A 142,303-nucleotide genomic window follows, 5' to 3' on the forward strand; every position below is an offset into this window, starting at 1 on the left:
ATTGTTCATGTTTCTTTTCAACTGGAACCACCAAATAATTTATGACAATTATTGCCATTGACTCAAGATTAAAAAAAAGAGCATGTTTTAGAATGGCCATCTGTTTTATGTTGGACTTTATACATTACTAGGAATAATATGGTTCTTATGAAACTTCAACTAAATATTATATATATGTGGCTATTTTAAAGCAATATGTTAGCTACGGTTTTAGTCCTAGTTACAAAGGACTGACATGGAAAAAAAACTCATTTAGAGTATGCGCCAAAGTTTGGAGACAGCTGTCCTGAAAATCTTTACCAACTTTAGGTGAAGATTTATCATGTACTTTATAATAAGTGGTTTGTAGATTATTTTTTAAGAAAAATGCCAGTATATTAATTATCTAAAAAGTTAAAATAATGTATCATGGTGATATTTATATACAGTATCATTTACATAAAAAAGCAAAAATCTTTATTGGTGCGTTTAGGAGTACGTAACAATACGCAATGTGGATAGAGCTTTCGAAAACAATTAAATGATACCACATCAAATAAACAGATAAGCCTTGATAAAAGAAAACAACAACAACAATAATAATATAATAATTAACACATATGATGTGTGCTTATTCAAGCTAGAACACTAGCTTAATTAGGTGGCATCTTTGTAATTATTAGTAGCAGCAGCAGCAGCAGCAGAATAAGAATTATTTGGAAGAAATTACATAATTCGCAAACAGGAACTACGTACCCTTTAATCTTCTCGTATTTTATATATGCATATAGATGTCAATCTTTCACATGCGACCGTTTGAGGGCCGTCGCCGTCCTCCTCCATCGACATCAGCATCCTAGCTTTGCATGGATATCTCTCTCTATCTTTCTTTGATCCTGTGTCAACTAATATATCTGAATCATGTCATATATCATCGAAAAATTATTAAGCTTCTCTTCATGCATGAAAATTTTCTATATCTTTTGTTTGATTAAGCTAGTAAAATCTTTTTCATAGTTAAACTTATTTCGGTCTCATCAATTTTATAGAAAATAATAATAACATCTACAGTACTACTAAATTAGTTTAATTAAACGTACCATTGAGTATATCAAAACAATATGTTTGTTTTGTGTTGAAATATTTTTATAATTTTTTCTATAAACTCGATTAACTAAAAGAAATTGATGTTACATGCATTCATGATCGTATTAGTAGTATATTTATGCGTGTGAGAACTCAGAAGGCTCACTTTTGCTTCCTCTTTTGGAGGAATCGCTGCAGCGACGCCTTCCTGGCGATCGGCATCACGCCGCCGGCGGAGACCCCCGAGGCAGCCGGCATCTGCGGCGGCGGCAGCAGCATGGGCGGCTCGTCCGGCGGGGGAGTCACAACGGTGACATTATTGTTTTTGTTCCCACCGCCGCCGCCGGCGGCCGCAGCCAGCAGATGCTGCGTGCGCTGCACCAGCTTCTCGGCCGCCTCCGCCGTGTAGTGCTCGAACACCAGCACCTGGCCGCCGTAGACGATGGTCAATGGCGCCGTCGGCGCCGTCGCCGGCACCGACGGCGTCACATGCACTTCCGGCCTGCATGTACACGACCAAGTAAATTAAGAGAGATGATCGTACATTAGGCGATACCGGAAATTAAGAGGCCTTTAATTTGCAATATATGTTCACCGTCGTCGTTCTTGGGCCGCCGCCGGCGCCGGAGCCGGCGACACGACGACGCCGTCTGCGGATCGCGTGGGGAAGAGCTGCATGGTCCGGGCGTCGACGACCATCTTCTCCTTGGCCTCCGCCGCCGCCGCCGCCGGCCAGATCACGGCGCCTCCGGCGGCGGCCTGCTGCTCCGGCGCCGTCGTCATGCACGGTGGCTGCGGCGGCTGGCCGCGCCTGGCGGCGGCGGGGAGCATGGCGCCACCGCCAGCTGCGCCGACGGCGTCCATCTCTCGCGTCCGGCCTTTCTCCTCCTTGAACGTACTATACCTAGCTAGCTTACCATCTCTTGTGTTGGCGAAGCTGCGTGGGTTCCGGGGATGGGACGACTGTTCGTACGGTACGGTGTGGGGGTGGTTTTTCTTTTCTTTTGTTTTCTTTGGCGCGGCTCTCTCGCGGTCCGGATTAAACCTTGCCGTGCATGTATGCGCGCGCACAGGGGGCACGTGAGAGTGCTATCCTATCCGAACCTCCATCGATAAAATAACGGTTGGGAGATAAAACGCGATCCAACGGATACTCTATTCCAACCTCTAAATTTAGTACATCCTTCACGTTCCCCAGCAGATAAGCTCATATGCTATCCTATCCGGACCTCCATCGATAAAATAACGGTTGGGAGAAGAAAAACATGATCCAGCGGATACTCCATTCTAGCCTCTAAATTTAGTACATCCTTCATCTGGGAGAGAGACGCTAAATTTGGTGTTCCTCTCTCCTCACATCATGTCGTCATCCCTCAACCGCCGGTCTCCGCTGTTGAGTTGTGATCCAAATTCATTTGCACTTAATATCGTCATCCCTTTTAGGGTTCCACCATATATATACATCTTGTAAGCCCCCGTGCGGCGATGTAACCTCACCTCAGATATAGTGAAGATATTTTGCTGGCTGGCGCCCGTGGTTTTTTCTCTCCTGTTTTGGGAGGGTTTTCCACGTTAAATCTCGTGTCTTCTGTGATTGATCTATTGTTCTTTATCGTTTGTTCGCTTATCGTTTCCTAACAAGTGGTATCAGAGCTTGTTCCCACATTAGGGTTTTGCGATGGCGTCGATAAAGTATGATCTACCGCTGCTAGACTACAAGACGAGATTCTCGCTGTGGCAAGTCAAGATGCGGGCTATTCTGGCGCAAACTTCGGATCTTGATGAGGCGCTGGAAAGCTTCGGGAAGAAGAAATCGACTGAATGGACCGCTGAGGAGAAGCGGAAAGATCGTAAGGCTCTGTTGCTGATCCAACTTCATCTATCTAATGATATTTTACAAGAAGTGTTGCAGGAAAAGACTGCTGCAGAACTTTGGCTCAAACTGGAATCGATCTGCATGTCTAAAGATCTAACCAGTAAGATGCATATCAAGATGAAGTTGTTCTCGCACAAGTTGCAGGAGAGTGGTTCTGTGTTGAACCACATATCGGTCTTCAAGGAGATCGTTGTAGACCTAGTGTCGATAGAGGTACAGTTTGATGATGAAGATTTAGGTCTTTTACTGTTATGCTCACTGCCTAGTTCATATGCAAATTTTCGTGACACCATACTTTTAAGCCGTGATGAACTAACCCTAGCGGAAGTTTATGAGGCGCTCCAAAACAGGGAAAAGATGAAAGGTATGGTTCAGTCTGATGCGTCGTCCTCTAAGGGCGAAGCATTGCAGGTCAGAGGCAGATCTGAGCAGAGAACCTACAACGACAGCAGTGATCGTGACAAGAGCCAGAGTAGAGGCCGTTCCAAGTCCAGAGGTAAAAAGTTTTGTAAGTATTGTAAAAAGAAAAATCACTTCATTGAAGAATGTTGGAAGCTGCAGAATAAGGAGAAAAGGAAATCTGATGGTAAGGCCTCTGTTGTTACTAGTGCTGAAAACTCTGATTCAGGAGATTGTCTTGTCGTTTTTGCTGGTTGTGTTGCTAGTCATGATGAATGGATTCTTGATACTGCATGTTCGTTTCATATCTGCATTAACAGAGATTGGTTTAGTTCTTACAAGTCTGTGCAGAATGGAGATGTTGTGCGCATGGGAGATGATAACCCACGTGAGATTGTGGGCATTGGCTCCGTACAGATCAAGACACATGATGGCATGACACGCACGCTGAAAGATGTGAGACACATACCAGGGATGGCGAGAAATCTCATCTCTCTCAGCACACTTGATGCAGAAGGATACAAATACTCCAGTTCAGGTGGAGTTGTAAAAGTATCGAAAGGTTCTCTCGTTTATATGATTGGTGATATGAATTCTGCAAACTTATATGTCCTTAGAGGAAGTACATTACATGGTTCTGTTACCGCTGCTGCTGTTTCTAAAGATGAACCTATTAAGACTAACCTGTGGCATATGCGTCTTGGACATATGAGTGAACTTGGTATGGCAGAATTGATGAAGAGGAACCTGCTGGATGGCTGCACTCAGGGTAAGATGAAGTTCTGTGAGCACTGTGTTTTTGGTAAGCACAAGAGGGTAAAATTCAATACCTCAGTTCATCGCACCAAAGGTATACTTGATTATGTACATACTGATTTGTGGGGGCCTTCTCGTAAGGCCTATCTTGGTGGTGCTCGTTATATGCTTACCATTATTGATGATTACTCTAGAAAAGTGTGGCCTTATTTCCTGAAACATAAAGATGATACATTTGCTGCTTTTAAAGAGTGGAAAGTCAGGATAGAAAGGCAAACTGAAAAGGAGGTAAAAGTACTTCGCACTGACAATGGTGGTGAATTCTGTTCGGATGCTTTTGATGATTATTGCAGGAAGGAAGGCATCGTTAGGCATCACACCATCCCGTACACTCCACAGCAGAATGGTGTGGCTGAGCGCATGAACAGAACCATCATCTCCAAGGCTCGTTGTATGCTATCCAACGCTCGCATGAACAAGCGTTTTTGGGCAGAGGCTGCTAACACCGCCTGCTACTTGATCAACAGGTCGCCTTCTATCCCACTTAATAAGAAAACTCCCATTGAGGTATGGTCTGGTATGCCTGCTGATTATTCACAATTGAGAGTTTTTGGATGCACTGCTTATGCTCATGTTGATAATGGAAAATTAGAGCCTAGAGCTATTAAGTGTCTGTTTCTTGGTTATGGTTCAGGAGTAAAAAGATATAAGTTATGGAATCCTGAAACTAATAAGACCTTCATGAGAAGGAGTGTTGTTTTCAATAAATCTGTTATGTTTAATGACAGCTTGCCCACAGATGTCATACCAGGTGGTTCTGATGAGGAGCAGCAATATGTTAGCGTGTAGGTGGAGCACGTGGATGATCAGGAAACTAAAATTGTTGGTAATGATGTTAATGATATTGTTTAGTACTCACCTCCTATTTTGCAGCCACAAGATGAACCTATTGCACATCGCAGAACAAAGAGGAGTTGTGGAGCTCCAGTCCGCCTTATTGAGGAATGTGATATGGTTTATTATGCTTTTAGTTGTGCTGAACAGGTGGAGAATACTCTTGAGCCAGCCACATATACTGAAGCTGTTGTTTCTGGAGACCGTGAGAAGTGGATCTCAGCTATGCAGGAGGAGATGCAGTCTCTTGAGAAGAATGGCACATGGGAGCTTGTGCACTTGCCAAAACAGAAGAAGCCTGTTCGTTGTAAATGGATCTTCAAGAGAAAGGAGGGCTTATCTTCTAGTGAGCCTCCAAGGTTTAAGGCAAGGTTAGTAGCAAAAGGTTTTAGTCAAATTGCTGGTGTTGATTATAATAATGTGTTCTCTCCAGTTGTAAAGCATAGTTCAATTCGCACATTCTTCAGTATTGTTGCTATGCATGATCTTGAGCTTGAGCAGTTAGATGTGAAGACAGCATTTTTATATGGAGAGCTTGAGGAGGAGATATACATGGACCAGCCAGAAGGGTTCATAGTACCTGGTAAGGAGGATTATGTTTGCAAGTTGAAAAGATCTTTGTATGGTTTGAAACAGTCTCCTCGTCAATGGTATAAAAGGTTTGATTCATTTATGTTGTCACATGGCTTTAAGAGGTCTGAATTTGATAGCTGTGTGTATATTAAATTTGTTAGTGGATCACCTATATACTTGCTGTTATATGTTGATGATATGCTGATTGCTGCCAAGAGCAAGGAACAAATCACTACATTGAAGAAACAGTTGAGTAGTGAGTTTGATATGAAGGATCTTGGTGCTGCTAAGAAAATTCTAGGTATGAAAATCACTAGAGACAGAAATTCTGGTTTGTTATTTCTTAGTCAGCAAAGCTACATTAAGAAGGTTCTTCAGCGTTTTAACATGCATGATGCAAAGCCTGTTAGTACTCCTATTGCACCTCATTTTAAATTATCAGCTTTACAATGTGCTAGTACTGATGAGGATGTAGAATACATGTCTAGAGTTCCATATTCTAGTGCCGTTGGTTCTTTGATGTATTCCATGGTTTGTTCCCGTCCAGATTTATCTCATGCTATGAGTTTGATTAGTAGATACATGGCGAATCTTGGTAAAGAACACTGGAAAGCTGTTCAATGGATTTTCAGGTACCTCAGAGGCACAGCTGATGCTTGCTTGAAGTTTGGCAGGACTGATAAGGGGCTTGTTGGATAGTTGGATTCTGATTTTGCTGCAGATTTGGATAAGAGAAGGTCACTCACAGGTTATGTGTTTACCATTGGTAGTTGTGCTGTGAGTTGGAAGGCAACATTGCAGCCTGTTGTTGTCCAGTCTACCACTGAAGCAGAATACATGGCTATTGCTGAAGCATGTAAAGAATCAGTTTGGTTGAAAGGATTGTTTGCTGAGCTTTGTGGAGTTGATTCTTGCATTAACTTGTTCTGTGACAGTCAAAGTGCTATCTGCCTTACTAAAGATCATATGTTTCATGAGAGGTCAAAGCACATTGATATCAAGTACCATTATGTTCACGATGTAGTCGCGCAAGGTAAGCTAAAGGTATGCAAGATAAGTACTCATGATAATCCTGCTGATATGATGACAAAGCATGTTCCTGTTGCTAAGTTTGAGCTTTGCTCAAGCTTAGTTTGTATAGTGGTTTAGCCCAAGAGGCTATTTGGCGCCGAAAGTGTTTTTGTCTTTGTTGTGTTCAGGGTGAAGGATTGATTCATGCTACAAGAAGGAATTTGTCTCAAGGTGGAGTTTGTTGAGTTGTGATCCAAATTCATTTGCACTTAATAAAGGCCAGCTTCTGCCGTAGCGGAGCGAAAATGTGTTTTAAGAGGATTTATGTTGCATTGAAGCCTTGCATGGATGGTTTTTTGGCTGGCTGTAGACCATATTTAGGTGTAGATGCAACTAGATTAACTGGTAAATATACTGGTCTGTTAGCTTCTGCAACTGGTGTAGATGGTCACAACTAGCTGTACTATGTAGCATATGCTATATTTGACTCAGAGACAAATAACAACGGGCTCTGGTTTATGCGACAACTTAATAAAAACATAGGAACCCAGAAGGTCTAGTTATTTCAACAGATGCTTGCAAGGGGTTGAAGAAAGCATGTGATGCTGCTTTTGAAAAGGTTGAGCATAGGGAATGCATGAGACATCTCTATGCTAATTTCATGAAGAAATACTAAGGGCCAGTCTTCAATGACCATTTGTACCCAACTGCTAGATGCTACACTGAGGATAGGTTTCAAGGGCATTTGAAGCACATATGGGAGGCAAGACCTTATGCAATGGAGTACCTAGAGAAGCACCACACTAGGATCTGGTACATATGTGGCTTCTCAAAGGTTAGCAAGTGTGATTAGAGCAAGTTTAATAGTATAACCCATTGCTTACTATAACTGTTTCCACATCATCTTAGCTAGTTTTACAGTCCACATGTAAAATAAGCTACCAATAATGTATCGGTGCTACTTTTCACAATAGTAATATTTTATTATTTGTTTATTCAATTCTCTCACATTAGTAGCTGCATGTGACGCCATTACCTCCTCTCCCAGCCCAGTTAGCGGACCCCACCTTTTCTTGGGGCTTGTGTGCTGCCCGGCTACTAAATAGTCGCTGGCTTGCCCTCTCTCTCATGCTTTTTCTTTGCTGAGTCATCATCTGATCCTACGTGTAACTGCTATCGCCAGCAATCGGAGCTTTATTAAACATGCTCTTATGTGACCAACAATGCATTAGAGAGTTTCAACAACTAGATGAAGACCAAGGGCCTGAAAGGATTGTTGGTACATGAGATGGTTGATGGAATTAGAGAGATGATAATGGAGAAATTTGCACTTAGGAGAGATTGTGGCAAAAAGATGGAAGATGGTATCCTACCAAATATGATGAAGGAGTTAAACAATTCAACTGGTAATCTGAAGGTTATCAAGATGCCTAGAAATGATGATGTATTTGCTGAAGTTACACTGGTTGAGAGTGATAACAGCACTAAGAGACATATTGTGGACTTGGATAGCCAGCACTGCTCTTGTAGAGTATGGCAGGTCACAAGAAAGCCATGCAAGCATGCCTTGGCTTGGATTTGCACCAATAGGGGCAAGATTCAGGCTATGTAATCCTTCTGTCGATGTATATTTAAACCAAGTGATTGGGATAGATCGGACGCCATGCCGAGACAGTATAAATCACTTAGATCGAAGTATACTTTAACTCAAAGATTATAAATGCTTATAACATAGCCGATCAAATAGATCTAGCATGTATCGGCTAGTACTCCGATACCACTCTATATTAAGATATTAAAACAAGTAGAATATATAAAACAAGGAGCCTAATATACTTTTTTGCAATAGGATCTTAATATAAAGGGCAGACTTAGCATATCAATCAAGCACATAACATAAAAAGTAGCTAAATCAGGTAAGATCGGCTGAAACCCCGATACTATCTCTCTTGATAATCATAAAACAAGCCAGATATCATAATTATAGATATTGCTTAATAGATCGAACTCAACCGATGCAGTATTAAGCATAAAAACAAGTATAAGATCTAGGCAAGATGATGAAAACCTACAAGAGATGGTAGATACACGATACAATCCAGATTAATAACAAAATATAACTCTACCGATTGCTTCCTAACAATAAGAACCAGCCGATGACAAGTTTTATGGCGCAACTAACAAAGATTGCAAAGTTTATATGATAGCTCGATGGATTACATAATCATGATTAGAGTGTCATAAAGATGGAAGCACTAATCCCGACAACGCAAGCTGCCATGACAAGTTTACCTCTAGTTGAAGATCGAATCGATGCAGCTCAACCCGAAAGCAATAACTCGTCGAAATAGAACAAAAGTAAAAAAGGGTGGCGATGCGCCAAGATTGTATTGAACTATTGTTAATTGATTACATGGGTTCGGGTTCTATTTATACCCGAGATTACAAAATATGTCCTTGCCGGACACGACTTTTATCTCTAACAAACTCTAAGATACCATAAGTCTCTGCGGTAGACTTTTGCCCAAACATATCTCTAAGGAAATTACACAAAATATCCTAATTAATAGGTATAATTGCCTATCTGAGAGCTTTATCTCCATCGTGGCAATCCTTGTGAAGCACTTTGATCGACTCTAGAAACATCCTTGAAACCATCGTCATCGGAATCGGCTGCATCACCTCTATCGGCTGTCTTCTGTCCGATCCATCTCAGCCGATGCAGACTCCAGCCAATGCCTTCGCAATCGATGCATTCTCTGTTCTTTGAATCAATCTCTTTACCAAATCCGCCTATATCCCAATGTCGAACTTGTTCATATCTTACCAAATTTGGTCGTCAACAGGGATACGCAGCAATTACTGGATAATAATTACCTAAACACCATGTCTAAGCAATTAATATCTACTTTAGTGTTTATAACTCACGAAAGCAATCACTATACTTTATATAACGAAAAAGTACGAATTACCCCCCTGATTTATCGCGGTCGTCCGAATTACCCCCCTGAACCACAAAATCGGACATTCTTCACCCCCAACTATACAAACCGGACGAATAACCCTCCTCAACCCAATCCACGGTGGTTTTGGTATACGTAGCGTACACGTGGCATCCCAGTCAGCGTTTTTTAATAAAAAAAATGGTGGGACCCGCTTGTCATACTCTCCCACCTCTCTCTCTTCCCCACTTTCCTCTCAATCTCTCTCTCTTCCCCTCTTCCTCTCAATCTCTCTCTCTCTCTCTGCAGGCGTGCACGGGGGCGGGCGGCGGACGGCGGCGTCGCAGCGACGGCCGAGCGGAGGTGCGAGCTCGCCGGACCCATGCGGCAGCACCTGGGTCAGCGTGACCTGCAACGGCGAGGGGCGCGTCACTGCCATCAACGCCAGCCGCGGCGGTCTCACCGGCCACCTCGTCGGCGCCGACCTCAGCATGCTCGCGTCCCTCTCCGAACTCGACCTCAGCTTCAATGCCCTCCGCGATGACCTCCCCGTGCTGCCGTAGCTGCTCGGCGGCCTCCGCGCCCTCGACCTCCGCTCCAACTCCTTCTTCACCATCACCGACGGCTTCTTCGCCGCCTTCCCGTACGACGTGACGTCATGCCCCAGCCTGCGGAGCTTCTCCGTTGTGAACGTCCACTTCGCCGGTGGCTTCCCCAACTACTTGGGCAATGCCACGCTGTTCCAGGAGCTGGAGAGCCTCTCGCTGGCGAGGAACCTACTATGGGGGAGATCACGCCGGAGTTCGGGAAGAACAACAAGACCCCCGTGCGCTGCGCCCGCAGCCGCCGCCGTAGTCACCTCCGCTTGGACGTTGCCGCGACGCCGCCGTCCGCCGCCCGCCCCCGTGCTCCGCGCCCGCAGCCGCCGTTCGCTACCCGTCCCCGTGCGCTGCGCCTGCAGCCGCCACCGCAGTCGCCTCCGCTCGGCCATCGCCGCGACACCGCCGTCCGCTGCCCGCCCCGTGCGCCGCGCCGTGCCCCCGTGCACACCTACAGAGAGAGAGAGATATTGAGAGGAAGAGGGGAAGAGAGAGAGAGATTGAGAGGAAAGTGGGGGAGAGAGAGGTAGTAGAGTATGACAGGCGGGTCCCACCATTTTTTTAATTAAAAAACGCTGACTAGGATGCCACGTATACACCACGTAGACCAAAACCACCGCGGATTGGGTCGAGGGGGGTAATTCGTCCGTTTGTATAGTTGGGGGTGAAGAATGTCCGGTTTTGTAGTTTAGGGGGGGTAATTCGGACGACCGCGATAGTTCAGGGGGGTAATTCATACTTTTTCCTTTAGATAATTATAGTGAACAATAATCCCGTATGCTGATTAGGAACTAACCAAGAAATAATTCTCACGAGGTAAATCTAAATTACTCAGGAAGATAATTCTATTAATATCAAAGTAATAAACAGAATAAAAGAAATATGAGAGGATTACCGACAGCTCCGGAATTCCTCCGACTTCTTCTACTCTACTCTCTTCCTAATTCTACAAATAGTATAATAGAGCCTCTTGTAATTCAGCTCAAGCTTGGAAGTGTGTGAAGAAGTGAAGAAAGTGAAGTCTATTTACATGACAGGTATGACGGTTGGAATAATGCGAATTGTCTGAACTGCCCCTCAACCGTCATCAGGAGAGCATCCGGAGCGTCCACACCAAAACCTAGATCCAACAGCGATCACCAGGGTTCGGCTGAACCAGGGGTTCGACGGAACCTGGGCTGGGCTAGATGGCCTCCAAATCTGGTCTGGACCTCTTCCTCATCCTGCCTTATCCAATTCTTGTAATTTTGGGTTGTTTCTTTGATGTTTCAATGAAGTCTAAAGCCCACCTCTTGTATGGATACACACACACTCTCTCTCTCTCTCTCTTCACTTTAGTCTGGTTTTCCTCCCAACTTCTGGGTTTATCACCTGCATATAAACATACACCAACACTTGTGGAATATGTGAGATTTAATATCTATCACTATGTTGGATGTTTTATTATCTGGATACTATGTAGATGTTGGCGGTATAGATTTGGCATTTAACAACCGCCAACACTTAGTAACTTAGCCCTAAGAACTTGTAATGTGGTTGCTTGTTCTTTTACTGTGCAAGCATTAACTAGCTTGCTCCGTGTAATACTACTGAATGGCCCTAGGAGCTGAATGGTCTAATGGCACATTGGTTATGCAAGCATTCTGAATTGTAATGTGGTTGTTTAGATGTCCAAATATTACTCTTTTGCTCCATATATGTCTGATCTTGTGTGGTTGATGTGGTTGATATCTCCAGCAATAATTCTGACTTGTGATGTGGTTATTTAGCTAATCAAATATTACTCTTTTGCTCCATATGTCTGATCTTGTGTGGTTGATGTCTCCAACAATAATGCTGACTTGTGATGTGGTTGATGTCTCCCTGATGTAATGGCACTTTTGTTCTACAAGCATTCACAGCAGCATATGTGGTTGATGTCTGATGGTTGGATTTGGCTACTTATCTATTGCATTCTGCTCAGTTATAAACATATGTCCATTCTATTGCATTTTGCTCAGTTTTAAACAGATTGCTGCTGAATTCTAGACATATTTCAATTCAGCATTCCATTCTATTGAATTCTGCTAAATTATAGCAATTTTCAATTCATACACACAATTGCTGCTGAAAATTCAGATCGCACATTTCCATTCTATTGCATTTTGCTCAGTTTTAGCTACTTTCAATTCAGAAACATATTTCTCATATTTCCGCTAAGTTTTATCTACTTTTAATTCAAAAACATATTGCTGCACAATTTTAGCATAAAGACATTACAAAGTCAGATTCATTCATGCATGAGGCATAAACACAAGTCACAACTTCAGCAAATTTCATTGATTCATACACGCAAAGTCTTCCCTCCTTACATCAACACAAGTCACAATTCACAGCCAACACATTTCACCCAAGGTACTTCTTCCCTCCAGCCATGGACACACAGACAACACACATTAACAATAGCATGTACACAACCCATTGCCGCAGGACTTCTCTACTTCCAAATTTTTCTTCATCTCTGTATGTTCTCTCTTAGAGCAAGGCTAGTGTTAACAGTGAAATTTGGTAAGCCCGGAGTAGTCATCAGCTTAGAATCAGCATCGGCTTCGAAGTCCTGAGATTAGCCGATGAGAGCTGTCAAGTCGTCAGTTGTCGGATTCTTGCTATATTCGGTTAAGGAAATTGATCTACTAAAGGAAGCTTATCCAGAAGAGACCGGGTTCAAAGAGAATACGGCATGGCAAGTTATCTATTAATTAGGAATAGTTTGTTAGTTTCCTTTTATCTTTTAGAAAAGTCTGTTTAGTGTCCTATAAGGACTTTATCTTTTCCTTTTATCTTTAGGAAAGTTTCTTTCTTGTCCGACAAGGACTTGTATCAACCCATGGGTATAAATATGTACACCCGGGGTCTATGTAATCTATCTCTACAATCAATACAATTCGGCGCATCGCCATCCTTTTTACTTCTACTTTTGTTTTTACGTTCCGGCGGAACTTGGCACCCGACACGGGGCTGCATCGTCTTCGATCTCCGGCAAAGGGATAAGTCCAATGTTCCGCCGGTCCAGGCAATTGTGTCTACGTCGGCGTTGTTCAAGGCTGCATCAGGACATTCGACCTCTTGGATTACTCTGGTTTGGATAATATATTTGCCTGGCTATTTATCATATGTCTATGTTAATCTAGTCCTAGCATCTTAATTTAGCTCTATCGGCTGCTCTCGCTTTAGGTTTTCTGCCGGTATCGGCTAAATCGCCTTGCTAGATTAGATTAGCCTAGGCATCTACCACCCTGAAAATCAGTCAACGGCTTGATTGTCTAGATATTATATTTCTTTTCATACTTAGTGCTGCATCAGTTAAGTTTGATCTACTAAGTCATGCTTAGAACCATAATCTCTAGCCTGCTTCTTGATTGCCAATAAGGGTTTCATCGGGTTTCAGCCGGTGAGTTATCTGGACGTTGCATCGGCTCATAAGGATTGCATATACATATAAGTTGGATTTAGCCGATGACAACAAAAGTTTCACTGTTTAATCTAATCTTATGGATTCCATGACATCGGACCTCCAGCCGATGTGTGCTTTAACCTTCGGATCAATGCTTATTTATCATATCATTATTTGCCGATTGGTTTATACTGGATTATATTGTTATTTTATTATATCATCATCAGTCGATTGCCTTTATATCATTATCTACATTGGACATATAGCCGATTGCTTAAACCCTATCGCTATCGGCTGGTATCGGTATCGGCTATTATCGGCTATCGGCTGGAACTACTCCATCGGCTTGTCAGCCGATCGGCTGTTTTGTCTATTATTTGCATATCTTGTCAGTTGCAGGATCAAACTGACTGGCACGTCTGTATCTTATCAATCTTTGGACCTGCACAGGAGTTAAGCAGATCTCCCAGGCCGGTGTGTTTACGTTTTTTTGTCAACAGCTAGTAATACAGCCAACCTGTTGGCTATAAGGTTCTTTGTAGCCTTCTCTTAGCCTACCCATATAATATTTAGCTCTTTACAATTAATATAGGGCCCACTTGTCTCTCTCACAGAGTTTCTTGGTTCTTGTGTACAGAGCTTCTCCTCTCTCTCCTCTCTTCTCTCCTCTACCTCAGCATTTAGCCGGCTTATAGCCTACATTATATTATACTTGCTCTTAGACTGATTGAGCTCATCTCTACACATGAGCAATTTCACCTCCTCTTGATCTAGAACACCATAGAACTTGTTGTTCCGAGCCTTCTCATCTACCAATTGCCATCATAGCGCATCACACGTCTCGCGTAGGCTATCATACTCGCCGGCGTGGTAATATGCCACCATCTCCTCAACATACCGGTTGAGGAGGTCCTCCTAGATCCATAAGTAACATCTCCCAACCTTTAAGAAGCAAAAGAAATGGAGATTGGGGATAAAACAAACAAAAGCCAACTCAAATCAACTGAAAAAATACCACCAAAACACGATTAACCTCACCTTTGCTCCTCATTGTAGCCATCGACATCCCGGATTCCTCGTGGTCGTCGATGTGCCCGGAACGGCCGGTCGCCCGCAAGCACACTTGAGCTCGGGGAGGCAACTAGAGGCCCGGGAACACTCCTTGCTACATCGGCTCGACCGACTACCGCTGTTGTCCATCGTCGCCACTTTCCACTGCCACTACCCACCGCCTAGGGTTTCTGCCGATTCAGAATGGGGATTTGTGGTCCACGACCTCATGTAGCCATATCCCCAAGCGTATTTGCGTCCATATAAAAATACAGCCAACAAAAAAACGAGTCTCCTTCATACGACATGGCATGCGACCCATTTCACCTGTATTTGGATGGCATGGCTCTAAATAAACGAATTACAGTAGCATTTTTTTAAAATATGCACATTTACAACCCTTGAAAAAAAAAGAGAGGCTATTTTCCATCCCGCCCTTGCGCTAAAACCCTACTCTTCCTTCCTTTCCGAGTTCCGACGCTTTTCCCCACCCGACAAAGCCGCCAACTCCCCCCTCCGCTCTCCTCCGGCTCGCCGGCCTCGCCAGTCGGCAGCCGCCGCCTCTTCCCGCCCCTCTAATCTCCGGCGCTCGATGCCGGGGGACGCGGAGGACCTGCCGCCGGCGATAACGAAGCTGGGGCGGCACTTCAGGCTCACGGAAGCGCACATCTGGTAAGCCCCTCTCCCGCCGGAGCTCTCCTCCTCTCCAGCCCAGCTTGGTTGTTCGGATTTTGTAGGGTTTCGGCATCTCCTCTGTTTTCTACAACTTAATTTGATGATGATGATGTTGTTGTTGTTGTTGTTGTTGATTCGGTCGCTGCAGGGATGGCTGGTACGCCGCTGGCGCCGACGTGAGCCACAGGAGCTGGCACTCCGATGATATCGATTCCGGCGTAAGATTCCTATATTTCGTCTTGTGCTTCTTCGGATTCGGATGGTTTGCCTTGCGTTGAGCGTTGTCAAAATGAGGCTTATATGCTTCGTAAGCTTGTCCGGTGTTTGACTAACATTGCTGAGTAATTAGTTTGTTAGAACAAATATGGAGGTTTTTGTTAATCTTTGGTCATTTTGAGGTGTGGGTAAATTAGATGGATGGACTAGAACATACTTGAAATTCACCAGCGGAAAATCTCAGCTGCAGGAGGAACACGTCTACTGAATACTTCTTCAGTGAACTTCTAGTCAACACAATAAATTTGCTTTGCATTTGTAAATATTGGACCCTGTTTTACTTTTTTGGGAAAGTATTATTGGAGGTTTGCTCCAAAAGAGTGTTTTGTTATGTTAAGTTTGCCCAACAATATTTAGCATAGCAATAGCATATATCACACTTTGTAGGTTGTAGAGAAGGTGGATAAGCATGATAAAGGTTCACCTAATTTTAATAGGGGACGAATATGAACATTGCAAAAGGGTTCAGCTTGGTGAGTGAGACAATAAACATATGCTCTAGAAGTACTATACAATTATTTGCTTACTAATACGGTGCTGCATGCAACACTTTGAATTATGGTAGGACACATAACTCCTAGACTCTTATAGCACTGTTTCATGAGCAATATTGGTGAAATTTAGTTATGTCCTTGCTAATTATCTCCATCTTTAGTCTTTACTGCTAGTAATATTTGAGTTGCTGGTGGTTCTGGCTTCACCTTGAAGAGCTTGCATCAGTTAAACATTGTATGCATATATGTGTGACCTGGATGATTTTTTGTGAAACATGGAACTATCTATATCTTGTGCGTATGACTCATTGACTCATGACATTATTCCCTATGGCTTTTATATAGGATGTATGAAGTTTTCCAATTTAAGGATAATTATTTGTGCATGGTGGATAATCTCTTATGATTGCTTTAGTTTTTTGGGGGAGGGAAAATGGAATTTTAAGACGCACATCTACATGGGGAACTCAAAGTTTTGTTTGTTCTTGACAACTTTTTGAATCATTTACAGAAGATTAGTTGTGATCCACTTAGCTAATGCATTGATTTCTGATAGCAATAGTTCATTGTTGATCTAAACATTAATGGCTGGCCTTGCACTTGAATTTCTGGGAAGACCAGTCAGTGAACTGTGTCATGGCTAGAATAGAATACCATCAGGATACAATTGGTTAAATATTACATGTATTTGTCATATGAGCCTTTTATCTTTTTTTATTCCTGACAAATTTTCAAGTCTTTTATTTAAGTGGAACAATTCAAAATATTTAAAATTTTAAATGCTTTGAGATTTGTGTCATGTTGATTTTTAGCTTGTCATTTATAAGCAATTTGAGAACCTTCAATTGTGCAGGGCTGTTGTCAAACAGATAAAGTCCAAAACAAGCCAACCAAACAGACAGATGAAGGTAATATGTATTCCTTTGCAATCCATTAATTTATTTACACGCTTGTTGTTTTCTGTAATCTCCCTGCTTGTACTATCAGCTTGCATTATAACTCTTGCACTTCCCACACACAGCATAAAAAAAATAATAAAAGATCATTATTTCATAATATAGTGTTAATTTTGTAAGTTTGCAGCAATTTCTTATGATATTGTTTCTGTGTTTGTGATGCTTCTATGGTATCAATAGGCGATTTGTTTGTTGAAGATTTAGAATTGTCCAACCTGATGGGTTCTTTGGGGCTTCCTGTTTCATTCAGCACAAGTAAAGAGGTAAGTGCTCACTGCACTACTTCACTCTCGACTGCTCCCCAGATGATTAATCTGTAGCTCACCCTTCGTCATTATAGAAAAAGAATGCACCCAATAAGGTAAAGAAGAATGGAAGGAGAGTCTCCTACGAAGCAGCAAATACTCTAATCGACGATGATTCAAGGACATGCACGGGTACTAAAGAAACTGAAAGTATTGTTCAGTTGATGGCTTGTGTGGAGCAAACTAACCCATGCAGTTCATCTAGGATCACTGTGGGTTACAGTGAAGTCTGCCAAGGTGATATCGAGAAGATGGACAAAGACATTGTTTATGCTAATGAACAGGAAGAGTCTGGTGATCTCTGCTCTTCTAAAGTATTATCAAGTAGCAAAGCTGAAGATAACTATGAACATGAGACTTGTCAGTTTCATGCTAACATGAACAACCCAGTAAAAGCAGATTCTCCTGTTCGAGAAAATGAAACTGCAGAAGTTGTCTTGAAATTGAACAAGGAGATGCTGGGGCAAAACTCTGTTGATAATGAATCTAGATTCTCCTCTGCTGAGATTTGTATGGAAGGAGGATTATCAACAATAAAAGATCAACTATCTGGGGAAACTCCTTCAACATCCCATGATAATAAGGATGTTGATCATGAAACTTGTCTAAGTTCAGCAGAGCCATCTCCTGTGGATAATAATCCTGCCCAAAAGTCTGACAGCAGCTTTTACTTCGAATATGGTGATTGGAGAGTCCTGTGGGATCCATTCTACAGTCGGTATTACTTCTATAACATCTTGACACAGGAGTCTACATGGTATCCTCCTCACGGATTGGAGGATTTTGCATCACATTCTAACACATGTATACCTGAAGACCTGGACGAATTTGGCTCACAAAATAAAAGCACACCGGCACAAGAACATGGTAAGAGTCCTTAACGGTTTGATCCGTCATCTGATGTTGTGTGCCCTCAAAGTTTCAGTATATTTTTTTATGTTGATAATTGCAACAACCTGGATTGTTAACATGGCATTTTTCTGGCACTAACATTTCCAGAGATTTCCTGCCTGTAGTTGCAAGTTCTGCACTATTATGTTCCTGCTTGTAGTTGCAAAATAGTTCTGCATTTTTATACTTGCTCGATTAATTTTCTTGGATTTTCTCATAGGCATGAATGCATGATCTCCTATTCCCATCGATATTGTTCGTACTTCTATTTTCTTTAGTATCATACATTTTCCTTTTATCTCTGATCAGATCAGGCTGGTGGTGACAAGCATTTGGATGAGCAGGGGCAAGCTTGTTACAGTGAATTGAGCAATTTATCAGATATTCCTGATGGAGAGAGAATAAATCAATGGTATGTTGGATCATATCAAATAATACTTCCTTGACATAATCTATTTCTTGTTAATATCCGTTCTCTATGCAGTATGGTAACTTTCACCGATGAAGCACGCCACACTGATAATATTCATCATCAGAATGATAGTTCAATGAGTGAAATTTCAGAGATGAATCAGGAGATTGGTCGTACCAAAAAGAAAAAGAGAGTAAGGAGATCTAAGTCATGTAAGATATTCAGCTTCAGCCTTGTAGGAGTTGTCGTACCTGATACCTTTTAAGATGATTCTACCGAATGTCGTGCAAATGTTTATCATAGCTATGGCTGCTAATCTTCGGTTTATTTATCTCTGAATAACCATTTCTGTTATTCCACAGATCATTCATGTCAAGACTTGGCAGGGAACATCTCCAATGACATTGCCAAGTACTGGGCTCAGCGGTATTCACTTTTCTCCCTTTTTGATAGTGGTATAAAAATGGATGAAGAAGGATGGTTTTCAGTGACACCAGAGCTCATCGCAAAGCATCATGCATCTCGCGTTGGTGCCGGCATTGTGATTGACTGTTTCACAGGAGTTGGCGGAAATGCCATCCATTTTGCCAACAAGTGCGTTACTGTTATCACATTTTCATGCATTCTTTTTACATGTGAATAATTTGTTAACTTGAGACTCTTTACATGGAACTGCATTTCCGGGCTTACATTATGAGAATGTTAACAGTTTGGCCTGAATATTTTCTTAAATATTTATTCATGTTTGCATAGAGCACAGTGCACACTGGCACAAAGATATAACCATTTGGGGAATATTTTTTTTGTTGAATTTGGTGCCACTGCCTATTCACAATCATGTTTGGATAGGGAAATCCTCTGTTTCTTGATGCAGCTCCAACTACATGGTTTTACATTAGTAACACCATTTTTTCAGGTGCAGGCATGTTATCGCTATTGATATTGATCCCCAAAAGATTGATTGCGCGCAGCATAATGCAACTGTCTATGGAGTACATGATCATATAGACTTCGTTAGAGGTGATTTTATTCATGTGGCGCCTCGTCTGAAGGTACATCTTAATACTCTTATCTATTAAAAATCTTTTCATCTTTAATCTTACGTTTGTGGATTTGTTGTTTCCTTTAGTTACCCATTTTCATAGTTTCCTATGAAATTGCATTATTACTATGATTATGCTTGCATGTGCCCATCCATGTGCATGGGTGGCATTTCCTGGATGTGTTAAATATGTTAGGTACAAAATGAATTTCTGTTTTATCAATAACCAAATTAATTCCAAGTTTTGTGAGAATCCTTCTTTGTATAATCCCCATGAAACTGGCACTTGGCTAGGAGTACAATTGGATTGGTCATTGTCATACTCATACACCTCTCGTTCTGTATCCTATTCCATACCTCTGGTTTCTAGTCAAAAGCTGGTAGTGCCCGACAAGAATATAGATGCAGGTTGTATTTGTCGTGAATAAGGAAGTGGATACATGTAGTACTGCAATAAATATGTTCAGATGTGACACGAAATCAGAGATTGCATTTTAACTACCCAACCCTTTCCCATATTTTGGCTCTATGCACCACCATAAACTCTTACTGTAATATATATGACCTACAGGTTGCTACCTAGCAGAAAGTTTTTGCACCAAGCTCTTCACTAGTTCTAGAACGCATATAAACGTGGAATCCATATGCACATTTGATTATATGTCATCTGGGCATTTCACCAAATTCCTGATGTGGATCTAGAGATCTGGTAACCAACGATCCCTGGCCTTGATCTGGAACTGCTTGACAGTAACATCCTTTGTTCACATGCTAAACTCTGACAGGACGATGAGGAATATCTTCCTTTGTTCACATGCCTGTTGTTTTCTTGCATTAGTTGGTTTAATATGCTTACTGTGGGTGAACTGTTTTACACAGGGAGAAACTGTTTTTATGTCGCCTCCTTGGGGTGGACCAGACTATGCCAAAGTAGATGTATATGATATCAAAACCATGCTTAAGCCTTGTGATGGGTTAGTTCCTTCTTCCAGAGTAGTCTGTTTATCGTTCCATTCACAGATGTTGACAAGCTCTGGTTGGATTTTTTTCAGGTATTCTCTCTTTAAACTTGGTACATCAATCGCTTCGAGGGTGGTGATGTTTCTTCCTCGTAACATTGACCAAAATCAATTGGCAGACATGTGCCTGTCAGTTGATCCTCCTTGGGCAGTTGAGGTATATCCATTTCCTGTGATTTGTGTATAGCTGACTTGGCCACAAAAGAAGGGTTGATGCACTTGTGGAGCTTAATTGTTTATCCATGGTCTTTTCTTCTGATGCACTTACTTGTGGAACTTAATTGTTTATCCATGGTCTTTTCTTCTGATGCTAAGTGGTCTTTTCCTATTACTTTCTGGCAGGTAGAGAAGAATTTCCTCAATGGGAAGCTGAAAGCCATAACAGCATATTTTGAGCAGCAGGATGGTTCAGATGTGCAGGACGCTAGTGATACAAACCCCCAAAACCCAGAATACCATGCTTAGTGAAAAACGCCTGTGCTCAATCATCAAAGGTCAGCGTAATCACAAGGTGCCACTCAGGCCATCGTGTAAGGGCGCGTTCGGCTGTCGTGTGCAGCGGTACCCTGCAGCCTACACCCAGTTCACTTGGTGCAGCAACAAGCTGTAACATGGCTGTGAAACAGCGCTGTACAAGCAGCCGAAGAGGCCCCTCCCTAAGTAGTTGATTTTGGTTCTTACTTGCTAGCATGAAGTTTCTGTAATTATGTCCAGTGTATCTGTTTGTGTCATCAACCTCTCTGTTATTGCACCGTCCACTGTACGATATATAGCTCTTGCGGCATCCCAGCAAGCATCATGGTGCTGCTTCCCTAGCAAATCTATCTTCGAATGGCATGGGAAAAAGGCTGACGTGATATGTTCTATGCATCGCTCATACTGACTATGTGTTACCACATCGTGGTTTGCAAAACCATACGGTTATCACACGGTTATCATGTGTAGTAACCTTCTCAGTTTTTAAAACCACATAAATCCTCGTGGTAATCATACGGTTTTCACGGTAACCACGTGTTTACTGTGATAGCTTCCTTAGCATGGGGTGACGGTAATCCTAACCAAAATGGTATGGTGAACCCGTTCTAATAGTGTGAGCATGTATATAGCAGCTTTGCTATTTATCAGGTAACCGATAAACCCATTCTTAAATGGCAGTCGTCTCATGTCACCATTGGGGTTGGATGATGTCTAACGATCTGTGTCTTCGACCTTTGGACATTATTTCTCTCTCCACAAACACCCTTCTATAGCGGTGATATTTTCAATACATTTCTAGCAGAGGACATAGATAGACGTCATTAATATGTGGGTCCCATTTGTTTCGAATCCACATGTTAGCGGTACCTATTTGCATTGCATTATAGTAGAATAATCCCCATATGGGGTAGTGGGAGGTGTTAGGGTCCTGCTCAACATAACGTGCACCTTCATGTCTCGTCATCCTACACTAAATGTGCTTGCCTACTATAAGTCGTTTCATATTAATGAGTTGATTCGGAGTATCGTGTCCATACCAAGTATCATTACCTGTCCCTATGTTCATGAGACAAAAAGCACGCGCCCCGTCTAACGCGCATGAGGAATGTGCATGCCCGGGAGTAGCAAGCCGTGAAAGGGTATGTGGCCTAGTGGTTGCAGTGACCTAAGTAGCACTCCAAAGTCCTGAGTTCAAATCTTCATAGGAGCGAATTTCAGATTTGGTTATTTGAGAGCTAACCCTTCTCTAAAAAAATAAAAAAATATTAATAATAATAAAAAGGAGCAGCAAACCAACAATGTGACAAAAGGTGAAGTAGGGAGAATAGGATAGGCACATGTAGGTGGCACTGTTTGTGCGTGTACATAAGTATATAAGACCTCCTATAGAGAGGTCGGCCAATATATGCCAAAATACCACCGCAAAGCACAATACACACTCGCACTAAGTAATAAGTTGTACTTACTAATGCTATACTCAATAGTATACTATGTAGTAGGAGTATGGTTGTCAATCTTTGTATTCATCTATGAGATTGGAGTGATCATAGATCTTCAACCCCCATTGCCGAACATGGAGCATTCTGCTAACTACAAAACATCAATAGGAGGAGAAAAAGATGGACAAAACATCAATAGGAGGAGAAAAGGACGGTGTTTCTTAGAGGTATGTCTCAATAGGAGGAGAAAAAGATGGACAAAACATCAATAGGAGGAGAAAAGGATGGTGTTTCTTAGAGGTATGTCTCAGAAACCATTTGATTTTAAGGCTCAGAGAGTGGCCTAGGAAGTGGTGGATCGACGATAGCTAATGGCCAAGTGGCAGCAACATTGCCTTAGCTAGAGATATGTAAGCTGAGATGACGGTTGGGCCATGGCAAGGAAAGTAGAATTATTATGAGGTAATAAGGGGTGGTAGCGGATCTAGTGACGAGAAAACAGAGGTACCGTAAGGGGTTGTTGTTAAGCTTTATGAAGGAAAGAGATTGAATGGTTGATCTTTTTATAGTGCCAAATGTAGAATAAAAGGCTCAGTCATTGGATGTGCATCCATGGTTGAGATTCCTGAAATGTAAATCAAGTTATTACTTCCTACATCCAAAAGTTGAAGTTCTACTTTAACTTCTGTTTTTTTCCAAATAAAATGATCCTATTTGTAGTATTCATGCATTTAAGGCTTAATAAATGTCTTTTCATTTAGCAGCGCAGGATTAGTTACTCGTTATATGCATGAGGAGTCTCAGAGCAAGGATAATAATATAGCCAGCTGCCGGCTCTATACTAGTACCATGTCACCTATAGCCATCACTAATATAATAGGCTGGCTGTTAGGTTAGCTGTTTGTTTACCTCTATTGAAGATTTAGATATTTAATATTCGCATGTACACCTCATCTCCTCGCATCTGGTTGGAAGAAAGCAGCTTTTTCTCATGTGTTGCGCTTCAGCCGGGCGATAGATGGAACGCCCGCTCCATCCTTTTTCTTCCCTTCTCACTCCTCCACGTCAGATTTGGCTGACGCGTAGCGTGCTAGCGCCGGCTGATTAGGATCTATTAAACCTGCTCTCATGGGACTGGATGCATCCAAGAATTAATTACTCATTGCATACAGATTGAGTAAAATAAATTAAGAGTGAATTGTACAATTTCATTTTAAATCACCAGTTTGTCAATGTTTTCACTTTAAACCACTATTTCTTCCCTTTTATTGCATCTCGGACCCATCTTCTCCTCTAGGTCCTCTCTCCCAGCCTCCTGTACTTCTCCAAGATTCTTTTCCTCGATCTAGCTGTATCTCATCTCCTTATCCAAGAATCAATGGGGTCAACTCGTGCCGGTGGTCTCACCATGTTTTCATTGTTGAGCAAGTCAGACTACGCATCATGTCGAATGACTCCCCATGAGTTCGAACATGACACATGCTATGAATCACCACCACTTTTTATCGAACACATTGGGAGCATGAAAACTTCAAAGAAATAGAGTGAGATAGATATAGTTAAAGACATAATCCTGGGCTCGGGTGTGCTGCTTAGCTCGCTGAGTTAGATGAGGAAGAAGGGTGCAAGGTGAAACAAAATTGAAGAAAGAATGGTGTAAAGTGAAAATATTTATTAAAGGGTAGTCCAAATTGTAACTTAGGTAAACATATATGGTGAAATGTGTAATTTACTCAAAAAATAATTATTAGTAAAAAAAATATGTTATAGACTTTTGGATGAATGAAGTAACTAGTTGACAGTTAAATGCTTCTTACTAAAATATGTAGTGTCATGGTAAAATGATTTAGTTTTAAAATAAACATTGAAGTATTTTTTTAAGAAAAGTGCTACCTCCGTCCCACAAAACCTGACGTTTAAAGGGTCTACCAGTGTCCCACAAAACATGTCGTTTGAGCAATTTAATGGCTATCTGTTTTGAATTTTTGAATGTGCTAATGATTACTTTGCCACGTGTATCTTTTGTGGCCATAGCTTCAATGTGCAGAGATATATAAATATTCCTGTTGAATGCCCTACACTCAATGAAATGACATCTGGTTATTAATAAGTAAGGGCAACTTGGTAATTTTTTTCTTTAAGCTAATTTGCTTCTGAAACCTTAAATCATCATGCTTTGTGGGATGGAGGGAGTATTATCGGATGAAAGGTTTATTAATTAAGAAAAGGGAAATTTTCCTACAGGACATTTGTTATGTGTGGTTTTAGCCCTAGGACAATGCCCAAACTCACTTTTAGGGAAAAACACTCCATAAACATGGTAATTTGCTAGTGGACACCGCGCCGATTAAAATAATACTTTCCGGTTAGAGAGGAGAGAGAAATCACATGAAATATCAAAAATGCCCTTGGGCACACATATCAGCTCTATCTCCTATCTCTTCTCATCTCTCTCTATATTCTCTCTCAGAGGCGTGCTCACACGGGGAGGCATCGGTCGCGGCGGAGATGGCGAGGACGGCGGCCAGCGGAGTGAAGCGGGGCAGCAGCGGCGGTGGACGAGCGCACGGCCGGCGGAGCGGCATCATCGGCCGAGCAGAGTGGCAGCAGTGGCGAGCGAGCGCGCGGCAGGCGAGGACGGGACGGGCGTCGGCGACCTGCTTGGCGATCTCGGTGGCGGTATTGAGTGGGTTGGCGGTGGTGAGGACGGCGGGTGGCGCGGCGAGGGCGGATGCCACGGCGAGGGTGGATGCCGCCGCCGGTTGCTCCGCGCGGAGGGCAGTCGGCGGTCGACAGCGAGGTGGACACGGGTGTAGGGGCGGCCACGAAGGAGGGGGAGGACGAAGCCATGCCCGGACGCGGCAGCTGGCGAGGTGGGAGCCATGGGGTGCGTGCCGCTCTCGACAGCCGCCCGCTACCGCGGCTCTTGCCACGCGCTCACTCGCCGCCGCTGCCACTCCGCTCGGCCGCGCGCTCATCCACCACCACCGTCGCCCCGCTCCACTCCGCCGGTCGCCGTCCTCGCCATCTCCGCCGTGACCGGTGCCGCCCCGTGCGAGTGCGCCTCTTAGAGAGAATATAGAGAGAGATGCGAAGAGAGATAGGAGATAGAGCTGACATATGGGCCCAAGGGCATTTTTGATACTTCACGCGATTTTTTTCTCCGCGCGGTGTCCACTGGTAAATTACCACGTTTATGGAGTGTTTTCCCCAAAAGTAAGTTTAGTCAGTGTCCTAGGGTTAAAACCACACCTAACAAGTATCCTGTAGTAAAAAAAATCAGTATACGCCTAGTACTGTAATAATAATAATAAAAAAATTAGTATACGCCGGTGCAAATGAATCTGATCGGCAAGCCCCCCACGGAGAAAAAGGACATTTAGCCACTTTCAAAAAGCGGTTTCGCTCGAATGCCATCCCAAAAACGCGTTTCACTAAAATGCCTATATGAAGCATGCACTCACCGCCACTTTGCCATTTTGGCCATTTTGTGCATTTTCAATTTCATTTTCGCTGGAATGTAGCTTGATGGGATCAAATTGCTCTTGCTCGCCGGCTGAAAGAGGATCGATCCAGTTCATGGGAGGAAGACGACGAGTGCGGCGAGGTGGTCCGCGTGGCTGAAATAGAGGAGGTGGCGAGCGAACACATGGCGGCGGCGGCGACGATGGCGACGCGGGCATGGCAACGCCGCAGCGAAGGGAGACACACGGCCTCCACACCGCCGCCGACGACGCCTTGTCCGCCGACGAAGAAGCTGACGATGGTGACGGCCATGACGACGGCCGGGATGCCGAACCCCCACCCCCACCAGTGCACCGATGTCGATGGCCGGGATGCTTGACGAGGCGGAGGCGAGGTCGTCGAGGTGGAGGACTCGGCGGCGCTTGTAGACGAAGCGGAGGCGGCGGCGTCCTCGAGGTCGGGCGGGTGGAGGCTGCCCCTGCCTGCCGCCGCCAGACGGCACCGCGGAGGCGGAGGCGAGGTCGCCGAGGAGGCCTCGTGGCGGCGGAGGCTTGTGCTCTAGCTCGCTAGTAGCTGTTGCTGCCTCTCCACCGCGTCCCTCTCCGCCTCCTTCGCCGGCGAGGCTCGCCAGCAGCTGCTGTTGCCTCTCCATCGCATCCCCCTTCGCCTCCGTCACTGGCGAGGCCATGGGGCTGCCCCTTCGCCTCCGTCGCCGGCGAGGCCATGGGGCCGCTTCGAAATCGTAGCCGCCATCGTCGACCGCGGCGAAGCGACCTCAGGGATGTCGTCGTTGACTGCGGTGAGGTAGTCGGCGGAGGTGGCGAGGTCGAGGGAGGGGAAGATGTCGGAGGACTCGCCAGCCACCTCACCGTCTGGGCTCTCCCATATAGCGCTGCTCCAGACGCCATCCATGGAGGAGGACGAGGAGGAAGACAGTGAGCTGCTCGTGGTGGACATGGAGATGACCGGCGAGGACGAGCTCCTCTCCCTCAACGGCGGCGGCGTAGGACATGAAGGGCAATTTTGTCTTATCACCCGGTGGAGGAGTGAAAATGATTTCGAAAATACACAAAAGGGCCAAAATGGCAAAGTGGCGGTGAGCACACGCTTCATATTGTCATTTTAGCGAAACGTGTTTTCGAGATGATATTATAGCGAAACCGTATTTTGAACGTGACTAAATGTCCATTTTCTCGCACCCCACGTGAGAGCGATGACTTTGCGTCGAGTCGACTCGTCTCACTCGAACTCGACCCAAACCCGACACGCGAGCACGAGTTCGAGTCGAGCCCGAACGAACCGACCGGACCGGGGGTTTCGTTGGCAGATCTCGCCGGCCGCCGCCGCCGCCGCCGCCGCGAGCAGTTCGGCCGGCCAGCCAGCCACATCGGCGGAGTGAGTGTGTGTGTGTGGGGGGGAGATGCAGAGCGTGACGCGGCTGACGCTGCTGCTGTGCGCGGCCTGGGCGGCCGCGCTGCTCTACGGCGAGATGGGCGCCTACTGGGCCGCCCGCCTCTCCTGCTCCTGGCCCTCCTCCTCCTCATCGCCGCCCTCGTCCTTGTCTCCGGTCAGTACGCAACGCCGCCGTTAGCTTTTTGGTGTCCCGGTTCTGGGCGCCCATTTTGAGGGTTCTAGTTTGCTACTAGTAGTTTAGTTGTTGGTGTCGACCATTCTGTTCTGATTCGGAATGAGGCTAATTCGACCTCCCTTTTGTTATCTGTCATGTACTCATGTGTAAACTTGGCGCGTTAGCGGTGAATTACTTAGGCATTACTCTGCATGATTTTGGGGGCAGCTACAACTGCAAATCACGCACAATTGAGCACCCCATGATATACACTTTGCACTTGGTAACACCCTCTTATGTTTCAATAGCATTTGAAAGAGGCAGCAAATAATTCCTTAAACTTAAGTGATTGAAATAACAAGGGACGAGGTGGATATATCTTTCGCTAGGCAACCAAGCTTGCATGGTTCTTTTGTTGCACTATCTTGTCTTAACAATCATACATCTCATTTATCTCTTCCTTGGACAGAATAATCATGTGAAGATTGCTGTTGTTGCCGATCCACAGGTTAGTTTTTCCCTGCATTATTTCATGAGATTGTGCCATTCTTTAGAGAGCACACAGGAGAGCTGCACGACTTTTGAAAACACCCGTTATGTTACATTGGAACATACAAAAAATAGCTTAATACATATGTTACTCTCTCCTGAATCCTCTGCAGCTTATGGACAGCACCTCCCTTGGCCTTCCACCGAGCTCAATTGCGCTGCAAGCTGCTGAGTTCTACACGGATTTGAACATGAGAAGGTCCTTTCAGTCTGTTGTACTTCCATTCAAGCCAGACATGCTATTATTTCTTGGTGATCACTTTGATGGGGGCCCATATATGTCCAATGAAGAGTAAGGCACGGGACTGAATTCTATTTTCACCTTTTAGTAGATTCTATATCTCCTCCTAATTACATTGCGGTGTGTTGGTTAGAACTGATTTTCTATCTTGTTCATGTGTCTTGGAAGTGATAGGGCTATATAGCGTGACATAACTAGATATGTGATAACTCATAACTAAAATCAATTTTACAGCATATTATTTGTAAGGACACATTTGATAGATGCTGTTTCTTTTCTTTTTTTAAAAAAAGTAAGAGCCTCATCGTTTGGCCTAAAAAGCCAAACAATAAGCCAAAATTCGAATTTTCGAACTGGATTTTGAAATTAATTTAAAATATTTTTAACGTAATTTTTTAAAAGTTGGCTTTTACTCCCTCCATTCCATAATGATCAGCATATTTCATTGTGGCATCAAGACCAAGGAGAGACCCTCTACCCGTTTTCTATTTAATCCTTGTAATTAATCGGCTTGGAGAAACGAAACAACGTTACTGCCGCTGCATGATTGCACAGGCAAGGGATGTTCCGTGCTGCATGCAGCTCGAAAATCGCATGGCCTACTCGATCTCCGTGATAACTAGTTAATCCATCCAACATGCACATGCTACCAGCGTTAATACGCTGATCAAATTGGAATATCTCCACTTTCGTTATGCGCTGATCATTATGGAATGGAGGGAGTAAGTTGTTACGAACAAATCTATAAAAGTTTTACCTATAAATTAATTTTTATTTTCTAATAAGCCGTTTTGGCTTATTAGCCAATATAGGCAACCGATGGGTGCCTAATTAATTATGATATTTTGTTGTAAAATCACATATATGTCTTATATGATACAAGCTAGCACTTTACATGTTCCTACATAAAATCGTATATTTCATCCTTACGTTTTAAACAGACTGACAAATAAGACAATCAAGATGTGTTCTCACTGGGGATTCACGTATCAAATATTTTAAGACTACATATTGTATTATGGAGCAATTACCACTATGTTGTCAATTGTCATCGACCCAAGTCTTCCAGAAAACATTACGGCCAGTTCCGGTGTTTTTCTTTTTGAAATTAAAAAAAAAACTGTCTCTCCTATTTCACAATCCAATAAAAGTTTACAGCTGACATTTTTAAGTTAAACAAAGTTCATTGGTATAGAAAATATTTATGTAATAACCTTCTCAAATGTTAGGAAATATATAATAGTAATGAAAATAATTAGTGATATATCATGAAGTTTCTCAGTGTACCTAGAAGTGAAAGGGCCTATAGCCTAGCGGTTACAGTGCTCAAGTTGCACCTCTATGTCCTGGGTTTGACTCCCCAGTCCTCTTGGGAGCGAATTTTAGGCCTAGTTGAAAAAAGTCATGTGCTGACCCCTCATAAAAACACATGTTAAGAATCTACCTACGGAGGAAGGGCCCTAGTGTAGGGAGCAGAGGCCTCAAAGCACGGGTTAAGGACTGACCCGTAGGGGGTAAGTATGCGTGTGGGGGGCCAAGGTTCATGGCTTTTCTCAGCCAGTTTGGTTGAGGCTTCTTCTTCTTAATGAAAAGCTGTGGGGACGGTCATCCCCCCGCCAGTAGAGGTTTTCTTTTTTTACCTAAGAAATGAACCTGGACGTAGTAAAATGATCCATCTTCGCGACAGGGTCCCTTCTAATTTCTAGAGCTACTGATAGACTGGTTACACTGGTTCCAATAGTGACTGCATTTTCCTCCTTAGCTCTCCTCATTAGTCATTACAGCTTCTCACCCATGAACAAACAATACTTTCACTCCTTGTTGCACCTGTTCAATTTTTATGGTGTTCTCCCTTTTCCTTTGTTATTGCTATTGTTTAGAACACCTGGAATAATTAATGTTGGTATGTTGTTTCCCCTAGAGTTATTATTAATGACCTAGTTGATAGTTAATACTTGATCTATGTTTTTTCTTAGTTTGTGATCTCTCTTTATTAGTAACCTTTTTCAGTGATATTCCGTCACAAAATTATCAAACTGTTATGCACTTCAATGGATATTCTTTTGTAATTTGTGTTAAAACCTTTCAGGTGGCATGAATCGTTGTCTCGCTTTAAGCATATATTCAGCATGAATGAACATATAACAAATCCAAACATCCCAATCTACTACCTTTCAGGAAATCATGATATTGGCTACTCAGCATTTCACAAAATTCATCCTGAGGTGATTTCCCCCTTTCATTTTCATGGCTTTTATTTTTCATATTTCCAGACTATTTTGACATGTGAGTTTACAGACCATAACTGAATTACATTGACATCAACAAAATAACTTCACAATGGTTTCCACCTAAATTCAAGTTACACTGCACTCCCTCGGTCCCAAAATATGACAATTTCTAGCATTCAAGATTTGTCCAAAAATATAACAACTTCTCCACTAAAATTCTCTTCCTAACCAATTACAATCCTCCACCATTCAATTTCCCCACCTACCTCCACTTCTCAAGCAATCACAACTTACCCCCCATTTAATTGTATCTACTTTCTTAATACTCGTGTCCAACCCTAAAAATGCTTATATTTTGGGACAGGGATAGTAGTATTTAAGGATGCGAAAACAAAATGTTAACATACTACAACCTATAATATCCCTATAATCTTATTTATTCTTTCTTGTAGGTGATTTCTCGGTATGAAAAAGAATTTGGATCAAGAAATTACCAATTTTTGGCTGGGAAGGTGGATTTTGTTGTTGTTGATGCCCAAACTCTTGATGGTAGGTTACCATGCCTCCATATTTGACTATGTGCTATCTGCTATCGAGTTCCCCTTTTTCTTTTCAGAAGACTGCGACGGGCTACACTTTAGAGGAAGTTTCACCTTATAATGCATTCATATTCTAGGATCTAAATTAGTTTTCATGAATAATGATTTCAAGTTGACAAGAAACATCGCAAATGTTTCAATTCCTTAGTTGTTTTGGTGGCTTGGTGGTTATGGAAGCATAGGAAAGGATGTGTCTTTGAGGGAGCCTCACCTAATTTCAATGTCATCATGCAGGACATTAGGTATGATGCCATGTTTGTGGTGCACTAGAGATGAGACCATGTTTGAGGACATTAGAGGGCCAAAAGGCCTTAGTAGCATTTGGCTGTAGATGTTGTTTGTTTAGGTCGTTGGTTGCAGTCCTTTGATCCTTTCTATTTCTTTTGCAAGTCCTTATGTATTTGAGTCTTCTTAGACTCTTCTTGTTTGTCTTAATATAATGATGCGCAGCTCTCCTGTGCATTCAAGAAAAAAAAAGAATAATGATTTCATGTTGCTTGCAGTATTCCTTTGATGATGATTCTTTCTGTAGCTAAAGAATTGCTAATATATGCTGCAGGAGCTAAAGAAAGCAAAGAAAGATCCTCCTCTTGGGAGTTCATCAAAGCATTGTCACCTGGTATGGCATTGTGATTGTACAGAACTACTGATGACTATGCAATCTTATAATACTATCAGAGTCTTGACTAGGTCTTATCTTTTAAGGTAACAAAACAAACCCAAAGGTTCTACTAACACATATTCCACTCTACCGACCTGACAATTCTCCTTGCGGTCCACATCGTTCTTCACCTGTTATCAATCAGGTATGCTCTGTTGTTTGTTATTTGAAAAAGGAAGAATTCCTAGAAATTTTCCTATTCTCCTTTAGTTCATTTAACCGGCCTTGGTGAATTCCTGCAGACTGCTGTAATTCTTTGACCTAATCCCTCTTAAGGAACTCAATCAATCAAATACGCAATTTGCTGATTTATTTTATTCTGTTACAGAGGGTATCTAATGCAGCCATGGATCAAGGGATAACGTATGTCCTAACTCAAACTATTGTTCTTCTTTCCTTTTCTGGACCAACATTGCATGCAACGAACAATAACATACAACTGGTTAAATCAAATTCTTCGGTATAAGTATTGCTGTATTAGGTACATTTGTTGAAACCGGACCTGTTGCAGGCCAGGCCAGTCTCTTAGTTTATGTTTCTCTGGTCCAACCAGTGGTCTTTTGGTTGGGCTGCTGGTTCAGAAATAGGTTGAGTGGCTTAAGTTTTATACCAATCACAGATACAAGTTCGAATTGTGTACTTGCCCTAGTGCACGTCTGTTTTGGCTTAGGATTGTTGCCTTATGCCTTTTGGCTTTTATACTTTATAAAGCTTTTAAGCCACAACAAGTTCTAGTGTTGAATCATAATCCCCAAAAATGCATAAGCTGGCTTATTGGGCTCTAGTCCTCAAGTCGTGGGCTTGAATCCTCTAATGTAATCAATATTTTGTTCCATACTATATGTTTGTACCTGTAAACTAATTGAGATGTATCATTCCAAATGTTTCCATATCACCATATGGCACAGCCAAAGGATTGACAAAAGAAATGTTCTGTATGCAGCTACCAGAATTATCTGAGCAAAGAGACTTCTGACCTCTTGCTACACTTGTTGAAGCCTGTAAGCTTTTTTGCTTTTTCCAGTGCTTTAAATCATCTTTTGAACTTTTAACTATGGCTAATCCCTCTACAGGTTCTTGTTCTCTCAGGCCATGATCATGACCAGTGTACAGTAGTTCATCCCACTCCTTTTGGACCAGTAACGGAGGTTAGAAAATTTAAGCTTTATGCTGCCATATGTTTCAAGTTTGCATCTCATGAAATGATTAATGCTGCAGCATACCCTTGGTACAATAAGTTGGCAACAGGGGAATCTCTATCCATCTTTTATGCTTCTATCTGCTGGGCCCAAGCTGCCAGCAAATTCTACTGATATAGAACATGAGGTTCTGACGAATCTTTGTTTTCTGCCTAAACAAACTCATATCTATATATGGTAATACTTGTAATATGCACCTCCAGCTTGTTGTTTAAAGTGATCAGTTTACAGTTAAAACTGTTTATAATATGTTCTATCTTCTGTTTATATAGGTATATCTTCCAGTTTGTGGTGACGCTTCTTCTGCTTATCTTGTGGCCAACAAATGGTCTCAGATCTCTTCCGTACGTGAACTCATTTGTAAGCTTCATGCGGTCAGTGGCTGCTGAATTGTTTTCAAGAACGAAAGAAAAAGATGACGAGGAAGATGGTGAATATGAAATGGTCTGGGATGCAGAGGGATCCATGCACCTGGTTAAAAAGGCCGTGGCAAGAACCCCCAGCACTAGCTCAGACTCAAGAACTACAGGACGGTATGTGCTTTTTGGACGATGATTGTAGCTACCAGATATTGAAACTTAATGGTATTTACTGAAATATTTTCTATTTTTGGTAACAGGGGAAATGTTGTTGCAAGGCCAACAGCCAGAAAGAATCAACCGGAGCCTGATTCATCGGTTCTTGTTGAGATGAGCTCAGAAATGATATCAGAAGATGGAGGAAAGGTGCCTCGCTCAAGCAAATTGAAAATAAGGAGGGTGCTTCAGAGGCTGTTTCGTGTCATTCAGTCAATTGTTGTCATTGCCGCATTGAATGTCCCTCTATACATGATGCTTCTGTTCAAGGATTGGATCGACCGTTGAATAGAGTGCGAAAGCCTAGTTCTATCAGTAATTAAGGGATACAACTATAGGAGGACTTGCAAATGCAAGGTCGAATAATTAATTTGATATTGCTTTGGTTGACACAGAAAAATGATTTACCAGTTCAACCAGGGTGATCGTGTTGTGCATCAACGTTCAGTGGCCCGTTCTTTTGTCTGTTAGGCCTAGAGCTATACTTTTTTGTACAATGTTCATACCAGTAGATATTGCTTGAAGATCACAGATGGTTCAGTAGAAGTATCAGATTTTGGTTGTATCTCCACCTGACCTGACACACGTAATGCGGCATATAGGAGAGGGCATTGTACTGTATATTCCAACAATCTTTTTATGTTCTTCTAAAAGTCCACCAGATATTATTAATTACATGACAAATTCTCCTCCAAATATTTACCTAGGTATCTTTAAAGGTATAACCAGTAACAGCTCTTGGTAAAGAGTTGGCTGTGCTTATGGTATACTACTCTAGGAGTACATTGTTAGTTTAGATCTTCTGTGAATTAGTTGTATATAGGCATATTTGTTGCATGGTTTAACATATATGCCTATATATGTATTTGCTCACTGATCTGAGGCAGCCTTGATCTGATACCCATTTTTTGCCTAATAATTTCCATTTTTCTGGAATGTATCCTAATTGTTGGCCTAATTCTTTTTCTAAGTGTATTGTTTGGTTAACTCAGAATTCATGATATACTTATGTCAGATCTGCCAAAACAACATGCCAGCGTTATATCTGCAATTGAAAAATATTTTTATCTCCTTAGCTCCGTGTTGAAGTCTAAACCGAGCTAGTATTTGAGATCAGGCAAAGAGATGGAATCGACCTCAAGGTTAATGAGAGTTAAATTATGCTTGTTTTCCATTGCATAAATTATATATACTTCCTCTGTTTTATATTATAAAACTTTCTAGCATTGTCCACATTTTTATATATATTAATAAATCTATACATATATATGTGTCTAGATTTATTAACATCTATATAAATGTGGGTCATACTAGAAAGTCTTATAATATGAAACGGAGGAAGTAATATTTTTTTTTCTGCGATTAGAATGCAAATTCACATGCACCACTACCAACGTACTTCCTCCGTCTCGTAAAAAAGCAACTTCTGAGGACTAAATTCATCTTTAGAAGTTGTTTTTTTAATGACGGAGGGTGTAAGGTTGTGTTCGTTACCTCATGTTACTAACTCCTCTCTCGTTTTTCGTGCGTACGCTTCCTAAATTGTTAAACGGTTCGTTTTTTAAAAAAAATAACACGAAAGTTGCTTTAAAAATCATATTAATCATATTAGTACTTAATTAATTATGCGCTAATGAGTCGTTCCGTTTTACGTGCACTGTACATTACTTGTAGTTCTCAACTAGGAACACCGAACGCACTCTAAGTACGTAAAACAACCGTTAAACTGTACTGGATGTCTGGATGCAATGCAATCATGCAAATTTAAGCTTAGGTTAGTATCTCTTGTACTAGTAACATTGTTTTCGATGTGATGCAGTTTCGCGAATGATCACGTGGGAGGTGGATTCGTTCTCCGTAGAGCCTGGTACGGGCATGCGAGCCATCAATATTAGGAGCGGTGCACTTGCTAGTAACCTGTCTGGCTCTATTTAATTTATAAATCTTAGAGTTAGTATCCTGTTTAAACATGATGATAGCTCTGACGTATCGTTCAATACATAATAGGTATTGACTGATACCCCGTTTAAACGGAATGATATTATCTCAGATGTATCATCCCATTCAAACGGGATACCGTTCCGTAGCATCTTTCTAATCTTATGCTTAGCCACTAATAGGCACAACAACGTTAGTACTTGTATTATGCAATGCATTAGGCATTTGTGCATTGTTTTGTTCAGTCAAACCCCCTCCCCAGCAGATCAGATGATGTACCTGGATCTGTCCTTGTGGCTATCACCACTGTCACTCTTGTCAGTCGGCTAGTCGATCGCCATCAAACAGATTTCATTTTTCCTTCCCTTTCCTCGGGGCATCGTCCATCATGTGCATGGGTGTGACATCCCCATGTGCCCACCCTGCTTATGATTAATAATCCATTCTAAAACTGATCAGCTGCTTAATTTAACTAATCAACCAAGATCTATCTAGGTCTGATTTATTATTAATGGTACTATCTTAGGCTAGCGCCTGCTGCGCAATTTTCGGCTGCGCAGTATAATACATGATAAAAAAAAGTGAGAAAAGCACTTCACTGGTTAGATTCCTTTGGTGAAATATGTCCACCCGGAGTGTTCTTTTAATGGTCTTTGAAAGATGTTTATAGTTACTGCCTGTAATACTCTCTCTGTCCTAAAATAAATTTATTTTTTACTTATTTGACACATACCAATACAGAACCAAAAATATCATAATACCCTCACTTTCTCAAATCCCAATACAATTATTATTGTCTTTATCTATTCCCAGTGCATATATTTCATACTTTCACAAACTCCTCGGATGCAGTGATTAGTGCAAAATTAACTTATTTTGAGACATGGTTGTGGGCCTAAGAGCACCCGCAATGGTAAAGTAATGTGCTATCTATAAAACATGTACATCTCAGCAATAGACTAGATTAATAGTAAACCATCTCAATAGTATGTCTACATGGGTATCTATAGCTCTCTAATACATTGTCTCGTTTTTCTCTATAGACTATCTCCAGGTTAGTAGATAGCTTTGCTCTCTCTCTTCATTTAATCTCTTCTAAGTAGGAAAATATGCTGACATGGATATCTTATAGAGAGCCTATAGATAACCATTGTGGGTGCCCTAATGGGTCTTCAGTGCAGCACCAGCACCGCCAAAGTGACAATCATCATCTTCTCAAAAAAAAAATAAAGTGTTAATCATCAGTTCATCACCCACTCACCAGTCACCACCCAAGTGCACCACCCCTTTTTTTTAAAAAAAAATAATAATAAGAGAAGAGAGTGCCGCACCCATAATTTCCTTTCTCACCGGGCCACTCTCCACACCCGCTTCGTACCCAACTATCCCCCCTCCCCACGCGTCACACTTACCATCGGGACCCACATGGGGGCTACGCCCCCCGCGGGTATGACACGAGAGCGCTCGCCCCCGGGGATATCGGGCTGACGTGTGGGCCCGGGCCCGGATCCAGGCGTACGGACCGGAAAGCGGAAGCCGCCTCGCAGCTTCGTCCCGTCGTGCCTGCCTGCCTCCGTCGCGCCGCGCGCTTTCTTCTTCTTCTTCTTCTTCTTGTTCGTCGTCGTCGTCTCCCTCGCCGGCCGCGACGCCACGCACCAATTCTCCGATTCGTCGAGGAGCCGAGGAGGAATCCCAGCCTCGAGTCGCGCCCCTGATCCTCCAGGCTCCATCGATCCGAGGAGGAGGGGCGCGCGCGGGATTCCGTCGTCGGATTGGGTTGGGTTCGCGGATGATGGGGGCGGAGAAGGCGGAGGGGATGGAGGAGCTGGAGCTGGAGGAGGGCGGGGGCTCGCCGTCTCCGTCGCCGATGACGGCCGCCGGGAAGATGCAGGCGCTGGACTTCGAGCACATCGGGTCGCTCGCCGCGGTGGCGGAGTCGCTCTCGACGGGGAGCAAGTGGCGGAGGGCGCTCACCAGCGTGCGCGTCGTCATCCTCCAGGCCAAGATCAACGTCCTCCTCCCCTTCGGCCCCCTCGCCGTCATGCTCCACTACCTCTCCGCCAACCACGTACTACTATGCTGCAACCCATTTCCTCCCCCCCCCCCCCCCTCGCTTAAGCATTTATTATTGTTTTGCTTAAACATTTGACTCGTTTGTGTTAAATGCCTTGTTAGAACCTTCCATATGGAGATGTCTTTTCCATTCCATTTCCTTGTTTTGTTGTGACAGCGACTGACTTTTGAATACGTCTTTCTTTCCTTCTCTGTGGACACAGCAAGGATGGGTTTTCCTTTTCAGCTTAATCGGCATCACGCCCTTGGCTGAGAGATTGGGATATGCGACCGAGTAAGTGCTACTGATTACTGAATTCACTGTAAATCTGTAATTACCCAGTTAGTTGTACTTACTATTGTGTCAAAATTCTCCTGACATTGTGGCTACTTCCTCTCTTGCAGGCAGCTTGCTCTCTACACGGGTCCGACAAGTATGTGCTTTCATTTTGTACCTGTCCTATCTTTTCATTCAAATCTTGGCTTCGTCGGATGGTAAAGATTCAAACTTTTCTGAACTGCAGTTGGGGGGCTGTTGAATGCTACCTTTGGCAATGCGACTGAGATGATTATCTCGTTGTACGCATTGAAAAACGGGATGATCCGTGTCGTCCAGCAATCGCTACTAGGCTCTATACTGTCAAACATGCTGTTGGTTCTCGGTTGTGCTTTCTTCGCTGGGGGTCTTGTCCATCCCAGCAGGGACCAGGTCTTCAACAAGGTAGCTTTATGTACAATACAGTAGTTCTCCTTATTATATTTCCCTTACAATTCTCATATGTAGCCTCAGTTTTGACATACATTTATGGATGCAGGCGTCAGCCGTTGTAAACTCAGGATTGCTTTTGATGGCTGTCTTGGGTCTAATGTTTCCAGCAGTACTTCACTTTACACATTCTGAAGTGCAGTATGGAAAATCCGAAGTTTCCCTTTCAAGGTTTAGTAGCTGCATCATGCTTGTGGCATATGCAAGCTATCTGTTTTTTCAACTAAAGAGCCAGCGAAGTCTGTACAGTCCAATTGGTGAAGTAAGTAGCTGAAGCGCTAATTTCTGCACACTTTGAAAACTGAACAGCCATATATGCGTAAAGAAATAACAATGTTAATTATGTAAAAAGGGCTTGGGATCACCTCAAACTATCTATTGTAATACTCAATTTCTCCTCAGTATCATGTAATACAAGTAATCAAGCTGCACATGATGCATGTAATGAGATGGCAACCTTTTTTTCTTTATCAATTTGTTAGCTCTACACTGTTACTCCTTGTGCCCTTCTATGAGTTTTGACAGAGTAAAACATGACTTTTGGCCACCTTTCTGACATTCCATAAGTGTCATGTTACCAGATTATTTTCCCAACAGTTTGGGCACTTCCAATTACATACTTTGTGAATCCACCTAGGGCAAGTAAAACCTACCTGACAAGACAAAGAATAAAATTTGAGATATTTGTTTCTTGCATGTCGTTATATATGCTTATACTGTGCACACTTCAACATCCTGTAGCAGGAAGAAGAAGTAACTGAGGATGAGGAGGAAGAAAAGGAGATAACACAGGGTGAAGCTATCTGTTGGCTTTTTGTGTTGACTATTTGGATTTCGATTCTCTCTGGGTACCTGGTAGACGCCATACAGGTATTGAAGAGTTCGTTGAAGATTACATCATGCCTGTTATATGTTGCTCCCATCAGACCTGGATTTCGCTAGTTACTTACCTTTATTATTTGCTGCTTCTATGCCATATTAAGCGAGGAAATGTATTTTTTACCCTTTAACATTGCATCATTCATATGTTATAACAGGGGGCCTCTGAATCATTAAACATGCCAGTGGCCTTTATTAGTGTTATTCTGCTTCCAATCGTGGGAAATGCTGCTGAGCACGCAAGTGCCATTATGTTTGCCATGAAAGACAAACTTGTAAGGAACCAAAGGATACTATTTCAATATGGTTTATATGTTAATCGTGTGCTATCTTCTTATTTTTAATCTCACCCTATTCCAAAGGATATTACACTTGGAGTTGCCATAGGATCGTCAACACAGATCTCCATGTTTGTGGTAAGAACATAAATGAATAGCATGCAACTAATCTGCTGTGGTTTTGCAAGCTCTGTACCGTTACAAGACCATGTTAATGACAACTAGTTGTTGTAGTAATGTTGAAACTGTTCCAACCAACACACTTTTTTACATGATTTGCAGATCCCATTCTGTGTGGTAATTGGCTGGATAATGGGCCAACAAATGGACTTGAATTTTCAACTGTTCGAGACAGCAACTCTTTTTATAACAGTACTGGTGGTGGCATTTATGTTGCAGGTGTGTTTAGAGAACTTATTAGCATCCTCTGTATTGTTCATACTTTATACAATTACAAGAGATCTTACTTTTATGATCTAGTGCACATTCTAATTCTGAATAAATGTTTCCAGGAAGGAACATCGAACTATTTTAAAGGCCTTATGCTTATCTTATGCTATCTCATAGTTGCTGCGAGCTTCTTCGTACATGTTGATCCCGATTCAAGTAAGTATTTTGTTTGGCATTCAACCTCGACAACTATCCCAAAACTATTTCACCAGTTCTACTGGTTCTTAGGTGTAATGGTAAATTAGTTATCTATCTGCCTAAATTACTTCTATCCTCTGGGGCTCTGGGAATCTATCCAGCTGATTGACCAATTACCATTAGTCTGATTTCCTTACATGAAGGACAGATTTAGCTAAATTACTATCAGCTCTGACAGATGGTTATTGATACATGACACAACTTTTTTATGTCCTGCACTTCTATCAATAACACTTAACTCGATAAAATCACTCAACAAAGTGGTTGGTCCAACACGACTGATTGTTAGAAGAAAATTTAAAGTTGACCCGTCTCTATAATGTACTGAGTCTCCGCTGTATCTCATGACCAAGTACCTTGTTTGACCTGAAGCAGGTAACAACAAGTGAAAGATCCGCAACAATTTGTGGAATGATAAGGGATGAGCATATTGGAATGTCAGCACTAGCAAACAGCAGTATTTGCAACATATCATCTGTCCGAGTCCTGATTTTTGACGGCCTATACCTGTCAGCAGTATCTCACACGGAGGCTTCAACTTCCGGCCTGGAGTTGCAAGGGCCCTGATGCGGCTTTTTTAAGATAGCGACGGCATCGCCCTTTGATTGAGAACCTGTAACTTTATTATGGGATAGTGTAATGTGCCAAGATCACTAGTCTGTATTTGCTGAAGAAACACTTGTCGCGATTTTTGATGATGTTGTTGTACTGATGCCAATGAACTGGCTATAGCGTTGCAGTTCAAGGGACACTGGATAACTGGACTACATAGTCCATACACATTTCCAAACGGTGCCAGTTGTGCAACATGATTTGTCACTGCACATAATTTATTTGTCTAGGATGGGTTGCTCGTTTTTGAATGCTTGCTTGCTTATAAGAGAACAGGTTTCTAGACTTTTAGAGACTGCTCAATCAAAACTAACCAATGCCATGTACTGGAGATGTGAAAATTCATTTCAGACTGGAATCATACAAAAAGATTTTCAGTGTGAATACTCAATGATAATGCAGAACTCTAGAAAAGAAAATTACAGGACTTTATGTAAGATTTTCTAGCATTGCTCACATTCATATAGATGTTAATGAATCTAGGCATAAGACTTTCTAGTATTCCACACATTCACACATTACATGTATATGTCTAGATTTATTGGCATCTAGCAAGGTTAGAAAGTCTTGCATTGTAAAATGGAGGGAGTAGTAGATACATTTCAGGCAAGAAAATACAGCTTCCGAAATAATTGTGACTACGAGTTGCATGTACATAGTCATACACAAAAACATAAGTATTTGATATCTTCAAATTTTATTTGGAGCATGGTAAACTAGGGTCTAATTGCACGACCGATCTCCAAATCTGTCTCATAAGCCAAAAAATGTTCGCAGCTCTACACTTTTCGCTGAGTTATGATTTAAAGCTTTAGGCCAGATATGAATATACTCCCTCCGTCTTATTTTAATCCCTCCGTCTTATTTTAAGTGCGTAATATGTTCAGATCAGCTGGTAAAAATTCGTAAATTTACCCATCCCAAATTCGCAAGTACTCGTATCATACGAGTCGTATGTAGCCGTATCCGTATTCGAAATTTCGATTGGAGACCCAATTCACAATCGGTATATATATCCCACCCGGCCCGGCCCAGCCCAATCCGACCTACCTCCTCTTTCTTCTCCTCCCTTCGTCTTTCGCCGCCGAACTCCAATTCGAAGGGCAAATCAAATCAAAATCGAAACCAAACCTCCCCAAATTTCCCCAGAAACCCTAACCCTAACCCCACCCGGCGCCATGGATCTCCTCCAGTCGTCCTACACGCCGGACGACGAGGACGACGACGAGCAGCAGCCCCTCTCCTCGCCGGACGCCTCGCCGCTCCGCCTCCCCGCCAAGTCGGCCGCCCCCGCCGTCGACGACACGGCGCTCGCGCTCTCCGCCGCCGCCGCGTCCACCTCCCGCCCGCTCGACCCCTCCCTCCACCTCGTCCCCTTTAACCCCACCGCCGACCAGCTCTGGGCGCCCGTCCTCGGGCCCCAGCACCCCCACGCCCCCATCTCCTCCGCCTCCGGCAACCGCAACCACAAGCTCGGCCACGTCGAGGACGCCGCCGTCCTCCCCTTCCTCTTCGACGAGCAGTACAACACCTTCCACCGCTTCGGCTACGCCGCCGACCCCTCCGGCCTCCACATCGTCGGCGACGCCCAGCCCTCGGCCGAGCCCGACACCGTCTACAACCTCGCCCCCTCCGAGCACAAGCGCCGCCGCCTGCAGTCCAAGGACGAGGAGGGCGCCAACCAGGAGCCCCTACCGCCGGAGGCCAAGAACCCGGCGTCCGACGAGTGGATCCTCCGCAACAAGCAGAGCCCCTGGGCCGGCAAGAAGGAGGCACCACCCGCGGAGCTCACTGAAGAGCAGCGTCAGTATGCGGAGGCGCACGCTGCCAAGAAGGCCGAGAAGGAGGCGCGCGGCGAAGGGAAGGGCGAGAAGTCTGATATGGTTGCCAAGAGTACTTTCCATGGGAAGGAGGAGAGGGATTACCAAGGACGGTCATGGATCACACCGCCCAAGGATGCCAAGGCGAGCAACGAGCGCTGCTATATTCCCAAGAGGTGTGTGCACGAGTGGGTTGGGCACACCAAGGGGGTCTCGGCGATTAGGTTTTTCCCCAAGTATGGACACCTTTTGCTGTCTGCGAGTATGGATTGTAAGATTAAGATCTGGGATGTGCTCGAGTCGAGGACATGTATGCGGACGTACATGGGGCACTCTAAGGCGGTCAGAGATATATCGTTTTCTAATGATGGGACTAAGTTCTTGAGTGCTGGGTATGACAGGAATATACAGTATTGGGATACTGAGACCGGGCAGGTGATCTCGACCTTCTCTACTGGCAAGGTCCCTTATGTAGTGAAGCTCAACCCGGATGAGGATAAGCAGCATGTTCTCCTCGCTGGGATGAGTGACAAGAAGATTGTGCAGTGGGATATGAAGTCAGGGCAGATAACCCAAGAGTACGACCAGCACTTGGGAGCAGTCAATACCATCACTTTTGTAGATAATAATAGGAGGTTTGTGACATCAAGCGATGACAAGTCGCTTCGTGTGTGGGAGTTCGGCATCCCAGTGGTGATTAAGTATATCAGTGAACCACACATGCATTCAATGCCATCAATATCACTGCACCCGAATTCCAACTGGCTGGCAGCACAGAGCTTGGACAATCAGATATTGATATACAGTACCAAGGAGAGGTTTCAACTTAACAAGAAGAAGCGGTTTGCGGGTCACATTGTGGCAGGTTACGCTTGTCAAGTGAACTTCTCACCAGATGGGAGGTTCGTGATGTCAGGAGATGGTGAAGGTAGTTGCTGGTTCTGGGACTGGAAAAGCTGCAGGAGATTTAAGACGTTGAAGTGCCACAATGGAGTTTGCATTGGATGTGAGTGGCATCCCTTGGAGACTAGCAAGGTTGCAACATGTGGATGGGATGGCGTAATTAAGTACTGGTAAGTTGGCTGGACAAATTATAAACTAATAACATGCTATCACTTTGTTTGGATTACTTGCTGCAGACTTTCCTGTTGTGTTGAATTTGCATTAGTAATCGTTCTTCTAGCAACATAGGAACTATTTAAAATCTGTATCGAATCACAAGCGTTTAGCGAAATAGGATTACTAAAACAATTATGGTGTGCATGCAAAGTTATCCCAAATTAGCATGAGCTAGGATGCACTACATTTTATTTGAGGTTAAGCTTTTAACTGCTTAGTTCCTTTTTTTTTTCATTTTGTGTTGAATTGGTAATGACACGCTACATAATTCACCGAGTAAGATGTGTGCACTACAGAAGTAGGCTACACATCATTACACTATGAGCAAACATCACCAGATAGTAGCACTACATCAGCAACACCAATGTGCTTTCCTTTAACTAAAGGATGACAGTTTTGTTTAGCAGCGAAAGTCATTGGCAATAACGTGTTTGTGGAATTTGCTCTCAGAATTTGTGTGGGTATGGTTTATTGTGTTACTTGAATTCTAAATCATTGTTTGTTTTTGTTATTCCTATTGTGAATCATGTTTAATTGATAGCTGAGCTAGCTCCCCTCTGTTTTATAACTTAATTTCTAGGAGGTGAAGCTATCTACATTTTCCTGTTGTTACGACTTGTTCTACCTTCAAGATATGATAAACACGAACTGGCTGCAATTATTGTTATTGCAGCAACTGCTTTATAATTTTATTGTGGCTATTGATAATTTGAAAATATGCTCTGCCTATATACTGAATCGTATCCTTCATAGTCTACCAAAAATGTAATACAAAAATTGAGCCTTTTCTGGTTAGTTGCTCCTATATAGTTGGTTCTTTACAGTTATATTTCAGATTTTATCAATTCCAATTGAGCCTTTATGAAGGTTTCTTCAATTTTCTCTATGCTGATTGATTCTTGCAGCAACCTATATATAAAATATTTTCACTAAGATTGCAACAGTAATCGCATTCCTACCTTTATAGTTGTCTTGATCTGCTTTTCGTATTGTTGCTATTAGTGAGTTTTTCTGTTTTTTTGATTGTTGACTTGTTCTGGTACTAAATTTTCTACAACTTGCAGGGATTGAAGTTTTGGAAATGTAATGAGAGAGGTTTCTCGAGAATGTCCTGGTTTTGTGGACAAGTTCATGGCAATGCAATTTACAAGGTTTGAACTTCAGGAGATGTTGAAAGCACGCATGTCTATCCAGAAAACTTCAATGTCATCAGGTGAAAACTATACCATGTTTTTAAGCTACCATGTAAGCTCGTTCTGCTATCGAAAGATTGTAATGTACTATGCTATGTATACATACTGGACCAATCAATTTTGAACTGTACGTTACTGCTTACCTGTTTTTGGTTTCAGTTCGTTTATTAATGCCAACATTTGTAGCAGCTCAGAACAAGGCTTGAATACCAGGTTTTATTAGGTAGTTTATCAATCTTTAATCTGTTCTTGTTCTTATACTTTGCCTAAAAGCTACAAGAGATGCTTTAGATTTATGTGTTAAGAAGATATCGATTGGGGTTTATTTTTGGTCAGGGTTCGGCTAGTTAATCGACATGAATTTTTGGATTATTACAGTGGGGTCTCTTTTGTGCGGGACCATAGAGCATGCTGAATAAAGGCACCTGAATCTTCCTAAGATGGAAGGTGGCATCTATGTTTTTATATTGATCAGGCAAATAATGCACTCTGAGGATTTCAACTCTACTTTTACTAGTTGATGTTGACAATATTATTGTTTGACCGCGAGTGCTATAAGCTAATACACAACTAGTACAGATTTAAAAGGGCATTATACAACAATAACCATGTGAAAAGTACATAATGCTTTCCAAGCTATGTTATGCAAGATAATAGGATATATATAAAGGTTGTGAAGGCACAACACATTACTGGGGGGTCTATGTATGTGGGGCCAAAGAGCATGCTGAACGAAGGCACCTGAATCTTCTTCAAAAGACGGAATGCTTATTTATATTGATCGGACAAATAATCCACTGAAAGCATTCAGCTGTACTTTTAGTTGATACTGTACATTATTGTTTGACTGCCAGAACCGTAAGCCGTTCGTCGTACTTAGCAGTACAAATTACAAATCGCATTATGCAAAAACTATTTGAAAAGCGCGTAATGCTTCTCGAGTTCTATTATGCAGTACCTCCGTTTCAGCTTATAAGACTTTCTAGGGTTGCCCGTACAGCTTATAAGACTTTCTAGGATTGCCCGTATTTATATAGATGCTAATGAATCTAGACACATATATTAGATTCATTAACATATATATCAATATGAACAATGTTAGAAAGTTTTATAATATGGAAACGGAGGAAGGAGTATATAAGATTGTGAAGAAGGCAGAACGCATTGCAGATAGCAATTTGTGTCGCTTTCGAGTTTCGACCGACCACATCTGAGATTAGGGTGAAACTTGCAGTAGCTCAATTGAATATGCTTTTGGTAATGAAAATTTTGCGGCTAATTATTTTTTCGGCAGTAGACACGACGTACTTGTCAATGGTGAGGCATTTATGGTGACTTCGTTAATTGTAAGATATGCTAGCCCAATCTCTTTGAGCTGCTTATAGAGTAGAGTGTGTTTGTGCGTGTTTATAGGGTGAGCGTCTATATTTGTACTTGTATTTTTTTTTTGAAAAAAAAAATGCCAATGTCACTTTCAGTCGTGAAACGGAGCCAGTAGCAAAACACAACACACATTTGAAATTGTAATGTCAGCTGGAGGCTGGAGCCGACTAGCCGTGCGTGGCCGCGTGCAAATGAATCCAAAAAAAACCAGAAGCTCCGGCGCCGTCGTGTCGAAGCGGCCATGCCACCTCTCTCTGTTGCGACCATTGTCTCCTCTCCTATCCCAACAGATTGGAGGAAAACGATTCCCCTCTTTTCCTACCTTCCAAGGTCAAAAAAACCACGACACGTATCATACTACGATCCACTTCCGTCCCTACACATGGGGGGTATCTGATCCCTTCTTTTCCTTGCCATCCAGATTTCCTCCTCTCCTTTCTTCTTCTTCATCTCCTTTCTCCCAAAAATCCTCCCTAAGTCCCTAGTATATGCTTTCCTTTCCCTCTTCAAACCCCAAAAACACACAAACTTTCTTTGTTTCTTTTCCCTCCCATGCATGCAACCCTAGCTACACATTCCAAATAACTACCTTACCCAACCCAAGTCCCCCTCTTATAACAACCACCACCGACCCTCCACACCTCAAGCACACGGGAGACGCGATCAAATATTTGGCATACGATGATGGGATCGTGCGCGCGGGTGCATGCGCTGGCGGTGGCGTGGGCGGTGGCGGCGCTGCTGTCCCGCGCGACGCCGGCGGGGGCCCTGGCGGCGAACTGGGGCACCCGCGCGCTCCACCCGCTCCCCGGCGACGTCACCGTCCGCCTCCTCCGCGACAACGGCTTCGACAAGGTCAAGCTCTTCGAGGCCGACCCCTCGGCGCTCCGCGCGCTCGGCCACACGGGGATCCAGGTCATGGTCGGCCTCCCCAACGAGCTCCTCGCCCCGGTCTCCTCCTCCGTCGCCGCCGCCGAGCAGTGGGTCCTCCACAACGTCTCCTCCTACATCTCCAAGCTCGGCGTCGACATCCGCGCCGTCGCCGTCGGCAACGAGCCCTTCCTCAAGTCCTACAAGGGCAAGTTCGAGGCCGCCACGCTGCCCGCCGTGCAGAACGTCCAGGCCGCGCTCGTCAAGGCCGGGCTCGCCCGACAGGTGCGCGTCACCGTCCCGCTCAACGCCGACGTCTACGAGTCGCTCGACGGGAGGCCGTCGGCGGGGGACTTCCGGCCCGACATCGCCGGCCTCATGGTCGGCCTCGTCCGCTTCCTCCTCGACAATGGCGGGTTCCTCACCATCAACATCTACCCCTTCCTGTCGCTCCAGGCCGACCCCAACTTCCCCGCCGACTACGCCTACTTCCCGTCGCCGGGGTCGCCGCCGTCGCAGGCCAGCGTCCAGGACGGTGGCGTGCTGTACACCAACGTGTTCGACGCCAACTACGACACGCTCATCTCGGCGCTGGAGAAGCACGGGCTGGGCGCCATCGCCGTCGTGGTGGGGGAGATCGGGTGGCCGACCGACGGCGACAAGAGCGCCAACGCCGCCAACGCGCAGCGCTTCAACCAGGGGCTCTTCGACCGCATCCTCGCCGGCAAGGGCACGCCGCGGCGGCCGCAGATGCCCGACGTCTACGTGTTCGCGCTGCTCGACGAGGACGCCAAGAGCATCGACCCGGGCAGCTTCGAGCGCCACTGGGGCGTGTTCAACTACGACGGCTCGCGCAAGTACAACCTCCGCCTCGCCGGCGGCCGGAGCATCGCGCCGGCGAGGGGCGTCCGCTACCTGTCGCGGCAGTGGTGCGTGCTCCGGCCGGACGCCAGCCCGGCCGACCCGGCGATCGGCGGCGCCGTCGGCTACGCGTGCCAGTACGCCGACTGCACCAGCCTCGGCGCCGGCTCGTCGTGCGGCGGCCTCGACGCCCGCGGCAACGTCTCGTACGCGTTCAATCAGTTCTTCCAGGCGGCCAACCAGATGAAGGGCTCCTGCAACTTCAACAACCTCTCCATGATCACCACCTCCGACCCCTCCCAGGGCACCTGCCGCTTCCAGATCGAGATCGACACCGGCCGCCACGACCTCGCCGTCGCCTCCTCCGCATCCGCCGCCGCCACGTCCGTCGCCGCCGTTCTGCTCCTCGCCTTGCTTGGCCTCGTCATATAAGCTAGCTAGCTAGTAGAGTGACATATACACATCTTCAGACCAATTCTTTATATACCCTTTAATTTCTTTCTTTCATTCCGGGGGGAATTCATATTCAAACAAAGGGCATGCATGCATGCATGATGGTAAATTTTCATTTACCTCATAAAGGTTTATTGAAAGGGTAGCTGCCATTAGTGACCAAAGCTAAGGAATCATTGGGATTAGCAATTCCCTTTATTTATTGGAGGAATTGTTGATAGTGATTCTTTCTGATGTACATACATATATAATTAACATGATAAAGGAATTGATATAAAGTTCAGATTATAAATGAGGATATAATGCTGGTTATTCAGACAAGTGGATGCAGAACCATATATACCTGAATGAATCAGGCATCATTTGTTTTCCACTTTCACTCTTTTCATGTAAGAAAACCAGAATGTATAAAGCATCACCACCAGGGCAGGGGTTGCCATTGTTATTCACAAACAAAAACAGAGTTTGGCAGTCCAAAGGCATACTTTTACAGGTTACATGACAACGGCTTATCAGTACTACAAATCACTGTGTAGCTGAGCAAACTGCAACATCTGTAACTTCTGTAGCTGTCACAAAAAACTACTGACAAAAACATGCAAGCATTTTTTTTTCTTTTTCACCCTAGAATGTGTAGTCACCGGAGTTGTCGTATCGTCGCGAAATGCTCTCGCCACCACTGAGGACTGACCCCATGCTTGACCTCTGCACGAGCCGGACTAAGGACTGGACGACCTCCGACATCGGTGGCCTGAATTCCGGCTCAGGCTGTTGAAAGTTGGAGATGATCAGAGATTAGCAACAGTGCAGTGAGATTGGGGAAGGAAGGAGAATAGAATTGCTACAATGGTGGTAGTATTTATACCTGGACACAGAGCGCGATTGCGTCGGCGAATCGAGAGAGGGATTTTGCAGGGTACAGTCCTTCCAGTGCTGGATCTACCATCTGATCTAACGCATCGATGTCATGAAGCTGCGGAGAAGCCCATCGGACTAGCGACTGCTGTGGCCATGGTTGGGATCTGCAATAGTTTCAGACAACAATTGTTTTCTGTTACTGTAAGGACTCATTGTCTTCTCAATTCAGTCATTTCAGAGGAATTTGAGTGTAGATTCAAGTGAAATGTTGGTATGGACAGCTGACTTTTCACCTGTCAAATGCTTTCCTGCCAGTCAGGAGCTCTAGCATGACGACTCCAAAACTGTACACATCACTCTTTTGAGAGTACTGTCCAGACATGGTCACCTCGGGAGCTCTATATCCTGAGTTCTCATCTGATTCCTGAAGTTTCCATTATATAAGGATTTATGAGGAGAAAAATTATATCATATGAAGGTTGCTTTTTCAGAAAGTTTTTTGTTAACATCTGTACGGCTCACTTCAGATTGCACAAAGTAAAATAAAAGAAATACACAGATGATGCTTGAAGTTAAAAAGGACAAAAATATCCAGCTCTGAAGGCGTTCATATCAGACTGCTAGAAACTATGTTCTGAACTTCTGATTGACTAGGTGCTCTATGTACTGCAGCTATGTTCCATAACCATAATTATCATACATAATAGGATCATTTCTAAATTAGCAGAACACTTGAGGAAGATCTTAATATGTTATTGTTACTTCAGATGACCTCAAGATATCCTCCAATTCACAAAAAACTATGTTAGTGTTTCTTAAGGTTCAGAGCATGCAGTCTGTAAAGTTGTAACTTGTAAGTGGACAGAGCAGGCTATCAAATATCAAATGGTACATTGTTCAGCACTATCACCTGGAGTTCCTGGTTGGGAATAAGCTCTGCAAACCCACAATCTGAAACATGGGGGTTAAGCTCATTATCCAACAGTATGTTAGATGACTTGAAATTCTTGTGGATGATAGACGGTGAGCAAGTTTCGTGCATATACCTGAAAAGAAAAATACATATTCAGTTACAGAACAAATGTACCAGTTGATGAATCTTTCTCACTTACTCTAATGCCCTTGCAGATCCTAATGCAATCTTGACACGGCTATTCCAAGACAGTGGTTTGCTGTATCCATCAGACAGGTGAAGGAAGTCATGAAGAGAACCGTTTCTGTAAAATTCATATGCCAGCAAATACTGTCCATGCTCCAAGCAGTAGCCGTCAAGCTCTGAGAGGTTTGGATGGTTTAATTTTGAAATCTTTGCTACCAAATCAATAAAGAAATCGGATGGTTTGCTTGGAAAGGCAGATACATTGATTTTCTTCACAGCCAGTACCTGGAAAGTAGAAATTGACATGAATATAAAATGATGAAAATTAAAAAATATAATCATAGCATTTGCAATGAAGTGTTGTTTGAAGTTCCTGTCCTCCATACGAGTAGATTATAGATTTTGACATACAGGAATGAAACTACCAATATGACTACGCTACTACAGCCTATATGAGCTTAAGATGTTCGATTATTATTGTATATGCAGCTATTTTCTTACTAATTACTGTAAAAGTAAAAGGAGATACTATAGAAGTAAAAGGATTATCCTTTCCAATAAAAATAAAAATAAAAGGATTAAAGAACAGTTGATCTTGACATCCATAGAATGAACTGAATGTACTTTTGCAGATGATGCGTTTTTGCATTTGGAAACAAAATATAAGAAAATATCACAGCTTACAGTGACAAACCTTATGATCTGACTCATCTGAGATCTCTGCTCTGTAAACCCGGCCAAAAGAGCCTTCACCGATAAGATTGTCAGCACTGAAGCTCTCCGTTGCCATCTGCAGGTCTGCCACAGTGTACGCAGTTGCTCTGATGGAAGAAAGGTCTACATTCTTTGCCAAAACAGGCTTGTTTGTGAGATCATTTTCGTCAAAGGACTTGTGCAAATCGATTTTCGATGGCGGTTTCAGGTTCATTGAGACAGTCTTCTGCAATCCTTCCTTTGCAGTTGGTGATATGATGCTTATTGTTCTCAGCTCTGAACATCAAGAAATTTGTTTAGAATTCAGAAATTACTTCAAAATTAACAGCTCAAGGACAGTAATGCTGAATAGTTGTTCTAGGATTCAAGGTTCCAGCTAACTTACGATTGAATTTTCCTGAAGCAATTGGTCTAAGAGTGAGAGGTTCATTCTTCTCAGGATCTCCTCCATGTTGATGCCTCGTTGACTTTCTCTTGAACACAAAGAATCCAACCATTGCTCCAAGAACCACCAAAGATATGACAATCCCAGCAACAGCCCCACCTCCTATCTTAGAACTTCTGCCTCCACCGTCACCGCCACTGCCATCGCCATTGCCACCGTTATCACCATTGCTTCCAATTGGTGGATTTCTGTTACGGTTACGAGGATTTCTGGTAGAAGGCTGTCGTGGCGGGGATTGTGAAGTAGTGGATGGTGGAGATGATGGTGCAGGACTGACTGGACTGTTGCTAAAGGAGTTCCCACTTATCCTGAATTACAATATCCATCACATAAATATTGGAACCGTGATAGACTAGGTTCACAATTTTGGAATGAATTTCTGAAATTTTGGGTCTTACGGCAGCAGGTCTGTACCAATGCCTCTCCAGCTCAAAATTCCGAATTTATTTAAATTTAACTAAGAATATCAAATTCTATGAAAATCTGAGAAATGTTTTCATTAGGAATTTGGTCTTCTTTTGTTTTTTCATTCCAAAGTTGTGAACCCTGTGATAGACTGACAAGGTGGCGAAAAAAAACTTACTGCAGATTACTTATGCCTTTTAGCTTATCAGGAATTGCTCCACTTAATTGATTGTTTTGAACGTTGCTGCAAGAGGAAGTTGTCTTGGATCACAAGGAGATAAAGAGATGAATATTAGTAGGTGAACAGTGTACCAACTTACAGGTCAGTTAGAGGGAGATCAGATAGGACATCTATGGTACCGGTAAACCGATTATCCTGCAAATGACTGAAGAGGGAAACATATCATTTTACGTAGTACAAGATTTTGTTTGCTTGTTTCAACAAGATATCCATATCAAAGGATATGAAAATATGTCCTCACAGCATGGTCAGACTTGTCAAGTTGCTGAAGCTGTCTGGCAGAGTGCCAGAGAAGGTGTTGTCAGAGAGGTCCCTACAAGAATTAGTTTCAGTTTACCAATAATTTGTCAGTATTAAGCGTATCAAGAAAATGGTTGTTTAGATATAAAAATAAAATAACACTCACAATGTAGCCAAGTTGGTGAGTTGGTTGAACATAACATTGATGCTTGAAAGCTGATTATGTCCAAGATTTCTACATCAAGGAGAGTGACATGGTTTGGTCAGATGCAATCAGAGAGGCTTGGAGAAGGTGGCAAATTGTGATACGATAAAGTGACTTACAGATACTTCAGTGAGGCCATTTGGGAAATGGAGTAAGGCAAAGTCCCAGTGAAGCTATTGTTCTCAAGATTTCTGCAAGTCAGATTATCTGTCAGAACTAACAGAATGAAAACAAGGACAAAATTGTTCTTCCAGTTTCCAGTCAAAATCACAACTTACAGCCTCTCAAGATTTGGAGGGAGATTATAAGGGATATCACCTCCTCCAAGATTGTTATTGCTAGCATCACTACAAAGCAACAAAAACAAAAACTTGGTCAAAATTTTCAACCATCATCAGTAAAGACTGTAAGTAGTAAAAACCATCTGAAATAGATTTCACTAACAGCTCAACCAGTGCAGTCATGACGTTCATGTTGTACCCCAAGGTCCCCTTGAGCCCCATACCGGGTAATTTTCTGCCCACAGTTCATTTACAAAGACATGAAAACACATCAGAACAATTGGCAATTAGCAAATGTCTCATCCCTGAAGCGTGCCCACTAAGTGTCACCTCACATTGTTATCACCCTTGATCCAGAGCAAGTGATCCCAAGCCAAGACTGGCCACAAGGGTCGCCGTTCTGCGCCACCCAGTTTGTCAGCTGCGAGGGCGAGTTCAGACTTGTGTAGAACGTGTTTAGGGCAGTCACTGAACATGAACCCAAAAAAAAGAAAAGATATTGTCAAGTGAACTTACACATGGCTGGAACAATGGAAGGTTTAGAGTTGCCTAGTTTAATATAATTTGGTACTAAGAAAAGTAGTCAGAATATTAGTTGTATATAACTCCCATAATCTCAAAACCCCAAATTTGCATTAAAAAAAACAACACTTTTAAAACTATAAGTCAAACTGAAACATACTATACAGAGAACCTAACTTTTTAGCAATCCAATGAGAAAAGGCTGCGTTGATATGTAAAAATTATGGAGCCAGTCATGGAAGGAAGAGTGGAGAAATGAATAAAAAGAAGCATAGGCACATCTTTCCTGCCCGGTTATCCGGACAGGACAAACGATGGCACCAGAATGATGATGACAAAGTGGAGCCACCCTGCCAAACTAATGGCATTTGCTATCGGCCTTAACCTTGAAATCACAATCAATCACAGTATGATGAAGCCAAATATGAGAAAATTTGACCAGTTGAAGTAAGAAAAGTCAAAAAAAAGAAAAAGAAAAAGAAGGGAAAATAGCTTGAGGAAGTGAAGATGCCAGCAGCAACTTAGCAATTAACACCATGGTGACTGATTGGTTAAAGAAACTTGCAGAACAATTCTCCTTAAATCTGGCATGTGATCACCCCCCAGAACCAGAATTATAAGCTCCTTAATTACAGTATAATGGAGATGTCCCAAAAGAAGCAGCAAACAGAAAGAAACAGCTAAATAATTACAAGTTCCTGCTTGTGGCTAAGTGGATTCACAAGCAATTTCCATAGGATTCATCAAAAGAAAAGGTTCCACTGCAAAAGAAACATTTCTTTCTCTAAGAAGTCTGACCAAGAAACAGAAGGGGAGGAAAGGAAGAACCAAGAGCAGAAAATCCCCCATTGATTTCTGAAACAAGAACACAGAAAACTGAACTGAACAAAACAAAACAAGCTGGAAATGCAGAGTTCTTGAGAAACCAAACCGAAACCGTGCTCGAGCTGAAGAAAAATGGACGCAAATGCGAGATTAAGAGGAGCTAACCGTCGTCTGAGCTAGTGTCGGCAGTGACCCCCAAGAACGCTGTGGCCATGAGCAGCATCGCCACCACTCCAGTGAAGCCCACCGACGCCATGCCCGAGCCTGAAGCTGCTCTGAACCAGCTCGAGCTCGGCTTCCCCATTGCGGTAATGCTTCTCTGCTTCTTGGAGAACTCCTCCAGGAAAGAAGGTGATGGACAGAAAATAAAAAAAAAATCCCCCCTTTTTGTTCACTTCCTGCTACTATACACAACAAAAGCTCATTCTCCTCTCTCTCTCTCTCTCTCTCTCTCTCTCTCTCACTATATGTCAGCGAGCGAGTGGTGTTTTCTTTTTCTCGGAGAGCTATATATTTTTCTGTTGCCAAAAAGCTTATAGCTGTAGGTTTAGGGAAGGTTAGGTACTTGGTAGAAGAGGCCTTGAAGAAAAACTTCACGAAATGATTAAATATACTACTCCCTCCGTCTAGAAAAAAAAAAGACAAACTCTGAGTTTCCGTGTCCAACTTTAACTGTCCGTCTTATATGAAATTTTTTTATAATTCGTATTTTCATTGTTATTAGATGATAAAACATGATTAATATTTTATGCGTGACTTGTCTTTTTAATTTTTTTCATAATTTTTTCAAATAAGACGGACGGTCAAACGTTGGGTATGGAACCAGGGTTTGTCTTTTTTTTTTTGGACGGAAGGAGGGAGTATGTTTCTTTGTTGCTATTACTGCATGTTTTTGGAAGTAGTACTTCGTCCGTTTTAAGAAGAGTTGATTTTTAGCATTTCAAATTTCTCAGAAAAAGTTGATTTGGAGTTTCTTATCTACCATCAGCCCACAAATCAAAATAGTATTTAAAAAGGTTTTATACTTTAATACTCCTTACTTCTTCATATAGTAACCCTACTATTTTATTATTAGCTACTCCATCCGTATTTTAATATATAACACTGCTGACTTTTTTAAGTTATGTTTGACCATTTTTCTTATTTCAAAATTATGTAATTATTATTTATTTTATTATCATTTGATTTAATATCAAATATTATTTAAGCATGATTTAAATATTTTTACATTTGTGAAAAAAATTGAATAAAACGAATGGTTAAATGTTGATAAAAAAATCAATAGTGTTATATATTAAAAATTGGAGGCAGTAGTAAATTTTTTTCTTTGGTATTAATTAAGATAAATTGCTAGGACAGAGGTAGTTTTTCCTTTGTTGATTTCACATTTTCACTTGTCCTGTCCGTGTCGCCAATCTACCATGTCCCTACACGGAGTACTGTTTCTTGTGCCTTTTTCTTGACAGGTTGCCTGACTGTTTCGACAGTTCTAAAAAGCAAAGGCAGAGAATCAGTGAATCACAGAGGGAGCATTTGGCCATTTGCTCTTTGGGCTATTCAAACAACCTGCTCCTCTTGATGGCTGGACTCACATATCCCATGGCCAGGGGTTTCACTATAAAAGGCAGGAAGACAGCATGGTGACATGCACGCCTATTTACTTCAGAGAATTCAGTATGAAACAGTAGTTCGTATCGTACATACATAGTAACCAGAGGCAATCGTCTGAAAAAAAACCAATCTAGTGTTTTCTATGACTGATTGAAAAAACAATGACATAGTTAAAATGAGCCATCTAATACAATTAATATAAGTTGACATATATTTTGCCCTTTATTTAATCCGGACAGAAAGTGAGAGATTGATGAGTTGAACTAGGTTACAGCAGTCAAAATTGAACGCTTTTTTGTCAATTGCGCTAGTTTTTTCCTATGACTAATTAGCATCATGATGGCTTTGTAAATACTATCTTTGTTTGAACTAAAATCATTTATACTAGGAAACATGTCAAGTGTGGAGATTATCTAGCCGTCCTAAGTGTGGAGATTGAATTATCACTTTTTAAAACATTTTGACATAATATAGGAGGGCAACTAAGACCAACAAACCTGTGCACAACTACTTGGGCTTGCCATTATCGTTTGATAATACCAACAGCCGAGATCGTAATAGAGTTTTGTCCGGGCTCTAAAAAATTTCTCGGTTCTTTTAAGATGATAGATAAATCGTTCGCTACAGCTAGGGCATACAAAACCACAATAAATTATATCAATAATTCCTTAATATTTTGGAAAAAGAATTTCTTAGTTGGTAACTGTTACAACAATTGTACACACTAGTTAATCCAAAATGATCTCACAAGGAAGGAAGAACAATTCACTTGTACAAAATGAAGTATCACAAATAGAAATTAGTAGCCACATAATTTCCATTCCGAAAACTATTGATACCTAAAACCAAGGGGGAGGTAAGCCTAGGGTAGTTGGGGTTTGAACCATGGGCTTGCCTACATAATTATGTTTTTAAGTTCTCTTAATAATTTCACCATTAAAAATTTAGAGAAAACCTTAATCGATTAGTTATGTCTAAATGAGTTCTACTCTTCGTTCGTTAAGTTCTGGCTCCGTCACTGTCTAAAATATAATATGTCTACATGGACAGAAGGAGTAACGGATGCGAGAGTGTATCATGCCAATTGATAACCCATATTTCCAAATGCCACTGTTAATTTGTCTGTTTTGTTTTTGTCAATTTTTTTCATGCGTGTAACTCTGTACTTACGTAGGGCAGATAAAACGGAAAAGGCAAATCGATATGGCACAGCTCAGATCGCTCGCATGTATATATGCCGACGGTGGGTGCGTGCACGACCATCATGCATATATAATGCAAAAGTGCAACAGGTTATTCGACCGTCCGCCAAACTATGATAGATGCTGATCGAACAGTGAGCTAGCTAGTGTCCTTCAATTTTGCGCGTACAACGGATGGTTGCTGTGGCCGCCATAAACATTTTTTTTAATTTCTATAACGCCCAAACAGAATGATTGGCGATATATTATAGAATTGAGTGTAAGTACACACTGAAAGAAAGTGAAAAAAATATATACATTCATGACTGTAAACACGCTTACATGTCAGTCTTTTGTCCTTTTGGCAACAATATCGTAATATGCTTTGCGTCGGTCAAACTTCAACAACCCAACTTATCTTGGATACAATTGATTATTTGATGAGCTATCGCTTATTTTCTTCATAAGATTCTCGCATTTCTTTCTTGCCCGATTTCCCAACAAAAGAGCAACAAGACTAATTTGAGCCCTTTGTGTTTTATTGCTTCCGTGTTGCTTGTTTCCTGCGTCGACCAATCCAATAGATCTCTATTAGTGTTATATATCAGGATGATATGCCCTTGTCATAGCCACACAAGCATACCAAACCAGATTTGCTTTGAGATTGAGCATTCGAACAATAAGGGATCAATGGTTTCGAGGTTTCGGAAGCATAGCTGGTAGAAATAATTGTTTGGCCAACCCCCTGATTTGCAAACCGATCTATCCTCACACCTGATTTTATATCACAAACCAACTAATTAAAGATCTTGAATTTCACCAGAGCCCATTCCTTCCAATTTAGCTTTGTCGACGGTGAGATTATCATCCCCTCGAATTGGAAATGATATGCAGACTTTGCTCTATATTTTTCATTGGTTGTCCATTTCCAAACGATTGAATCATCCACTCCTTCTGTCATTGATTCACCTTCCTCGTTGTATGGCATCATGTATCGTACAGTTCTTCCTTTTGGTGTGCTTATAGAGGTTCGTCGCTAGGATTTTGAGGCTTTGGACACCAATCCAACAATTTGATTCCCAGAAGCTTGCATTTCGCCCATCACTAATAAAAACTTTGGTTCATGCTGCATACAAATCATTATCTAATTCATCACAATGACCACCATACATAAACTATAGCAGCGTACACCGACGATGTGTGGTGTGTGTATAGATAATACTCTCTCCATATTCAGAACTAATTATATTTTGAAATAGAGGAAGTAGCTTGGTGCTAGCAAAAGTGCAAAACATGATGCACCCAATAGGTAATATAATTCTTATCCAGACACAAATTCAGGCAGAAAAGCTTATCCCGATATCTATGCAGAAATATTTAAATTTTGAGACATAAGGGTTATTTAGCGTGGTGCTATAACAAGCAATAGCACGATGCATCCGCTAGGTGAATTGGCGGAAGATTGATGATCTTGGTCCGGATACGGTGCGTGTGACCACGAAAGGGCAAAGAGATTTCGTGGGTAGTATCTGTAGAGCGCATGGGCGCATGTACTCTGTCCTAGCTAGCTAGCTTTCCCTTGCTTCTTTGGATGGAATGGGTGGAGGACGGCCACACGTACTCTGACTTGTCTTCCTTTGCATGCATGTTGGAGATTGGCACCTCCCCAATCTAGCATGCGAGTACACTATATATAGAGTTTTGGGGCTTATAATAGCTTGTTGGACGAATTAATTAATTATTCGTCTAAACAGCTTGTTTACTCTTAATTACCTTTTGAAACTAAAACTATTATAGGTGATTTGTGGTGTTTAAGAAGGTACTAGGAGATAATCACCTTTTTATCGTAGAAAGTTTGTTACCAACACTACTGCACTATTCACTACAGAGTCGGTTTTCACAAACCTCCTATCCCCGATCTTCGTTCAAATCCAGCCGTGAGAATGCCCTCCTAGGGCACGGTCCCTAGGGCTTCTAGGCTCGTGTACAAACATCCACTGCAAAGATGAGCATATTACCATAGGCCGGGCCTCTTAAGGACCAGCGTGCGATAATACATGTTCGTAGGTGCGTCCGCCTATGATGATTCCTCCATATATTCGGCTTTCAGCCTGAGCTCATCTTATTTTAACCCAAAGTTTCTCTCTAAACATAGCAACACATAGGAGAAGGTCTTGAACTCAAAATCTTTGGTGGAAGTTGATATTTTAGGTAAGTGTTAACGACCAAATTTGGTAATATCAGTATCGGAGATGAAGATTAGATTGAAGCGGGATCGAAGATGAAGATTGTCGCGGAAACAAAGTAAGAATCGGCTGAAGCCCGGATCGGCTACGATTGGATCGGCTGAGTTGGAGTCAGACTTGGTTAGGTGATGCAGCCGATTCCAACAATACGACTTGGTGTACGACATCGGGTTGGGTTGAGGTGCTTCAAGATGATTGTCACGCATGGATAGAGTCCTGGGAAGGCAATTGTATCTATTAATTAGGACATTTTATGTAATTTCCTTAGAGATATGCTTGGGCAAAAGTCTTCCGTAAAGACTTGTGGTATTTTAGAGTTTGTTAGAGATAATAGTCGTGTCCAGTATGGACATATCTTGTAATTCTCAGGTATATATAGACCCCGAGCCCTATGTAATTAATAACACACACGTTCAATACAATTTCGGCGCATCGCCACCTTTTTGCTTTAGTTTTATTTCGACGAGTTCTTACTTTCGGGTTGAGCTGCATCGGTTTCGATCTTCAACAAGAGGTAAAACTTGTTATGATGGCTTGTGTTATCGGGATTAGTGCTTCCATCTTTATGATACTCTAATCTTGTTTACGTAATCCGTCGAGTTATCATATATTGTACATAATCTCTGGCAATATCACTATCTAACCTACAATCGGCTGACATCTGTTAGTAGAGGGCAGCCGATTAGGTTAGATTTTGATGTTGATTTAGATTATATAAGATATCCACCACTCTATGAAACTTCCAGCGGCTTGATTGTCTAAATATTGTTCTTCTTTTCATACTTAATGCTGCATCAGTTGAGTTTGATCTATTAAGTCGTGCTTAGAATATCAATCTCTAGCCTGCCTTCTGGTTGCCGATTAGGGTAGTATCGGAGTTTCAGTCGATCTTATCTGATTTAACCATATTCGCTCTATATGTTTCAGCGACATGTTAAATCCGCCCTTTATGTCAAGATCTTATTACATTTAAGCATATTAAGCTTTTGTTTGATATATTATACTTGTTTTAGTATCCTGATATAGAGTAGTATCAGAGTATTAGCCGATACATGCTAGATCTATATGATCGGCTATGCTATAAACATATATAGTCCTGTTATTAATATATATTTCGATCCAAGTGATTTATACTGTCTCGGCATGGCGACCGATCTATCCCAATCACTTGATTTAAATATATATCGATATAAGAACTATATATTGGTAATATCTACAGCCGATCGAGTAGGTTTAGTTCTTTATTATCTATTTATAGTCGCCGATCGATTCACATATGACATCGGCTCAAAGATAAATGATATGTCATCGGCACTTAGCCGATCGGCTATCATTTATAGATTTAACCGCGATCTCTTTGTTTCTATTTCTTGTTGATTGCAGGATCAAATTAACTGGCAAGCTAACACACCCGAAGGCGAGCTTTGGACCTGCACTGGAGTTAAGCAGATCTCTCAGGCCTCGTATTTTACGTCAACAGTAAGATACATGTATTCCTTCTCTATTGCCATCATTTTTTATTGTATTTGATTGGTCCGATGTGGAGAATTTTTGCCATGTTTAAAGTGGACACGTGCTAATTTTGTAATTTTCAGCTATGGACCTATGGTAAGTTAGTTATGTGAGCAAAATTTGGTTGGCAAACTTTGTGCAATGGTTGTCATAATCTTTTGTAGTGTTTAAACATATGCTATTTCTAGATTTGATTGTCGTATGTTACATTCTACATCGAGTTGACGATCAGAGCACACTTAATTGTGATAGAAGACAAATACAAGCCCTTGTCAGAGTGGAAAAAAGAACATATGTAATGAAACTTTATTGTTATGCGATCTGAGACCAATCATTTGTAAAAAAAAGATCGCAAACAAATGTTCATATCTTTCCATTTGTACTTATTCAATATTTGTATGGGTTGATGCAAATATTTCTATTTTGAGAAGTACTACTATAGAATAGTTAGTACCACTTTATATCGAAAACTGGGAAACTTTAATTTGAAAAATATTTCGATTAAAGATAGGTGGAAAATATTTCTCTCAACCGCGCTCTTCCCAGGTAGGTCTAATTTGGCATGACCATGGGGGAAAACTATTATCCCACGCAGGCCGTTTAATAATCCGGTCATCTATGAAGATTTATTATCACAATTGACCGGGTTAAGTGGTCCGTATGGGATAATTGATTTTTCCACATGGTAGGGCAGCCTGCCTACGAAAATAGATATTTCTGCTGACACCTTAGGGGAGGTGGGCCAAGCAGCCATTTGCAAAAACGCCTCTTCACCGTTTGCAAAAACCAATCAAGTAGTAATGTGAGCTGTGGAGTGATACATATTAGTATTTTCCGTTTCATCCGGTAGAAAAAAAAGCATGTGGTGCTTCTTCAAGATTGTAAAATTCCTCGAATACTAGTATTTTCCGTTTCATCCGGTAGATGCTAGCAAGCTTCTAATTTTAGTCCACTTGGTTCATACTTAGAATTTGGCTTTGTCTAGGATGGAGGGAGTATGTACTTGCCATGTGAGCCTATGATACGGGACCTCACTTGTACTCTCAAAAAAATTTAAAAAACATTGAAGCAACCATATACTAGGGGAGAATCTCTAAGGCTCGTACAAGATTCTGATTCTGCAAGCTACACCAATACTACATTGTGCTCCATCTGTCCCATAAAAAACCAACTACGCCTGCACTGTATATAGCTGGTACGCCTGCATTGTATATATAGCTGGTACAGATTCATTATACTACGATGTGTCACATCCAGTAATAGATTGGTTTTTTAAGGGACGGAGGGAGTACGCCTCCACTGCACACACCTGGTACAGTACTGTACGAAGCTAGCGATCCAACAAGTCAGCCGATTACTGTTACTGTGATCGATCATATCATCGATCTGATTAATCATCGCCGACGTCGGCAAAGCAGAGTCGTCGGTGATGAACCACGCAACGCAACAACGCAACACATGGATGCATGATTTGATTTATATATGGATGCATGCATGTGACAATCCATCCATCCATCCGTCCCGATCGCCATGCGTGTGATATTATTATGGAGCATGTTCACAAGGATTTTCCTTTCCTTCTTTTTTACGGTTTTGTTCAGAATATTCTGAATGTGATTATTAGGTTTTAAGCCAATAATTTTATAATAAATTAGGTGAATACCCTGCCACGTTGTTACATGAAATCAAGTTACATAGTACATACAAATAAGATGCAAAATAATTATTAAAACTAAAACAAATCGATACTTACGAATTTAATTTGAGCCTAAAAATAATTACGAATTTTGAGCCAAAAATAATTGAGATTGCATGATGTTACGAGAGAAGAAAGAAGAGGCAATTTGAACTATAGACCTATTATCCAAATGCTAAAAATAATTAAGACAATGTGGCTTAATAAGAGAAAAGAGAAATAATATTGACTACACTTAGTGGGTTGTACTACATAAGTATATAATGTGTGCAGCTTCTATGTCGAATTTTATCCATTATTTTGTAGAAAAATAGACTGAACGTGATTGTTAAGGATTAAGCATTTTTTCCCTAAAAAGATGAGCTTTTGTTATATTATGTTACATGCAAAGCATGCATGCTCGTCGATCGGGGATGCATGTCTGTGTCATTACACTGTCCATATAGCATTTGTTTTTCAAAGAAAGTACACGAGCTTTTCCAATCACTTGTTGGAGAAGACGAAATAATTTCACCCGGTTGCTGTCGGGTTCGCCCAGCTCGTTTCTTTTTTAAAAAATAAAAATAAAAGCACATTGCAAACACAGATGCTCTCAACACATATACTCAAAACTCACACACGTACGCCATATCTATATCAAAATCTTCGGAAAACCGGTATATTATAAGATTGACGAAATCATTAGGTACGTACCTCGTTGTTTACAGGGTCGTTTCTTGTTTAGACGTGATGATGCCCGACGTCTCCTAGCACCCGCTAGCATTATTGGATAAATCATCTTTGCTGGGTTTGGCAAAAAAACAACATTAGTCCTGATTTGAATAGAAATGGGATTAAACATCATTTTTCATCCTGGTTTCACTACTAGGAAAACCATTTTTCGTGGTGGTTATTTTAGGTTTTCTCTGATGGTATTTGGAGCCGTCACAAAACAAAGGCCAGTGAAGATCTAAAATTTTTGCTGGCGGTTGCGATCCGTCTGCGATAATCGATTTTCGCAGGCGGACCCGTAAGAGGACCGCTTGCGAAAATCTATTTTTGCAGACGGACTTAAGGACCTCTAGCGAAAAGATTTTTTTTCCAAGAAAAAAGCAATCAACATCCTAAGCAGCTGCATTTTTTTCAATCCGAATTTAAAATCAATTCAAATCGGCATCAGATCCGTACTCAAATCCACATACAGAGAACAATGCATCAATTTTTCACCACATTTTCAACAAGCATTCAGCAAGAAAACATCAATATATGCAATTGTATTCACAACCGCCGGCAATGCATCGAGCCGCCGGTAGTGGCGGCGGTGTTGTCGCCGCCACGGTTGCGGTTGTCTTCATCGCCGACGCGGTCATATCCGCCGCCACCGCCCACCTGCCATTGCCACGGTCGCAGTCGTCGTCGTCGCCACCGTCGTCAGATCCGCTGCCGCCCACCTGCCGTCGCCGCCATGGCTGCCGCTGCCACCTCCCCTTTGGCTAGATCTGGGATAGGGAGAAGGAGGGGAGGGAAGGAGCCGCCAGATCCGTGCTCCCCGCCAGCGCGCAGCATCATCGTTGTCATCGCCGCAGTCACGGTCGTCGTCGTCACGGTTGCCCTGGTGCCGCCGACCCTGTCGTCAGATCCGCCACCGCTTGCTACCATCATCGCCACGGTCGCCGCCGCTCCCTCCCTTCCGGCTAGATCTGGGAGAGGGAGAGGGAGGGGAGGGGAGAGGAGGAGCGGCCACATCCGTGCTCCTGGCCGGCAACGTCGTCGTCACCGCGGTCGTGGTCGTCGTCGTCATCGCCGTGGTCTGAGTCGTCGTCGCCGACCCATCGTCGGATCCGCCGTCTCCCACCTGCTATCGCTGCCGTGACCTTCGCTGTCGCCGAGAGCTGTGGAGCCTCCCATCGCCGTGACCTTCGCCATCGCCGAGAGGAGCTCTGCACATGAGTGGGCGGTGAGGAAGAGGCGACGGGAGAGGTGAGGAAGAGGAGGGGGAGCCGAGGAGTTAGCTGTGGGAGGTGGGTGGTGGAGCGATGGATAGATTTTAATAGGGTGGAATTTTTTTCGCTGGCAGCCACGCTACCAGCCGCCAGAGAAGATTCTACATTTCACTGGCGGTGTGTTAAGTGCACCGCCAGCAAAGATGCTATATTTTCGCTGGCGGCGCGCTTTATTTAGCCGCCAACGAAAATCTATTTTTGCTGGCGGTCCGTAGCCTCCCACCCCTCGTTGCGTTTTTTTTGGCGGTTTTTGTGTATAGCCGCCAGATAAAATAATAGGGTGATGCCATGAAAAATATTTTTTGTAGTAGTGTTTATAACTCCAATGGGACTAGATGATCAACACCAACCGGGACTAAAAATCATCTTTAGTCTCGGTTCATTCATTGTCAAGTCTTGGTAGGCACCCTATTATCTTTAGTCCTGATTGGTGTCAACAACCGGGACTAAAGATCAGTACTTTAGTCCCGGCTGTTTATACCAACCGGGACTAAATATTAAAAAAAAGCACGCGCGGGAGGGAGAGAGGAAAAATAGCGCGTGGGATGGAGAGAGACAATTGTGCATGGATAGAGAGCCAAAAATATATCTCTCTCTCTCTTTCTTTCTCTCCCTCAACCTTATCTTCTTACTCATCCTTATCTTCTTCTTCTCCTCCTTCCCTCTCCTCCCCCTCCTCCTCCTCCTCCTCTCCCCTCCTCCTCCACTCCTCCTCCACTCCCGGGCCATCCCCTCTCCTCTCTCTCCCCTCCCCTCTCCGACGACTGCGGCCGGTGGGTGGCAGGCGACGGGTCGAGGGCTGCGGCGCCCTCCCCTCCGCGGGATGCGGCGGCCGGCAGCGGCGGGCCGTCGCGGAGGGCGGTGGCCGAGGCTGCGGGTGGAAGTGCGGCCAAGGCTGTGGAGGGCAGCGGGGCGTGACCATCGTGGAGGATTTTGTGTTGTAGATATCTGTATTGATTTTGTGATGATTTTGTGTTGTAAATTTGGGAATGATTTTTTAATGTTTGTGTGAATGATTTTGTGATGTAAATTTGTGGATGATTTTGTGATGTGAATGTGGATGATTTTGTTGTTGAATTTGTGGATGATTTTGTGAATGAGGATGATTTTATTGTTGAGTTTGGTTTGAAATCAATATTCAAGCAGAAAAAAGCAATGAAAAAGGGAAAAAGACACCAACTGGGACTAAAGATGGCGCAGCCGGGCACGTGGCTCAGCCATCTTTAGTCCTGGTTACCGGGTATTTGAACCGGGTCTAGAGATAGCGATTTTTAGTCCCGGATTTATAGCCCCGGTTTATTACCCGGGACTAAAGGGGGTTGCAAACCGGGGCTATAAAGGGTTTCTGCAGGAGTGTAGGCTAGGACTTTCTCTCGGGAACTATGTTGTTCTAATATGTAACAATAATTTTATTTTACATCTAATAAATTCTGTTCGACTTCTTTTGTCTGTCCGGAGGAAAAAAGGAAATTAGTTTTAGTGGACAATCTTATGTTCTTAATACACATTTCCTTTATCTTGGCTACATTTCACTTTACCAAATTGCAACGTACTTCGCCTTTCGGTTAGTGTTTAATCAATCATATCAACGAAAGAAAGGCTTAATTTTCGCACTCCTGAGCGAATTGAACAAGCATGCGGCGAGCAGCAACGCATGAATGACTAATTAAGAAACGGTGATAAAATAAACACGGGGAATTTAGGTTATCTTAATGATCTACCAACGTTCGATTCTTCCGTTAAAACATAAAAAATGTCTTCTCATTCCATAGTAGTACTCGGTACCAATGTGGGGTTTGGATACAAACTTTAGTCCTGTCACATCATATGACATATGACACTAATTTAGAGTATTAAATATATATACTACTTACAAAACTAATTGCATAAATAAGAGCTAATTCACGAGACAAATTTTTTAAACCTAATTAATCTATAATTAGCACACGTTTACTGTAGCATCATAGGCTAATTATGGATTAATTGGGCTCAATCGATTCATCACGTGAATTAGTCCAAGGTTATGGAATGTGTTCTCATTAGTTTATATTTAATACTTCTAATTTATATCACAATATCCGATGTGATAGGTACTAGTTATTGTCCCTGTATCCCAACAGGGTCTAAATAGTACTGCATGCTTTTGCTACCTCCTGACTCGACACCTTCCAATAATGCAACCACCCAGATTATTTATTTACTCCTTTATTTTTGTTTGGAAAATATTTCTTCTCTTGTTTCTGTTACTGGTCTACCAACTAATTAAATTATGGGCGAATCATTCCAAGATGGTTCACCATCCATGGTCCTCCAACAAATTATGGACTGCAGTGGTTTGTTCTCTTGTCAAGGTTCTTAATATTAATTAGTGAAACCTGTTTTTAGTACCATAATGTTAAATCAGCTAACAATTCAAACTGACTCAGCCTTTGGATTTATTTTGAACATATAAATTTTTGTGCAACTATTTTCATTTCTCGAAAAGATTCTACAACTGACTTCATTGTGCACCATTGGGGGCTAGGGCTATATTTTGACCCCAAGCGTGATATTGAAAACTTGAAAATTTGTTCAATTTAAGTGAATTATTGTTTGAAATTTGAATTTATCAAAGACCATGCAAAATCCCTCTTGAAGTCTGATTTCGAGAAACTGACCATTTTTTGTCAAAATCATGAAATTTCACGAAAACTGACCATTTTTTTTCAGAATTGTAAACCATGATCGATTGACATGGTTAAAAAAGTATTTTATGACAAATTTTCAATTCTAAGTTATATGTTAGGGAATCCCAGTAATCAATTATCCAAAAGAATAGGTTTTGTAGTAGTATTTTCTAAGACCAGATTAATACCAATCCATGTCTGTTTTGATATATTTTTTGTTTATGTTATACATAATATATAGTACATTAGTCATTATGTAGACTTTCCTCAACATTAAGAAACTTAATTGCCATGCATGATTTATTAAGCAGGCCATGTTTGACAAAGTTTCTACTCTTAGATTCATGCACAATAAGGAGCCATAAGTTAAAAATAAGTATTTTAAGCCTTTATTTTATTAATTTAAAATGTGGAGAAGGTGGCTCACCAAAACACTAGTCTACCCCGATCGATCTCTAGCTCCAGGAATTTTAGATCCAGACATAACTAGCTAGTTTTATAGGATTTCTCAAGCTAGAGCTCCGCCAAACACTAGTCATATAATTAAGGCTTCAAATATTAACAATCAAACTTTCTCATCCACCTAAACAAATTGGTTGGTTCCTTACCAATATGACTACAATAATATTAGATTAACCTGGTTGATTATCAATATGCACGACAATATTGTGCTTGAATTTTCCTCAGTAATATTTTTCTCGAGCTACTTGGATTATATCGTTGCTTGAATCACGTAAAATGCACCGGCAATCAACAAAACAACGCCCAAGATAGACAAAATCATTTGGTGTGAAATCTTAGTCTGAGAGAAAATGCACCTGCTGACAAAAAAAAGGGAGACAGATATAGCTGCATTTTTCACGACCTACCGTGCATTGAAAAAAAAAATGAGAATTAGCTAGGGTTCGTACTGATGGTTGCTGGTGGTTACTAGACTATCAAGTTTGTTGGTGTCTTGAACTTCTTCGTTTCTGTGGCTCCATTACTGATCACTCTTTTGAAAAGCGTTTATTGCCTTGACGTGGAATCCATCTACTTCAATTTCTTTCTTCAGTTGTCGTCTGTCCTGATGAAATCCTAACTAATCCATTCGCGCCATTGAGTTTCAGACAAAAGAATTGATTGATGCATGTGTGATAAATTAATTCCGTTTCTAATGCACACTAGTGGAGAAACCATCTTTCGTCGGTCGGCCGAATTCCACAATAGTCCCGGTTGCAATAAAAATCGAGGCTAAAGATGATCTTTAGTCCCGGTTAAAAAGGGTAACGGGCATATTTGATCTTTAGTCCCGGTTCAAATGCTGTCAGGGCTTGTCAAGTCCCCCCGGGATCTTTAGTCCCGGTTGGTACCACCAACCGTGACTAAAGATCGTAACTTTAGTCCCGGTTGGTGTTATGAACCAGGGATCTTTAGCCTCGGTTCATAACACCAACCGGGACTAAAGTCCCACCCCTATATATATGTCTTCTTCCTCCTCCAGCTGCCCGAGCAAACTTCAAAATTTCTTCAAAAAAGAGGGGAGGTCATGCCAAAATTTCTAGTGAATTTATTTTGGTGATTATATACAAATCGGAGGTGCCTAAAAGGGTAGCAACTTCATCTTCCAATGTTTTATTTGTCATATTACATTTGGAGCTATATTTTGCACACTTTTTTGTCTCCAAAATTTAGTTGTAAGTTGATGAGAGAGAAAATTTGTGTGGGGAAGAAAGAATATATAGAAATTTAGTTTATTTGCTAAAGAAGATTTTATAAAATAGTTGAGAAGGAAAATATAGTGAAAGTTAATCTTAAATAATAGAAAACAAACTAAAATAAAAATTAAAAGAAGTACAACACATTAATATTAGTTTAAAACTTTAGAAATAGTAAATAAGAATTATTTGGTGTAATATTTTATAATTTTTATATGAATAATGATATGTCATTATTGTATGACTGTTGAAAGAGTTTGTAATTATTTTATAATTATTGTATAATTGTCATTATTGTACGAATAATTATTTGTGTACGATTTTTTTTCATCTCATGTAGATGGATCGGCAATGGATGTACGCTGACCGGCGGTCCAAAGAGTTTATTGACGGCGTGCATTATTTTTTGAGAGTGGCCAAAGCTAACAGGCATAAGGGTTTTATTTGTTGTCCATGCAATAAGTGTAAGAATCAGAAGGAGTATTCTGCATCCAGGACTATTCATTTCCACTTGTTTGAGTCGGGGTTCATGCCAAGCTATAACTGTTGGACATCCCATGGAGAGCAAGGGGTTGAAATGAAAAAAGATAAAGTGGAAGACGACAATATTCCGGACTTTGCTCAGTACGCTGGATTTGAAGGAAATCAAACAGGCGAGGAGGAAAGGGATGCTGATGGTAACGACGTTGCGGATGATCTTGGTCAGATGTTGCAGGATACCAAGGAGTACTGCGAAAGTGAAAAGGGGGCCCATAAATTGGACAAGATGTTAGAGGACCACAGAACGTCGTTGTACCCAGGTTGCGAGCAGGGGCACAAAAAGTTGGATCCAACTCTGGAGTTCTTGCAATGGAAGGCAAAAAATAGTGTTAGTGACAAGGCATTTGGCGATTTATTGAAACTCGTCAAGAACATTCTTCCGGAGGGAAACAAATTGCCCAAGACAACGTACGAGGCTAAGAAGATAGTCTGCCCTCTAGGACTGGAAGTTTAGAAGATTCACGCATGTCCGAATGATTGTATCCTATATCGCGGTGAGGAGTACGAGGACCGAGAAGCATGCCCTGTTTGCAAAGCACTACAATACAAGATTAGATGAGACGATCCAGGAGAAGTTGACAGGCAGCTAACAAAGAAGAGAATTCCTGTTAAGGTGATGTGGTATTTCCCTATAATACCACGGCTAAAGCGTTTGTTCAGGAACAAGGGGAATGCTAGAATGATGCGATGGCACGCTGAAGAGCGTCAACAGGACGAGATGCTGAGACACCCCGCCGATGATTCACAGTGGCGAAACATCAACAGAAAATTTAAAGACTTTGGAAAGGACGCACGAAACATACGGTTTGGTTTAAGTACGGATGGCATGAATCCTTTTGGAGAGATGAGCAACGGCTATAGCACTTGGCCCGTTACGATGTGTATCTATAACCTCCCCCCTTGGCTATGCATGAAGAGGAAGTACATAATAATGCCGATTATTATTCAAGGCCCCAAGCAACCTGGTAACAACATCGATGTGTACCTAAGACCACTGGTCGAGGATCTTAAACTGCTGTGGAAAAAGGAAGGTGTCCCCGTGTGGGACGAGGACAAACAGGAGGAGTTTAACCTACGAGCGTTGCTGTTCGTAACCATCAACGATTGACCTGCACTTAGCAACCTTTCCGGTCAGTCCAACAGGGGGTACAAGGCTTGCACTCACTGTATGGATGAAACAGAAAGTATGTATCTTAAGCACTGTAGGAAGGTTGTGTACATGGGTCATCGTTGATTCCTTGCTGCAAACCACCCGGTACGGAAGAAAGGCAAGCACTTTGAACATAAGGCGGACCACCGTACGAAGCCTAAACATCGCAGCGGGAAAACAGTGTTTGATATGGTTAAAGATCTTAAAGTAGTGTTCGGAAAGGGGCTTGGAAGCCAACCTATAGAGAGCGAAGATGGTCACGCGGCGATGTGGAAAAAGAACTCTATATTTTAGGAGTTACCCTATTGGGAATTCTTGGACGTCCGCCACGCAATCGACGTGATGCACCTCACTAAGAACCTTTGCGTAAACCTTCTTGGCTTCCTAGGTGTATATGGAAAGTCGAAAGATACACTGGAAGCACGTAATGATCTGAAGCATATGGAACAACGCGGCGACCTTCACTCAGAACCAAAGGAGAAAGGAAGCCATTACTTGAGTCCAGCCAGCTACACTCTTAGCAAGGCTGAGAAGGAAAATATGTTTGAATGCTTGGAGAGCATAAATGTACCGTCTGGATACTCCACGAATATAAAGCGAATAATAAGCACAAAGGAGAAGAAGTTCACAAACCTAAAGTCTCATGACTGTCACGTGTTGATGACACAACTGCTACCAGTTGTAATAAGGGGTATCCTTCCAGACAATGTTCGGGCAACAATAATAAAGCTATGTGCTTTCATGAACGCAATTTCGCAGAATGTCATCGATCCGGATATATTAGAAGCCCTTCAGAATGATGTGGTGCAATGTCTTGTCAGTTTTGAGTTGATATTTCCACCGTCATTTTTCAATATAATGACGCATCTGCTTTGTCACTTTGTCAAAGAGATTGGTATTCTCGGGCCTGTGTACCTACACAACATGTTTCCTTTCGAGAGGTACATGGGCGTTCTGAAGAAATATGTTCGTAACCGTGCTCATCCAGAGGCAAGCATCGCCAAGGGGTATGGAACAGAGGAGGTCATCGAATTTTGCGTAGAATTTATTGAAGACCTTCGCCCAATCGGGGTACTTGAATCACGCCATGAAGGGAGACTACGGGGAAAGGAAACTCGGGAAGGAAAGCAATAATGACGGTAGACAACAATTTATTCCGTAAAGCCCATTTCACGGTTCTGCAACAATCTTCATTGGTAGCTCCTTACATCGAGGAGCACTTGGCTCTAGTTCGCGCCAGAAACATCGGTAAGTCTGATGCATGGATTACACGGCATCACATTGATACTATCCCCGCGTGGCTACGACAACATCTCATGGGTAACGAGACGATCAACCAACAACTGGCCTTCCTGGCGAGGGGACCATCTGGCTCGATTGCGACATTCTAGGGATATGAGATCAATGGGTACACATTCTACACGAGAGCCCAAGACATAAAGTGCACGAACCAAAACAGCGTTGTTCGTATCGATGCCATGGGACACGATGGAACAACTGGCACGTATTACGGTGCCATCGAGGACATATGGGAACTTGACTATGGTCCTCTCAAGGTCCCTCCGTTCCGGTGCCAATGGGTTAGGTTGACTGGTGGAGGCGTAACGATTGATGACAGTGGGATGACAATGGTTGATCTTAACAAGGTTGGATACTCGGACGAACCTTTTGTCCTTTCCAATGATGTAACGCAAGTCTTTTACGTGAAGGACATGTCTAGCAAAGGAAAGAAGGGCAGAGGTGAAGCATCTAGGCCCCCGTTGTTAATTTTGGTAATTAATGACAAGAACTAATTGTGGACTAACCGTTGCTATTAAGATATATTTTAAGTTAGGTCCACGTCATGTGTGCGCATGGATGACTATCGATGGATTAAAATTTGATGGCGCGAAGCAAAGAAAAGAAAACGGTAAAACTAGTGTTTTAATTTTAAAATTGATCGAGGTGAAGGGTGAACAAATTTGCTAGTTTATTTGTATAGTTTCGCCGTACTATCAAGGGGGGTAATGACCTAGCAAAGAGATGATTAAATTGCTACATTAGGTCATTGCATTTTCACTTGTGCTCACTTTTTCATCACACACAGACAATCACATTTGCTTTCACTAGGCTCGGCCTGACCAGGGGCGGTCAGACCGGCCACATAGTGGCGGTATGACCGGCGTGCCCTGGCAGGTCTGGCTGGCCCCACAAGAAGGCGGTGTGACCGGCGCATAAGGCCGGTCTGACCGGCGGCACATGTGCGATCAGACCGGCCCCTGGAGGCCGGGATGGTGCTACTCGGGGTGGCCGATACAGAGCCGACGGAGCCGTATTCGGTCAGACCGAGCCGATGGCGGTCTGACCGAGCCGAGGCCGGTCCGACCGCCCACTCAACGCCGATCTGACCGGCTAGTCTGATGGGGCCCTCTGACAGCGCTACAACGGCTAGTTTTCTAGCCGTTACAGAGTAGAACGGTCTGACAGGCCACATATCCAGTCAGACTGGCAGAGCGCAAAGTTGGGGGATTTCGCCCCCAACGGCTAGTTTTGGTTGGTGGGAGTATAAATACTCTCCCTCCAGCAGCAAGGGGGCTCTCTTGGCACCCAATTCAATTGCATACACCCCTTGCACCTCTCTCACACCCACTTGAGTTTTGTGTTCATCCATCTAGTGTGTTAGAGGGTTGATTAGCCAAGAGTCAAGTGCATTGGTTTCATTTGTAGAGCTAGTGTGGCACTTGATTGATCATCTCCACGTCGGGTCATTGCTTGTTACTTTTGGAGGTTGCCGCCTCCTAGACGGCTTGTGGAGGAGTTGCCCAGTGACCTCTCCGAGAAGATTGTGGAGGAGGCCCGGCGCCGGTTTGTGAGTGGTTTGGAGTTCACCACCTTCGGAGTGAAGGAAGAACTACCCTAGTGATTGAGGCTTGGGTAGTCCTCTGCGTGGGCCGGCTCCCGCCTTGCCCGCCCCTTGACGAAGGGGGCGTGCGGTGGCTTCGTGGTTGAGTGGTGGAGTTGGGCTCACCTCAACGGGGAGTAGGAAACCGGCGAGTTTCCGAACTTCGGTGAAAAATCTCTTGTCTCCTTTTCTCATTTGATTGTCGCATTTACATTTATGCAATTTACATTTCTAGAGACAAACTTGAGATCATATCACCCTAGGATTTCTAAACATTGATATAGGAGTGTGATTTACTTTCCTAGAGATATAATTGAGCCACTATCGCCCTAGGTTTGCAAAACATAACTTAGTTGCTTAGTTAGAGTTGACCCTCACCAAGCCTAGCAACTTAGGTTAGTTTTGATTAGGTGTCATTTAGTTTTAAATCACCTATTCACCCCCCTCTCTAGTCGACATCTCAATACTACAAGTGGTATCAGAGCTTGGTCTCTCTTGATTGGGCTTCACCGCCTAGAGTGAAGATGTTGAACGAGGTGAACCATGTAGGGAAGGCTCCCATGTTTAATGGCACAAACTACTCCACTTGGAAAATTAAAATGTCTACTCACCTCAAAGCTATGAGCTTCCATATTTGGAGTATTGTGGATGTAGGCTTTGCTATCACCGGCACGCACTTGACGGGGATTGATCACCGCAACCTCCAACTCAATGCCCAAGCTATGAATGCTTTGTTCAACTGTTTGAGCCAAGAGGAGTGCGATAGAGTGAGCAACCTTGAGACCGCATATGAGAATTGGAACAAGTTGGCGGAGATCCATGAGGGCACAAGCGAGTACAATGATGCCAAGCTTCATTTCCTCAAAATCCAATATGAGACATTCTCCATGTTGCCTCATGAGAGTGTAAATGCCATGTATGGGAGGCTCAATGTCATTGTGAATGATCTCAAGGGGCTTGGGGGCAAACTACACCGATCTTGAGGTTGCCCAAAAGATGCTTAGGGCTCTACCGGAGAAGTATGAGACTCTTGTCACCATGCTCATCAACTCCGACATGTCAAGGATGACACCCGCAGGCCTCATGGGGAAAGATCAACACCAATGACATGTACAAGTTGAAGAAGAAGGAGATGGAGGAAACCTCACCTTCCAAGAAGTGCATTGCTCCCCAAGCCGAAGTTGAAGACAAGGGCAAGGGCAAGGTGAATGAAGCCAATGAGGACTTGTAGGAAGAGATTTCCCTTCTTGCTAGAAGGTTCAATGATCTCTTGGGAAGGAGAAAGGAGAGAGGAAGGGGCTCTAACTGCAATAGGAGAAGAAATAGAAGACCCAACAAGACTCTCTCCAACTTGAAGTGCTTTGAGTGTGGTGAGAAGAGACACTTTGCTTCCAAGTGCCCTTCCAAGGATGATGATGGAGACAAGTCATCCATGAAGAAGAGTGGAGGCTACAAGCTCATGAAGAAGCTCAAGAAGGAAGGCAAGAAGATTGAGGTCTTCATCGGGGATTGGGTCACAAATGAGGAGAGCTCCGCCTCATCCGGGTCCGAGGAAGAAGGTGGTGATGATGCAAGCTCCAAGAAGAAGAAGATGGCCGTTGTTGCCATCAAGGAGGCTCCATCACCCTTCGCTCCACTTTGTCTCATGGCAAAGGGCTCCTCTAAAGTAACATCTCTTAGTGATAGTGAGAGTGATGATGATTGTGATTATGCTTCCTATGATGAGCTTGTGAGTATGTTTGAGGAGCTCCATGCTTATAGTGAGAAGGAGATTGTCAAGTTCAAGGCTCTAAAGAAGGACCATGCTTCTTTGGAGGTCTTGTATGAGGAGCTAAAGACTTCTCATGAGAGACTCACCATTTCTCATGAGAAGCTTAAGGAAGCTCATGACAACCTCCTTTCTACTTATCAACATGGAGCTCTCATTGATGTTGGCATATCTTGTGTTTTGCTTGATGATAGTGCTACTTGCCATATTGCTCATGTTGCATCATCTAGCATTTCTACCTCTTGTGATGATCTTGTGGATATGCCTAGCTCTAGCTCTAGCCCTTGTGTTTCTATTTGCGATGCCTCACTTGTTGAGAACAATGAGCTTAAGGAGCAAGTGGCTAAGCTCAACAAGAGTTTGGAGAGGTGCTTCAAGGGTAAGAACACTCTTGACAAGATTTTGAGTGAGCAACGGTGCATCCTTAACAAGGAGGGACTTGGATTCATTCCAAAGAAGGGTAAGAAACCTTCTCACCGTGCCACTCGTTTTGTCAAGAGCAATGGTAAGTATTGCTTCAAGTGTCATGAGGTTGGGCATTTGGTGAATGATTGCCCCGGTGGTAAGCCTCCTAAGACATGCATGTTTGATTCTCATTATATGCTTAGGAAGGCTCATGATGGTAGCATTGTTGCTAGATATGTGGGTTCTCCTATACTCGGTGGTAAAAAGAATGTCATTTGGGTGCCCAAAGCTTTGGTCTCTAACCTCCAAGGACCCAAACAAGTTTGGGTACCTAAAAGAGCTTGATCTTCTTTTGTAGGTGAACTACCGCACCGGTGGGAGCCATTGGGTGCTTGATAGTGGATGCACTCAACACATGACCGGTGATAGGGCTATGTTCACCACATTTGATGTAGGAGGGAATGAACAAGAGAAAGTGACTTTTTGAGACAATAGCAAAGGAAAGGTAATTGGGTTAGGTAAAATTGCTATCTCCAATGATTTGTCAATTGATAATGTCTCTCTTGTTAAATCTCTAAATTTCAATTTGCTTTCGGTTGTTCAAATTTATGATCTTGGCTTGTCATGTGCTTTCTTCCCGCAAGAGGTTATTGTTTCTAGCCTTCTTGACAAGTCTTGTGTGTTTAAAGGTTTTAGATATGGAAATCTTTATTTGGTTGATTTCAATTCTAGTGAAGCAACTTTGAAAACTTGTTTAGTTGCAAAAACTTCATTGGGTTGGCTTTGGCATAGGAGGCTAGCCCATGTTGGCATGAATCAATTGAGCAAACTTTCAAAACGTGATCTAGTTGTGGGCTTGAAAGATGTGAAGTTGGAGAAAGATAAACTTTGTAGTGCTTGTCAAGCCGGCAAGCAAGTTGCATGTTCTCATCCTACTAAAAGTATCATGTCCACATCTAGACCATTGGAGCTCTTGCATATGGATTTGTTTGGCCCAACAACCTATAGGAGCATTGGTGGAAATAGTCATTGTCTTGTTATTGTTGATGATTATTCTCGCTATACTTGGGTGTTCTTTTTGCATGATAAGTCTATTGTAGCCGAGCTTTTCAAAAAGTTTGCAAAAAGGGCCTAAAATGAATCTAATTGCACTCTTGTGAAAATTAGAAGTGACAATGGTTCCGAGTTTAAGAATACCAATATCGAGGACTATTGTGATAATCTTAGTATTAAACACGAACTTTCCGCTACCTACTCACCTCAACAAAATGGTGTAGTGGAGAGGAAAAATCATACATTGATTGAGATGGCAATGACTATGCTTGATGAATATGGTGTTTCCGATTCCTTTTGGGCGGAAGCCATAAACACCGCTTGCCATGCAACCAATAGGCTTTATTTGCATCGTCTCTTAAAAAAGACTTCCTATGAGCTAATTGTTGGGAGGAAGCCAAATGTTGCCTATTTTCGAGTTTTTGGTTGCAAGTGTTATATTTATCGAAAGGGTGTTAGACTAACCAAATTTGAAAGTCGGTGTGATGAAGGGTTTCTTCTAGGTTATGTCTCAAATAGCAAGGCATATCGGGTCTACAACAAGAACAAAGGTATTGTGGAAGAAACCGCCGATGTTCAATTTGATGAGACTAATGGCTCCCAAGAGGGGCACGAGAATTTGGATGATGTAGGTGATGAAGGCTTGATGAGAGCTATGAAGAACATGTCAATTAGAGATGTCAAGCCTATTGAAGTGGAAGACAAGCCATCCACCTCCACTCAAGATGAGCCATCTACTTTCGCTACGCCAAGTCAAGCTCAAGTTGAAGTGGAGGAGGAGAAGGCACAAGATCCACCTATGCCACAAAGGATACACACTGCTCTTTCCAAGGATCACCCAATTGACCAAGTGTTGGGTGACATTAGTAAGGATGTTCAAACTCGATCTCGTGTCGCTTCGATTTGTGAACATTACTCGTTTGTTTCTTGTCTTGAGCCAAAACATGTAGATGAAGCTCTTTGTGATCTGGATTGGATGAATGCTATGCATGAAGAGCTCAACAACTTTGCAAGAAACAAGGTGTGGACTTTGGTTGAAAGACCTAGAGACCACAATGTCATAGGGACAAAGTGGGTCTTTAGGAACAAACAAGATGAGAAAGGGTTGGTGGTGAGAAGCAAGGCAAGATTGGTGGCACAAGATTTCACACAAGTTGAAGGTTTGGACTTTGGTGAAACTTTTGCCCCCGTGGCAAGACTTGAGGCTATTCGCATCCTTCTTGCATTTGCATCATGCTTTGATATAAAACTATTTCAAATGGATGTGAAAAGTGCTTTTCTAAATGGTGAAATTGCCGAACTTGTCTTTGTTGAACAACCTCCCGGTTTTGAAGATCCTAAAAATCCTAACCATGTTTACAAACTCTCAAAAGCTCTTTATGGTTTAAAACCAGCTCCTAGGGCTTGGTATGAAAGATTGAGAGATTTTCTTTTGCCAAAGGATTTCAAAATTGGAAAAGTTGACACCACCCTTTCTACAAAAATCATTGATGATGATTTCGTTGTGTGTCAAATTTATGTTGATGATATCATATTCGGTTCTACTAATGAAGTATTTTGCAAGGAATTTGGTGATATGATGTCTAGGGAATTTGAGATGTCCATGGTTGGAGAGTTGAGCTTCTTCCTTGGACTTCAAATCAAGCAACTTAAGGATGGGACGTTCGTGAGCCAAACCAAGTATATCAAGGATCTACTCAAGAGGTTTGGCTTGGAGGATGCGAAGCCCATCAAGACACCTATGGCAACCAACGGGCATCTTGACCTTGATGAGGGAGGTAAACCGGTAGATTTAAAGCTTTATCATTCTATGATTGGTAGCTTGCTTTACCTTACCGCATCTAGGCCGGATATCATGTTTAGTGTTTGCATGTGTGCACGGTTTCAAGCCGCTCCTAAGAAGTGTCACTTAGTAGCCGTGAAAAGGATTCTAAGATATTTAAAGCATTCCTCTACTATTGGCTTGTGGTACCCAAAAGGAGCTAAATTTAAGATTGTTAGCTATTCCGATTTGGATTATGCCGTTTGCAAAGTGGATAGAAAGAGCACATCCGGTAGTTGCCAAATGCTTGGTAGATCCCTTGTGTCATGGTCATCCAAGAAACAAAACTCCGTAGCCCTCTCTACCGCCGAGGCGGAATATGTTTCGGCGGGTAGTTGTTGTGCCCAATTGCTTTGGATGAAACAAACATTGTTGGACTATGGCATATCCTTCACCAAAACCCCACTTCTATGTGACAATGATAGTGCCATAAAGATAGCCAATAACCCGGTCCAACATTCTAGAACCAAGCATATTGACATACGCTATCACTTCCTAAAAGACCATGTTGTTGCCAAGAGTGACATAGTCATTAGCCACATAAGAACCGAGAATCAACTAGCCGACATATTTACCAAGCCTCTTGATGAAACCCGCTTTTGCAAGTTGAGAAATGAGTTAAATGTCATAGACTTCTCTAATGTGGCTTGAGATTGTGCACCATGGTTGCTTCTTTTGCATTATGTATATTTGCTGTCATTTGCTCTTATGCTTTGGATTTGTTGCCATTTGGTTCTTCATTGCGAAAATGGAGCATGTCACATTAACGGGGAGTTTTGCACTCTTGCATGTGCTCTACTTCCCTTTATATGTGAGCAAATCAACTAGTTGTGATAGTAGTATTTTCAAAATGCCCAAGTCAACATAAGTCAAAACTTTTGCAAAATCAATGTAATTTGAAAACTTTCTCTTGGAAAATGTTTCAAAAGGTTCCCTATATGTTTTCCAAGCCTCACATTGCAAGAAAATTGATTTTTGAATGAAAATGCCATTTTGGCCCTCTTTTGAAGAAACTAGATTCTTAGTTTTGGCTAAAATGAGATTTATCCCCAAAATGAGATTGAGAAGGAATTTGAGAAAAGTTTCAAAACAAAGTTAGTAGAGAAGAAGATTTGAAATGTTTTTGGTATTCAAATCTATTTCAAAAACCAAATCATTCAAAAGTTATTTGAAAATCAAATTCGCCCAAAAACCCCTATAGACTATAAAAAGTCACCTCCTAGGACTCAAGTGAGTTTTGTTGCAAATCTTCATAATTTTCAAATGTTATGAATGGTTGGCAATATTTCAACTCACACATTTCAAAATTACTCCAAAAATCAAATTTTTATTGAATTTTAATGTGGGGGGTTGCCGGCTTGTGCAAGGGCTGTGCACAGCCGGCAGGGGGCCTGGCGGTCTGACCGGCGCTATAAGCGCGGTCTGACTGGCCAGGTGCGGCGGTCTGACCGGCCACATAGGGCCGGTCTGACCGGCCGGCAGGTGAGCCCAGGACTTTTGTCCTTTTTCTTCTCCCTTCTTCCCCTACCCGACCCAATCTCCTCCCATTCAGCCATCTTCTTCCCCAACTCGAAAAAACTCCTCCTCTCTCCTCTCCCAAACCCTAGCCATCTCCCTCCATCAAATCCATTCGGTTTGACCGCGGATTTCTCTCCAGTTACACCGTAAGTGATTCTCCTCCGCTTCCTCTCTCTATTCCATGGATTGGTTTGTGTTTTTGTTGAGTTTTTGATCCATGGCATGGAACCCTAGGTGAAGCACGAGGTGTTCTTCGATTTGCACCAATAGAGGGTAGTTTCTTGGCGTGATTCAACTCCTCCAATCGGTAAATCACTCTCCCTCTTGTGTATTCTCTCAAATCGATCTATTTCACCCTAGGGCTATGGGTAGTTGTTCCAATCTTGATGAAATAGGTCCAACCCTTTGATGTTCTAGTTCCAATCTTGTGCAATATTATTCTAGCAATTTTTAGACTCAAATGTGTAGATGTGAAAATTTTTGGATGCTTGAACTTGTGGGAGGAGGTCTGCCCAGAGCCACAGGCGGTCTGACCGTGGGTCAGCCGGCGGTCTGACCAGCGTATGAGCCCGGTCTGATCGGCCGACAGCCGTCGGTCTGACCGGCCCCCATGGGCGGTCTGACTGGCCTGATGCCGTCGGTCTGACCGCCCTACTGGCTGCGGTCTGACCACCCCTCCACAGGATATAAGCAAATTTTCACCTCTCCAAATTGTTTCTAGAATTATTACTAATATCCTTTCATCCTTTGCTCTTTGACAGTGATGCCTCCCCGCACTCGTCATGGTCGTCGTGCGCCCACTCTGGATCCCGTGAGTGAGCCTGAGGAATCGAGTGGAGATGATTACGCTCAATGTGATGAAGAGGTTGAGGCAAATGTTGAGGGGGCTAGTGAGGAGGCTAGTGGAGATGATGACAGTGGAAGTGGAGAGGATGAGGATGAAGGAAGTGATGATATGAACATTGATCCCTCCATCCAGTTTGTTGTGAACATGAGGAATCCATCGCGGTATACCATCTTGAGGCATCATGATCAGTTTTTTAGGCCTCGGGACACCCCGGATCCCCGTTTTCACACCGCTTTCCAGAAGAGTGTGTATGAGCAAGTTTATGCAGGGAAAGTTTTTGCAGAGCATAAGTGGATTTCTTGGAGAGATATCAATGAGACTCCAGAGTTTGAGAGCTTGCAGGATCTCTTCAAGACTGTTGGCATTGACCGGATTGTGACCCTCAAGCAAGACTACAATGAAGATTTGATTCAGCAGTTTTATGCTACAGTGTGGGTGGCTGAGGACTATAGTGAGATGAAGTGGATGTTCGACACCCTCCAGTGTTCTATCTCTAGGAGGCAATTCCGGCGGCTCCTCAATATTCGCTTGGACTTTGGATATGACTTGCATGAGGAGCACACTCACAATCCGCTCTCCATAGACTATCTCTCTCAGTTTTATGAAGATGGAGTGCGGTACACACATGGGAAGGTTGCCGGCTTGAGGACTATCCCCAGTGTGGTTAACAGGATTGTGAGAGCTACCATCCTCCCTCGCCTTGGCAACAATGATGACATTAGGGGGGGTGGCTTTGCACGTCATCGATGCAATCATTCAGGGCCGTCAGTTCGACATTGTGTCTCTCATGATGCAAGAGATTGCCATCTCCAAGGGGACCTTCACTCAGGGAATCTATTATGCCCCTTACATCATGAGGTTGATTCAAGACAAGCTTGGGGCTGCTGGGCAAAATTTGAAGAAGCACAAGCAGTACAAGCCCCGTCTTCAGCTTGGAGCTCCCTGTGCTCCTAGGACGGCGCCCTCTTCTCATCCTGGAGCTAGCTCAAGCTCAGCACCTCCTCCTCCTCCTCCTCCTCATGGGTATGATCCAAATGCTTTCTTCCATTCTCAGTATGCCTACTTTGGAATGCAACCAAACGAATACTTCAACCCGGTACTTGGGGCTATTAATACCCTAAGTGAAAGCATTTAACGCTTGTCTACCGGGCATGAAGCATTACATGAGGATGTTCGTGGCTTGCGCACGGATGTTGGAGACTTGAATGCTTCCATGGGGAGATTGCACACTAGAGTGGGTACATTGGATTCTCGAGTCCAAATGTTGGAGAGCTCCCAAGCATTTGTGTATCATCGTCGTCGTGATGCTCCTCATCCTTCCACTTCGGCGCGTCCTCCTTCTCCTCCACAAGAGTGAAGACCTTTTTGGTGCTTGATGCCAAAAGGGGGAGAAAAATGTGTTTCTATGTCTTGTGGGTTGGGACTAGTAGTAGTGAGGTTAGTGTCCTCATATCTAAAGGTTAAGGTGCTTTGGGCTATATTTTGTATGGGTATGGGCTATTACTCTATATTGTGTGTTATTTGTCGTTTTGTTAAACTCTATGTCATTTGGACCCTTCGTGGTCTTGTAATAGCCTATGTTTATTTGTGAGCCTTTTTAGGATGATTTGTGACTTTTGTGGTTTGAATGGTTAAGTGATGTGAACTTGTGCGATGATGGATGGTGTATGCGATATTGATATATATGTGACCATCTTATGCTTACGGATGATATTTCTTGAAGTTCACATTGAAATATTGCTTATGTGTTTGTGCTTGTTGAAATGTGAAATTAAAATGTGCATTGGATACATATTTGTTGTCTATGATTGATATGCACATGTTTAGGGGGAGCTTTTGATTTCCATTGCAATATATGTCCATGTGATCTATGTTTGATTATATATATATTTGTGGTGTTTGTCATCAATTACCAAAAAGGGGGAGATTGAAGCATCTAGGCCCCCGTTGTTAATTTTGGTAATTAATGACAAGCACTAATTGTGGACTAACCATTGCTATTGAGATATATTTTAAGTTAGGTCCACGTCATATGTGCGCATGGATGACTATCGATGGATTAAAATTTAATGGCGCGTAGCGAAGAAAAGAAAACGGTAAAACTAGTGTTTTAATTTTAAAATTGATCGAGGTAAGGGCGATCAAATTTGCTAGTTTATTTGTTAGTTTCGCTGTACTATCAAGGGGGTAATGACCTAGCAAAGAGATGATTAAATTGCCACATTAGGTCATTGCATTTTCACTTGTGCTCACATTTTCATCACACACACACAATCACCTTTGCTTTCACTAGGCTCGGCCTGACCAGGGGCGGTCAGACTGGCCACATAGTGGCGATCTGACCGGCGTGCCTTGGCCGGTCTGGCCGGCCCCACAAGAAGGTGGTCTGACAGGCGCATAAGGCCGGTCTGACCGGCAGCACATGTGCGGTTAGACCGACCCCCTGGAGGCCGGGATGGTGCTACTCGGGGTGGCCGATACAGAGCCGACGGAGCCATATTCGGTCAGACCGAGCTGAGGCCAGTCTGACCGCCCACTCAACGCTGATCTGACCGGCCAGGCTGATGGGGCCCTCTGACAGCGCAACAAAGGCTAGTTTTCTAGCCGTTGCAGAGTAGCACGGTCTGACCGGCCACATACCTCCGGTCAGACCGGCAGAGCACAAAGTTGGGGGATTTCGCCCCCAACGGCTAGTTTTGGTTGGTGGGAGTATAAATACTCCTCCTCCAGCAGCAAGGGGGCTCTCTTGGCACCCAATTCAATTGCATACACCCCTTGCACCTCTCTCACACCCACTTGAACTTTGTGTTCATCCATCTAGTGTGTTAGAGGGTTGATTAGCCAAGAGTCAAGTGCATTGCTTCCATTTGTAGAGCTAGTGTGGCACTTGATTGATCATCTCCACGCCGGGTCATTGCTTGTTACTCTTGGAGGTTGCCGCCTCCTAGACGGCTTGTGGAGGAGTTGCCCGGTGACCTCTCCAAGAAGATTGTGGAGGAGGCCCGGCACCGGTTTGTGAGTGGTTTAGAGTTCACCACCTTCGGAGCGAAGGAAGAACTACCCTAGTGATCGAGGCTTGGGTAGTCCTCTCCATGGGCCGGCTCCCGCCTTGCCCACCCCTTGACGAAGGGGGCGTGCGGTGGCTTCGTGGTTGAGTGGTGGAGTTGGGCTCGCCTCAACGGGGAGTAGGAAACCGGCGAGTTTCCGAACCTCGGTGAAAAATCTCTTGTCTCCTTGTCTCATTTGATTGTCGCATTTATATTTGTGCAATTTACATTTCTAGAGACAAACTTGAGATCATATCACCCTAGGATTGCTAAACATTGACATAGGAGTGTGATTTACTTTCCTAGAGATATAATTGAGCCACTATCACCCTAGGTTTGCAAAACATAATTTAGTTGCTTAGTTAGAGTTGACCCTCACCAAGTCTAGCAACTTAGGTTAGTTTTTATTAGGTGTCATTTAGTTTTAAATCGCCTATTCACCCCCCCCCTCTAGTCGACATCTCAATCCTACAAGAGGGCCTGACCAGCCGAAGCGTCACGTGGTTCTCCCAGGCAAAAGAAAAATCGTAGGAGGTGAGGACAAGACTGACGAGGATTACGATCAGTTGGATGGGCAACCCCCTTTCACGGTGACGATTGAGCCTAGCATCCTCCTATCAAATGAAGACACCCCTTACTCACGTAGCGATCACAAGGAGGGAACAATAGTGAGGAGAAAGTATGTGCGGTCAACCGTCACCGCCGATGTATTGCCGTAATTATTGTGTACACGATGTAAACTATTTTGGATGTATTGATTATCCATATAAATCAATTGTTGTATGGCATATGTTAATTACGTACAATTATTAGAATTTTTAACAATTTTAAATCATGCATATGCTAGTTATATGCGATAATTACAATTTTTAAAAGTTTTAAATCATGCATGTGGCATTTACATATATTAATTAGAGTTTTTAATAATTTTAAATCATGCATATGCTAGTTATATGCGATAATTAGAATTTTTAAAAGTTTTAAATCATGCATGTGACATTTACATATGTTAATTAGAGTTTTTAACAATTTAATATCATGCATATGCTAATTATATATGATTATTAGAATTTTTATTAATTTTAAATCATGCATGTGGTATGTACATATATTAATATTTAATTTTTAACAATTTAATATCATGCATATGCTAATTATATATGATTATTAGAATTTTTATTAATTTTAAATCATGCATGTGGTATGTATATACATATGTTAATTACAATTTTTAATAATTTAATATCATTCATATGCTAATTATATATGATTATTAGAATTTTTATTAATTTTAAATCATATATTTGCTTATTAAGTTTTATCAACTTGATTTACTACAGACAACAATAATTTTTCGAAGTAATTATCATTAATTTTTCGACTTTAAATAATTTTAATGCATTATTTTCTATTTTAGAAACACATATGTAATGAAAATCAATATTCAGTACGTTTATCAGTAGCCCCAATTCTTAACCCTAACCGGGTTTAAAAAAAATTTGGAAATAGCGGGAAAATATCTTTTGTGTTACCAACCGGGACTAAAGATCGATCTTTAGTTCCGGTTATTTCACCCGGGACTAAAGATAGCGATCTTTAGTGCCAGATTGGTAGTCCCGGTTTAAAAATCGGGACTAAAGAGGGGTTACGAACTGGGACTACAAACGCTTTCTCCACCAGTGGCATCAGCACTGCCCTTTTTGCCAACCTTCTGAAGGGCAATCCCTACATCTGAATTTATGTCATGATTCCAGCAGAGATTTTATGCAAAATTTTCTGCACGAATTCCTACATCTGCAGGAGAGTGATTTGATCCAAAAGGAAGCCTCTTCTTTTGCAGACATAAGCAACGCCGTGGATCGTGAGGAGGGTATATATAATACTAGAAATTGATTGGTGAAGAAAGGAGTGATGAAATTAGAGCACCAAGTCACCAACCGACACCGACAGCATCGGATCTGTGCCAACGAAAGCAGCAGCTACTTTCTCCGTTTCATAATATAAGTCTTTTTAGCATTGTCCATATTTATAGAGATATTAATAAATCTAGATATATATATGTCTATATTTATTAACATCTATATAAATATAAGCAATGCTAGAAAGTATTACATTATAAGACGGATGGAGTAGCTAGCAACAGTATGCACACTGCAGGTTTAATTGGTTAGCCCGGACAACATACTACAACAGTGATCTGGAGAGAATTAGCTGCGATTCGTGTTAGATCAAGTACTAATTAACGATCTTTAGATCGTGTTAATTAGAGTGACTAGAATACGTACTCACTTCGTCCTATAATATAAGAGATTTTGAGTTTTTGCTTGTACTTTTTGACCCCTTGTCTTATTCAAAAAAATATGCAAATATAAAAATCGAAAAGTTGTGCTTAAAGTATTTTGGATAATAAAGCAAGTCACAAAAAAATAAATAATAATTCTAAATTTTTTTGAATAAGACGAGTGATAAAGAGTACAAATAAAAACTCAAAATCCCTTATATAATGAGACGGAGGGAGTAACAATTAAACATAGCTGGCCCACTTATAACTGCAGTACTCTAGCTAGGTCAGGTCAGATCAATCAAACTCAAATCTTAGTATGAGGACGTCGACGCAGACGCAGGTGTACCGTCACTGATCGCAGGCGATGAACACAGCTTAGCTCTCAGTTTGCAGATTTTGGGTGATCGGCAGCTTTGCTAGGGGGATATGATTAATTAGCTTGTGTTTGGTTAGTGAGGTTATTTAGCATCTTGGATTAGCGATTTCTTTATTATTGTAATTGTTACCCAATCCTTTTATATAAAACATTATCTTTATATCATATTTGTCTGTATATATATTCTACATGTGGATATGGATTTCTATCCACCATCTTTAAAAAGAAATCATTATATCATGTTGTTCGCCATGTTAATTTAAACCCATTTTTATATCATGTTGTTCGGCATGTTTAAACCCATTTTCTAGACAACTTGTTACAAGTGTAACGAACAGATGCAGAGTCATGTAGAGGCAGAGCTCTGCCATACTTTACAAGTGTTTGCAAGTGATGCTTGTTTCATGGCTGCACTTTGTCGAAATCCGACTATGCAACTTAGCTTTCTTGACATGTGCTTGTTGACAATGTTAGGTGCGAGCATTGCAATAAATAAAATATAGAACTACAGGAGGGGGGAGGGGGAAGAGGTCTTGCCCATTATTGGTATTTAACAATTAAGTAAATTTCAGAAAACTGCATTTTTATTGACTAAACTATCACTTTGCTGCAACCTTTGCACCACATTTCAGAAAACTGTAACATTAGCGTTGGAAATTATCACATAGCTGCAATTCCGTCGAGATACCCTTGTTAGTGGCATTCCGGGTCCACATGTCATACATATATGCTTGAGAGAGGGAGGAATGGCAGGCCATATTAGCATGCCACCTCATGGTTTTTTATTGTAGCAATGCCACGTCAGTGCACGCTTGGGCGGAAAAAATACGCGGTCCGGCTGCACCACTTTGGCTCGGTCATAGGCACATGCCGATGGGGTCGAGGTTTCAAAGGGGCCCCCTTTGAAACCTCGACCCCATCGGCCTTTGCCCCTGACCGAGCCAAAGTGGTGTTCTCAGCCCCTTTGAAACCTCGACCCCATCGGCTTGTGCCCCTCACCGAGCCAAAGTGGTGCAGCCAGACCGTGCATTAATTTTCCCACCCAAGCGCAAACTGACGTGGCATCGTTACAGTAGATAACCATGAGGTTGGCATGCTGACGTGGCCCTCTTTTCCTCCCTCTCTCAAGCATATATGTATGACATGTGGGCCTAGAATGTCAGTAACAGGTATCCGACGGAATTGCAGCTATGTGATAATTTCCAACGCTAATGTTGCAGTTTTCTGAAATATGGTGCAAAGTTGTAGCAAAGTGATATTTTAGTCAATAAAAGTGTAGTTTTTTGAAATTTACTCTTAACAATTAGTAGTGTAATCCTTCCATATTGATGCGATAACATACGTTCGACCGTTAGTCTTATTAAAAGAATAAGTGCAAATATGAAAAATATAATTCATGCTTACATTGCCTTCAATGCTAAAATACGTCACAGCAAAATAAATATTATTTACAGTCTTTTTTTATATAAGAGAAAGAGTTAACCATCATGTTCAAAAGTAAAAAAATGTCATATATTTAGAAATGGGGTAGTAACATTTAGAGGTTCATGTTTTCTATTGATATTTTACAACCTTGCCATTTTTTTACAATTGAGTGAGCAAACCTTTTTTAAGCGTCATCTAGAGCTAAATGACCACTTCAACACGTATCACTTCAAAGGTGCTTAGGGTAAACATGTGGGCAAAACGACATCTGGGTGGAAACCATGAAAACAATGCTATAAAAGTTCTAAAATATCATATATATAGCTAAGGTGATATTAAAAAAACCATGCAAAGTTTTAACAAGGACTTCAACTCGTTTGTGCGATACAAAATTACGAAATAATGAAAAAAAAGATAAAAACACAGAATAGTGTTTTTTCGCCATTAATTTGTTGATTTTATAGTATCTCATGAACAAAGTTAGTTTTATAAGAAATGATCATAACTCAACTTGTTAGGTTTCTTGTGATGGAACCAACCCACCTAGATAAGGGTAGTAGGATGTGTGCACGTGTCTGCATTTGTACTATGTTTTATAAAAAAAAGTTAAGTTTATAACTTGGTATGTTTGTTATAAAAAAAGTTAAGTTTAGAACTTCTAAAAAAAATTCTATGTTTCCATCTAAGGGTGCGTTCTAAACAAAGGTAAAAACAGTTGATTAGTCGCAAGTCGCACACAAAACAAAAAAAAAACATGATTATTATTATATGATTAATTAAGTATTAATTATGAAAAAAATTGAAAAATAATTATTTGATTTTTGGGTGAATAGTCAAAGTGGTCCTCCAAGTTTCATCTGAGGCTCAGTTTAGTTCTTGATGTTTCAATCTATTCATATTAGTCCTTCAAGTTTTTATTTTAGTTCAAACTTATCCTTACCAACAACTCTCTTCATAAATGACACTTATACCCCTCATCATTCACATATATAAGAGAAAAATTGCATGCTTAAATTTTTTATAGATAATACATAGTGTAAAACGAAAAAAAATTATGTACTAACAAGTGTATACAATAGCAATTGCTTAAGTTTCATGTGCACATGTTGAAATAATGGGAAGTACATCTGTAATGTTGTTTATTCATGTTGGCTTTCTGTTTTCTTTTCTAGTATATAGATGTATATAAATTAAGAGCAAAAAGGACATTTTCTAATAGAAATATTAACTAGAAATAGCCATATGGCATATTAAGTGGACCCAAGGATGATTTCAAGTTAAAACAAATATTTGAAGGACCTATGTGGACAAAATGAAACGTGAAGAACCAAATTAAGCCTTCGCTAAAACTTGAGGGACTAAATTAGCTATTCACGCTTGATTTTTTAAAGCAACTTTTATATAGAAAATTTTTACACGAATCGTATTATAGTTTTCACCGTGTATTCCCTAGGTCCTTACAAAAGATAGCTTTGTCTGCAAAGAGTATGAGCCCGAGGTACACGAGAGATTACAAAAGAGTAGAACGCAAACAACAACACGAACGGCTGCACGTACTACCTAAGGAAAAAGCGGATTGTTGATGGAAACCTCCGTAGCTTGCCAGCCCAGGATTGTTGATGGATATCTCGGGGCTGCAAAAAGCCCACCAAGCTTCCAGCTCCTTGCTGCTTCCGAGACAAACCCAAACAGAAAATAGCTGAATAAATGCATTAAGGCCCAAATTAACAGAAAAAATATTAAACAACAAGTCTAGGAATTATACAGTCAGAATGTATTATCTGACCATTAGTTCAGCATCAAGTTATGAATTGTGAAGTAAAAAGATTTAGTCATTCAAACGTTTGAATAAGAGAATGCGAAATAAGTAACACAGTATAATATACCTTCTCCTTCTCAAATTGATCATCATATAATAGAATACAAAATTTCTCAAATTGATCATCATATAACTGCATGGACACGAATTTCATTATAATATAATTAATGTAGCATGAGGGAATGTGTGCATGCCAATGTGTAATTAGCATGGTGTTTTAATCGATGCATGGATCGTGGGAGAATGTGTGCATGGTGTGTTAATTGATATTATTTAAATTATCTTAGTCTTGATGTATAAACTTATATGATGATCAATTTAATTAGGAAGTAGGAAGTAGTACGTTCAAGACAATTTGTTCCCGCATATATATGATCTAATTTTAATAGTTAAAATAAATAGACTTATTTCATCAAAACATAATATTCTTAAACCTTGTTTTTAAAATTTAATTACAATGAATAAGACGTTATAATCATATTATAAATTGAATAAATAATTTAGAAAAAATATTTTGCTACGTATCCCTGTGATTACTACAAGACTATGCACAGGGAGATCATGCAATAGGTCAAAGACATAAAAGAGAAATGCGCAAATTAAGCCCGATTTTTTTTCTCATCAAATGTGACCGACACGGATCGTTATGTAAAGCTAACACATGAACAAACAGATTATATGTACAGGGGCGGGGACCAAAAGCCGCGTGCATTGACAAATCATCCAAGATCACGGTCACGTTGCCAGCCACTCGTTAAAGCCTGAGTTAGGCTGACAAATCATCCAGGAGTAGGGGTGGGCAAAATAAGACCGAACCAAAATACCGAGACCGAGAAATTCGGTTAGTAGTTCAGTCTAGCAATGGAAAAACCAAATTTATTTCGGGCATTTCGGTCATTGGCCTCAGTTAACTGAATTAACTGAGAAAACCGAACTGTGACCCAATAGACATAGTAGGCCCAATAAACCCAATAAATTGCTAAACCCTATAAGTCAGCCACTCCCACTACCTCACACCCTCACCACTACCAGCGCCACCTCAAATCCATTCCCACCCCATCCATCGCGCTCGGCCTTCGCCTCCATCGCGCGCCTCCGCCCTCCGCCTCCAGGCTTCATCAAGCTGCCTCCGTCTCGGCGCTGCCTCCGCTGCGGCCCCGACGAGCGCCACCGTCCACAGTGCGCCTGGTGAGCGGCGGTGTGGATTTCGCCGCTGCAGCGGCCGTAGCCGCAACCTCGCCACCAACGCTTGCTGCGCTGGCTGCCGAGCCGGCGAACACGCTCTCGCTGCCCACTTGGGTAGTCCATGTCTCCAGCGTCACCGAGTGGTACTACCTACCTACCTCTTGCTTTCGCGGCTGCGAAAGATAAGGGGATTATTGCCTTTTCTGTCAATATTTCTGAATTGTAATAAACTTTTATTTTGGTTGCTTATTTTAAATTAGGTCAGACCGAGACCGGATTTGCTGGTCCTGAGTTTATTTGGATGGAATTCGGTCCTGAGTTTTCAAAGACCGAAATTGTTAGGGTTATGGATACCACATACCCAATAGTAATCGACTAAGCTCGGTAGGGCCCACCACATGCCATGTCTTACAAGGAAGGACAAGAAGAGTTCTATATGGAAACGACAAGGACTACTCGGATCGTATCCATATTTATCTCCCTAGTTCTACTTGGATAAGGGGTCATCTATGGGTATAAATACAAACCCCCTAGGAGGAGAGGGGACACACCCATCATATGCCACAGATCCACAAGCAAATACAAGCCAATACGCTGCCAGATCTCGACATCAGAGATTAGCCTAGCCATACCCCATCTGGTACCTATGAAAGCCGGCAAGAGGGATCTAGCGCCATCTCTGATCTCGCCGAGTACGGACTCGAGGAGGAAGACTACCCTGTCGTCAACTACGAGTTGGAGTTCTAGACGTCAAGTCAGCGATAGTTAGATATGTTATCCCAAATATTATATTTGTATGATCTAGATGAACAAAGAGTGACACCGGCTTTGGCTAACAGGATGTAGGGCTATTACCTGTAAGATAAGGGGCCCGAACCTGTATAAAAATCCCTGTCTCCATCTCTTTTAACTCAATCTCACATATACTCTGGTACCAACGATCCCTATACTGTCCAAATATCCTAGTCGTGACTATCAAACATCGACAGAAATGACCGAAAGACCGAAGACCGAGACGAATTTTTCGGTCAAACCGAACGCCCAGGAGAGGTTTTGTTCATTTGTATTGGTTGGGAACACTCCCTTCCGGCATGAAAAACGAAGCAGTTTATTAGCACGTGATTAATTAGGTATTAGCTAGAAAAAAACTTGAAAAATAGATTAATATGATTTTAAAAGAAACTTTCTTTTTTTTTACAAAAAACACACCGTTTAGCAGTTTGAAAAGCACGCACGTAGAAAATGAGAAAGGAGAGTTTGGAACCTAAAAAGACTTCGCTACAAAAGAAGTAAATATATATAGTGAAAGCCACATAAATAATGAAAATATGGAAATTGTTGTTTGATTAAAAAATAGATACCTAAGATTTATTCACGTCATTGAGAGTAAAAATTTTACTCACAGATTAAATCATGAGTAAATTTTTTAATGATGTGGATGAATCCAGGTGTTTATTTTTTATCCAGCAGCAGTTTTCAGGTTTTTATTACATAGGTAGTTACCACTATATATATTTTCCACAAAGGGAAAAGAAACCCCTTGTCACTCGGCTCACCACTGCCAGGCAAGGGAGGGTGAATTTTTCATCTCAAAACTTTCCAATGCTGTTAGAAGTTCAGTCTGCGCATGAATTTGTAACATTCATGCATGCATGTGATTTTTTTTTGAACTATCAAGTTGTTCGTGTGTTGCAAGGGATTTAATTTGAATGTGTGTACGTTAATTAAACGGGTGGACTCACCGGTATATGTATGGAATCATCCGTATATAATAAAAGAATGTATTTCCATCATCCTAATTTTAATTAATATGCACGGGCAAAAATAGGCTGGATCATATCAGCCCTTGTAACATAACCATAATTCTTTTAAGGGCGCATATAATTGGTCTCTCATCATGCTAAGCACGCTTGTATATATATGCAACAAACTTCTCCAACAACTGGATCAGCTAACTAGCTTAATACTAGTTATATTCCTTTCTTTAAGCATCAGGAAATTAAACACTGTGAAAGAGAGAGAGAAAAAGAAAAGGTTTAGATATCGCTTTCAGGCATGTCGGGTTCTTTCGGTTGTGTGATGTGCGCCTCCTCAACCGCATTTCATCATACACCTTACATGCACCCACGTCGTCTCGTCTCGTCTCGTCGTCCTCCTCCTCACTAGCGGCTACCCTTATAAACCGCACACGAGCACACCGGCCCTCCACTCGATCATGGTCATGGCCGGCGCGATGGTCGCTGGTGCGGCCGCCGCCGCTGCGGCGATTCTTGCTCTGATGACGACGACGCAGCACGATCGGCTGGGCGAGGAGTGCGACGCGGTGGTAGCGCCGGCGGCGCAGGAGTGCGCGGTGTGCCTGTGCGAGCTCGCCGGAGCGGCGGGGTGCTCCGAACCCGAGGCGGCGGCGGCCGCCGTGCGGACGCTGCCGGGGTGCGGGCACGGGTTCCACGCGGAGTGCATCGGCAGGTGGCTGCCGTTGCGGGCCGAGTGCCCGATCTGCCGCCGGCCCGTCGTCACCGGCGCCGACGGGCAGGCGCCCGTCGCTGTGGCCGAAGCTGCGGCGGCGGCGGCGGCGCCGGCGTGGTCGAGGGCGGCGAGGATGGCGTGCGAGTTCGGCGACGGGCGGGTGGTGTGGACGCGTAGCCCGTCTGCGTAGGAGCTCTGATTGATCATTATTAGCTCGATCAAAACAATAGCCTCCATTTCTTTTCCATATATTGTTACTGTTTGCTAATGGTTATTACTCTCTCTCCGTTCATTGTTCCTGTAAGAGATGATATTTCTAGGTTTTTTTTTTACGAAACCTAGGTAAATTTTCTCCGAGGGCTGACTAAATTTATAAAAAATATAGTAATATATTATATTAATTAGTTTAATTAAATCTAGCATTGAATATACTTTTATATTATATTGTTATCTTATTTTGTGTTAAAAATACTGGTTTATTTTTCTATAAATTTGGTAAACTTAAAAAAATAACTTAAGACAAAACCAAAACATTTAACGATATGTAATAGGGGGAGTACGTAATATTGTATTTAATAGTCACAAAAGAGAATTTATCTATCAATGATAAGACGGTGTCCTGAAAAATGAGGCTCATGAAACTCCACCGACATACGTGAAGAAAAAAAAAAGCTTTCCCTCTCAATCGCTCGTCCTGCTACATGATTCTAGCTGTTCAACCCTAACAATTGAAGGGAGTCGTCACTTTCTTTCAATAGGTTTTAGCTTTTAGTTGGGTTTTTTTTTGTCGGGTCTTTTCTAGGGGTTCTTTCAGGTTAGTTATTAATCGAACTTTTCTCGGTTTTGCATGAGTTAGTGCACAAAGAGTAGGTAGGAGCGCTCTAGATCTGTGCACAGAGTCTGCGCAAACCGCCTTTCACACCTGTAGCAAGCAAATCTATGAGATTATGGCCTTCTCCTTATGCATCGATAGCGAATCATCAAGGGAAAATTCTATTTCACTTGTGCTGCCATGGAAACTTCAACCTCCACTATGGTGGAAGCCTCGATTAGGTAGCTCTTGGCTCTATCTATTACAGATTGCCAGGAATCCTTCGTCTCCATCACCATCGATTTCGGTTGGGGAGGAGAGGCAACAAATGTTGCGGGCGGAGCAGGTGACGGAGCATCCGGTCTTCTCGGAGACTAGAATCGGAGCATAATTTGGGATGTGTTTAGTTTCTGAAAAAAGTTGGAAGTTTGAAGAAAGTTAGGAGTTTGGAAATAAAGTTGGAAATTTATGTGTGTAGGAAAGTTTTTGATGTGATATGATGTGATAGAAAGTTAGGAATATGGAGAAAACTAAACACGGTCTTGATAAAGGGACTATTATAATATCTATAATAATGTTGTCACAAAACAGAGGCAAAATACAATCAAATTTCACCATGATCGACAGGCCCATACAACCTCCGCACGATCATGGTCTGGCTTGGTTTCCAGTTGGGCCACAAAATATGTTGCATGCCCTTATGTATGAGTGTATGACCAACGAACTTCAAAAAATTCATATGAATGTGTTCCAGATAAATTTTAAATGCTTACAAAAGATTTAAAAATTACAACAGTTACTGTAATTTCATTGTAATTATCCAAATTTCTAGTTAAAGTAGTGTGTAACTATAATGCAATTATGTAAAGTTATAGTGTAAGTAGTATGTAACTAAAATGTAATTTTAACCAAAATGAGCTAGCAGTATTTACTCTACGCGTATATCACTCTTTTCTTGCTCATGATGGCCAAAGCTTGATAGGATGGGTAATTAAATGGTCATGCATGTTGCTATATGAATGTGGGCAATACTACAAAGTCTTATAATATGAAACGGAGGAAGTAATTTAGCGGCACGATTCTTGCTAGACTAAAATCAAAGAGCTAAAAATGGTCTGTAATCTTGTGAAAATTATGTCGCCGGAAGTATAGCAAAACCGTTTAATAAATGGCTCTGTTTCTACTACTTAATTATACGCACAAACTTTTGTTGGCAAGTTCAGAGGGCTTTGCAGTTCCTGCAATATCTGCAAATAATATCAGTTTCCGACTTTTTTTCCGGCCTGGCAAGAATTTTCTGTTCATAAATTTCTAATGAAGAGAGCAGGTTTTCTAATTACAAGAATAAAGTTCAGTAATCAATTGAGGTTGAGCATATGGAGTAATTCATAATATTCATTTGGCAATTGATTAGCAATAACGTCAAGTTTTGGCTGTCAAGGATTACGACTGAATTATCGAGGAGCAAAACTACTGCAGTATTAACGTAAAGCTACAAATTCTTCTGCCAAAATTGTTCAGATAGCAATTAGCAGTATTACATGGCAAGATATTATATACAGGGCAACACTGAACACCGAAATCACTAGATGAAATAATCAAATTTAAACCATTAACCAAATCAAATCAGTGGCTCAAATTCTTAATTAACCTAAACGTGTTGAAATTGACGATCAGTTCGGGCGGATAATGCTCAAACTTGATTACAGCATGCATGTGATGTGGGCCGGGAGGGGGAGAATCGAAATACCATGGTCCGTACGCTGATTTGGGCCGCGGCGGAAGGTGCAGCCCACGCGCATCCTACCGCGCGGGTGGCGCTGGCCACTCTGGACCGTTGGATGGAGATCCGATGGCTTGTGCGGTGGCGCTGCGAGAGAGGTTAGTACCACATCAGAATCCTAGGGACGATGAGACCAACTTATAAACCCGCGCGCCAACTGCCCTGGCGTCTCTTCGGAGACATCCGATAAAATTGGAACGATACAGAGAAGATTAGCATGGCCCCTGCGCAAGGATGACACGCACAAATCGAGAAATGGTCCAAATTTTTTTGAGAATTCTGTCCAGGTCCCTGGAGGCCATACATTTTGTTACAGATATGCCCCTGGGCCTTCTTTATGCGCCCTCGCCTATTCTTATTTCTTACATCCAGGCCCTTACATCTTTGCAGTTTTTCCCTCGCAGTTTCTCCATTACATATACGCCCCACCGCCTCTCTTTTTTGCATCCTCTTACTTTGCAACATCTTACAGATAGGTCCTTTTTAGTTCTTGCTGCTTTCTAGCTGTACACATCTGATGCTTACATATACGCTCCAGTGCCTTGTTAAAATATATAGAGCTTTCATTTGTAACTTTAAAGCCCTAAATTCTTCAGCTTTTCATTAATTGGTCCGTGATTGAAAAATACGTTTGTTTGTTGTTTTTGCCGGAAGTACTGGCAAATCTCCATTGAAGTGTAAAATCCTGTGTTTTGGATGTTCTTCCTTGGTTTTTGTTTATTTTTCATTGGAGCATAACGTCATTTCTTCCTTATTTACTGTTAATTGAATTATTATCTATTATTCTTCTGGGAGAGTGACTATCCTAGGTCTAGGTTTGTAATTTATCATTCATCAGTTGATAACGCAACGACATTTCTAAATTATATTTTACCTATTATTAAAGTATAGTAATAGTAATCTTGAAGGCAAACAGTACGCTAACAGAAATTTATAACAAAACACTCATGTACATATGCACATTTCTCAGCAATAGCATATTATACGTTATCAACAAAAATATTTTGCATTTTATTCAACGGATAGCAGGTATCTCAAAAAGAATTTCAACGGACAAATTTTGGAATCTTAGCACGATGTGAGACCTCTTACCAAATTGTTAAGGGTTGTAGACTTGTAGTATTACAAGCTTATTATTTTCATATGATTCTTAGCTCGAGGTGAGACCTCTTGAAAAAATTCCTAAGAAATAAAGTGCACATCCTATTTCTTTATTTTTTTTTCCTTTTCCTTTAATTTGGAAATTCCACGAACCGAATAAACCCTAAAAGGCATGGTCAGCTGGCCTGGCCGGTCCTCTAGTAGCAAAGTCGTTCTAGATTCAAGTGTTTAATTAACTGAATATGTCTTCACAATTGTCACCACATTAGCACTATAAACGTTGAAACAGACAAAAGCCATTGCTCCACCAGATAGGAATAAGTTGACTTTAGGTCATCCATTTTGTCGCCGAGTCTAAAATTCACCTCTAAACTGAAATACCAGGTTTAGACCATCCCCTAACTCACAATACTGTATCAACTTTAATCTTTCAGCAGCATAGTGGCCAGGTTTGGCTGACGTGATGAGTTGGACTCATGTGAGACATGCATATGCATGCTAGCGGCCAACTCTTCTCCCTCCTCTCCCCCCTCCCCATCCCCCTCCCCCTCCCCCGTGTCACGCGCCCTCCCCCGTCCATGAGCACTTGGAAGACATCCATGAAAGATGTTGGAAGGCCAAGCAAGACATTGATGCTCTTTCTCTCCTTGCCGTGCATTAGGAAGAGGGATCACCTCCTTCTCCAACAGCGTGACGGGGTCGGATATCATTGGCTCCCCCCACCTGAAGTCGGCATCATGGAAGACAAGCTAGGACCACATCATGATCAACAGTGTCGACGCCAGCGATGGCCACGCCCGCATCACGTTGAAGTAGTCCACTACTGACCTCATGTACTCGTACCGGAGTACCGCCCTCGGGAGCGGCAACGTCGCCTGTCCATGATGAACCGTAGCTTCATCTGTTGCTCCGACGCAAGGTCCAAAGCCCAGACAGTGCCTCAAATGTGGTGCGCCGCCTACTGAGGAGATTCTCGTTGTCATTGTTAGCGATGGCGAGCGCGCGGATGTGCTCCAGGCGGTCCGAGTCGAAGTAGAAGGACCGGTACAAGAGCTCCGGCGCGCCGTAGAGCGTCACCATGTCGGAGACGTCGGGGATCTCCTCAACTTGTGGTGTTTGATGAAGATCACCAGCAGGTTGTGTGTCCTCGTCATGCGCCCTCCCATCAGTGCACCCCCCCTCCCCCGCCCCCTCGGGTCAGCTGCCCCTCTCCAAGGCTCACGCGGGGGAGAGAGAGGGCCATTAACATGTGGGGCCCACATGGGTCCCACTTACCACATTTGCAAAAACCGGCCACTGTACTGCCAAGGGAGCAAAATTGACACGGTATTATAGGTTGGCGGATGGGCTGGTATTTCGGTTCAAGGAAGAATTTTAGACTTTGCGACAAATTAAGAAACCTAAGTGAACTTATTCCCACCAAATATACGTTGCTTCAGTTCGGCCCATTGTGGAGCCAAGTGAAACCAAATTAGCTTATCCTACAAACCAAACACGCGCGTGGAATCATCCCAACCCCAAAAATCAGGGATGGTTTCATTCCATCTCACCTAGTCCCAGAACAAAACACACTGTGTGATATCTCATACTAAGTTTGTTTATTTTAGGATCAAGACTGTATTTATTATTAGTTACAGCTTATAAGCCACAGATATACTACCAATGTAATGGAATATAGTTTTATGGTAAGACTTCTTTTTATCATGTTTTACGGTAAGACTTTACATTCTGACGTAAGTAGTCCAAAAGTGAAGATCGTAACAATAGTTAATTCGAAAGTTAAGATGTAAGTTTTAACATTATATTTGTAATTATATGAAGAAGAGAGATAAAAAGTGAGCATTTATAGTCAGTTGTATCATAAGCTCTAATAAACTACTCACTCCATTTCAAAATATATTACACATTTTGTTTTGTTAGGATAAGACTTCAACCAACAATTATTTAATAAGATATCTTTTATTTAATATAAAAATATAATCATTTTTTAGATAATATAAAAATATAATCATAACTAAGTATTCTTAAATATGAATTTTATTTATTTATTTTTGTGTAACAAAAATTATATCCTCGTAAAGTAATTGTTGGTCTAAAGGCCCTCTTTGTTTAGGCTTAGTTTTATTGGCCTAGACTTTTAAGTTAGCTTATTAGCTTATATGATTTATAAGGCAGTGGATTTAATGTCCTAAGTTTAGTGGTGGAGTCATACATCTGTCTCATATAAGCCAAAAAAGCTTCTCCAACCTAGCTTTTGGCTTAATAGTGTTAGAGTGGCTTATGGCTTCAAAAAAGCCAAATGAAAAAGCTGCTTGTTTGTTTTGGCTTAAATTTTTCGACTTATAAGTTGGCTTATAAGCCTAAATAAAGAGGGCCTAAGACTTTTCCCCTACAAAATAAATACATCCAATATTCTAAAACAGATGGAGTACTTTTGTGAGAGCTAGAGAGGTGAGCTATATATATTAATGATATTCTAGTGTATATCAACAGCAAAGGACTATTAGATTGGTGGTAAATTATGTGATATCAGTTAATTAACTATATTATTGAACTTGATATAAACCTGGCCTACCATGTTTGCCTGTACGGTGGGCCTCGTGCACTACAGCGATGAAATTGGATGGTGTAGCCGTGAGAGCTCCACGACCGACCTTTGGTCCGCTCATAATTGGAGCAAATGTCGGTGATAAAGCCCATGCAAATATGTGGCTCGCCCTTGTCGTGAAAGGATAGCCACGCAGTTAAATATTACTTCCTCCGTTTCACAATATAAGTTATTTTGGTATTTTCCACATTCATATTTAACTGCGCGCCACATTCATATTTTTTTATAGTTAAATATGAATGTGAAAAATGCTAAAATGACTTACATTATGAAACGGAGAGAGTAGTTGCAGGCTACATATCAGAGGAGGCTGTGCCTGTGTTGTTGCTTTGCAGTTGCAGTTGCCAGAGAGTGAAGATCCTGAGGCAGTGAGGCAGAAGTACTGTACAATGTGCCAAGCTGCCAATCACATATGGTGCGGGAGTACATATCGCCCTGTTTGGTCGGCAGGTCAAATTTCTCGAATCGATCGAGCGAAAGCTAACTTTTAGATTTCCTGTGATAGAACATATTCGCGCGAGTTTTAAGTTCTAAATTTAATATGAATGCTTTGATTTACGGGTAACTAGAAAGATATACTCATATGTAATTCGTTCTATACTATAAGTCAGTTTGAATCTTTTCTTAGTCAAATTTTTTAAAGATTAATCAAATTTATAAAAAAAAAATATAGTAGTATTTTCAACGCAAAACAAATATATTATCAAAATACATTCAATGTTATATTTAATTAAACTATAATCTATTTTAGATGTTACTAAATTTTTATATAAAATTTATCAAACTTAATTTGTTAGGCTAAGAAAAAAGTTAAATAACTTATAGTAATATGAAACGAAGGGAGAATGTGGTAACTTTATCAATGTAAAAACTCAATCACTCGAAAGTGCTCGTAAGGATAGAGCGTCCATATACGCGTGCGCAAACAGGGTTGATCATTTCGCGTGGTCGTATATGATCAGCGTATACGTTCACGCTGTGTTTTGGAAAAGAAAATCACATCAACTACAGCTTGTCATATACTCCCTTCAGTACCGGTTAAAAACTTTGTACATGCTACGCTAGCACATGCTGCACATCACCTGAGGGTTAAACATTAGCACTACTTTTTTTTCTCTCTCTCTCTCTTTTTATTGCTAAGGGCAAATTTAATAATATAGCCAACAACTAGCTCCAAATCATCTATAGTCAATTTAATAGCTGATATAGACGTAGCAATCTAGGATGAGAATAGACATATGGGGACTACACACATTCGAATCCCATCCTAGGTTGCTACATATGGGGACGGAGGGAGTATAAGCATATAATACACTATTAATATTTGGTCTCACCTGTTGTACACACATTGCATCTTAGAGTCCGTACTGCAGCTGGCTACAAATCATCTCTAGCCCGCTGTTTTTCTCTCTTCTCTTTTGGGCTTGTTTGGTTTGCTATCATGCCAAAATACTAGCAATACCAAACCATAGGCAAATTTTGATAGTTCCAAATGTTTTTGACAACTTATGTCTCTTAGTAGTATATTTTGATATCAAACCAAACACTAGCCAAACTACTATTTAAAATGCCAACAATTTTGTAGGGCATATTTTGGCATCAAACCAAAATAGCCCTTTATCTTCTCGAAATATGTTTATAACTAGTTTATAGCCTGCTATTGTACCTGCTCTAATAGTATGTGCAAATGACACTTATCTTATCAATAAATTGAGTTGTCTCAGAGTTACTAGTCACTAACCGCAAATTATTGCTCATGTATTTCTCTCCGAGAAACTAGCCTTTTACTAGTACACTGTTATACAGCCAAAACAACGTACGTGACAAAACAAATACAAACCCAGTCAGTACATTTGAAACAGTGCCATCGCTATGTATAGACAAAGATTGCCAACAGTAGATACGTACTCCCTCCGTACTCGTAAAGAAAACCGTTTTGGACCTGCAGCGACACGTTCTCCAAAACACAATTTTAACTTCTTGTTTCTATAAAAAAAATTATTGTAAAGTGATATATATATATACTTACTTTTATAAAAATATTTTTCAAGACAAATCTATTCATATAATTTTTACGTTTTCAAACTCATTAATTTAAGAGTTATTTATGATTTATATTCCCAAGGTTTAACTTAAACATTATCCTAAACAACTTCCTTTATGAGTATGGAGGAAGTACGTGGTCAAGAAGGAAGTTGGGTGCCACCGGTTGGTAGCGAGATCGCGATAGTCGGTAAATACATAATTAAGGTGTAAAGAAAAAAACAAGAAATTAAAGATAATAGTGGCACAAATCTGAGAGCAATAACACTGGGTTGGTTTGGTTTCACATATCTTGGCCCCATTATCCCCCAGAGGAAAACCGGCCAAAAAAGAAAAGAAAAGGTAGTAGAATTAATCGCCATATAGTCGGCAGGTTCGGCTGTTTGGAATGAGAAAAAGATGAGCAGCAAAAGGCAGCAAGCAGAGCCCCACAGGGACGAGTCCATCCATCCACCATGGACAACTAATTAAAGTGGGGAAATGAATAAGTTTCCGGCAGCAATCGGCGGCGAGACGAGCAGCTAGCGGCGGCCCACTCGCTGCCTGGCCTTTTCTTTCGTCTTTGGTTCGTCCTCCTGCTGATCTGTGTCTGGGAGAAGAAAAAAATGAAGAAATATGTTAAATGATGGGTCATTAACACATAATTAAGTCTTAATTATTTAAATTTAATAAGCTGATTAATAATACATTTTTAAAATGTTTTTTTCTCTATTTTTTAATAAAAATATAGTGTTTAGTAGTTTAAAAGACGTACTCATGAGACGAATATTTTCTATCTTTGTGGTGTGAACCGGTGTCATCAGTTTATTATAGAATAAAATTTAATTTGTAGATAAGATTTTTATATATCTGTTCTTAGAAACCTAAAAATAACTTGAAAAAAAAACTGCGTTGAAAATATTTTAAAATCAACTCGAGAAATAACTTTGAAAATTCAATTTTTAATCTGTTTTAACTTATTAGGACAATCAACAGAACCTAATCAGTGAAATGAAAGGGAGGAGACCGGGAAAAGCTCCTGTATGCCTGCCTCCGTACGGCCCACCGCGCGACTCCAGGCGTCCGTCCCGCCGGAGATTCCGATCTGCCTCCGCCGGATTTTAATTAATTAATTAATTAATTGTGCACCACCAGGTTCCAAATTAGGCAAATCCCACTGAATGAATTTGCTAGTATAGCTTAAACAAATCTTATCATAGGCAAAAATGAACATATCGTTTTTCTCTTTAAGACGATGAAAGATAGGAAATACATCTCCAGCCTCTGCAGTCCAGATACTGCAAAACATAACAAATCATGTTTGATTTATTGACATTTTTAACCTTACCAAACTAAACTCTAGTGGGAGATATTTTTAGAACAAACTTTCTTTTACTTCTTTTGAAAATCGAATTTTAAGGACATACTTACCATTTTTTACTATAAAATTTGGCATTTTTCAGTATATTCTTTTTAACAAAGCTTCACACCAGTCAGTACTTCTGGTTAGGAACTGGTCACATTGTGTGTGTAGGTACGAACCAAGTTACCACAACCAATCATGCTATCTACTCCCTCCATCCTTACAATATAAAGGATTTTGATTTTTTATTTGCACTCTTTAACCACTCGTTTTATTAAAAAAAATTGTATAAATATAAAAAAATAAAAATTTGTGATTAAAGTACTTTGGATAATAAAAATAAGTCACAAATAAAATAAATAATAATTTTAAATTTTTTTGAATAAGACGAATAGTCAAACTGTGTAAATAAAAAGTTAAGAGAGAGAGAGAGTATCACTCGATATCTACTACGGCGGGAACAAGCTTTATGTTTACGAATTCACGCACAATTAAGCACCAACCGTGGTCGTCGATTATTAATTACGAGTAGTACCTGTATATAATCATATTGTTTGTACATACGCGCTGAGGAGCAAATAAAATGGGTCACCTCAGCTTGGAAACAAAGCTTGTCGATCGAACGGTGCAAAGGAGACACTGTACCTGGTCCTGTAACTACAGCAAAATGACAGAACGGATTATGAATTTGGACACATAGGCTTTTAATTATCGCGAACAGAGAAGGCAGTGCCCCCCATCCTTCCATTATTGCTCCTCATCTAGGGCATTCATTTGCCATAGATACGGCCCATCTAGGCCCTACACTTAACTCATCAATGGCTATTATGTACGGTGCCTTGAGAAAACATCTTTTATTATGGCACGCTCTCCGAGTATATATATCCTATAGAATTTAAATAAAAAATTTGACATGCATTAAGGCCAATATTTTTTTTGTTAAGGCCACTCCATTTGAGGTGTGTGTCCTAATGGTGACAAATAAGTAAGGGGGCAATTGCTTATTTAACCATGTTTTGAATCCTAACTACCAATTTGATTCTATTTTTTAGTGTTTGCTTATTTGACCCTTTTTTTAAAAAACGAAACTCCCGTCTAACCCTGTTTCCACTAGCCCGTTAAGTTTTGATTTAAATAAAAAAAAGAAATGCAACTAATATTCATAATACCCAGAATACCCTTAGAAAACCCTATCCATCCACCCAACCCTATCCACATTTCTCTCTCTCTCTCTCCTTGCGGCGGCGGCGCATGGAGGGGGTGAGCGGCCTCGCCGGCTCGTTGAGGGAGGGAGGGAGCGACGGCGGTAGCAGCTGAGGGAGAAGACCCACGCTGCCAGCGCCTCGTGGAGGGAGGGAGCGGCAGCGCAGCCGGTGCGTGGAGGAAAGAAGAAGGTGGCTTCGGCGCGTAATGACGGAGGTGGCGGTGGCAAAGGCGCAGGCGCGCGGAAGGAGGGAGGAGACGAAGGCGGCGGCTCCAGATCCACTGACCGCAGCTCGAGCTCCACCACCCAGACTCACCGCCGCCACTCCTCGTCGTCACCAGGACCGGTGCCGGCTCGTCGTCTTGCCGATCCATGGAGAAGAGAAGATAAGAGAGTAGAGAGGAGAGGAGGGGTGGAGAAGAGAGAACTGATGGGTGGGTCCCACATGTAATAGGTCAAATGAGTAAGGCAGAAGAGATATTTTGTGCTTTAGTTAACACCGTTAGTTGCCCTTAACAGAACAGGGTTATACGGGAGCTTCCTTTTTAAAAATGAGGGTCAAATAAGCAAACACCAAAAAGTAGGGTCAAATTGGTACTTAGGGGTTCAAAACGGGGTAGAAATAAGCAATTGTCCCATAAGTAATTGGTATTTAATTGATAATTAAATTAGCTTATACAATGTATTTTGGGAAAATTAAAAATATATCCTATAATTCAATTGAAGTTTGGCATTCCACAACATAAGTTATTTTTATTGTAAATCCCCACCCCTACTTAATTTTGTTAAAAAATCGTCCTAGTATATGTGTGCTTAACCGAATCGATATGTTTTCATAAATTGTGATGCGTCTACGTGGTATTTAACAAAATTAAATACTTCTAAGAATATAATCTTAACAGTTTTTGGAGATTGCATAAATAGAATCGCTGATGATGGTTAAGCACGTGTGCACTGGGGTAGTTTTTGCAACAAAACCGAGTATAGTGATGAGCATTTGCAACAAGATGACTTATGGAGTGTAATGTTAAACCTCAGATGACTTCTGGGATGATTTTGTAATTTTTCCATGTATTTATTTCATGCTCTCACACATACTCATAAGTAACATATAAAAGATAAACTGTACTGGGAATAGACATGATTTTTCATCTCTCACTTTATTAATTTCTTATCACATCAATAAAAATGTTGACATGTCATGCTATTTAATGTGAATGAAACTCTTACCATAGGAGTGACATAAGTAGACAGTGAAGTTGTATTCACTATTAAGGGTTTAATTTAAATCTCAGTGCTTACAAATATTCCGAATGTGATACGAGTCTCTTCTCGGTTTAAACAAGTGTAAAAGTGTATATTCGTGAGTGCATACGTTGTGATGTGTGTACAAGCATGTTAGATGTAGGTGTGTACGTTCTCCTTCTAATCATTTCTTTTCTTTACCACTGGCCATTTACTAAAACCTCTCCATGATATTTTTAATTCACGTAAAGACATCAGTGTAGTGTGCACACCATGCATCAATTATCTTGATATTGTAATAATTATTATATTTTAGTGCGTACCAGCACTCCCATTAGTTTCTTACATTTCAATGTGATAAATAATTACATAACTCTTTCAATGTGACAAAGTAGTGTGTATATGACTCCATTTATTAGAGTTTAAATTTCGATAACTATAATTATGTTTTGTGGGTGTGTTTTTATCTTCTTCATGATAAGTTTATTAGAGGGTGAGTACTCATAGGCATGTGTGCGAGCATATACACATGGAATCATCCGTTCCCAACATGCACGGTGTGCACGGAAAATGGAGCGGTTCATTAGTGCGTGATTAATTAAGTATTAGCTATTTTTTAAAAAAATGGATCAATATGATTTTTTTAAGCAACTTTCGTATAGAAACTTTAAAAAAAAGGTTAATTGGATCCATGCCACGCGAATTGTGGCAAATCAAAAAAATGCCACACCTATTCTGGAATCCGGGTGCATGCCACTACTATTTCGTCAAATTGGAACCATGCCACAATGTACGCCCCGCGCGCGCTTTGCCACCGTTTTAGGGTACCGTATTTTCGTATGGACGTTTTTGCCCTCGTGTTCACGTGTGCTTAGACCAGCTCCGGTCTGGCTCGAACAGCCCGGTCGCCATTCGTTCCCCACACCGAAACCCTAGCTTCTTGGAGGCGGCGCAGGCAACGGCGCCGGCGCAATCGACGGCGGCGGAAGGCGGCGGAGCAGGGCGGCGACGCAGGCAACGGCGATGGAGGGCGGCGTCGCAGGCGGCGGCGCAGGCTTCGGCGCCGGAGCAGGGCGGCGGCGCAGGCGAAGGCGGCGGAGCAAGGCGGCGGCGGAGCAGGCCGGTGGCGGAGGCTACGACAGCCGAAGGGGAGGACCTCTGCCAATGGGAGGATGAGTGCGCAGGGGCCTACGCCTGCATCCCCCACCGCGTTGGCAATGTATTTAGGCAAATCCCTTGTACGGGTTGCTTCCAAACCGTGAGTACCTTCCCCCATGAACTCTTTATGCAGATAAAATTGCGATTTGAGTTTCGATTTGAACTTTGTATGTGCGATTTGAGTTATTGTTTTGTCATTCGTTGGTAGGCATTGGTTTTCAGTCGATGTTAGGGTGCAACCCTATGCGACAGTAGATGCTGATGGTAGGAAAATCATCAGTAAAGGAGGCACTGGGCATTGGGTAATCGATTCAGAGAGTTTTTCGTTTGATTTCCTAATGGAAAGTTTGAGGGTTGAGTTTAAGTGGGGCTCGAACCAATCTCCCTTAGTGTGGTATTTTAACAAAAATTTGGGTGAGGATGTTAGGCTCATAGGGGACACTGATTTGCCAGATATTTTCGAGATGTATGCAACCGAGGCCAGTTTCCACCTACTTGTAGCAGTTCTTGAGGAAAGCATGGATGTTGCTTCTGTGTGTTGTGTGCATGAGCCCATTGCTATCATCCCACCTGAGAACCCTTCCCACAATGATGGTTCTGGACAAGCTGCTACTAATGTTGGAGGTTCTGCACAGCCTACAACAGTGGAAGCAGATGTTAGAGAGCCTGACATGTTTGATAATGAGGAAGAATATGTTGGTGTTAATGATGAGCAGTTGTATCTGCCTCCAAAACCTACTTAGCCACCTGACACCTCTGGCCAATCCTCTCAGCCTGCTGCCATAGGGGTTGGTGGCCAATCCTCTCAGACTGCTGCCACAGGGGTTGAAGCTCCTGAGGTAGAAGTCACTGATGAAGACCCTCAGGTTGTTCGAGTGTTGCATGATCCAGAGAATCCAAATATAGTGAAGAATGCTCTATTCCCTGACATGATATCTTTTAGAAAAGCAGTTAGGCATTATGCAATTAAGAAAGGTTTTGAGTTTGCTGATTTGAAGACAGCTAAAACAAGATTCATTGCAACCTGTCGCGCTGAAGGCTGTCCATGGAGAATACGTGCTTCCCTAATCCATGATAAGAAAACAATTAAGGTATAAATGTATTATTTTAGTTAATTTATTTTTTCATCTCCTGAAAGTAGTGTTAGTTTTAGTAACTTTTTATCACCATGTCATGTCATGCAGATTACAGTTCTTCCCTTTGAACACAAATGTGCATCTACCAAACTAAGAGAGGGCAAGATGGCTACACAGGGCTGGGTTGCTGATAGGCTTGGTGATTGGTTGAAGAACAATCCAAAGAAGGGTGCTAAGGATGCAAGGGGGAAGCTGCAAGAACAGTATGAGATCAAGTTGAAGTATTCAAAGGCATGGTCAGGTATGAAGTTAGCACTAGAACAGATACATGGTAAATATAAGGAAAGTTTTCAGTTGCTTTTCAACTGGAAGGCTGAAATTGAGAGGAAGTGTCCAGGTAGTATAGTTGAAATTGAATTGGAGAAGTTAGGAAATAAAATGTGCTTCAAGCATTTTTTTGTAGCTCTAAAACCATGTATAGATGGCTTTTTGCAAGGGTGTAGGCCATATGTTGGTGTAGACTCAACTAAGTTGACTGGAAAATACACTGGACAGTTAGCTTCAGCCACCTCTGTAGATGGTCACAACTGGCTGTTTTATGTATCATATGCAATTTTTGATTTGGCAACTGATGACAATTGGTTGTGGTTTATGAAACAATTGAATAGAGCTATTGGTTGTCCTGAAGGGTTAGTTATCTCAACCGATGCATGCAAGGGGTTAGAAAAGGCTGTTAGTGCTGCATTTAGTGATCCTGTTGAGCATAGAGAATGCATTAGGCACCTCTATGTTAACTTCCTAAAGAAGTACCATGGTTCTGTTATCACTGAGCATTTGTATCCAGCTGCTAGGAGCTACACCGAGGAGGGTTTCAAGTAACATATGCAGCAAATATATGCAGTGAAACCAGATGCAATAGAGTTTCTTGAGCAACATCATTCAAGAATTTGGTACAGATGTGGCTTTGGAGAAAGCAGCAAATGTGACTATCTGACAAACAATGTTTCTGAGAGCTTTAATGCTCAGATCAGAAATCTGAAAGGACTGCTTCCTCATGAACTTGTTGACAGCATACGAGAGTTAATAATGGAGAAGATGGCCACTAGAAGAGATGTTGGCAAGAAAATGGATGATGGAATCATTCCAGGTGTTATGAAGCAGCTTAATGATGCCACATCTCTTCTTAAAGTGGTGAAGATTGCCAGAAGTGATGATGGGTTTGCAGAGGTCACACTTGTGGATACTGACAACAAGACAAGAAGGCATATTGTTGACCTAGACAACCAAAAATGCTCTTGTAGGGCTTGGCAAATAACAGGGAAGCCATGCAGGCATGCATTGGCCTGGATATGCAGCAGTGGAGGAAGGATACAAGATTTTGTGAGCCCATATTATAGTGTGCAAATGTTCAGGATAGCTTATGCAGGCAGAGTACCACCTATGACTGACAGGACACAGTGGCCAGTAGTTGATTTGGGCTTCAAGGTGCATGTCCCTAAGCAGAAGAGAGGTGCTGGGAGGCCTAGAGTACAGAGAATAAGGGGATTTCTTGAGCCTGGAAGAAAGAGAGTGAAATGCAAGAGATGTAAAAGATTTGGACATTTTGAGAAAACATGCAAGCTGGCTGAACCTGCAGATGCAGATGATATGAGCAGCCACTGCACCCCCCAAAAACGGTATATTGCTGTCATTGTGCTTCTATTCTTAATTAGTCTTTGTGCAAGCGGTTTGTATTCTTTAACTCCAACTTGATAAAAAAACCCAACTTGATAATTATTGTTAGTTACACTCCTGATATATTGTGCTATGTTGTAGTCACTAAGATTCAGGCTTGTATGCTTGCCATATGGTCTAAAAATTCTCACTTTTTTGTAGGAAGAGACAAGTGTGCAGGCAAGGAAATGATCCAGGAGTGTCAACAAGTGAAGCAAGCTGCTCTGCACCAAAGAAGAAAAAAACACCTAGGAAAAAAAAGACACCAAAAAAGAAGAAGACTCCCCAGAAGAGGAAAGACCTAGCATCCTCAAGTGCACCACCAACTAGAGTAGTTAGGAGCCTATCCACCTATCTTCGACTGTAATGCCAGCTACCTCCTCTCTAAGTATTTTGCTAATTGCCAATGGTTGTGATGAACTTGTAATGCACGTGTGCCTGTGAACTTGTAGTAACCTATTTGCAGTGACAATGTAGCCTGCCCCATCTCTTAAGTATTTTGCTAGTAAGGCTGCTATGAACCAGTAATGTTGCTCATGTATGTCTGTACTGTTGTATGCACATGTTGAGCCTGAAAACTGAAATTATGGAATGCATCAATGATCTCTTTTGCTGAAAATTTACTGTACTCATGTGCTCTCTCCTTTTGTAAAGATTTCTGTGCTGTAAACTGAAATTATGGAATGCACCAATGATCTCTTTGCTGAAAATTTGTGATGGACAATTGTCTGCATGGCACTGATTCTATACAGGAATCTGACATTTTTTCCCAGGAATCTGCAAATTTTATGGTTCTATTATTGTAACAATTCACTACTTTCTTCTCAAACATACACTTTCATTCATATTGTTCAGCACTGCACATACACATACTTTCTTCTGAAACATACTCTTTCATTCATATAGGTCACCACAGTACATACACAGGACAATACATGACAATACATCCATATTTCCAATTTCTACCTACCATTAAGCAAGCAAATAAGACAGTGATCACTAAGGTAAGGTATAGAAGTCTAGCACGGCTAAATTTAACTTCTTCCAACTGCTTCTTCATCGCTAAACACTCCAGCCTACACTGGTTGAGCGTCTCAATTGTTGACTTCAACTCATTTTCCTTTGCATCAAGGACCTCACAAATCTTCGCTTTTTCATTCTTCTCATCATCTAAATATTGGCGAAGAATGTCGATTGTTTCTTGCATATGATCGTACTCGCCGGCGTGACAGTACGCAACCATCTCCTCAGCATACTCATTCAGCAGATCTTCCCATATCCATAAGAAGCAACAGCCCTAAGCAAACAACTAAGAATTAAGACACCGAAATGAAACCAACGAAACTAAGCAAGTTCTTACCGAATTGCCGCATTGTAGCCACCGGCGTCGAGGATTCCTTGGCGTGTTCGAAATCTGCACAGTGGCGGAGGCACCGCAAGCACACTTCAGCGTGGGGATGGAAGAAGGTGATTCCATCGTCGCCTTGCCGTCGCGCCAGGAAGGAGGTGATTCCATCGTCGCCTTGCCGTCGCGCCAGGTCGTACTCGCCGCCGGTCGCCTGCGCCGTCGCTAGGAGCTTCGGCGCCACCGCCTTCGGCCGTCGTAGCCTCCGCCGCCGTCGATTGCGCCGGCGCCGTCGCCTGCGCCGCCTCCAAGAAGCTAGGGTTTTGGTGTGGGGAACGAATGGTGACCGGGCTGTTCGAGCCGGACCGGAGCTGGTCTAAGCACACGTGAACACGAGGGCAGAAACGTCCATACGAAAATATGGTACCCTAAAACGGTGGCAAAGCGCGCGCGGGGCGTACATTGTGGTATGGTTCCAATTTGACGAAATAGTAGTGACATGCACCGGATTCCGGAATAGGTGTGGCATTTTTTTGATTTGCCACAATTCACGTGGCATAGATCCAATTAACCCTTAAAAAAAACGCACCGTTTAGCAGTTTAAAAAGCGTGCGCGTGGAATACGATAGGGAGCGGTTAGGAACCCAATGCTCCAAACACAGCCTTAACCTGAATAAAGTTGAGTGCATTTGGATGTTATGTTCATGTTTGATTTCTAGTAGTGGGTGTTTATGTTGTAGCTTGTAGGCACTTGATGTGGTTGGCCATTGTCTTGATTATAACCTCCGAGAGATATGATGTTGCAATTTTTTTGTATTAAATCAGATATGAAATGTATGGCGGTATGGAACTGTGGATATATGAGATCTTACATGTAACTAAAAACAATTAGCAACTTTAATAGTTTAGACATAAAATGAGTTAGAAATAGTCTTAGGAGACTAAAAGTGATCAAACAGAATCAATTGTGCGAGTAAAACAAACTTTTCCCTCCAAATCATGACACAAGAAATTCGAATGGTTCCGTAGTCCATCACCCTCGCTCAGTGACTCATATCACCCCACAATTCACATATTCTTAATCCCAAAATACATAGATTTTCTTTTTACTAATACTCAGTTTCAAAAAAACCTTTTAAATTTGTTTTTGATGTGTCTCTATCCCTCCAACATTGACCAGTCGGCACTCACACCACTATATCCCTTCCCCTTGTCTCCTCACCTCCCTCCCTCCCTCCCTCACTCACTTTCCCCTCCTCCCTCCCTCCCTCTAAACCCACCTCCCCGTCCAAATTTAATTCACCTCAACTCAACTCAAATCCTCTTCTTATCCTCTCCCCAAATTCCAAATTCCAATTCCAAATCCTTCACCACTTGCCCGTATATAACACCCCCTCTCCTGTACACAGCGGCTCGATTCCATTCCATTTCCACTCCCCAATTCACACTCAGATTTCTTCTTGCGGCGGCGGCGGCGGCCAAGAACGCGAGGAGAGGGGCGGACTCGGTGGCGACGAGGGATCGATGGCGGTGACGGGGACGTCGGTGGCGGCCGCGGCGACGATGCTGGCGGCGGCGGCGGCGATCTTCATCACGTTCGTCGTGTGCTTCTACCTCTTCCTCTGCGCCAAGAGGTACCGCGGCGCCGCGCCCACGATCGGCGGCGACAGCGGTGGGGGAGGGAGGGGACGCGCGCGGTTCGTGTTCGGGGGCCCCGGGGACGGCGGGTGCGGAGGCGGGAGGGGGCTTGACGAGGCGGCCATCGCGGCGCTGCCGACGAAGGTGGTGGCGGCGGCGGCCGAGGGGGGCGACGGCGGCGACCCCGCGGCGGACTGCGCCGTCTGCATCACGGAGCTCGCCGCCGGGGAGTCCGCCCGCGTGCTGCCGCGGTGCGGCCACGGGTTCCACGTCGAGTGCGTCGACATGTGGCTCCGGTCAAACTCCACCTGCCCGCTCTGCCGCTGCGCCGTCATCGACGAGGCGCTGCCGCCGCCGCCCGCCGTGCGCCCGCCGGAGGCTGACGCGGAGTCGCCCAACTTCCCCACCAACGTGCTCTTCTTCGGCTCCCAGGACGCCGTCAGGACAGGCGGCGCCGCCGCGGCAACGCCGCCGCCGCCGCCTCCGTCGTCCCATCATCAGCAGCAACCGGCCTTCCCGCCGCAGCCGTCGGCGGGACCCATCGCCGGAGTCGCCGCCGTGGTGGAAGCGGCGAGGATAGCGGCCCTGCGGCGGCTGCTGGGCTGCGGCGGCGCGACTCCCCCGCCCCCGCCGGCGCCGGCGCAGGGCGACCGCGACGTGGAGATGGGCCTCCCCGGCGGCGAGAGCAGCGCGTCGCGGCCGGCGACGAAGCCGCAGCCAGGTTCTTGATTGCGAGATTTCTCCTCCATCAACTCCCAATCCTCCTCCTCTTCTTCTTCTTGTTCCACTCTTCTCCTTTTGAGCCATTGAGGCATCGAAAGGAAGCAAGTGTACAGATCCCCAATATGTATAACCAACTATATATAAATCTATAATATAGTTACAAGATTTGGATGAATTTTGTCAAATCTCTTCTTGCTGTTGATTGCCATAGCTTATGGATGATCCAATTACTCCTGCTACTATTTTGCATAATAAAATATCTACTCATCTCCAGTGCTTGGAAGAGTAAAAATCACTTCTTTTTTTGAGTGGAAGAAGTAAAAAAAAAAACACATCTTTAACCCAGTAGTATATATTAGTGCAAAATGTCAAATTCGTGATCTCAATCATCTCTCTGTTGAGAGCAGCATCATCTGTGTCCTGTGTAGGCACATGTGGTCATGTTGGACACGAAAGCAAAAGATTTGACTAAAAGCAAAAACCAGTTACTCCTACTAACTACTACTCCAGTCCTACCTGACAAATATCTGAGTACACTAACACTAAACCCTGCCGGCCCTGTTACAGAAACCAACAACAGCTGCTCTGTCTCTGCTAAGCTCAGCTTAAGTAAAACCTGTACTTTACCCTAATGCAGTAAATGCATCAGCTTATGTACTACTCTTTGTCCTAGCTCTCACCTCCTCCTTGGCATCTTCTTCTCCCATGGACCAAATGACCAATCCTGTCAGCCAATGCGAGTTACTTCCCCTTGCTCTCCGCAACTGTACAGTGACTCCGACCGACGCTCGTCGTTCTGAACATCGATACGCTGTTAGGCCGACCAAATTTCATTAAGATTTTGAACATTGACACGGTTCTGTGACATGCTATTAGACCGACCAAATTTTATTAAGATTGGGAGTACGTACAAAGCTTAGGCCGCATTCCACGAATGAGATTGTTAGAGCTCACTGGTAGGACGATCTGAGCAAATTCAAAGTTAGGTGCTCGAGTGAATAATTTGAAGCACTGTTGTAACAAACACAACTGAAGAAAGCAGTTAGTAGCAACTGAACTGAACTGAACCAAGCAGGAGAGGGGGTCTGGTGTAATAATTATATTGCTCCTAGTACGAGCAGTGCATGTTAATCAGATCCAATCAGATTGGATCAAGTTTGAACAAACAAAGCAGGCTGACTGGACACTCCGGGTAGTTAGTTGGCCGGACTGCACACGTGGCAAGGATTAAGGAGGAATGAGTAATCAAATCAAAAGGGTATAATACTACATGGACGATGGATCGCTGTTTGTGTCTGAAATTCTGAATCTGAACCGGAAATGCGTTATGGATTGGATTTGGATAGGCATTGGCCGTGTCATCCTCCTCATCGCCATAAGCCCCCCATAATCACAAGGCTACAAATCCATCGCTGTCCGGATGATTACTCATTAATTAAATAAATATCGCCCTCTCTACGCGGGGTCCGAGCAGAGAGCAATCGCCATCGCCGCATGGTTCAGCTCGGTTTGCTTCCCCTCTCTTCCTCAACCTGCTCTCTTCTCTAACCGTATATTTTCGTTTATACTTATATTTATTATTAGTTAACTTTAAATTTTTAATTTGAAGTTAATATTTTGGGGTTTTTTATCGAAGTTTTTTTAATCTTTGTTTTCAAATCGCTAAAAACACGTATATAAAAGTTTTATTCACAAATTATCTTTCGTTTAAATATGCCGTTTGGCTTATTCCTTGAGACGATGGGGGCGCTTCTTCTGTTCTTGCTATGCCAAAATATATTTTGACCGCGGATGAGAACGAGTTCGTCTTCTTCTCCTCCTTCCTCTTGCGATTGCAAACGTAATGTGCACCTGTCGTTCACGAGATTTCTAGACTAACGCTTCCATCGCTGTCAAAATTTAAATTTTGAAATCTACTTTTGAAGCTGATTATTAATTTTTTATTACAGTTTATTTTTAAGATTACCTTTTAAATCGTTAATGACCTGTATATAGAAGTTTTACCAACAATATCTAGTTTTAATTAGTTGCTCGGCATTAGGTAAACCTGCTCAATCTTGTAAGTTGTAACTCATCTCTAGGATGTTAACAGTAGCAGATGATGCAAAAATGTGGTTTGATTTTGACCCTTCTTTATTTTGGCGTTTTGGATTGTTTCTTAATTGCTTTTACCTATGGAGTGTCTCTGTTTCGGTTTGGTGATTACCGAGATGGTCAAGTGGTTGGCATCAGAAAGTATCCATGGATGTGCTTATTTCACTTTCTTAACCACCAATTTCTTCCTCCTTTTCTCTTTATTTGAGGGTGGCTGATCAAGATGGATCATGTAATTTAAATTTTGAACACGATGATCTGCTTGTTGCGGATGCGGATAGCGATCTTGTTAATTTTGAATTCTCAATTAATCTTGTCTTTCAGCAGGTTGGCTGTATCGTATGTACATGTATGACAACATGATAGAGATATATACCTGGCCTTGTCTTTTTTTTTTCTTCTGTGATGATAGAGAAACAACGTTGACTCTGTATGTGTACATGACAACATTAATCTATATCTGTTTTTTGAAAATGGTTTGTTTCTATTTCTTTGCTTTTGAAAGAAATCTTTTCTTTGCTTTTAAGCAAGTATAATATGGAACAATTGCTGACATGATTGTGCCCATGACTCTGAAATCTTTTAATGACGTTGTGGGTCGAAATTAGCAGGAATAAATGGGCGCCCCAAGCTGCATAAGTTGTTTACATGGTTTGGTCCCCGACTAGAATCACACGGTTCACGAATAAACTTGTACGCAATATCCAAAATGCATGGTCCTACTAAGTACTAAAATATGTGCAAGTGAACTTTCCGATACTTTTGACTACTATACATATCGGCGTGATTCTCAAAGGGAAGAAAAATCGAATGTCCGGCATTTCTGCTTCGAGCAACTAGAGACCTACCGAGATTTAGCACAAATTTCCACCTCGAACTGACCCGTTCTAAATCTACTTGTAATGAATATATGAAGATTATATAGGTGGTACGCTTCCCGAGCTTCTAAATTATTGCAAAATCATATATATATATATATATATATATATATATATATATATATATATATATATATATATATATATATATATATATATATATATATATATATATATATATATATATATATATATATATATATATATATATATATATATATATATATAAGACTTTCCAATTTTGTAATAATTAATTTATCTGTATCCTCTTAAATATTATCATAAAATTAGATAATCGGTCCATTCGGTTGAAAAGAACTGGCCAGATCTTGTTCCTCGGTAGAATTGTTGGGCGACATCGCATGGGCCAGAGTTTTCCTAGTAAGGTGATATTGGTCGATCTGATCTGGATTTTCCTCTTTCTTAAAGCTTTTTTTTTGTTTTTGCCAATTTTAGCGTGTTATATTCAGCCCTGTTTGCTGTAGAGGACAGAGATATCACTCCTATCATCTAAACAGACATTACATTCCTTTATTCCTTGAGAATTATGTGGTAACCAAAGCTTCTTCCCTCGTCCGCTAAAAAAAACCATACAAAAAATATATGTAGAACTTTTATATTTGCTCTTAGCAATTTAAAAACAATAAAAAAACTGTATGAAAAGCCAAAACTAAACATTGAATATATCAAGTTTGAAATTTTAACAGGCTAGGGACACACGATGAGAGGTAACCAAAGCTTTGCGCAATAGTAAGGATAATTTTACCATTCTTAATAAAATTTTGCGAGATACCATATTTTCTATCGTAAAATTTGGTATCTTTAGATGCTAGAGATGCTAGGTATCTCGAGTTATTAAAATTTTAAAAGTAAACTTTAGATACCTATGGATACTTTACGAAGGATCATAAAATTTCTCCGGTACTAAACCATAATTGTAGTATACTCCGTCCTCTGCACATTGGCACAGCACACAGCTCGAGTGACTATGATGATGCACTAGACGAAAGTAGTAGTAGCACGGTGTATGCAGCCGCGGACGCCGTGAAATTTGTCTTGGCAACGGCCGGCAGAGTCGCACGCACGCATGCTCGATCAATATATAACTTGTCCCAGACGAATATAATAGCCATGCAAATACTAAGAGCAGGTTTAATAAGGTAGATTGAGCTGGCGATATGAGCTACACGTCAGATTGGATGATGACATGGACGAGAGAAGGGAGGAAAGAGGGTGCGAGCGGACGGTAAATTAGTCGCCAGCGCACACGAGCTCCTAGCGTCTGTGCATTGCTTTTTGTCAGTGTTGCAGCAGAGTGAGAGAGGGAAGGGTAAAGAAGAAAGAGATTGAGGTTATTAAAAAATTAATAAAGATATTACTTGTTTAACGTGTCAACAGGTTACTATTATACTCTCTAATTATAAGATGACATGGTACATATTTATAGCCTGTAGCCGGCGATACTATTAAACCTGCTCTAAGTAAAATACGTCATGATGATTGGCGTGAGCTCAAAGTTGCCGAAAAATATAAAAGAGGATGGATTCCTGCAAGAGGCCCTTTTGCGGCCGCTTTTCGAACCTAATGAACTCGAGGCCTTCTCCTTTTTGGGAGTGACCATGATTATTAGTCAAAGCATTCTCATTACTCATTAGGCCTAAGTTTTTTTTTAATAATGGGAGCAGACTCATTAGGCCTAATGTTTAGGCTAATTGTTGTTCGTCCTCTTCTTTGTGGTATGTTTGATATTCCACTTCGTAGTGTCGGATGATTTAGTGAACCTCTTTTTTTTTTTAAGAATACGTAAGCAGCTTATCTCTGAATTAAGAGGAATAAAAGCTAATTACAGAACACCCGAATGAACCCCTCATTTGACCCGAACTTTCACAGTATCCGATTGTGAGCCGTTTGTTGATTTGGATCCAAAAGGTTTAACTCTAATATACGGCGCGGAGCCACCGTCCAGGTTCATGGCGAACACTTTGAGCATGTTTAGATCCCCTGTTAAAATTTTTCAGCCTGTCATATCGAATGTCTGGACACATGTATGAATTATTATATATAAACGAAAAAAATAACTAATTATATAGATTGCGTGTAAATTGCGAGACGAATCTTTTAAGTCTAATTGCTCCATGATTTGATAATGTGGGGCTACAGTAAACATTTGCTAATGACGGATTAATTAGGCTTAATAAATTCATCTGACAGTTTATAGGCGGAAACTGTAATTTGTTTTGTTATTAGTCTACGTTTAATACTTCAAATGTGTGTTCGTATATCCGATGTGACACGTCAAAACTTTACACCCATGGATCTAAACACCCCTTTATTAATTTTTCATGTTGTTGCGGTTGAAGGAAGAATTTCGATATCTGATTCAAATTAGTTGTCATTCTATATTCCAAATTCCAAAGCACTTTCAGAAGCTAATTTTCCCTCCCTACTTTTCATTAATGCAGCCACACATCTTATTGGCTAGTCTTAACTAATTGGAGTTGTACATCCTACACCCTCCTTCCCAAATTGATCATCATATAGTGAAATTTAAAATTTCTCAAATTGATGATCATATAACCGCATGAACACGGATTTTATTGGAATACAATTAATACAGCATGAGAGAATATATGCATACTAGGATGTACTAAATGACATGGTGTTTTAATCGATGTATGCATTTTGGAAGAATGTGTACATAGTGTCTCAATTGAAGTTATTTAAATTAATTTTGGTCTTAGTGGATGGGATGGAGGGAGTAATTATTTTTCCAAAGCAGTGAGCAAAGCAAATGGGGTAGCAATGTAAGTGTCACATCTTATTTGTTATCGTGAGATGTGATAGAATTACAGATAATTTGAAACGAATGGGATATTACATATTCTAACTTACGTTTATCGGGGCTAAAAGTCTTTCTAACCCCATCACTTCCCAATAGTACCCGTAGTAGAAATTTTATAGCAGTAATTAGAATCGAGGCTGTGTTTAGTTCCACGTTAAAATTGGAAGTTCAAAGAAATTAGAACGATGTGACAGAAAAGTTGAAAGATTGTGTATAGGAAAGTTCGATGTGACAGAAAAGTTGGAAGTTTAAAGAAAAAAGTTGGAATCTAAATAGAGCCTGAGATATATAATGATATGGCAAATTCACATGTCACAAATCTATATCTATATCTATACCTAATATAAAAATACGCAAGGTTTCCATGTTTTTTTTGTCCATTTTTCTTTTTTCGTGATTTTTTGTTTTTTCGTCCGTTTTTTTCTGCCGTTTCCCCCTTTTTTTTTCTCCGTTTTCCCTATTTTTTCCATCCCTTTTTTTCGCCGTTTTTCTTTTTTTTTCTCCCGTCTTTTTTTTCTGTTTTTTCGTCTTTTTTTCTTGTCTCCTTTTTTTTCCATCCGTTTTTTATCGTTATTTTCTTTTTTTCGTTCCCTTTTTTCATTTTCATCCCTTTTTTTCCTTATTTTTTTATATACCGTTCTTTTACATGTGTAAGAGTGTGCGCACGTAATAAGGATTCTTTTTTTATCTAACCAATTTTTTCGTCATTAGGCTGTAAGGGTTGTTTTTTATCTGCTCAGTTTTTTCATCACCAGGCCAAACCCTAACGTCACCGCTATGTCGATCTACCTCATCATATGTTCTCTCCTCCAATTGATTGCAAAAATCGATTCCCCACTACTCTCCCTCGTCATTTCCTCTACATGATTTTCCCTTTCAATCCCACTTTGATTTATTGGATTTAATCACCATTTAAAAGTTACTGTTCTATCCCGAGTTTTCCAGATTCGTTTCAATTTTGATAAAAACAGAAAGAAGAGATTGAGTGTATCAAAAGCCCTTAACCAATTTTGAAAGATCGAGAAAGATTTGACCGGATTTGATAGAAATGATCTGTTCTGGCATTGTATGGACATGGAACTATCTTCCGGAGGTTGAATACGGCAGCCGACCATACGAGTTGAGACTACAGCTCCACTTGTGGGCTAGGTCAAAGAGAGGCAAGCCAAGTAGAGGAAGACGGCGGGGTGGGTTGGGACTGAAAAGTGTATAGCGATCAAAAATTTTTTTACCCGTTGCAACGCACGGGCATTTTTTCTAGCCATGTTAAAATAGATAAGTCGATAATGGTACCTTAGTAAAAATTTGAATAAGATATTTTAAACACATATGAAAACCAGTACGGCTAAATTTAAATTCTACTACCTAATAAATACCATTTTGTCCAGTTTTTCACACAAAATATAAATTTCAATTCTACCGCCTAATACATGTGGCCAAAGTTCAAAGTGTCCATGTATTGTATCCTTAACTGACACCGAGGCCGAAAGTTATAGTCCATTAAACTCCCTAAAAACGCTCTAAAACCGCGACATGGCACTCCTACAAACGCTCTCAAGTCACCACATGGCACAGTCTAATCTTACCGTCGATTTTCACTTAAATTGGTGGACCCGTTATTTTACACTATTAGATTAAATTTATTATTAAATATAATAGCTTCCTCCTCTATGGACGATACAAACGGTACCACTGTTCCCCCTGCGTACGTACGTAAGATTGATAACAAAACAATTGTTTTACCTATTATTGCTGGAAGGAAAGCACGGAGATATAAAAAGACAGTAAAAATACAAACGTCCGTGCTATTGTCGGGGAAAAAAATGACGGTTTCTATAATAGGATTTTTCTACAATATATATATATATATATATATATATATATATATATATATATATATATATATATATAAAGATCTTACCTACTGTTGCGGAAGGAAAGCAAGGAGATAAAAAATACAAAGCCAAGAAAAACATACGTCTGTGGTACTATCAGGAAAAAAATGGTGGTCTTTAAAAAATGATTTTTCTACAATATAAAGATAAAATATATTATTTGATAAATATAACTATGTATTTAAACTAAAATCTATAATAAAAATATATAATATCCAATCGTTAAACCATATTATATATTTTTTATTAAAAAAACTTGCGTCCGTGGTATCGTCGGAGAAAAAATTGATGGTCTTTATAATAGGATTTTTTTACAATAGTGATCTTACCTACAGTTGACAGAAGGGAAGGAAAGCACGTAGATAAAAAAGACAAAACCAAAAGAAACATATGTAAGTGGTACCGTCGGGAAAAAAATTAATGGTACTTAAAATAGTATTTTTCTACGATATAAAGATAAATTCGATTACTTCGTGATTTTTTTAAATGTGCTAAAATATTCAAGCAAGCTAAATGATATTTCATGTATCACCATCTAATTGACTTTAGATGGAGCTTAATGCAGTTTTAGTAACATGTTGTTCTGGCCTTCTACGCATTCCGGGTATCTCCGTTTTTTTTTTTTGCATTCACCATTCAAAAGGTGAATCATCTCTATATATGAACATTAATCGTGTTTGAATATATTTTTGTTATACACACACACTTGAAGGATTAAATTTGGAGTCTATTTATATTTTACGATATAACAAGACATGGAAATAGGACTAACTAAGCTTGACAAAAAATGTGATCACCACTACGATGAATCACAAGGCAATCTCCATAGGTGCAATGACCACATCTCAACACGGTGACTAGGAGCCGCATGAAAACCGTATGGCGGAGGAAAAAGAACAATGAGTTTAACCGTATGGCGGAGGAAAAGGAACAATGAGTTTAGCTAGGTCTTACTATTGACGTTTTAGATCATGACCATGGTATTTGCATGATATGGGGATCGTTGGTACCAGGGTATATGCGAGATTGAAGTAAAAGAGACGGAGATAAGGATTTTTATACAGGTCCGGGCCCCTTCATGGAAGGTAACAACCCTACTCATGTTGGCCGAAGCCAGTGTTGCTCTTATTCATCAGAATCACACAAGTATAATAATTGGGATGGCTTATCTAATCGTCGTCGATTTGGCGGCATGAGCACCAACACGTAGTTGACGACGGGGTAGTCTTCCTCCTTGAAGTACTCGCGGAGATAAAAAAAATAGCGCTATATCCCTCTTGACAGCCTTCGATGGCACCAGATTAGTTATGTCTAGGTTAATCTCCGATGTCAATATTTGGTGGCATGTATTGGTTTGTTCTGACTTGTCTTGGTTTGTGTCCCCCCTCTCCTCCTAGGGAGTCTTGTATTTATAGCCAAAGATGCCCCCTGTCCAAGTAGAACTAGAGAGACCAATATGGATACAATCCGAGTAGTCTTTATAGTGTCCATGTAGAACTCTTTTTGTCCTTCCTTATCTGAAACTCCTTCTATATACGAGGTATGATTCTGTATAAGACTTGGCATTATGGTGGGACCGCCGAGCTGAGTCGATTACTATTGGGTATGTGTTATCCATAACACTGACACTTACGTTTTGACCAACGAGGCCCAAAGCATTCAATGAAAAAGGAAAAAAAGAAACACCTTGCTTTCAATTTAATAAGCATCTTTAGTCTAGCTCCTTTTTAGATGATGATGATGATAATAGATAATTGCTTATATAAATTAATTAAATACTATAGTAGTATATAGCTGAGAGAAATTATCAATGTGATGCTAACAAAGAATATTTGTTGAGAAAACATACTTTCAAAATATGGCAGAGGCTATCCGATGAATATGATCCATTTTCAAATGCAGCCCAAGATGCATGCCCGCGTGAATGCGCGGGCTACCTTCCTAGTTATCTTGAAAAAGGAAGAGTAAAGTTTTAAGATAAATGGTCCGAGAAAAAAAAAACGTGGGGTCCTCGTGCTCTCTAACCTGCATTCCAAAATCTATTTTGTATGTGGATGTGTTAAAAGAGATTCACTTGCCAAAATCAATTTTTACATATGATTTTCTTAGGATGTGACTACACAGCTAGTGGTAGTTAGTTTGTCTAAACCAGCTACCACTCCATCTATGAGAGATATTATCCACTTATACTTCAAATACAATTTTCTCTTAAATTACTCATCCGGTCTACGATCCGATTGCACCGTTGTGTTTGTAACAATTAAATATTTATAACAAGATCTCACATGATTATATTCTGATGAAAAATTATAAATTACTTTTATAATATATCTAAATTACTTTTAGATTTCTCTAAATTACTTCTTATACATGTAAAAGTAAATTCAATGAAGCCTAAAAGTAATTTACATATATTATAGAAGTAACTTATAAAAAAAGAAAGTAACTTTAATGAATGTCTTTTTTTTAATTGGATGTGACTACACAGCTAGTGGTAGCTAGTTTGTACTCCATTTAGTATCTCCTTTCAACTTGAAAAATACAATAGTATCTTCTTTTCTCATTCTACATGAAAAACAAAAGTGAAAGGAAAAAAACAATCGATGATTAAACAGATTTATAGAGAGTTACTTTTGAACCATGCAAAAGTTACTTCCAATTAACATTGAAGGTACTTTTAAAAATTGTTAAACTTATGTGTGTTGATCTGTGCTGATTAAATTTAATTTCTTGATAAAGTCATATTTTTATCTCTACAACGAATTTACTTCTAATGTCGTGACAAAATTACTTCCGTTTTGTTTTAAGTTACTTTTATAATAGATGTAAATTACTTTTAGACTCTATTAAATTTACTTTTATATGTCTAAGAAGTAATTTAGTCAACTCTAAAAGTAACTTATATATATATATATATATATATATATATATATATATATATATATATATATATATATATATATATATATATATATATATATATATATATATATATATATATATATATATATATATATATATATATATATATATATATATATATATATATATATATATATAAAAATAGCTTACATATATAATAAAAGTAATTTACATATAAATATTTTTCATTGTAATATAATCATGTAAGATCTTGTTTTGAAGATTTAATTGTAACGAACACAATGATGTAATCGAATTGTAGATCGGATAAGTAATTTGAGAGAAAACTTTGTTTGAAGAGGAAAAGGACGTACATGTATATTGAAAAAATGTATGCATGTAGTACCACGTAGTAGCTGGAGTTCTCCACATTTCTCCGTGTTCAGGCGTCATCTCCAAATAGATTTTACGATTTTCTTAATAAGTCGTATGTGAAAATAATGGTTGCTTTTTACAGACGTTACGGTCCGTCTGTAATCTAAAAGAAGTCTCGTCGTTTATGTAGTAGTGTCACTATATAAGGGCATGTTTAGGGAGCTTCTAGCTGCTGCAGCTTCTCTCAAAATTAGAAACTTCCCAAACAATTTAGTTTTTTATATAGATTCTGAGAAACTATAGTTGTAAAATCCAAAAAATAAAACAAGAACCCAAAGCTGAAAAACCTAGCTTTTTTAAATTATCAGAAATTAACTACTAACCAGCTGCTTAAACCTATAGGATCGAACTGCAAGAACTAAACCAACCAGGGGGGTGAATGGTTGTAGTACCCAAAAACCAAAACTTTTAGCGGAATTAAAAGTTACCCTCATATCGATGTCGATCGGTTTGACCGGAGTTGATCTACCGGTCTGACCACGCCGATGCCGTCGGTCTGACCACGCCGATGTCGTCGATCTAACCGGAGTAGATCGTTCGGTCTAACCACCTGAAGATGCCGCAGTCGCCTGATCCTGCTGCTAGTCTAACTGCCGCTGTCCCACCGGTCTGACCGATGCGTTGCCGCCGGTATCCCGCCGATTGAATCGCTGAACCTGAGCAAACACAAATCGAAGAACTCTCAAAGTAGATGACAACTTTATTACTTCTCTCTGTGTTTACAAAGTGCAACAACAACACTCCTCACGAAAATCTCGACTAAACTCGAAACCCTAACTATTATCTCAACTCAATGTTCTCTAAAGCGATACCAGGAGACCACACTCTCCCTCTCTATATATACCCGAGGTAGGCAGCCTAAAGCCACGAACCAAACTTGTACAAGAAGACCTAATCCCCTAGAAAACCTTCACGTACAAGAAACTAACTTTACAAACTCCAATTGTACCAAATTTGGACTCTTTCCAAATATAACTCCGCATCTGTACGCACACAACACCTCCATCGTATGCCATATGGAATCATCACCAATCACGTGCATTGATCTTTAGCCTAAGCATCTCGCATGATATATGACCGTCCAGACGTCACCTTATCCCCAAGTTGACTCCCGATCCATCACCGGCAACACTCTCCCGAGACATCAAGATCACCTACACATGAATCAAATAAGAAACCATATTATGAGCACAAGCTATCTCCAATTTGACTCATTGCTAGCAAACAACAGAATTTCATATGCATAGTATCTATCTAGAAGTCATAAATATAATTAATCCACAGATATTCAATGAAACAACCTAAAACCGAAACCAACACAGAGTCGGCCGGTCAGACCGCGGGCTGGCCAGTCTGACCACTCGAAGCACGCCGGTCTGACCGACAACCAATGCCCGGTCTGACCGGACCGACAATCAGTAGTCCCTATTCATCACCAAAACCACTTCGCTAATAATCTTTAAATAGCGAAACCAATAATCTCATATGTCAATTGCGTGAGCGACCATAGCAGTGCAGTGATTCTCTTCTCCATCTCTTTCCCCAAAGTGCGTGAGCGACCACTTTGGCTCTGTCCGGCGGTTCGTGGATAGGCTAGTGTAGTGTCAGTACCTTCATTTGACTTATTTTTGTTCTCTTCCCTAAAGAATCAAATCAGGGACACATGTCCACATGTAATTAATGGTTCTGTCAAAGGCACGCAAGCATGCATGCATTGCCAGCCGACTTCGATCGATCCACATTGTTTTCTTTCTGCAAGCTCGCATCTTTGGATGCCCATGCACTGACCTTTCCACTGGTATTTTGACATGTGTGATACTGTGGTTACAGTTTTTTAAACAATCAATATCTTCGGAATGATATTTTCTTAGCATGTTTACAGACTGATAATGCTAAACAAATTTGAAGTCCGCCAGAAAGTTCAAAATACCTTCTGAACTATTGCAACCCTCGAAATTTTCTCACTTAACTACAAAACCCAAACATTTAATTCAACACTTAAAATTTTGACACCGAATGAATAATCCCAAACACTATTGTGAGTGGTTTCGAATCAAGCAATCCAATTGAAAAAAAAAAACATGAGACCCACCAATCATCGCTAAAAATCCTCTGCAATCGACTGCACCGTGCTTTTGTCACTAACATATGGACACGATGTGTCGTCGGACCCACATGTCAGTGACAAAGGCACAGTGCAATTGACTGCAGAGGATCCTGATCTACCGATCATTCCCCAGGCAATCCCTCTCCCTCCTCTACCACTTTGTGGAGGCAGTTATGGGCTTGCGACAGAGACTGAGGCGACAACCTACTGTGGATCTGTTGTATGGCTGTGCTCCTTCTTGAAGCGCGGCTAGCCCCGATCATGTCTCCCCACTACCTACTCCTTGACGTGCCGAACATGAGCGTGGATCTAGGGCAACACTGAATATGGCAGTGACTGCAACATGGATCTAGGATGATACCACCAACCTCCTTCATCCCGCAACATTGGTCACTCCTCCGTGGTGTCAGAGGAGTCGTTGGGAGACGAGGAGAGGGTTGGCATGGCAAGAGGTCCAAATCTACTCCGTCGCTCTTTTCCTTTCCCTATGTCTCCCCTCTCCCATGAAGGATGATGAGCGACTTATTTAGCCTATGCAAAGCACGAAGGATAAGAGAAACGTGTAGCAAAGCGAGTGTAGTACTTGTAGCGAATATGGCAACTAACGGGCTCACAGATGACACAAGTGATAGGGGAAGCTCGAAGTTGGTTGCATGCGCTCGTGGCCCTTCTCTCCCGCATTCTGCACATGACGAGCATATCTGGTGGGACAATAGGTAGTGGAGTTATTAAGGAGGAAGATGATGGAGCTCAAGGAGCAAGTGGTGGAGTCAAAGCTTGAGGAGAGGTGGCATGGGGAGAAGGCGCGGTGGAGGTAGGTCTTAGCGGAGCAGAGCTCGATACTAGGTGAGCTAGAGACGACGGTAGTGAGCTCTCTCACCATGGTGCAAATTCGGAAAGACTGACGGAGAGCAAGGTGAAGAAGAGGAAACACTGATAGGTGGGCCCTCACCGGTTGGTTGCTGATTAGCTTAGACTATCATGTGTGCATCATGTCAGACTAAAACCGTTCAAATTGAGTTATGCGTAATTCATCCGATGTTAAGAGTTGACAGATATAGAATTTTGAGTATTGGAGTTGATGGGGAAAATCGAACTACTGTAAAAGTTTAATAACGGGTATAATTGACTTTTTTCTTTTTAAATCTTGGTAAATAACCGTTGTTAGATGGACTGAACGGTAACTTATAATGACCAAGCATATCAGGATCGATCCAACAACGGAACACCCAGATCTAGTTCATTTTTATGATCACCAAATACTACAATCCTATGTTATGTTCTTGCATGGCACCATAACTAGTTGTGTTTATCTTTCCATTTTAGAAAGAAGCTGGCTATCTGAACCCATTTTAGAACGTAATCTCTCTCCAGCAAAATCCAATGACCTCCTCCTCTTCCTCAGAACAAGGACACACCACAACCACGTACCCAACAAAACACAAACCAAACAAACTTGTATTAGCCACGCTTTGTTGCTAATCATAGCCAGTTTAGCTTGTTCATCGTTGGATTCGTTCGTTTTTCCGCATGAGAAATATATAAAACTGATGCGCCGTCATCGTTGTCGCATCCATCCATCCATCCATCGATCGGAGGAGTCGCCTCGCGCCGCCGCACCGGCCGTCGACGTCGTGACCCGCGCTAGCTAGCTCGCGCGGGCGGCAATGTCGTCGGACGACGACGACGATGGGTCGGGGCGCACCAAGCTGATCATCGCCGCCGTGGTCATGCTGCTCGCCATCGTGCTCGGCACGGTGGCCTACGTGGTGGTGGACCGCGCCGGCGACGACGACGGCCTGAGCAAGCGCGGCATGAAGTCGACGATGCGCAGCGTGGACCTCTTCTGCGCGCCCACGGACTACCGCGTGGCGTGCAAGGACACCCTGGAGCGCGTCCTGGCGCGGTCGTCGGACCCGGCCGACCACCCGCACGCCGCCGCCGCCGCGGCGATCACGGCGGTGGAGCGGGAGCTGGCGCGCGGGTTCGACCGGTCGTCGGTGCTGGAGGCGGTGCGGGCGAGCAACGACAGCCGGGTCGCCGAGGCCCTCCGCGACTGCCGGACGCTGCTCGGCGACTGCCGTGGCGACGTGAGCCGGGCGCTCACCAGCATCGCGTGGCGCGGCGTGGACGCCGTGTCGCAGGACCTCCAGGCGTGGCTCAGCGCGGTGATCACGTTCCAGGGCTCCTGCGTCGACATGTTCCCGCAGGGCCCCATCAAGGACCAGGTGAGGGAGGCCATGGAGAAGGCCCGCGAGATCTCCAGCAACGCCATCGCCATCATCCAGCAGGGCGCCGCCTTCGCCGCCATGCTCGACCTCCACGCCAGCGAGAGCCACGCCGCCGAAGGCGAGGAGCTCGACGTCGACCACGACATCCAGCACCACGTGGACCGCCACCTCGAGGATCAGTCGTTACCACCAGTCCCGCCGTGGTTGTCCGACGAGGACCGGAGGATGCTCACCAGCGGCGAGGAGTTCGTCGCCGGGCTGACCCCGAACGTGACGGTGGCCAAGGACGGCAGCGGCGACTTCACCAACATCTCGGCGGCGCTGGACGCCCTGCCGGAGGCGTACGCCGGGAAGTACATCATCTACGTGAAGGAAGGCGTGTACGACGAGACGGTGAACGTCACCAGCCGGATGGCCAACATCACCATGTACGGCGACGGCTCCAAGAAATCCATCGTCACCGGCAGCAAGAACATCGCCGACGGCGTCAGGATGTGGAAGACAGCCACCTTCGGTACAGTACGCCACCGCCATTGACGACTCACATCCATTCATGCATTGATCGACATGGACATGGACATTGACATGGACGGATGGATGCAGCGGTGGACGGCGACCGGTTCACGGCGATGAGGCTGGGGATACGGAACACGGCGGGGGAGGAGAAGCAGCAGGCGCTGGCGCTGCGGGTGAAGGCGGACAAGAGCATCTTCTTCAACTGCCGGATCGAGGGCAACCAGGACACGCTGTTCGCGCAGGCCTACCGCCAGTTCTACCGGAGCTGCGTCATCTCCGGCACCGTCGACTTCATCTTCGGCGACGCGGCCGCCATGTTCCAGCGCTGCATCATCCTCGTCAAGCCGCCGCTCCCGGGGAAGCCCGCCGTGGTGACCGCGCACGGGCGGCGCGACCGGCAGCAGACCACGGGGTTCGTGCTGCACCACAGCCAGGTGGTCGCCGACGAGGACTTCGCCGGCGCCGGCGGCGGGAGCAGCAACACGTCGTCGTCGTCGGGGGCGGCGCCGAGGCTGGCGTACCTGGGGCGGCCGTGGAAGGAGCACGCGAGGACGATCGTGATGGAGTCGGTGATCGGAGGGTTCGTGCACGCGCAGGGGTACATGCCGTGGGAGGGGAAGGACAACCTGGGCGAGGCGTTCTACGGGGAGTACGGCAACAGCGGGCAAGGCGCCAACTCGACGGGGAGGATGGAGATGCGGGGGTTCCACGTGCTGGACAGGGAGAAGGCCATGCAGTTCACGGTGGGCCGCTTCCTGCACGGCGCCGACTGGATCCCGGAGACCGGCACGCCCGTCACGATAGGCCTCTTCGGTGGCTAGCTCGCTCATCCATGCGTACGTGTGTATGTTGATGCGTGCTAGGTGGGGGGTTGTGGGGTTAAATTCGTATGTACAAAATGGTTACATGTGGAGCAAGCAGAAGAGAGAGATGCATTTTTTTTTCTTTGAGAAACATAGTACTATCGCAGGAGCTCACCACGCGCGGCACTCACCCTATCTTTATGAGCACCTCTGAAAAACTAGCGGCACTCACCCTATCCTTATGAGCACCTCTGAAAAACTAGGTATACACCTCAAAAAGACTGGACCGACATATCTTGAGATGCACCTCAAAAAGATTAGGACTGACATATCTTGAAATTGATGAAATCATCACAGACGCATCGTTGTCGAGGGATACACGTCGTCTATCACTAAAAAAATAATTAGCCGTAAATACGAGTACTCTTGTCAAGTTTAGGACTTAAATCCAGGTATGTTAGTTCCAACACAAAAACCTAAACAGTTAAGCTATGCTCACTTCGTGAAGAGAGATACGCATTTGATCCAACGTGCTCGTAGTCTGACGTCATTACAAAATATACAAATATAACATTAGTGCTAGTGCTAATTACAAAACTAGTGCGCGACAGAACAACATTACAAATAAATAAATATAGAGACGAAATATTTGACAAAGTGCTTATTGTTTCGTTTTGCATGTCACCAATTTGCTCAGCCAAAATGCTACTAGTAGGTCCAACGGAGAAGCCTCAGACCGGCGGCAGTCGGTACTCGGCAGGGCAAGAGGGCTCGCTGGAGTGGAAGAAACGGCCCTGTAAACTACTATAGTACTAGTGTGCTGGGCTTCTCTCCTGGCGTGGACGGGCCTCAGGTCGATTTGATGGTCAACCAACCAGAGGACGAGGAAGTGAAAAGTACACCGAAGGTCCCTTAACTTGTTAGCGAGATAAAAAACGTCCTCGAACCGCAAAATATGCGGGGTCCCTTAACTATACAAAACCGGTCACCCTCGACGGTTTTGACGCCGGATTTATCCTACGTGGCGGCTGAGTCAGCGTGGAACCCACGTGGGTCCCACATGTCAGGATGCCACGTCATCTCTCTTTCCCCCTTCTCTCCTTTCCTCTCTTTCTTTCACTTTGCTCCTTGTCTGGTGGAGCGATGACGGGCGATGCGGCGACGACGATGGAGAGGCGGGAGAGGAGAAGAGGTCCGGCGGCCGGCGGCCGGCGACCGGCAGGGGAGAAGAACAGCGGCGAGGCGGGAGCAGGCTGGGAAGAAGAATGACGACGGCCAGGGGAGAGTGGGAGGCGCATGGGGAGTGGCGGCGCTCGGCCGGCAGGGGAGATGCCGCCTCCTGCTCCCGCATCGCCGCGCCGCCATGTCCTCCTCCCACGGGACGCCACCGCGGATGGAGAGTGGCGGCGCTCGGCCTCGTCGGCGGCGGCGCACCCCTCCCTCGATGAGGCAGCGGCAGCAACGGACATGGCGGAGAGGTGGCTTGGGCGCGGGAGGAAGGCGGCACGGCGGCGCTGGTGGTGGGAGGACAGGCGGATGAGCGCCGCCACGACGCGACAGATGTGGTCACCGCCCTCCACCGCCGCGATGCGCCCCAGGGAATTCGCCATCGCCGACCTCCTCGTGTCCTCGTGCAGCTCGCCGCACGCCGACGTGGAGGGACGTGACGGCGAAGCAGTGCTCCGGCGAGCAGGCCACCTCGACACTGCCGCCGCCGACTCCCCGCTGCTCGGCCTCGCCCCGTCGGCCGGCGGCGCCAGCCTGCCCAAAGCCAGCCGCCGCCATGCCCCGCCATCGCCATGGCTCGCCTCCTCCTCCTCCTCTCCCACTCTAGCCGCCACCACCCCCAGCCGCATCGTCTCCTCTCGCTCCTCCGCTTCTCCTCTAACGCCAGCTCCGGCTCTAGCCCAACGCCGCCGCCCATCAAGCCCTTGTCCTACACGGGGAGAGGGGGAGCGGATCGAGATGGACGCCACGCGGGCCAGGAGGAGCTTCTTCGGGATGCAGGTAGAGGGACGCGATGGCGAAGCAGCGCTCCGGCGAGCATGCCACCTTGACACCGCCACCGCCGACTCCCCGCCGCTCGGCCTCGCCCCGTCGGCCGGCAGCGCCGACCTGCCCAAAGCCGCAGAGAGAAGATTGAGAGAGAGATAGAGAGGAGGAAGGGAGAGAAGAGGGGAAAGGGAGAGGAGGGTGAGGTGTACACGTTGACATATGGGGCCCACGTGGGTCCCACGCTGACTCAGCCGCCGATGATCGTGGTAAAAGTGCCACGTAGGATAAAACCGGGATCAAAACTGCCGAGAAATCTTGGGTGACCAGTTTTACATAGTTAAGAGACCCCGTATATCTGGTTTTGCGGTTTGAGGACGATTTTGTAACTCGATGACAAATTGAGGGACCTTCGGTGTACTTTTTCCGGACGAGGAACCGTCCTCCGGGCTGCCGGAGACAGCTCGCAGGAACAGCCATAGCCCGCTGGACCATGTTCAAGGTTCAAGCACATACTGCTGCGTTCGTTTCAGCCACTTCCCAACCCTCTCCCTCGTTTTCCGCACACACGTTTTTCAAATTGCTAAACGATACTTTTTAAAAAAAAATTCTATACGAAAGTTACTAAAACAATTAAACTAATACATTTTTTTAAAAAAAAATAGCAAATACTTAATTAATCATGCGCTAATATAATGCCACGTTTTTCGTGCAGAAAAAATGGGTTCCCAACCGACTTAGAGCAAGGCTAATAATATAGCCGACCTATTGGCTATAAGGTTATTTGTAGCCTTCTATCAGCCTACCCATATAATAGTTAGCTCTTCACAATTAATATATAGTCCACTTGTCTCTCTCCCAGAGTTTATTGGTTCTTGCGTTCAAGCCGGCTGTAAGTTTACAACCCGCTTCTCCTCTCTCTCTTCTCTTCTCTCCTCCACCTCAGCATTTAGCCGGCTTATAGCCTACTACTATACTTGCTCTTAAAGGAACAAAGCTGGAAGTAGATCAATACTCTCTCTCTCCCTCTCTTATCTAGTCATCTCTATGAGCATCAGATTGACGATAAACAACGTGAAATCTGTATCAAGTCTAGCACTTAAATTCGGCTAAGTCGGTCAGTGTCATCACGAGGAATTTTAACCAGTATAGCTAGGTTTCATCACTTATTTCACAAGATTCACCATGTTTCTTACTCCGTAGAGTTCCTACGAAATGTAATCCTAACGACTCGTGTCGCTGCCACTTGGAAAGAAAAAAAAAAGCGAGTAAATTTCACCCATGCAAGGATATTTCGATAAGATTATTGGTATATCTGTCTGAGGCATGACTGTGTAAAAATACATACGTATTTGATAATATTGTTGGTTATGAAATTGCAAACTTATAAAGCTGAAGTTATGCCTCTAAGACATTAATTGTACACATTTGAAAGTAGCTTTTTTAGAAAGAAAAAAAAAATCCATTTCACTCCCTCATAACTATTTTGCCCCAGCGTTTAATATACTACAATTTACTTATTTTATGCCCTAAACTATTTTAAAGCGGTTCACTTCAGCTCCTAACACGTAGTTCTATTTTCTGTTTCTTGCTACATAAGTCATATTTTGTTCTAAAATTTGGTAGGATTGGTATATGAGTTACAACTTACCACTAAACAATATTTTAAAAATTTAATCATTGCTTGGCTTTGAAGCACTTAAGTTTGATTAAAACATCGAGATTTTGAATTAAGCTCAAGCAAACAATCATCATAAAATCTGAAAATATTTTAAAACATTGATAATGGTGTCATATATAGTTGTAAAAAGTTTCAGCTTAAAATACTACCTGCATTTTCTAATATATGATGTTGTTATATATGATGTTGTTGATATTTTTTACATCATGTTTGATTATTCGTCTTATTTAAAAAATTTAAATAAATACTTTTTTGTTTGATTTAGCACTAAGGGAGCTTTAAGCATTACTTCTATTTTTAATACTTGCACGGTTTTTTTTAATAAGGCAAATAATCAAATGTTGTAATAAAATTTAACGGTGTCATATATTAAAAAAAATAAAAATAGAGCGAGCACTAACATAAAAAATAAAAGATTAAGATAAATGTATAAAATGGTCAGTGGAGCGGTTTTAATAGTTTATCGAGAAAATGTAGGGGGAAAAAATCCTTAGGCTTAAGTGATCCGATAAAAATAGTAAAGGACGGATCTCGTCGAGAGATTCTGGTACGTCCTGGGCTCCTGGCTTTTGTCCAATGGTCTTCTGTAGCGACGATTGGGCACGACGGACCTCACCGTCAGTCACCCGGTGAGGCGTCGAGCGAAAGGGAATGGGCCCAAAGATAGTTCAGCCTGCGTACGTCTTCCTGGCCCATCTCTGCTCTGCGGAACACAACGTAGGCCCGCGGTCGCCGTCTGCCGGGCTCACACAACCATCTGTCCAACTCAACTGCTCCACTACGTTTTAGAAAAGGAAAAAGTACATCGAAGGTCCCTCAACTTGTCATCGAGTTACAAAATCGTCCTCGAACCATATATATGACATCCCTCAACTTATAAAACCGTTCCCTTTAGGTCCTCTAGTGGTTTTGACTCCGGTTTTATCTGACGTGGCGGCTGAGTCAGCATGGGACCCACGCAGGTCCCATATGTCAGCCCCGGCTTCCTCTTCCCTCTCCTCTTCCTCTCTTCCACGGGCGGTGGCGGCAAAGAGCAGCTGGGCACAACAGGCCGATGCGGCGGGCGCGGGTGGCGCGGGGCATGGCGGCGGGGATGTGGGCGACGGGTGGAGCTCCGTGAGGAGGTTCTTCGCCGCGGCGACAGAGCGGTGGTGGGCGACCTCGTCGGCGCCATGACGCGCTCTACGCGCCATACCACCTCACCGGCCATTCCCCGCCGCCCGCATCCAGCACGCGAGGTAGGGCTTCCTGCCTCCGGGCCGGCCGCCGCGAGGAGCCCTGCCCTAGCTCTCCAAGCTCGCCGCTGTGTTAGTGACAATGCACTGGATCGAACACCTCGCGTGCAAACTGTGCACGTCCGGCACGGCAACAGACAGAGAAACAAAGAAATTCAGAGCGGGATTCAGAACAGAGAAAAGCAGAGTTTCAGAGTAGCGAAAGTGAGAGAGGAATTGTTGGGCAATTTTCTGGTTTCTTTCATTGAAATGAACTGTAAACTTACAAAACGGAAACTGTAGCTACTCTCCTAAATATACTCAACAGAAAAAAAACGAATCCTATGTCCAAAAATCGTGCCATCCCACGATCCGGTTCTTCAGGACTCTGGAACACACATGCACACCGCGCACTCCACGCAACTCTCGCAACCTGCATTGCGTCTGTTATTTCTGTTTATTTGATCCGAAGAAAATGGCGTCCTCCTGGCATCTCGCTCCGCTCCATGTGCCCATCACGACGGAGCCAAACTTCTGAAGCAAGCCAGGACTAACGTCAACAATCTCCCCCTTAGGCCTGGCGTTCTCCAAGATCACGAACTCTAAGCAGAAACCTTGCCGTCACTAGCTTTGCCGCCGGCAACCCTTTTGTCAGCGCATCTGCACGCTGTTCTTCTGAACGAACAAATTCGACCAAAATCTGTCTTCTTTCGATGCACTCACGAATGAATTGATACCGAGTATCTATATGCTTGCTCCTCCCACGAAAAACAGGATTCTTCATCAAAGCAATAGCTGATTTGTTGTCAACAAACAACTTTACCAATTTTGCCTCCTCACCGAGTAGCTCTCCCAGCAATGCCCTTAGCCAAAGTGCATGACAGGCAGCTGCAGTGGCTGCCATGAATTCTGCTTCACAAGAAGAAAGAGTTACTGTCTTCTGCTTCTGCGAGCTCCATGCCACCAAACTGTTGTTGATATAGAACGCCATACCTCCTGTACTCCGACGATCATCAACATCTCCGGCTAGATCGCTGTCAGTGTACCCCGTGATTGTGATCTCACCAATTCCTGCGGTATACACAAGGCCACAGTCGATTGTCCCCTTCAAATACCTGAGAATTTGCTTCACTGCCTTCAAGTGCGTCATGGTGGGATGCTCCATGAATCTGCTCGCCACTCCAACAGCATATGACAGGTCCGGTCTTGTATGCAGCAAATACCGAAGGCAACCGATCACACGCCGATATTCAATAGCATCAACAGGGTGTCCATCTGCATCCTTTTGAAGCTGTGTCTTTGGATCAACAGGAACTGAGGTCGAATTGCAGTCCAACATCCTGAACTATGACAGAACCTTCTTTGCATAGGCAGTTTGTTTAAGTGTGATTCCATTCACACCTTGTCCAACCTCAATTCCCAGATAATAACTCAAGAGCCCTAGATCATTCATCTCGAACTCCCCCATCATTTGTTTCTTGAATGCTTCTACCCTGGCAGGATTCTCCCCTGTCACAATTAAATCATCGACGTAAACGCCAACAATCATAGCTTCTGCTCCTCTGCCTCGAGTGTATACGGCTTGTTCTTGCTTGCACCGCATAAACCCAAGTTCCTTCAGACTCTTGTCCAAGCAAATGTTCCAGGCCCGTGGCGCCTGCCTCAAGCCATATAGTGCCTTGCTCAATTTCAGCACAAGGTGCTCTTGTCCCTTCTTAATGAACCCCTCCAGTTGGGCAACATACACCTCTTCTTCTAGCTCCCCGTTGAGAAAAGCTGACTTGACATCAAGGTGATGCACCCGCCAACCTCGGTCCGCTGCGACAGCAAGTATGGTACGCACCGTATCCAACCTCGCCACCGGGGCGAACACTTCTTCAAAGTCTACACCGTGCCTCTGCACATAGCCCTTTGCGACCAGCCATGCCTTGTGCTTGATTACTTCCCCGGTAGTGTTTTTCTTTAACTCGAACACCCACTTGAGTCCGATTGCTTTGTGGCCCACCGGCAATGTGCACAGCGACCACGTTGAGTTCTTCTCGATGGCCTCCAGCTCCTTCTGCATTGCGTCGACCCACGCCGGCTCCCCTGCGGCCTCGCGGTACGATGACGGCTCCTCCGTCTCTGCGAGCAATGCTTCACCATCCTCTTCATCCACCAAGTCTACGCGTGGCGCCTCTAGCATGATGTCCGCCAGACTCCTGTACCGCAGCGGGCCGTCGTCGCTGCCGGCCGTGCTCAGTGACGCCTCCACCTCGGCAGAGTGTGTTGATGTTGAGCCAGGCGTGGGCGTGCTGGGCAATGTGGGTGAGAACCTCACCGGGCTTGCCGGAGAAGTTCCTCGCTATTCCGCCACTTCTGGCTCATTGCCGGCTCGCCTCCCTGCCAGCAGCGCCCGGTACAACGGTACCGTGGTAGACTGTTCTGCCAGCGCCGGCTGCTGCTCGCCAACAGGTTCCTCTACCACAAACTCGGTGGAATTCTCCTCTCCTGCAGCAGCACTCCACTGCCAAGGTGTGTTTTCATCAAATACAACGTCGCGACTTACATGGATTCCGCGGCGTCATGGATCAAACAGCCGGTGAGCCTTGCTCCCTTCCTCGACGCCAAGGTACACGAACTGCTCACTCCGATCATCCAATTTCTTCAGATTTGGAGTTGTCACCTTGGTGTGCGCAGTACACCCGAACACTTGCAAGTGTCCTAAGTGTGGCTTCTTCCCCGTCCATGCCTCGAACGGAGTGTGTTCACCCATCGACTTGGTTGGCAGCCGGTTGAGCAGGAACACGGCGTGCCGCACCGCCTCCCCCCACATCCTGCCGGGAACAGACATTCCCTTCAGGAGGGAGCGCGCCATCGCCATCACCGATCTGTTGCGGTGTTCAACAACGCCGTTCTGCTGCGGTGAGTACGGCGCCGTCAGATGTCGCTCGATGCCGGCCTCATCGCACACCCGCGCGAACTCGCCGGACAAGAACTCGCCACTGTGGTCTGTCCGGAGTGTTTTGATGGAGTGATCGGCCGTGTTCTCGGCCAGCGGCTTGAATTTTGCGAACATCTCCAGTGCTTGATCCTTCGTCTTGATAACAAACACCCACATCCAACGCGAAAAATCATCAACAATCAACAGAAAATAACGATTAACGGCAAACGTCGACGGTGTGATTGGGCCACATAGGTCCATGTGCAGTAGCTCGAGTGGCGCTTCTGCTCGATAATTCGCCATCGCAGGGAATGGCTGCCTGATCTGCTTCGCCATGAGGCAAGCCTGGCAAAGCTGGTTGGGATGATGTACTTGAGGAACTCCCGCTGCCATCTCCTTGTCCACCAAGAGTTTCAGCGTCTGGAAGTTTACATGTCCGAGCCGCGCGTGCCACAGCCACGCCGGATCGCCGAGACTGGTCAGCAAGCACACAGGGGACGCTAGTTGCAACTCAATCCGGTACAAACGATTCGAGGTTCTCCTCACCTTTATCACCAGGCGCCAGGGATTTTTGTCGAACACCTCAAGGTCATCATTATCCATCACAACTCGGTGGCCAGTTTCAGTGAGTTGCCCTAAGCTCACCATGTTGCAGCAGAGGCTGGGGATGTAGTAGACGTCATCAAGCAGCCACTGGTCACCATTCTTGCATGCGAAAAGGATTAAACCCTTCCCCATAATCTGTACTGATGAGGCGTCGCCGAATCTGACCACCCCTGTAACGGTCTCGTCCAGCTCCCGGAACTTCCGTCGATCCCCAGTCATATGGTTGCTAGCACCATTATCCAAGTACCATAGATCACCAGCAGCTGCTCCCTTCTCTGCCAGCATCAGGCGAGGCCATACACGCTCCTCGTGCACGACCAGCCCACAGTCCATGCCCTGCCCCGGCGCGTTCTGCACCGCCTTCGTCACCGCGAGGAGCAGAGCTGGACCGGCATCGTCCGTCTGCACAAGATGGGCTTCGGCTTTCTTTTTCTTCGGATGTGGGCACTGCGTTGAGTAGTGGCCGAACTCTTCGTAGTTGAAACATTTGATGTGGCTCTTGTCGCGGCCACCGCCGCCGGAGCCGCCACCGCTGCTCTGCGTTCCGCCGCGTCCGCGACCCCTGCCACGACTGCGCCTGGCCTGGCCGCGGTTCGCCCCCTCACCAGAGGGCTTGTTCTTTTGTGGCGACGAGGTTTCTCCCCTGCCTTTCTTGAAGCGCGCTTCCCACTCGGCCTTAGTAAGGAGCACCTGACCGTCGGCGGTCACTCCGCTAGCCGCCGCTTTCTTCTTGCGCACCCGCTCATCGTACGCCTTGAGGCGGCCCACTGCCTCCTCGAACGGCATGTCATCGACGTTGTAGAATTGCTCGATCCCTACGACGAGGCTGACGAACTTCTCCGGGACGGTGTCGAACAGCTTCTTCACCATGGCGGCGTCGTTCAACGTCGCGCCGAGAGCAGAGTGCCGGACCCCCATCATGGTGATCCGGCCAGCGTACTGGTCAAGCGACTCCCCGGCCTCCATCACCATGCTGGCGAATTCTCCTTTCAGAGTCTGCAGGCGCGCGTCGCGCACCTTGTCTGCCCCGACGAACCTCGTCTTGAGACAGTCCCAAACCTCCTTTGCCGTCCGCTTCTTTGCCACCTGCATCAAGAGATCTTCCGGCAGTGACTGGAGAAGATGGGATTTCACCTTCTTGTCCTTCCTCGGGTCGACAGCCGCTCCGGCTGCCGGCTCGATCGCCTCCCATACGCCTTGATCTTCCATCATTGCCTGCACCCGTATCACCCAACTAGTGTAGTTGGTTGATGTGAGTTGAGGGTAAAGGAACGCGCTTCCCGAGCTCCCCCTCGCTGGATCCGCCATCGCCGGAACCAACGCCATAGTGTCAGATCCGCCCCCCCCCCCCAACCTGAGAAGCTATGATACCACTTGTTAGTGACAATGCACTGGATCAAACACCTCGCGTGCAAACTGTGCGCGTCCGGCACGGCAACAGACAAAGAAACAAAGAAATTCAGAGCGGGATTCAGAACAGAGAAAAGCAGAGTTTCAGAGTAGCGAAAGTGAGAGAGGAATTGTTGGGCAATTTTCTGGTTTCTTTCATTGAACTGATCTGTAAACTTACAAAACGGAAACTGGAGCTACTCTCCTAAATATACTCAACAGAAAAAAAACGAATCCTATGCCCAAAAATCGCGTCATCCCACGATCCGGTTCTTCAGGACTCTGGAACACACACACACCGCGCACTCCACGCAACTCTCGCAACCTGCATTGCGTCTGTTATTTCTGTTTATTTGATCCGAAGAAAATGGCGTCCTCCTGGCATCTCGCTCCGCTCCATGCGCCCATCACGACGGAGCCAAACTTCTGAAGCAAGCCAGGACTAACGTCAACACGCTGCTTCAGATGTAGAAATCTACAGGCGCTTCATTCTGCAGTATGATATCCTCTCCCGGCGCGAAGTACTCGGTATTCATCTCTAAAACCTTCACTTAAATTACACCACAGAAGATATCAACTACTCATGAACATCCAACAAGAATTGAAAAGAAACAAAAATCACATGATCACATTGAGATCAAATATGATCATGTGATTAAAACCACGTACACACGCCAAGAAACCATCATGTGATGTGACTTGTGAGTACTAGAGTATACTGAACCAAGCTAGAACACCAAAGAATTGCTGCTGATCAACAAATAGCAAGGGATCAATCAAAGAAAGTGACTACTGACGAATTTCCTGGTGCGGCTGGTGCCGTGGACGACAGGGTTGGTCATGTTGCCGATGATGTAGGCGGTGAGGCCGAGGTTGAAGAGCATGTAGGCGGTGGTGTAGACCATCTCGCCGGTGTTCTCGGCGTGCATGTCGCCGTAGCCGACGGTGGAAAGGGTGGTGATGAACCAGTACATGGAGGCGACGTAGAACTGCGAACATCGACTAGGCCGCCTCCTGCGAGCGATGAGACGGCCCAAAGTGGCGACGAAGAGGATCTACCTACGCGCTCACCGCTGGCTTCCTTGTCTCCTCTTTCTCCACGCACTCTCGCCGCCGGTCGCCGTCCTTCCCACTCCCTCCACTCTTCCCCTTCCCCTTCCCCACTTCCGCCTCCCCCCACCTCGCCGGCGGCGACGACGATGACCGCATCGATGCGAGCACCTCTTTCCGCGTCGCCCGTCGCCGGGTGCCTCTCTCGCCTCACCCCACCGGTCGCCTCGCCCTGCGGACCTCCTCCCCACCTGGCCACCCGCCGGCCGGGGGTTGGTCCACACAGAGAGGAGAGGTGAGAGAGATAGGAAGAGAGAGAAGAGGGGAAAGTGAGAGGAAGGGAAATAACGTTGTTAGCCTGACATGTGGGGCCCGCATGGATCCCACGCTGACTCAGCTGCCACGTCAGATAAAACTGGTGTCAAAACCACGGAAAGACCAAAAGTGAATGGTTTTTGTAAGTTAAGGGATGGCATATATCTGGTTTTGTGGTTGGGGGATGATTTTGCAACTCGATGACAAGTTGAGGAACCTTTAGTGAAAAAGGAAAAAGTAACAGAGGAGAGGAGTAGTAGCAGGGGCGGACGCAGAAAAAAAAATGACTGGGGGCATGCATCTATAACTCATAGAACAATTTGAAAGCCGAGTGAGACTCACCTCATTGCAACTTATAAAAACTCTGAGATATTACATTATCTTAAATAGTAATATATAGATATGTCTTCCAAAATCCTAAATAATGTTATTTTCCAAAATCCTAAATAATGTTATTGCCTGTAAAAACAACATAAGTTATTAGTTAACACAAACCAATAAAAATATTACTGAAAGTAATATATATATATATATATATATATATATATATAAGGAATAAGGTTTAGAACATACATGGCATCCTGTGTATCCTTTTCACGACCTATACATGATTGAACCATCTCTTCTTATTCCCAATCAACCTATACCGATATTGAAAATCACCACGTGGCTGATATGGTCCCCAAACTAAATACTTTCTCATCTTCATGTTGATTGGGATGATAATTTACCATTCTCTTCCTTTTACTAGGATCCCGAGGAAGTTGTCCAAATCAATTGGTTGCGGCACTGCAGAATTCTCTTGGTATTGGTCTAGATGCATTTGCACTAGAACTTCCTCTTGTGGTGTTCATAGCTGTTGGATATCTAATAAAAAACTTGTCCATTATCTTTCATATAAAATCATGAGAAGGTTGATTAGATAGAGCACATGAAGAGGGAGACCTAGGACTAGGGATCCATCCACTATATCTATTCACAGGGAAGAGGAGTACTTACCATGGGAGGCAGAGAGGACAGACCGAGCAACAGCTGCAGCACCGCTGAGGTGCTGATTATGAAGAGTGATCGCGAGGAAGGGAGGAAGCAGCGATAGGAGCGAAGATGAACCGATGCGGGGGA

At 42.9% G+C, this 142,303-nt stretch overlaps 11 protein-coding genes, 1 long non-coding RNA gene and 1 other non-coding gene across 21 annotated transcripts; 10 read left to right on the top strand and 3 right to left on the bottom strand.

Annotated features, from left to right (window-relative positions):
* Window positions 1-554: 554 nt before the first annotated feature.
* LOC9271179 (protein TIFY 11g) lies at window positions 555-2,265 on the bottom strand. Of its 3 annotated transcripts, none has more exons than XM_015774741.3 (3): window positions 1,661-2,265; window positions 1,232-1,567; window positions 555-875 (listed from the first exon to the last, which is right to left on the bottom strand). In XM_015774741.3, exons 1-3 carry the CDS (start codon window positions 1,927-1,929, stop codon window positions 860-862), a joined length of 621 nt encoding a protein of 206 aa, XP_015630227.1. In that variant the 5' UTR covers window positions 1,930-2,265; the 3' UTR covers window positions 555-859. The 3 variants fall into 3 exon arrangements, with proteins under 3 accessions (XP_015630227.1, XP_015630230.1, XP_015630229.1); XM_015774744.3 differs by having other exon boundaries at window positions 555-884; XM_015774743.3 differs by having other exon boundaries at window positions 555-893; window positions 1,661-2,192.
* Window positions 2,266-15,074: 12,809 nt separating this feature from the next.
* LOC4333042 (uncharacterized) lies at window positions 15,075-21,488 on the top strand. Of its 2 annotated transcripts, XR_010740395.1 has the most exons (13): window positions 15,075-15,270; window positions 15,422-15,491; window positions 16,897-16,951; window positions 17,180-17,262; window positions 17,340-18,171; window positions 18,505-18,607; window positions 18,680-18,819; window positions 18,970-19,201; window positions 19,524-19,659; window positions 20,221-20,358; window positions 20,529-20,623; window positions 20,702-20,825; window positions 21,011-21,488. XR_010740395.1 is itself a non-coding variant. In XM_015772826.3 (12 exons), exons 1-12 carry the CDS (start codon window positions 15,191-15,193, stop codon window positions 21,131-21,133), a joined length of 2,073 nt encoding a protein of 690 aa, XP_015628312.1. In that variant the 5' UTR covers window positions 15,075-15,190; the 3' UTR covers window positions 21,134-21,488. The 2 variants fall into 2 exon arrangements, 1 of the variants encoding a protein (XP_015628312.1); XM_015772826.3 differs by lacking the exon at window positions 20,221-20,358.
* A 5,847-nt stretch (window positions 21,489-27,335) lies between these two features.
* LOC4333043 (uncharacterized protein C630.12) lies at window positions 27,336-34,346 on the top strand. 2 transcript variants are annotated; one of them, XM_015772603.3, is made up of 13 exons: window positions 27,336-27,616; window positions 28,086-28,124; window positions 28,279-28,457; window positions 30,496-30,631; window positions 31,090-31,186; window positions 31,796-31,855; window positions 31,942-32,042; window positions 32,226-32,260; window positions 32,841-32,898; window positions 32,971-33,045; window positions 33,116-33,273; window positions 33,369-33,629; window positions 33,716-34,346. In XM_015772603.3, the coding sequence occupies exons 1-13, from the start codon at window positions 27,470-27,472 to the stop codon at window positions 33,957-33,959; spliced, it is 1,590 nt and encodes a 529-aa protein (XP_015628089.1). In that variant the 5' UTR covers window positions 27,336-27,469; the 3' UTR covers window positions 33,960-34,346. The 2 variants fall into 2 exon arrangements, with proteins under 2 accessions (XP_015628089.1, XP_015628090.1); XM_015772604.3 differs by having other exon boundaries at window positions 28,279-28,364.
* A 2,843-nt stretch (window positions 34,347-37,189) lies between these two features.
* LOC4333044 (vacuolar cation/proton exchanger 2-like) lies at window positions 37,190-41,128 on the top strand. 4 transcript variants are annotated; one of them, NM_001417814.1, is made up of 11 exons: window positions 37,190-37,677; window positions 37,886-37,956; window positions 38,067-38,095; window positions 38,186-38,382; window positions 38,477-38,689; window positions 39,169-39,297; window positions 39,465-39,581; window positions 39,669-39,722; window positions 39,867-39,983; window positions 40,097-40,190; window positions 40,605-41,128. In NM_001417814.1, exons 1-11 carry the CDS (start codon window positions 37,399-37,401, stop codon window positions 40,619-40,621), a joined length of 1,317 nt encoding a protein of 438 aa, NP_001404743.1. In that variant the 5' UTR covers window positions 37,190-37,398; the 3' UTR covers window positions 40,622-41,128. The 4 variants fall into 4 exon arrangements, with proteins under 4 accessions (NP_001404743.1, NP_001404742.1, XP_015627893.1 ...); NM_001417813.1 differs by having other exon boundaries at window positions 40,608-41,128; XM_015772407.2 differs by having other exon boundaries at window positions 39,172-39,297; window positions 40,605-41,073.
* An 802-nt stretch (window positions 41,129-41,930) lies between these two features.
* Window positions 41,931-45,118, top strand: LOC4333045 (uncharacterized). The gene is made up of 2 exons (XM_015777482.3): window positions 41,931-43,737; window positions 44,848-45,118. The coding sequence occupies exons 1-2, from the start codon at window positions 42,023-42,025 to the stop codon at window positions 44,852-44,854; spliced, it is 1,722 nt and encodes a 573-aa protein (XP_015632968.1). The 5' UTR covers window positions 41,931-42,022; the 3' UTR covers window positions 44,855-45,118.
* A 378-nt stretch (window positions 45,119-45,496) lies between these two features.
* Window positions 45,497-48,846, top strand: LOC9269962 (glucan endo-1,3-beta-glucosidase 5). Its single transcript, XM_015777063.3, has one exon. The coding sequence runs from the start codon at window positions 47,041-47,043 to the stop codon at window positions 48,520-48,522; it is 1,482 nt and encodes a 493-aa protein (XP_015632549.1). The 5' UTR covers window positions 45,497-47,040; the 3' UTR covers window positions 48,523-48,846.
* A 101-nt stretch (window positions 48,847-48,947) lies between these two features.
* LOC9272509 (protein STRUBBELIG-RECEPTOR FAMILY 7) lies at window positions 48,948-54,818 on the bottom strand. 2 transcript variants are annotated; one of them, XM_015777060.3, is made up of 16 exons: window positions 54,544-54,818; window positions 53,367-53,499; window positions 53,195-53,266; window positions 53,029-53,097; window positions 52,870-52,941; window positions 52,712-52,780; window positions 52,547-52,618; window positions 52,385-52,450; window positions 52,243-52,308; window positions 51,600-51,967; window positions 51,195-51,490; window positions 50,514-50,785; window positions 50,312-50,447; window positions 49,695-49,825; window positions 49,409-49,565; window positions 48,948-49,311 (listed from the first exon to the last, which is right to left on the bottom strand). In XM_015777060.3, the coding sequence occupies exons 1-16, from the start codon at window positions 54,680-54,682 to the stop codon at window positions 49,168-49,170; spliced, it is 2,262 nt and encodes a 753-aa protein (XP_015632546.1). In that variant the 5' UTR covers window positions 54,683-54,818; the 3' UTR covers window positions 48,948-49,167. The 2 variants fall into 2 exon arrangements, with proteins under 2 accessions (XP_015632546.1, XP_015632548.1); XM_015777062.3 differs by having other exon boundaries at window positions 53,362-53,499.
* Window positions 54,819-92,900: 38,082 nt separating this feature from the next.
* Window positions 92,901-93,973, top strand: LOC9268186 (E3 ubiquitin-protein ligase Os06g0535400-like). Its single transcript, XM_015774597.3, has one exon. The coding sequence runs from the start codon at window positions 93,305-93,307 to the stop codon at window positions 93,746-93,748; it is 444 nt and encodes a 147-aa protein (XP_015630083.1). The 5' UTR covers window positions 92,901-93,304; the 3' UTR covers window positions 93,749-93,973.
* Window positions 93,974-96,319: 2,346 nt separating this feature from the next.
* Window positions 96,320-96,422, top strand: LOC112938466 (U6 spliceosomal RNA). The gene has a single exon (XR_003241665.1). It is a non-coding gene; the product is annotated as a U6 spliceosomal RNA (small nuclear RNA).
* Window positions 96,423-107,094: 10,672 nt separating this feature from the next.
* On the top strand, window positions 107,095-109,313 carry LOC136355636 (uncharacterized). The gene is made up of 4 exons (XM_066308466.1): window positions 107,095-107,944; window positions 108,038-108,804; window positions 108,886-109,156; window positions 109,248-109,313. The coding sequence occupies exons 1-4, from the start codon at window positions 107,783-107,785 to the stop codon at window positions 109,311-109,313; spliced, it is 1,266 nt and encodes a 421-aa protein (XP_066164563.1). The 5' UTR covers window positions 107,095-107,782.
* Window positions 109,314-112,402: 3,089 nt separating this feature from the next.
* Window positions 112,403-113,523, top strand: LOC9266419 (E3 ubiquitin-protein ligase EL5-like). The gene has a single exon (XM_015773412.3). The coding sequence runs from the start codon at window positions 112,512-112,514 to the stop codon at window positions 113,352-113,354; it is 843 nt and encodes a 280-aa protein (XP_015628898.1). The 5' UTR covers window positions 112,403-112,511; the 3' UTR covers window positions 113,355-113,523.
* Window positions 113,524-127,817: 14,294 nt separating this feature from the next.
* Window positions 127,818-130,148, top strand: LOC4333049 (probable pectinesterase/pectinesterase inhibitor 13). Its single transcript, XM_015774256.3, has 2 exons — window positions 127,818-129,206; window positions 129,296-130,148. The coding sequence occupies exons 1-2, from the start codon at window positions 128,129-128,131 to the stop codon at window positions 130,027-130,029; spliced, it is 1,812 nt and encodes a 603-aa protein (XP_015629742.1). The 5' UTR covers window positions 127,818-128,128; the 3' UTR covers window positions 130,030-130,148.
* Window positions 130,149-139,947: 9,799 nt separating this feature from the next.
* On the bottom strand, window positions 139,948-140,838 carry LOC136355887 (uncharacterized). The gene is made up of 2 exons (XR_010740431.1): window positions 140,614-140,838; window positions 139,948-140,366 (listed from the first exon to the last, which is right to left on the bottom strand). It is a non-coding gene; the product is annotated as an uncharacterized lncRNA (long non-coding RNA).
* Window positions 140,839-142,303: the final 1,465 nt, after the last annotated feature.

This window comes from Oryza sativa, chromosome 3 (assembly GCF_034140825.1).
Source record: "Oryza sativa Japonica Group chromosome 3, ASM3414082v1".
NCBI classification, from domain to species: domain Eukaryota; kingdom Viridiplantae; phylum Streptophyta; class Magnoliopsida; order Poales; family Poaceae; genus Oryza; species Oryza sativa.

Bases quoted from the DNA above. Each gene is read 5' to 3' on its own strand.
- LOC9271179 (XM_015774741.3), bottom strand. From the start codon at position 1,929: ATGGACGCCGTCGGCGCAGCTGGCGGTGGCGCCATGCTCCCCGCCGCC. The intron at 1,568-1,660 runs GTGAACATATAT...GTGTACATGCAG, and splicing joins GCGGCCCAAGAACGACGACG to GCCGGAAGTGCATGTGACGC.
- LOC4333042 (XM_015772826.3), top strand. From the start codon at position 15,191: ATGCCGGGGGACGCGGAGGACCTGCCGCCGGCGATAACGAAGCTGGGG. The intron at 15,492-16,896 runs GTAAGATTCCTA...TCAATTGTGCAG, and splicing joins CCGATGATATCGATTCCGGC to GGCTGTTGTCAAACAGATAA. The intron at 20,826-21,010 runs GTATATCCATTT...ACTTTCTGGCAG, and splicing joins ATCCTCCTTGGGCAGTTGAG to GTAGAGAAGAATTTCCTCAA.
- LOC4333043 (XM_015772603.3), top strand. From the start codon at position 27,470: ATGCAGAGCGTGACGCGGCTGACGCTGCTGCTGTGCGCGGCCTGGGCG. The intron at 31,856-31,941 runs GTATGGCATTGT...TTATCTTTTAAG, and splicing joins CATCAAAGCATTGTCACCTG to GTAACAAAACAAACCCAAAG. The intron at 33,046-33,115 runs GTTAGAAAATTT...TTAATGCTGCAG, and splicing joins CTTTTGGACCAGTAACGGAG to CATACCCTTGGTACAATAAG.
- LOC4333044 (NM_001417814.1), top strand. From the start codon at position 37,399: ATGATGGGGGCGGAGAAGGCGGAGGGGATGGAGGAGCTGGAGCTGGAG. The intron at 38,096-38,185 runs GTATGTGCTTTC...TCTGAACTGCAG, and splicing joins TCTCTACACGGGTCCGACAA to TTGGGGGGCTGTTGAATGCT. The intron at 39,984-40,096 runs GTGTGTTTAGAG...AAATGTTTCCAG, and splicing joins TGGTGGCATTTATGTTGCAG to GAAGGAACATCGAACTATTT.
- LOC4333045 (XM_015777482.3), top strand. From the start codon at position 42,023: ATGGATCTCCTCCAGTCGTCCTACACGCCGGACGACGAGGACGACGAC.
- LOC9269962 (XM_015777063.3), top strand. From the start codon at position 47,041: ATGATGGGATCGTGCGCGCGGGTGCATGCGCTGGCGGTGGCGTGGGCG.
- LOC9272509 (XM_015777060.3), bottom strand. From the start codon at position 54,682: ATGGGGAAGCCGAGCTCGAGCTGGTTCAGAGCAGCTTCAGGCTCGGGC. The intron at 53,267-53,366 runs GTGAGGTGACAC...AACTGTGGGCAG, and splicing joins GGATCAAGGGTGATAACAAT to AAAATTACCCGGTATGGGGC. The intron at 50,786-51,194 runs GTTTGTCACTGT...TCTACTTTCCAG, and splicing joins CAGATGAGTCAGATCATAAG to GTACTGGCTGTGAAGAAAAT.
- LOC9268186 (XM_015774597.3), top strand. From the start codon at position 93,305: ATGGTCATGGCCGGCGCGATGGTCGCTGGTGCGGCCGCCGCCGCTGCG.
- LOC136355636 (XM_066308466.1), top strand. From the start codon at position 107,783: ATGATATCTTTTAGAAAAGCAGTTAGGCATTATGCAATTAAGAAAGGT. The intron at 107,945-108,037 runs GTATAAATGTAT...CATGTCATGCAG, and splicing joins ATGATAAGAAAACAATTAAG to ATTACAGTTCTTCCCTTTGA. The intron at 108,805-108,885 runs GTAACATATGCA...AATTTGGTACAG, and splicing joins TACACCGAGGAGGGTTTCAA to ATGTGGCTTTGGAGAAAGCA.
- LOC9266419 (XM_015773412.3), top strand. From the start codon at position 112,512: ATGGCGGTGACGGGGACGTCGGTGGCGGCCGCGGCGACGATGCTGGCG.
- LOC4333049 (XM_015774256.3), top strand. From the start codon at position 128,129: ATGTCGTCGGACGACGACGACGATGGGTCGGGGCGCACCAAGCTGATC. The intron at 129,207-129,295 runs GTACAGTACGCC...GGATGGATGCAG, and splicing joins GTGGAAGACAGCCACCTTCG to CGGTGGACGGCGACCGGTTC.